Source organism: Ylistrum balloti, unplaced genomic scaffold, assembly GCF_031769215.1.
Source record: "Ylistrum balloti isolate Yb309-2 unplaced genomic scaffold, AGI_CSIRO_Ybal_v1 Utg370090, whole genome shotgun sequence".
Taxonomy (NCBI): domain Eukaryota; kingdom Metazoa; phylum Mollusca; class Bivalvia; order Pectinida; family Pectinidae; genus Ylistrum; species Ylistrum balloti.
The window spans coordinates 8,416-152,594 of record NW_026782122.1 but is presented as its reverse complement, the minus strand read 5'-3'; the positions used below and the strand labels follow the sequence as shown (position 1 = coordinate 152,594).

Below are 144,179 nucleotides of genomic sequence, written 5' to 3'. Positions count from 1 at the left end.
TTTACTAGATCTTCTTGCCAACGAACAAGAAATCATGAAAAGCAACCATTGTCTGAACACAATTGTCACAGGAGGTCAAATAGTGGCTTCACAGATTGCTGACGTTTGCGGCAAATTCTGTGACTCTTTAGTGATAGGATATGGTTCAACTGAATTATCTATTGTAACATGCACTTATATGACGAACAAAACAGATGTTGGTGAAGTTGGTAGTTTGTTTGACGGAGTAGAGTTGAAAGTTATCGACGAAGATTTCTATGTGGTACCTCGGGGTAAGATCGGCGAAATCTATGTCAAATGTCCCTGGATGCTGAAAGGATACAGAAACGCAACAAAACTGCAACAAATGTCTTTTACCGACGGGTGGATGAAAACCGGTGATATAGGAGTAATGAAAATGGATGGCAACCTTTTCATAAAAGGCAAAGAAGAAAGCGTCATCAAACGATTAACTCGTAAAGTAATGTCGGGAGATGTTGAAGAATGCATCGCTGAAATACCAGAGGTAAAAAAGGTTTCCGTTGTTGCTATTCCAGATCAACGGCTGTACGAGGACGTTTGTGCATGCGTTGTTTTAGACCAAAACACATATGTGACTATGACGGATGTTGAGCTGCACTGCAGGCAAAGACTTGGTGACAATATTACTGGTGATGCCCCTACGTATTATCTACAGTTTGAGTCAATACCTGTACTCAGCTCGGGGAAACCGGACAAAAACAAAGTAAAAGAGGATGCTTTGAAGATGCTTTGTCTGTAGTAAATATCATACGATATTATGTGAATCTGAAACATAAGTTGCTGTTTAAATCGAAGGACAACTGCAAAAGTGTCATTAAGCTATCGACTGACAGAAATCCAAACTTTTCCAAAATATCTCAACCCGAGGGTAAAACATATTTAACATTTTGTTGCATTGTAAATTGTATTCATAGCAACGTTATCAATGGTCCATGAAAGGTGAGCGAAAACTGATGACGTTTTTGAGTTGTCACATGGTGACATGGTTACATCACAAAATGTGATGACGTTACCCTGCCGTGAGTATTGACATTAAAGCGTGTTCAAGCTGTCGTTCTTTAGCAAAAATGTGAATGTGTCTATAAAGTTTGGGATAAATCGTTACGGCCATGCATATATGTTTTATTCTAACTTGAAGTAAGATTTAACTTCAAACGCTTGTTGTAGTATCGCACATCAGAACGTAATATGAGAGTATATGTAATGTCTCTTTTTAAGCATTTCAATTTTTAAACGATGATAAAAACCCTATTTATATTCAGGAAAACAATATTGTGTTTTGTTATGGTTGACGTTTCTTTGAATGCCTACCTATTCCATCTTACGCATGACGAGAAAATATGTATCACATGACGTCTGCCATAAGTAAACGTGCAATCTTTGAAAAGATTTTTTTTCTATTAATCTTTAACATTCTTTACAAGCTGAATAAAATGATATACGTTAAATATGCCTTCATGTGTAAATACAAAGGAAGACGATCTAATTTTAAAAGAATGAATCTGAAGATAAAACTCTGACTGATATGAAGACATTGATACTTCCTATCCAAGAATGTTTTTATTTTGACATTTTTAATATAAAATGTATTCTTAATCAAGTCAAAGCATTATTTAATTGTCGATTCAAGATTTGAAGTTCTTGTAATTGTTGTATTAATCAGGAAAAGAGGTTCGATTGATAAAGAGGAATATATTTAGTTCATTATTTATATTTAGAATATATTGTGTAACAAGATACACTCACCGATGTTTAAATTGTTTAATAAACACGACCATTAAAACATCTATGTAGCGTGCCAATTTGTAACAACCCAGTTTGTCACAATGATGTTTGAAGCAAAGTGGAACGTATGTGACATGATTAAAATGTCAATTTCATACAAAGACTATTTCCAAATTGGGGCATACTCGACGGCAATTTGTGTGTCAATGTGTTACAATAAATCAAACATATTGGGACGTAGGTACCGAGATATAGTGTGTCACCTTATTACAATAATATTTGTAACGAATTAGCGACCTAAACACCTTCGTTTGCTTAGGTCCTTTCTATATCAGTATTTTGTGTGTGTATTAATTCAATTGAAATCACCAAATTATTTATATGTTTGTGAGGACGTGTGTGTGTGCGTGTCTGTCTGTCTCTCTGTCTCTGTCTCTCTCTCTCTCTCTCTCTCTCTCTCTGTGTGTGTGTGCGTGCGTGCGTTTTATTGATTGTGTTGTAAGCACATCGAGCTATTTGTAAATACTGTATAGTTGTTTAATTTCACGGGGCATATATTTTCGCCAATGTCCGGTTTGGGCTATTTCACTTGCGAATACAGCAAAAGTAAATCCCCAACATATATTACTAACTATGAATTATTGTATGAGAGCCATAACCAGTCGTGATCGTATTTATTTTAACAACGAACGACGAATGCTATCTTATCCATATTAATACTATGTAGAACAAAAATAAACTGAAAGTTTATAAAGACACATGTAAATAAGCTAGGTACCTGCTGGTCTAGAATCACCTCGAAAGGAACTTTCCAGAAATCTTTAGTGTATATAAACCTGGTGGAACTGAGCCTCATCAGCCTTTTGAAGTATTAACGCCTTCAGTCTGAGAAGTGTGGACTTTTACGGTGATTCAGTGATAGTGCCTTGTGAACTTGCATTTATATATACCCATCATGGAAACAATTGTTGAATTATTCTTCGGTAACCCTGTTTTCTGGACATTCTGTTGTGAATTCTTCTGGAGTTGGAGGATTTCCACTGAAAGATAAGTTCTGACTTTTGATTTATTAGTAGTTAGCTTTGAACACCGTCGCAATATTTGTAATTTTACTGTATATAATTTATTTGTTGTTATTAAATTGAATTTTAACCTAGCTGTTGGGTTTTATTTGCTGTACGTTAATTCCGTACCGTAACAACATTATTTGTACGCATTGCAAAAGCCCTTTACATAATGTGACCTTTGAAATTAAGCCTTCTTGGCAGAACGGAATGTAACACAGATTAACATATTTGAAGGATAAACATGGATGAATCATACATAAAAACCTACAGATGCATAAAACGGATCAACATTTCGTCCATTTTGTATTCCATCAGTAATCAGGAAGCTGAGAAATAGACTTTCTGACATGTTTGTGTCCTTAAAATAAACTATATCCTTAATTGCTGTGGGTGGCATGCGACGAGCATCCCTTATTTTGTTCTGTAAGGTAGCCAATGGCTGATCACGGGCGATAAACCCAGTAGACAAACAAGCAGTATAATTAAGTGGTTTTATATATATTGAATCTCTAGTGGTAAATTCTTCAAGTTGTAGTTTACACAGCTGCAAGTTCTGTATAGGCTAATTAGCTGTAAATGACATATATTGTGTTATCTGTTAAATACTCTAACAGAAAGAGTGGCATGTGATGGCAATTACACTTAATCAATTGATACATTTACTGTTCACATTAAAATCTAGGGAAATATAATAATGTGTCATCAGAATGAGAAAAGCAGCCATTGTAGTTTCAGCATTTAAAAAGAAATGCTATACCTTTATAGGAAACCTAGGAGTATGCAGAAATCGATCAATCCAAACGAATCATATGTAAACTACATATTGTAATACTACAGGTAATTCCACAGGCTTGGTATGATCATAGGTAATTACTATTTGCGCAAAGCGGACATATATTTGAGTACTTAAGTTTTTACAAACCTTTCTATAATCGGTATCAAAATTGGCCATGTGTTAAATTGAAAGGGCAATAATGATAAGGGTACTAGCTAGAAACTCAACATACAACGTGTGTTTTGGGACCAAATAATTCTGCTTAATCTAGGTTAATTAAAAACCCATACACACTTGGGTTACCACAAAATACAATTTATTGCTAACAACAATTACCTCTTTGAACTTATATTGTCAACACACATTAACACATTGAAGATGATGGCTGAAGATATTGCCTATTGAAGTATAAGTTAATTGATATCGACACAGTTATCAATGTATTTTCAACAGGAGTGATCGATGATAGCTTTCAATATTACATGATCTACTTTATTAAATGATATTAAATGAATGACTCTTTAACCTCAGCATTGTTCATATTGCTATAGGTCATGATATAATGAATGATTGCAAACTCACTTTAAAAAAGACACATTTTAACAAAGACAGGGAAATAAATAAAATCATGATACAATTAGACAAGAATGTTACATTTTCGTGATGATAATAAAGTAGAAATGAAATTCTCGTGCATACAATGTGAAAACATGACTTAAAATAAATGTAAATCATCATTTAATGTTTACTCTGACAGAAAGACTTGTCTCAAGAAGATTTCTCTTTTAGCAACACTTTGGGTATTATTTGGACAATGTGTATTGTTTTTAATGATTTAGTTTTAATGCTTCCCGGAGACGAAATAGATCAGTTTTGTTATTGTCCAAAAAATTCAAACTACATTGTAATTGGAACTTGAGACCTGAATTTAACAAATTACTTATATATATCCTTCATTCATTAAATAGACTAAGAGTTTTGTAAGTACACATAATCAGTTTAAATTTTGGTGTGTTATGACTATTTAAGGTCTCTCAGAACATACCGCAGACTTCGCTCATTTATCTTAAAATGATTATATTTGCCATCGTGTAATAAATTTTAAAACATGCTCTTTCTTAACGATATCATCTCTTATATGGATTTCTGATAATCGATAAAAATGAACAGTTAAATAGATTAATAAAAAATATTCACAAGAACGTGGATTGCATCAAAAAACATGTTTCTAAAAATGAGCTAATGATCGCATTGAAAATCTTTGGTAGTTTGTACAAAATAACACACTCAGAACATACCTGTAATTTATACAGTTAAAAATGCTACATGCACTTGTGCTATTGCATGCGTTTTCTACAGGCTGAAACATTTATCAAAATTAAATTAAAAAAACATGACTATATCAGAATGAAATCAAACAAATTATACATTCACAATTATAGTCCCAAACACAAGAAAATTGATGAGTCTCCATTATAACACTCTATCGGTTAATTTACGTCCGGTCTCTGTAATTAAGACCTTCGTATTGTATATATATAAAGGATATTTTGTCTTTCAACGTTTGATATGATAAACATTTCATGAGTACTATAAAATACCGAATTTTTTCCACGAGTACGATTCTGTCGTACGTCGGATAGTTTGAATTTACTCTTCACAAGATGACGCCATTTTCGATTTTCGATACGGTTCATTCTACCAGTGTATGCTCTTATCGGGTAAGAATGGCCCATAAAACTGTTTTATATACCAAATTCCAGAAAACCCTGATGTACCCGGAAAAAATTTATGCAATTTCTAGAAAACACTGCTCTGATTGGAGAACACTACACAAGATATGTCTTATTTGGATATGTTACACCACCACCAGTTAAGACATGATACTTCTTAAGGTTTTTCTCAACTGCCAAAAACGAAAATAGAAGCCAATTTATATACACATTCATATAAAGATCAACATTGCCAATTAAGCTCCACGTGTCCGATGATGGTGAGGTTTGATTCTGTTCCATCTCTACTTCTTTGTCTATTTTCTAACCCCTAATATAGTAGTTAAGTCCGCCTTCCATGCCTGTACCTCTCCGTTATAGTTCCCAGTATACAACATATCCTTTAAAATCTACAAAAAATAATAATAAAATAGAAATTAAAAACCAAAAAGATAAAAGAAAAAATAGTTTTACAAAAGAAACATAAGTAAATAACATACTAATTGATTCAAAGTTAGATAAAGTAGACACGATAGTTTAAACTGCATTATACAGCTGTTTCATCCTTCCAGGACTCGTCATTATACAGCTGTTTCATCCTTCCAGGACTCGTCATCATACAGCTGTTTCATCCTTCCAGGACTCGTCATCATACAGCTGTTTCATCCTTCCAGGACTCGTCATCATACAGCTGTTTCAACCTTCCAGGACTCGTCATCATACAGCTGTTTCATCCTTCCAGGACTCGTCATTATACAGCTGTTTCATCCTTCCAGGACTCGTCATTATACAGTTGTTTCATCCTTCCAGGACTCGTCATTATACAGTTGTTTCATCCTTCCAGGACTCGTCATTATACAGCTGTTTCATCCTTCCAGGACTCGTCATTATACAGCTGTTTCATCCTTCCAGGACTCGTCATTATACAGTTGTTTCATCCTTCCAAGACTCGTCATTATACAGTTGTTTCATCCTTCCAGGACTCGCCATTATACAGCTGTTTCATCCTTCCAGGACTCGTCATTATACAGTTGTTTCATCCTTCCAGGACTCGTCATTATACAGTTGTTTCATCCTTCCAGGACTCGTCATTATACAGTTGTTTCATCCTTCCAGGACTCGCCATTATACAGTTGTTTCATCCTTCCAGGACTCGTCATTATACAGCTGTTTCATCCTTCCAGGACTCGTCATTATACAGCTGTTTCATCCTTCCAGGACTCGTCATTATACAGTTGTTTCATTCATCCTTCCAGGACTCGTCATTATACAGCTGTTTCATCCTTCCAGGACTCGTCATTATACAGCTGTTTCATCCTTCCAGGACTCGTCATTATACAGTTGTTTCATCCTTCCAGGACTCGTCATTATAAAGCTGTTTCATCCTTCCAGGACTCGTCATTATACAGCTGTTTCATCCTTCCAGGACTCGTCATTATACAGTTGTTTCATCCTTCCAGGACTCGTCATTATACAGCTGTTTCATCCTTCCAGGACTCGTCATTATACAGCTGTTTCATCCTTCCAGGACTCGTCATTATACAGCTGTTTCATCCTTCCAGGACTCGACTCAGTTGTTTCATCCTTCCAGTTCATCATACAGTCATTATACAGCTGTTTCATCCTTCCAGGACTCGTCATTATACAGCTGTTTCATCCTTCCAGGACTCGTCATTATACAGCTGTTTCATCCTTCCAGGACTCGTCATTATACAGCTGTTTCATCCTTCCAGGACTCGTCATTATACAGCTGTTTCAACCTTCCAGGACTCGTCATTATACAGCTGTTTCAACCTTCCAGGACTCGTCATTATACAGCTGTTTCATCCTTCCAGGACTCGTCATTATACAGCTGTTTCATCCTTCCAGGACTCGTCATTATACAGCTGTTTCATCCTTCCAGGACTCGTCATTATACAGCTGTTTCATCCTTCCAGGACTCGTCATTATACAGTTGTTTCATCCTTCCAGGACTCGTCATCATACAGCTGTTTCATCCTTCCAGGACTCGTCATCATACAGCTGTTTCATCCTTTCATCCTTCCAGGACTCGTCATTATACAGCTGTTTCATCCTTCCAGGACTCGTCATTATACAGCTGTTTCATCCTTCCAGGACTCGTCATTATACAGCTGTTTCATCCTTCCAGGACTCGTCATTATACAACTGTTTCATCCTTCCAGGACTCGTCATTATACAGTTGTTTCATCCTTCCAGGACTCGTCATTATACAGCTGTTTCATCCTTCCAGGACTCGTCATTATACAGTTGTTTCATCCTTCCAGGACTCGTCATTATACAGCTGTTTCATCCTTCCAGGACTCGTCATTATACAGCTGTTTCATCCTTCCAGGACTCGTCATTATACAGTTGTTTCAACCTTCCAGGACTCGTCATTATACAGCTGTTTCATCCTTCCAGGACTCGTCATTATACAGCTGTTTCAACCTTCCAGGACTCGTCAGTGATGAAAATGGTCTAAATTAGGAAGCCAAGGAGGTGACTACAGAAAACCCAAAGTGATCAAAAGAAAAAATCAAAATCTAGATCGGGGGATGCGCTAGCCCTATAATTCAATAAATGCGTACAGTTGATAGAATACCGAAACATTACATCAGAAATATCCGACAAACTTCGCCTAGGAAACAATGTTTTTGGTATATGTAACGACTGTCTTTGTAGGAGTAATTTCCTAATTATAAGTACTTGTGACACCTGTCTTCGAAGAAGTAATTCCTCCAGTCTATTTGTCACACCTGTTTTCGTAGAAGTAATTCCTAAATTGTATTTATTTGTCACACCTGTCTTCGATCGAATAGTTTCTTAATTATATCTATATGTCACACCTGTCTTTGTACGAATAGTTCTTTAATTATATCGATTTGTCACACCTGTTTTCGTAGAAGTAATTCCTAAATTGTATTTATTTGTCACACCTGTCTTCGATCGAATAGTTTCTTAATTATATCTATATGTCACACCTGTCTTCGTAGGATTAATTCCTAAACAATACCTATCATGGTGTTCAGTTAGATTTTAGCTGAATATTTCTTATAACTTACCAGAAATCTTGGCACACTCTTTGATTGCGGTTTGTATATTCCTATAAGAGACATCCTGTTGACATCTATGCATAATATTGCTCCTGATGTCGTTCCAGCGAAAACTTAAAACACAATGTAGATAATGGTTCGTAATTATTTAGTGTAATAGCTTCATTTCAAATCGACCAAAGCTATAAATGGTATATTATGCTAATTCACAATTTCTCATTCGTAAATATTGCCGTACGTAGAAGAATCAGCCCATCCATTCCATTAAACATCTTAAATGGCATAATCTATTTTTTTGTGAGTCAGTGTCACTGACCTAGTAGGCGTTTTATCTGATATATGACAGAAGAGAATATATTCCTTTACAACACTTAGAAATAACAAATAAGATAACATATCTGGAAAGAGTGTGTGGAATAAATAAAACAAATTAGAACGAAGGACACAATATCACCAATTAGAATATTTAGTTATAAATATAAAATACATGCCAGGTAAAACAAAACTACTTGACTAGATATTTCGTTTTGAAGTACTTTTCCATGGATATTTTGTGAAATGTACTTTTAACATTGCAAAAAAAGTGAGAGAAAGTCGAGTAGGACACATTTTAAATTTCATCACTAAAAACACAGCATGAGATAAGTGATCAAAGACTTACTGAATTCGACGTTAATTTCCGACAGGCAATGCATTATAATGGTTCCTATAGACCCCTGGTTAAGATTACCTGTGGACATCCGGCCTTTTTTACTATGTGTTGACCACTTTCTGATCGATTTGTCAGAACTTCCTGAGAACAGCACACTTTTCGTCCTGTGAAGCTGAAATGTAATTCACGTGTTAAAGAATTTTACAAAAGACACACAGGTAGATATAGCACTTTTCAGTACAAATTGAGAGGTATAGTATGATAAAGCACTTTACACAACGTTTTACTCGAAATGAATTATATGATAAAATAAAATTTTTCAAGAAAATTTTGTTATTTTATAGCTAATGTATCGTGATTTTTTATAATTCGGCCTCGAGTTCTGTTAATTAATTAGAAACACTATGTGATATTTTGTGTTGAAATCCAGTGTGGTTAAAAATAGAACCAAACAAAAAATACCAGAGTATACGTAGGAATTTCTGTAGAGCGGTTAGAACTTCGGGCTATTGTCTATTGTTTGTATCAGGCCTCACAAAATAACCCTTCAAACATTCACGAGGAAATGAAATATAAAACCAAAAAATTGATACGCTCTAAACAAGCATATCTATTAAAAGTTTCGAATCCGTAATGCCAAAAACATGTCTGAGAAAAATTTTAGCCAATCAGGATCAAACTACATTTGAAAGAATGTTACCTCATTTCCGGTTTAAGATACGAAAAATTGATTTAATGTTGTAGATATGATACGTAACATCATCTAATTAAATTACGGAACAAGGAAATGTTGCAATATAGTAAATAATCAAGTTCGTGAATAGAGCTTTATTTGCTAGCTCGTGTGAATGTTACCAATGTGTCTTGCATTCATTGTCGTGTCAAATTTACAAATATCGACGTATCAATGGTTGTTTCCGATATAAGGAAATAAAAAGAAATAATGTAGTTCTCAGACAGTAGCTATTCATGTTTTTTATTTGAAAAATATATAGTGTACTTGTATAGTATAATCATGTCATGCTCAGTTGTAGGTAGAGTTCATTCAGGATTTCTTGTGGGTTAAATTTTCATATTTCATATTATATACTGTACCAGGTATACAAAATTATTTCTAGCGTTAAATTTCGAATGTGTATATATATTATTATAATTTCTTGTTTAATACCTTGAAATATTTTCATAAAAGTCCGTTTGTTTACCTAAGTGAGGCGATATAGCACTAAGTAAGCGACCCTGCGGCCATTTTATCTATTGTACTACCTAAATCGAGAATTTTATCATGGCTGCGATGTTGGTTCTATTCATCAGCAAAAAGATTTCCCACATATCGTCTTCGATATCAATATATTGACGACTGCCAAGTATCACTTTTGCAATGTTTGTTTGATCTAGTCCTGTGAAAGTTAAATAGCATGTGGTGCCGAGAATGTTGATAATATTGTCTTATAAAAGATATCTTGTTTCATATAGCTTATTATATTAGGAACTATTACATTACATCCTTGATTTCTGCTTAGTTTACATATAACTATTTCATTAACATACATAAACGACAATACATACATAAACGACAATTTGATCGTTTATGTCAATTTCCAAATATAAGATTGAGTTTTCACCGACTTGCCGAAGTGGATGCGGCAAAAGATTATTTTGAATATCCGGGTAAAGGCAAAGTTCTTCTCGCTCACTCAGAACAGTTCATCCTGGTGGAGATGAATCACATTCGCAACGAATGTTTCAAACTTGTTTTTCTCACGGTTTCCCCAAACAGGAAGAATTCGAATAACCCTATACACTTATACTTTTTGTGAAGTCTAACGATTTCAGGTATAAACCCTGATGTCACAGTTTCTTCAAACGTGAAATCGCATAAACGAGTATTTTGAAGAATCCTTTTCCATAAGAAATTTTGGAGGTCCAATGCTTAACCGATTCCAAAACCTCAGCTTACATTTATACACATGGGCTTGAATTTCCCACAGGCCAAGAGTTTGGGTAGTAGCACACGAAGGTGATTTATATTCGCCATCATCTAGCGACTTTTTGTTGTAGTTTCTACAGGTCAGTCCATGTAGATATCCGTCGAACATTGTTCCATACTTCATATTCATATGTCATTGATGGACGAAGGGTATTTTTCAGAGCGTCACACTTAGCTCCGGAACATTCTGTTATTGTTGATTCCCAAACCTATGAGCGAATTTAATCACTTTCAATTTTTCCATATGTTGTAATATACAATCGTCGCTTGTCAGTGTAAATGATATAAGCAAACCCGAATATTCCTAGTAGATTGTACAAAAGACACACAAGTGAAAATTTTAGAGTGAAACACAGTAGAGTCAAACAATGAATTGAACAGCATCAAAAACAGCTGTTTGTAAGGTATTTGTTCTGGTTCAATAAAGAATGTTGGTTGACATAGACTCTGTTGTCTGTGTGTGTGCTGTGTGTGCTGTGTGTGTGCTGTGTGTAGGGGGGGGGTTGGGTTCGGAAAGCCATAACTCCACTATTTTCACTCTTGCACTTCATTCGCCATTTTGTTTAGCTTCTATATACGGTGTCAACAGGATCGTCAGCACGGAATAGTCCAGGTACATGAATATCACCCATGAAGAGTCCACTCTTAGAAAGGTTAAGTTCTATGGCCAGGTCATTGATCATTACTAAAAATAGCCTTGCCGATAACACTCGGCCTTGACCGACGCTCTGCATAACGTCATAGGGTTCCGATAGACGTCATCAAAACAAAACACGTGATGTTACTGATCTTAATGAGTCCCAAAGCAATCGGTATATCTTGTCAGATGAAGCCTAGTTTCGATAACTTGTAAAACAATCCGTTTGAATCCTATTAAATCTGTAGTCCTTCGATAGTGTAGAATGCTTTCCTTAATGATAAATCCGGGGTAATACTACCACACTCTGGTCGGAAACCTTGTCGTAAGAATGCAGGAAAACCCGTGTCGTCCGATCGTTGCAATATTCTACATTATAGAGCTTTTTCGAAAATTTTCAGCAACACGGTGGTATGTATAATGTCGCGATAACTATTGACTATCGCCATTGAACAAACTTATAGCAATTTCTTTTTTCAATACGTTGGATATTTCTCACTCACCAAAGAGAGTTGAAAACTTCATTTAACATTAGTGCCACCTGCATATAAACAATGTCCCCGGATGAGAATGTCGTGATTTGTCAGGTTTCATGTCTTTTATAGAACTCTTCACTTCTTCGTTTGTTATCTTACCTCCTAGTTAATCACACTCACTGCCATCTGATCATTTAGATATATTTCCACTTGTTTTCAATATAAGCCTTGAGGTCGGCGTCGAATGAATTGTCCTCGCTTGGTTTCGTAAGTCCAAACTAATAGTTATACCAGACACTGTGAGGTAGTCATCAAGCTCTTCTAACCTGTAATTGCTATAACATAATTTCACGTTCCTAAGGTTGCATTCCACACCGGTTTGATATTTTTAAGTTGCTCAGTTGTAGTTTTCTTCCAGTTGAATGTAACAAAAGGAGTCCCATGTTGATATGAAGTAGCAGAACAACCATAGTATTTAAAGAGCACAGGAAAGTGGTCGGACATATCATTAGCTCGTAGTCTATAACCCAACAACGGTTTTCAAAGTCAACTTTATGATACGGCACAAAAAAAGGTCAATGAGCGATTTCAGATTACTATTGCATGAAGTGAAGTTTGGTCCCGTGGACCGCGATGATCTGTTGACTGATATTCGTTGCCTCTCTGTTATATGTAGAAACTGTAGTATACTACATACAGTCACATGTGTAAGCGTGAACGCCGTTATCTTGGCGCCATAGACACGTGATAATGTTCCATTCATATCTTCTGCAATGAAGACTGCTCTTTCTTGTTCGTACTTATCGTTACGTGATTCTACTATGTCCAGTGAACTTCAGTAGTCGTTAAGACTTCCTTTTGTAGACAGCATTAGTAATCTAACTATATAACTGTCTGGCTGGTTTATTACGCGAACGCGAATCGCCAATATTCGATCATTCCCACCTTTCTGTAGTGGAATAACATCAATACTACGTCTCCATACAAACGCTAAATCTCCGTATCCTCGCGAACTGACTATCTGATACATCTATGGAAATCCGTATGACCGCACGAGAATATAAGGCAAAATATGTATTTACTCTCTCTAAGTCATATCATGTTCCGGTAATAACCAAGTTCAACAACGGAACATCACGTCAAGGTTTCAATCCTCGACAATTTGGAAGAATCTTAGTATTTACATTTTCGCTTAGGTATTCCCTCTCGCTGTCTGGGATCCCTTGTCATTACTCGGCCAAAATCCCTCCGCAACTATTTTGTCATAGAGTTCGCTTAAGACGTTTACCCTGTGTGGAGAGCATACCCTTTGACTTTCTCAAAGACATTTGCGTCCGTCGTATCCCCTAACACTCTAGGCATGACAATCCTTTTCGCCCCAGGCCTACGATCAACGCCTACGAACCGGTATCCTGTAGTTATAGTTTCAATGTTATACACGACGTTGTCTGTTACATGTCGAACACTGATCGCGTACTTACGTCTGTGTGGAACAAATGACGCCGCCTCCTTCGAATTCCGACTCGCGTCAGCATACGAATCGTGCCACTTCCGGTTAGTCGACTGCTACAGACTTGTGCTGGTATGTGTATTACTTTCACCGTTAGCAGCATTATTTTCCGTATTTGTTCCGTACACGTTTCTATTATCGGTTCTTTCATAAAGTGACCGAGTTTCCCCTGTTGAAATTTCTTTTTTTCTCTCTCTTTCGTTTCTTCCTTTTTATTTGTTGAGTTTCTAATGTTTTTGTTTGATGTTGATACTGTAAAGGACGTTGGGGTCAATTTCAAAGGTAACACCATTAGTAACGGGTATGGCCACCGTTTGCGAAGTAAACAGCATTGCAGCGTCGTCGCATGGAACTCGTAAACCGGTGGATAATTCGAGGAGAGATGTTATTCCATTCAGCAATCAAGGCTTGGGCCAGCTCCTGCAAGTTTGACGGCTGATTTTGACGTTCTCTCCCGCGTCGCCCAAGAACGTCCCAGTCAATCGGTGACAAATCAGGTGATTTAGATGGCCAATCTAACACCTGTACGTTATTCTGCTGCAAGAAAGTTCTGCTGACGCGACTGGTGTGCGCTGGTGCGTTATCCTGTTGAAAAATGGCGCCAACGCCATGGCGTATTAAGAATGGCAGAACCACTGGTCTTAAAATTTCGTCCTGATATCGAATGCCGGTTAAATTGCCATTTAACACAACAATCCTGGTACGAGTCCCCCCACAAATACCACCCCAAGCCATTACACTTCCGCCGCCAAAACGGTCCCGTTCTGCGACGCAGCAGTTCGCAAAACGCTCCCCTCGTCGCCTCCACACTCTGCGCCTTCCGTCATCGTGTTGCAGACAAAACCTGGACTCATCTGAACATTGTTACATTGTCGTAAGGCCCATCGACGGTGAACACGGGTCCAGTTACGCCAATTATTACGGTGACGTCGCAACAAATTGGGTCCAGTGTAGGGACGCCGCGCTTTCAACTGGTAGGCCCTCAACCTGTTGCGGACTGTTTGGGGAGACACACGACGCCCAAACAATGTCCTTGTAGCATCTACTGAAGTTGCTAATCGATTGCGCAAGTGTATCAATCGTATACGACGGTCATCCCTTGCGGTCGTTTTACGGGGTCGGCCGCTTCGAGGACGATCGGATGTTAACCCAGTTTGGTTTAAACGACTTACCAACTGGCAAATTGTCTTAACACTGCAACCAAAATGCCGTGCAACTCGACGGCGAGACTCTCCAGTCTGGATCATGCCTACAGCCCTTTCTCTCTGTACTTGTGACAGCCGGGGCATAATGATAAAGTTGATAGATAGCACGATCCGGTGATTTCTAAGTCCTAACGATCTAAGGAACAGTTGTCAGTTTGAATGTTTATGAAATTCAAGCGAAGATACAAGTTAGTCGCATAAAACCTCGTGCAGCTCTTTCGCTAATACAGACTTTCACGCTTGAATGATTTTGGTAACCCCCTTGGATTTTGTAATGTAAAACATTACCATTTTCTAATATTGCACAAACGCCATTTTGTTTTCTCTCAATTACAGGTATTCGCCAAGGAAACATGTTAACCTTTCTTTTTTTGTTGAGTATATATCGGGTGTTCGTACGCTATAACACCAGTGAGGTTTTACCCGTGAAAATCATGTTTTGTTCGTGATTTGTCATGGTTTCATCGAATTTAAATTGACATTCTGTTCATTTGTCGGTAGTTCCTGTGTTGTTAGTTAACCATACACGTTATCAATAATAATAAAATCATATTGATATTTACATCCACACCTTTGTGGGTTTTTTTTTTTTTTTTTTTCGTGATTTCGATCAACTCCAATAAATATCGGGGGGGGGGGAACCTCACGGAAATGACAACATTTACAGTATGGATTCTCATTACATTAATAATCTGATACTCAATGGTTTCTATATCACAGACAAATAAGGGAAATGACGATATAAAAACAGATATACTTCATTGTTGAAATAAACATAAGCATAACAAACGATACTAGGAGAATCATTCGTATTGTCATGTAAATATATTATACAAAGTATGATGGATTAACATAGCGAGTTTCAGGACTACTCGAATATTTATTAAATTTCTACCAAACTCGTTAAATATAAATGATCATGTGATCGTGTTTTGCCCTGACAGCATCAGGTTTAATTCAGAATTATCATTGTGTTGATATTTCATATCTTGTTTTGAAAGTTCAGGACGAAAGATTCAGCCGAACTAGAAGTTAGAAAGTTAATTTTAACATGCACAATGATGCGAAGTTGAGACTGTAGACATTTAGGGATGGTATAATATATCCGGAGATTTAACTTAGTGCTATAAAATACCGATGTCGTAAAAGAAGCCGGGCATACGTGTAAAAACACTACTGTGACGTTCTAAATAGTATAATTTTCCATATTTTCTGACGATTACAAGCAAATAAATAAACAGAAATGAACTATCCAGTCATATCGTCCAATGATTGGATAAAAAAATTCGGGTAAAGTACTTGTCACAACAAAACAAAATCATTTCAAATTCCCTATCACATGGTTACACAATAAACAATCAAATACTTACACAGAGACAAAGAACTGCGGCTGAGTGACCTATAAAACGTGCTTTAGGGGCAGCGGTGTCCAGATCCCATTGTCGTACGATATCATCGTCCCCTCCCGTGTATAGAAGACGTTTGTCTAAATCCACTTGGACACAAAGAATCGGCTTTGAATTAGCTGTAAACGTCAAAACCGTTTCCCAAGTTGTAAACTTCCATGCTCGGACAGTTCCGTCGCCTGAACCGGTCAGTAATATTTCTGATTCTGGTAATGAAATCAATGATGAAATTAGTTTGGTATGCTCTGCCAGTGTATATAAACACTCACCTGTTGTAAAGTTGTATATTCTTGTTGTTTTGTCAAACGAGGATGAAAACAACATGTTGTCGTGTACCTCTATTTTGTTAATCATGCAAGTATGTCCTTCAAAGCTCAGCAAAAGTTGTCCATCATTAAAATTCCATTTCTTGGCCGTATAATCTCCACTGCCGGACACTACATATTCTTCAAGTGCTATAATACATGTTATATAACTTTGATGACCTTCAAGTGTGCCGACACATTTCCTAGCGGTCAGTTCCCAAATTCGAACAAAGCTATCTTCTCCTCCAGTTAATATATAGTCATTGTTTGGACTAACACTAATACAATTGATGCGTTTTTCATGTTTCTCATCATAAGTGAACAGTGGGTATAGAGCCAGTAAACTACATGGCGTCGAAATCTTAGGATTCCTGCCATTTCCTTTACTTTCTTTTGAATTTTCCGAACCCATGTTATTAAATAAGCAACTTTACAAGTTTACATATTGTGCTTTATCACTAAATCCCTGGTAAATACATTGATGTTTAGCTAGTGTAGGTATTCGTCAATATCTTCTATCTGCTGTCATGCTGTTTTATATTCGTCTGAGTGTGGTTGCCACGTTTTCGTTACAACAACATGGATGTGTGGTTTCACGTGTCCCTGTATTTTCCAGTCCAGCACCTGATAAACACAATGCCTTGTATATAAATATATCTCCAGCAGCCGTTTCAGTCACGATCTGGTTAAATGGAAATTTTAAATCCTTTATCTGCCACAACTTGCAATCTATACACTTTCAGACAATTAACACTATGTATAATTTAAGTCGGTGATATGTATTGACGTCCTCTTAAAAAAATAATGACCATCTTGGTATCTGTTGTAAACTGAAGTTAGAGCAGGATGCCTTCATAGCAATCCCCTTTGTGACAAAGTGTTCCGCACGATGACAAACTATCTGCATATTAGCTTATACCTCCCTATGTGACAGACTGACATCGATTTTCTAAGAACATGTTTTCAATTAAGTTTGACATAAACCCAGCAATTATCCAAACAAGTTATCGACTTAATTCGTTAAGCTTATATGTATGATAATATATCACCTACCCCGGACTAATTGTCAAATAGTGAAGGACACTGTTCCATACAATGAAGGAAGCAGCTTTTCAATTAGCATTGAGAGAATATCAGTGCAAGCCAATAGTTGCCATTCTACATGTCATCCTACATAGTATATTGTTTGCCAGAAAAGACAAAGGAAACTAGACTGAGTTCGATATTGTAACATACAATACAATGTCGAATATTTCTATTTTAAGTATCTGTTTTGTTTCATTTATTGATGTGTCTTACGAGTGTGTAGCTTACAAATATCTAGCCATGCTTTTGGGGTCGGTAATTCTCACGCGAAAATATATTTAAACTATATGTCGGAACCATGATAAGGTGTTTTGAAATGCATGCCTGTTCCAAGAACATCCATTGATACGGATGGCGTGTTATGTATTGATTTCTTGGACAGGTTACCATATATTCATTGTTTCCCTTGCATGTGTTATTTTTTCAATAAGTCTACGACAAATAATATACAATAAAACGGATGTGAGTTGAGTTTTTCATTACTTTCCTATCAAAGTCAAGCTTTTGAAAATACGATAAACACTTCGATGTCTTCATGAATTGATAACAGGCTTTAGGTATTTATATACATCAATTAAAGCATTATGGACAAGCTGCATAAATAGACTTATCATAAAATACGAGGCCACCAGTCAAGGGTAAACGTTAATGTATAAATAACCTTTATGTTCGAGGGCAATTCATCCTTGAAAGAATTCTATTAATGAAAGAATAACAATATATAACGATAATGGTAATGCATATTAATTGATATTGCTTTTGGTTTGAAGGAAACATTGGCTTATAAGATTCTAGGAATAAACTTCAAATAATCATTTGGCTATTTTTGTATAGCATTTTGTTTAATTGAGAACAAGAATAAGAAGATGATACTAACTTAAAAAATAAAATCAAACTCGATAAATGTGAAGCCAAAATATATAAAGATACACAGAAAAATCAGAAAAAGTAAGTTCAAGACCGGCGTTCAGAAAGGTACACATCGACTGCTTCGTCGACAACTCCTGCCACGTAAAAACATTCTTTAATGATAGACATTTATGACTCATCGGCTGTTTATATCGATCTCTAACGATTTAGTACGAAATTATATACATATATCGAAGTCATGAAGTCCGTTATTGACATAGCGTGAAATCAATAAGAACTCATATATTAACAACTGAATATTTAAAATGGCGTTACGTACGTTCGATAAATTTCTTGATGCATCCAGCCTTAAATTTCCAGCAGAATAATTATTCTGATTATTAAAACCGAATATTTATTTCAGTAGGAATCTCAAAACACATGAAAAGGGTATTATTATTAAGAAAATAGGAAATAGTTTGGCGATATAATTAACAATTTCAGACTGTTATTATGAATTGTCGTGAACTTCATGCCTACCACTTCAATGGAAATAAAACCATTCAATATGGCTGACAATGTTAATATAAAAATGGTAGTGATGGACACGGGTATGACTTGCTCCAATGTTAATATCAAAATGGTAGTGATGGACACGGGTAGGTCTTGTCCCAATGTTAATATCAAAATGGTAGTGATGGACACGGGTAGGTCTTGTCCCAATGTTAATATCAAAATGGCAGTGATGGACACGGGTATGACTTACACCAATGTTATTATCAAAATGGTAGTGATGGACAATGTTAATATCAAAATGGTAGTGATGGACAATGTTAATATCAAAATGGTAGTGATGGACAATGTTAATATCAAAATGGTAGTGATGTACAATGTTAATATCAAAATGGTAGTGATGAACACGGGTATGACTTGTCCCAATGTTATTATCAAAATGGTAGTGATGGACAATGTTAATATCAAAATGGTAGTGATGGACACGGGTAGGACTTGTCCCAATGTTAATATCAAAATGGTAGTGATGGACAATGTTAATATCAAAATGGTAGTGATGGACACGGGTATGACTTGCGCCAATGTTATTATCAAAATGGTAGTGATGGACACGGGTATGACTTGCTCCAATGTTAATATCAAAATGATAGTGATGGACACGGGTATGACTTACGCCAATGTTAATATCAAAATGGTAGTGATGGACACGGGTATGACTTACGCCAATGTTAATATCAAAATGGTAGTGATGGACACGGGTATGACTGACCCCAATGTTAATATAAAAATGGTAGTGATGGACACGGGTATGACTGACCCCAATGTTAATATCAAAATGGTAGTGATGGACACGGGTATGACTGACCCCAATGTTAATATCAAAATGGTAGTTTATTTGTAGACAGGTGGCTTAACACGATAATATGATGTGATATATGTATTTCTTAGTTCAATGAAAGAGGGGCATTTAAAAAATGAAGTGGGCTATCTGCCATCAATATAATTTTACAGGAAGGACGAAGTCTATATCTAGATAGTGTGAAAGCGGTCGTTCTTTAACAAATGCATTTTATACTTTACAGGAAAATGGTTTACTTAAGTAGGACTGAAGGCAGACATTATCAATAATATGTCGATACACCAAGCACTTAGATGAAATGGAGAAAAAAGTATCACAGTCTTGTACAAAAATATTCAAATTTAATTTTGATGTTAATTTTTTAGCCTTATATAAAAGGGTTTGATTTCTGGCGTTCATGTTGTATTAATTTTCAACATAAACCCCTTCTATACACTTTTGCCAGGCGATGTTTAAGGACTTAAATACCACTTTCAAAGAAGTCCTTTTCTTGACCGTTCTGAAAGTATGATGACGTCATGATCTTACCGAAAGTGGTAATCGGAAATTGCTTTTGTCAACTTTGGTAAATGTTCAAAGTCTAGGCGAGTTCAGACGAATAAGGCGGAGGATAAATCAATTCAATGCCACTATCGTAAATGGCAGCCATGGCAATGACAGACCTGTGACCAAGGGCATTGTCCTAGTGGAACAACGCACCTTTACTGAGTTTTCGGCGGCGCTTGAGTTTAATACATATGTATTTTCTCCTTTGCAGATAATCTACCATCAGAATGCCAGCAGCATCGCAGAAAACCGAGGGAGGGTACTTCAGTTGTTTAGACTGTTGTTAGGGCTCTGAGGGGTGAAATGATCTACCCACGTTGCATCAATATTCACAACCTTCTGCAGAAAGTAAGCAGGATCTGCCTCTAACAGGTTTAGATTAGTACACAACAAAGTCCGCCTGGTGTGCTATTAAAGGTCAGAAGTCTTTCCTAGCAGGATCTGCTGTATGAATGGAATGTATTCTTTCCTGTGAAATCTCAACCTTGCTGGTGATATATATCTAATATCATGGACATTTTTACCCTTTCCGGGATTGCAAGTGACAGGCCTTCCAGGAAGGACGTCCTCTCCAAGGCTCTGCCTGCCACGCTTAAATTCCGTCACCCACGCTTCCACTGTAGCCTATGAAGGGGCATCTATCTAAGTGTTACTACCATATCAGTATGGTGATATACCTTTCTAATGTAAATATTGAATCACTGCACTTTCAGTGATTTTGTCGCACTTTGCAAAAGTCACTTGCCTTGTTCACTCTTTAGTTTTCTACCTCTTCGATATAAACTGACCAAATGACACTAACCTTCGGGTGAACAGCCTAAAATAGTCAGGGAATAGTACAGTTGAAAAGACATCTTTGCTTACCTTCAATACAAGGTTCACAAATTATCAATCAGTACTCGTTCCTTCCTTTCCACTAATGTTCTGGTCGGGTTAAATAACGAAGACATATTTATTTATCGAAAATTTAACATGTGTTGGACTGTACCCCCCTTTAGGCTGACGTTTTGATTATTTATCCATATGAAGTGGTCATTACCTGGTCACAAAGACCTCGTTAATTTTTCATTTGCATCCATGACGTTTTGTCATTAAAGAACAAGAAATTTATTGTCCATCGTTTAAAACCCCTGAATTGGAAATCAAGGACATCACATACGTCGGCCGCTTCTCTCGATCGTTTTCTTCCACGAAATCAGTGGGGACACCAAGCTGTATGATAACTTTCCGTTTCTGAAGAGCAACAATCCGGCATACCCAACCTAATGTGTTTACATGTCGTAGTTGATTGGATAATCTCGTGATTATTCTCGTGATCGCGATTATGGTGTCGACAACAGGAAACTTAATACTGGCTTGGCTGTCAATAGATGCACGTTGGTGAAAGTGATGGTAATGTTTCACCGTCGTCATAGTGATCTCATTGGGAATTTCTTGATGTCAAGCATGTACTACTTTATATGCAATATGAAGCTGGACGTTGTTGTTTATCGTATTGTCCTTTGGAAATTGGTATTAAGTACTAGTATTGACCAAGGTTTACATTTACATAAAGAAGCTTACGTTTCTTCGACACATGAGAATTAAAAGTTATGGAAAGTCTGTGTATGATATCATAAAACAAGAGCAGCATGTGAACAAAACAAAGCATGAGAACAATAGCTTCTGCAACAATCTAAATCAGGTATCAAGATGTCAAGTGACCACTTTTTCTTCTCAAATCTTAAATTATGATACATTCAGCCAATAGATGGCGATACGACGTCTAACGAGAATCAAACACACGTCCAACGTCATATCACACAACGGAACCAATAGGTGTACTAACGAGCATCCAACACATGTCCAACGTCATATCACACAACGGAACCACTAGGTATACTAACGATCACCAAACACACGTCCAACTTCATATCACACAACAGAACCACTAGGTATTCTAACGAGCATCAAACACACGTCCAACGTCATATCACACAACGGAACCAATAGGTGTACTAACGAGCATCAAACACACGTCCAACGTCATATCACAAAACCGAGACAACAGATATACTAACGAGCATCAAACACACGTTCAACTTCATATCACACAACGGAACCACTAGGTGTACTAACGAGCATCCAACACATGTCCAACGTCATATCACACAACGGAACCACTAGGTATACTAACGATCACCAAACACATGTCCAACTTCATATCACAAAACCGAGACAACAGATATACTAACGAGCATCAAACACACGTTCAACTTCATATCACACAACGGAACCAATAGGTGTACTAACGAGCATCAAACACACGTCCAACGTCATATCACAAAACCGAGACAACAGATATACTAACGAGCATCAAACACACGTTCAACTTCATATCACACAACGGTTCAACTTCATATCACACAACGGAACCAATAGGTATAACGAGCATCAAACACACGAGCATCAAACACACGTTCAACTTCATATCACACAACGGAACCACTAGGTATACTAACGAGCATCAAACACACGTTCAATTTCATATCACACAACGGAACCACTAGGTATACTAACGAGCATCAAACACACGTTCAATTTCATATCACACAACGGAACCACTAGGTATACTAACGAGCACTAAACACACGTCTAACTTCATATCTCACAACGGAACCACTAGGTATACTAACGAGCATCAAACACACGTTCAACTTCATATCACACAACGGAACCATCAGGCATGCTAACGAGCATCAAACACACGTCCAACTTCATATCACACAACTGAACCATCAGGCATGCTAACGAGCATCAAACACACGTCCAGTTTCATATCACACAACGGAACCACTAGGTATACTAACGAGCATCAAACACACGTCCAACTTCATATCACACAACAGAACCACTAGGTATACTAACGAGCACCAAACACACGTCCAACTTCATATCACACAACGGAACCACTAGGTATACTAACGAGCATCAAACACACGTCCAACTTCATATCACACAACGGAACCACTAGGTATACTAACGAGCACCAAACACACGTCCAACTTCATATCACACAACGGAACCACTAGGTATACTAACGAGCATCAAACACACGTCCAACTTCATATCACACAACGGAACCATCAGGTATACTAACGAGCACTAAACACACGTCCAGTTTCATATCACACAACGGAACCATCAGGCATGCTAACGAGCACCAAACACACGTCCAACTTCATATCACACAACGGAAACACTAGGTATACTAACGAGCATCAAACACACGTTAAACTTCATATTACACAACGGAACCATCAGGTATACTAACGAGCATCAAACACACGTCCAGTTTCATATCACACAACGGAACCAATACGTATACTAACGAGCACCAAACACACGTCTAACTTCATATCACACAACGGAACCACTAGGTATACTAACGAGCATCAAACACACGTCCAACGTCATATCACACAACGGAACCAATAGGTGTACTAACGAGCATCAAACACATGTCCAACGTCATATCACAAAACCGAGCCAACAGATATACTAACGAGCATCAAACACACGTTCAACTTCATATCACACAACGGAACCACTAGGTATACTAACGAGCATCAAACACACGTTCAATTTCATATCACACAACGGAACCACTAGGTATAATAACGAGCACTAAACACACGTCTAACTTCATATCTCACAACGGAACCACTAGGTATACTAACGAGCATCAAACACACGTTCAACTTCATATCACACAACGGAACCATCAGGCATGCTAACGAGCATCAAACACACGTCCAACTTCATATCACACAACGGAACCATCAGGCATGCTAACGAGCATCAAACACACGTCCAGTTTCATATCACACAACGGAACCACTAGGTATACTAACGAGCATCAAACACACGTCCAACTTCATATCACATAACAGAACCACTAGGTATACTAACGAGCACCAAACACACGTCCAGTTTCATATCACACAACGGAACCACTAGGTATACTAACGAGCATCAAACACACGTCCAACTTCATATCACACAACGGAACCACTAGGTATACTAACGAGCACCAAACACACGTCCAACTTCATATCACACAACGGAACCACTAGGTATACTAACAAGCATCAAACACACGTCTAACTTCATATCTCACAACGGAACCACTAGGTATTCTAACGAGCATCAAACACACGTCCAACTTCATATCACACAACGGAACCATCAGGCATGCTAACGAGCACCAAACACACGTCCAGTTTCATATCACACAACGGAAACACTAGGTATACTAACGATCATCAAACACACGTTCAACTTCATATCACACAACGGAACCATCAGGTATACTAACGAGCATCAAACACACGTCCATTTTCATATCACACAACGGAACCATCAGGTATACTAACGAGCACTAAACACACGTCCAGTTTCATATCACACAACGGAACCATCAGGCATGCTAACGAGCACCAAACACACGTCCAGTTTCATATCACACAACGGAAACACTAGGTATACTAACGATCATCAAACACACGTTAAACTTCATATTACACAACGGAACCATCAGGTATACTAACGAGCATCAAACACACGTCCATTTTCATATCACACAACGGAACCATCAGGTATACTAACGATCATCAGTCGACCATACAAATATCCATTTTTATATAAAAGTAAACCATTTCCATAATAAGAACCTTACTATTCCTACGACTGTTAAAATATTCTGATAATGCTCATCAACCTGCATCTCCCGAAATCCGATGTAATAAGCACAATTTATTGTACAATTGAATATTTTCTTTTAACACATGTTGATAGTTAGATACAGTGGAGCTAAGCATACAGCTGTTTCGTCCTTCTAGGTGTCGTCGGTGATACTACATTATACAGCTGTTTCGTCCTTCTAGGTCTCGTCAGTGATACTACATCATACAGCTGTTTCGTCCTTCTAGGACTTGTCAGTGATACTACATCATACAGCTGTTTCGTCCTTCTAGGTCTCGTCAGTGATACATTATACAGCTGTTTCGTCCTTCTAGGTCTCGTCAGTGATACTACATCGTACAGTTGTTTCGTCCTTCTAGGACTTGTCAGTGATACTACATCATACAGCTGTTTCGTCCTTCAATGACTTGTCAGTGATACTACATCATACAGCCGTTTCGTCCTTCTAGGTCTCGTCAGTGATACTACATCATACAGCTGTTTCGTCCTTCTAGGTCTCGTCAGTGATACTACATCATACAGCTATTTCGTCCTTCTAGATCTCGTCAGTGATACTACATCATACAGCTGTTTCGTCCTTCTAGAACTTGTCAGTGATACTACATCATACAGCTGTTTCGTCCTTCTAGGACCCCTCAGTGATGCTACATCATACATCTGTTTCGTCCTTCTAGGGCTCGTCAGTGATACTACATCATACAGCTGTTTCGTCCTTCTAGGACTGGTTAGTGATACAACATTATACAGCTTTTTCGTCCTTCTAGGACTTGTCAGTAATGATAAAGGATTTAATTTTGAAGCCTAGCCGGCGGCTGAATATAGAGATCTATAAATGCTAAAGAGAGATGTGTTATGCAGATTAAACGTTAGAATACAAAGAACGTGTCTAATGAAGTATATTACTGGTTCCAGGAGTTTTTTCCCACTCTTTTGATTTTAATAATTTACAAACATATTGATCATTTCCGTAACATTAGGCCGAATGTGTATCTCTCTAAAGTACCATTTGTCAGCAGTTGACGGCTGATTTGTCGGGGTTTTTGTCTACACGCGTTGATACCTTGTTTGACAATGAAGAACATGATTGGTCGTTTACACACCAGGGCATTTAATGATCAGCGCTGGTTTTCTGGCATTCATCCAACCTGTCCAGGCTTATCTGATAAGAATAAATCTTCCCTTTGATATATTAAACGGTTGCAGTGAAATATGTACTGTTATAGCGGTATTAACTACGAGTTATGAGAACTGAGGAAAAAAAGACTAAACTACACAGTTTATGATATGGAAACTAAGGACAATCATTCTACCTGACATTCTAAACCACAATATCTGACACTGTTTAATACTTAACGACACGTTTAAACCTAAATAAATCATTTCTCTTGTATTGATATGTGCTATCAATTTTTAATTTGTATATATTTTATTGCCATACATATGGCGATACAGTAGATTTGTACCAGAACGACCTCCGATGTTTTTTTAATGAGTACTCTAGTAATGAGGTCAAATAGGGTCAGTATTTATAACGTCAGGATTTTAAAAGCATTTTGTGATATGAAGTGCGCCGATTCATATATATATTTCACGATAATGGCAGAATATAGAGGATATTCAATGGTTTCCCGTTTAATATCACATGCATTTCACGAGTATGACAGAATATAGAGGATATTCAATGGTTTCCCGTTTAATATCACATGCATTTCACGAGTATGACAGAATATAGAGGATATTCAATGGTTTCCCGTTTAATATCACATGCATTTCACGAGTATGACAGAATATAGAGGATATTCAATGGTTTCCCGTTTAATATCACATGCATTTCACGAGTATGACAGAATATAGAGGATATTCAATGGTTTCCCGTTTAATATCACATGAATTTCACGAGTATGACAGAATATAGAGAAAATTTAAACAGGAAACCAGTTTATATTATCCATATCCTCTCATTTTCATAAAACATATGTGATATTAAAGGAAAACTATCTAATATCCTATATATTATGTAATTTTCATGAACGATATGTCATATTAAGCGGAAAACCATTAAATTATTTCTATATTCAATAATGGTAATGGAATATATGTGATATTAAACGGGAAATCATTAAATATCTTTCATATTACGTAATGTTCAATGAAAATATATTATATTAAAAGGGAAACAATTTAATATCTTCTTTATTATATAATTTAATGGAATAAATATGATATTAAACTAAAAAAAACATTAATATCGTACATGTATTTCATGAACCTTGCAGAATATAGATGACATTCAATGGTTTGCTGGTTAGTATCACATTTATTTTAATAACAGGAAATAATAAACAGGAACTGTTTTTTCCGTATTATTTAATTATTTTGCACGCAAGTATATATATCTTTATTTTTCAAAATTAGCGCGCACTCATGGAAAATTTCAATGTACGGCATTTTTTCGTGATGTTCTATAATTTTGTAAATTTTCTGGTAAGAATTGCTTAGAAAACTGTTTAGAATATCTCATTAGGGAAACCCGAGCTGTGCACGGCAAAATATGATGAAAAACTCATTTCTTAAACCTTCATTTCATTTCGGTCGGAACAAAATTATCGGCAAATTTCAATGCATCTCTCTCATTGGTCAAAACTATAAATGACATGTCATCACTGGGAAAAGATTTTTTATCATAAATTGATGAAATAAGTTTCCATGAAATTGATAAATTTCTGTATTTGCAAGGTAAATGTAATATATGTCTTAATCATTTAAAATGGAAAATGTAAAAATGGATTATGTGTATTCGAAATCGTACCACGTGACATTTGTTGACGAAAAAAATAGTTAAATTCTGACAAAAACATCGAGGTAGACATATGATGTCGAGATGTATGCTGTAGTGTTAATTACCACAGGGTCGTCTTTTGTTATTTAGGCTGTAAAATATGATCGCGGTAGACATCTGAAAAATGTGTTATTTAGAAGGATACTCAGAATCCTGTGTAGGATAACATAGATCCAGTATCAGAAACTAACAAAAACTAAACTAAATTTTATTAACTTTGTTTCCATTTTTTTAACCCCTTTTATCACGCACAACAAGTATTTATACAATTCAACAAGGAAACAACAAATTACCGTCTTGGTTTTAACAAACAACTGCATGTAAAAGACAACGGAAGCGTCATTGTTCCGCAATTTAGGAGCCAAAAAAGTACACTTCAGCAAACGAACCACCGGAACCCGTTCTATTACGAGTCAGGCCGATTCGTACCGATACAACTGGTACGAACCCGGAACTCATGGTATGTATTTCAGTGTATCGTGTTGTTCTACGCCTGCGTTTAAGTCAAATTCCTTTTTGTTTATCATAGGTTGACGTCAGACAATGTTTGATGATTTCGTAACACCACTCTGTAACCTTCATAAGTTGGCTGCAGCTATTTCCGGTGACTTACCGACACGACAATGGGTTGTGTTATATACATATTTATTTACATTATGTCTTTAGAATATGCAAATTGAGACAATATTTTTACCCACATTAGTATAAAATTCATATATATCTTCATCTGGTTAGGGTTATCGGGTTTGAAGGAAGGCAACGTCAAGCCTTCCTTAAAACCTGATAAAGTGACATGGTGTATCTGGTGTCAGTGTGACCTCCAACAGAGTGCGCAGCCTTTTTGACGCTGTTCGTCTTTGAACCTAACTGCACAAATTAACATAGCAAGGCATTGAGTTTTAAATCGTAATTTATTAATTACATGAAATGTGTTAATTACAGTGATATCCATCTTTATCATTGAAAGATTGTACAAAAGACACACAAGTAAACAGCACCTTAAAATACAACTTTAGAGGAAGAAATTGAAGAGCCAAACAATGATATAAACAACATCAAACAGCTGTTTTGTCCCTCTAGGATTCGTCGGTGATACTACATCAAATAGCTGTTTCGTCCCCCTAGTATTCGTCGGTAATACTAATGACCCACATATTAAACCTAGGAGGCGACTGAGGAAATCTCCACGGTGATCGAAAGAAATATTTGTCTACGAATATATAAAAAAAATACACGAAAACTCACAACGGGGACTTGTTTGTATCCTATTTGAAATACTTCTTTTATTAATGGATGTGGATTTTTAAAAGCCCATGATCCCCGAAGAGAGCCTATCATTACTATACCGTGTCTGTCTTACTGAATAATATATGCTTTTCCAAAACAGACTGCTTTGTATTAGATTGTTGATATCTATGAACACAGGTAACGTAAAACTACATATTTTTAGCTGAATCTTCCGTATTGCGTTCAGATATGAAAATGATAATTACAGTTTCTATATGTTGTTTCTATAGTAATTATCGGGGTTGCATGAATTTATCTTCGCGCTAATTTAGCAAAAAGCTGATTATGCTATAAGCATTGTGCCAAATTCAGTACGTTTACTGTGTTTTTATGTAAAACCGCCTTGTTTCTGTGGATGAATAATTTAAAACATGAAATATCGACTCATTGGTTGTAGTGTTTATAGAGTGGAGTGGTATACAGTTCTAGGTGACTTAGTACAAAGGGACACATTTCATATTAGTGATGTGGCCAAGAAGTGCGGACTATGGACTGGAAGAAAGTAAAAGTACCAGTTGTACGTTTATTGGTCTGAGTACCGCCGGATGGGCTTATTTCTGAGAATCGCATGATTGATTGAAATTTGAGTACTAGTAACTGCTTCTAGTTTAAACATATTTTATTGCCAATGAAACAAGACAAATGGTTTGGGCACAAGTTATATCAACATTATCGACGCCTTCTATATTAGATTTTAAGGCAATGGCATACAAGAACAAAATAATGAGGTATGATATACCTGTAACAATTAATATATCATTATAATTTTATACAAAGCTGGTTTCTTATCTTAAAATGTAAATCTATTGCTGGACCTTATGTAAATTTGCACTAGATTAAAGATATGTTCATTAAGTTTAAGTTTAACTGCTGAGTGTTCTAAGATATAGGTATGTCTATACGGAGTTAAGTCTGATTACAGTCGTAATATCACTAGGTTGACTTAAGTCTGATTACAGTCGCAATATCACTAGGTTGACTTAAGTCTGAGTACAGTCGTAATATCACTAGGTTGACTTAAGTCTGAGTACAGTCGTAATATCACTAGGTTGACTTAAGTCTGATTACAGTCGTAATATCACTAGGTTGACTTAAGTCTGAGTACAGTCGTAATATCACTAGGTTGACTTAAGTCTGATTACAGTCGTAATATCACTAGGTTGACTTAAGTCTGAGTACAGTCGTAATATCACTAGGTTGACTTAAGTCTGAGTACAGTCGCAATATCACTAGGTTGACTTAAGTCTGATTACAAGTCTGAGTACCGCATGGCCAGTTAAAATTTGAGTATCTGTTGGCTGTACTAAAATCTAAGTATCACTAGGTTAATCTAAGTCTGGGTACCGCATGGCCAGTTAAAGTTTGAGTATCTGTTGGCTGTACTAAAATCTAAGTATCGTTGGGTGGGATAAAACCTGAGTATTGTTGGGTGGGATAAAACCTGAGTATTGTTGGGTCGACCTAAGACTGAGTACTGCAAGATATCATTACTGCTGGTTAGACTTAAAGCTGAGTGCTGTTAGGTGAACTTTAAATCTGACGCTATGCTGAGTTACGTTTGAGTACTGCTCTGTTGACCTGTTTAAATTCGAGGATTGAAGTCCGAGTTAGTTGGATGTCAGTGTGAGAAACGCTGGGTGGATTTAAGTCTGGATATCGTCTTTGTCGACTGCAAGTTTGAAAATCTAAACACAAAAAGAGAAAACTTTTGTTCAGTATCTCGATCCAACTCCGAGACAATGAGCGACTTTCTCGAAATTTGTTCAGTATAACAGCTACATCTCTGTCGAACAACCTACACTATGTTATGCCCGGGTACTCCCGGGTTTCCTCCCACAGTAAAACCTCTCGCACGCTTCCATCCGGACTAACAAGAGTGATTAATATAAGTTGTTAACTTGTTTAGTCATTGTTATAAAAGAAAAATCTTATCTTTGAACTCCAAATCAAATTGTGTTACATCGTATGGGATGTGTTGTACTATACGTGTGGGCCTACTTTTGATACGATACCCTAGGTGGTGTTTTCACTTCTGTCCAATTTTATGTAAAACATTAGTCAAAATGTTTATATCAAGCGTTAACCTTTAAGTGGTATGGCATTTATAATTATTATAAATGACAGACAAACAAACAATATACATCATATCGTGCGCTGTACTAAATACACTATTTATTATGACGATGTAAGGATCGTTCAGTTTATAACCTTCGGCTTTCGGGAAAAATAGTAACTTTTGTAATGAATCCGTTACAAGGACGAATTTAATTTCATAAGCTATATTTTTGTTACAACATATATCCTTCAACTTTATTATGTTAAGGTCTAGGAGTTTTTGGTCATCTGGCACAAAGGGCCTGTAGCATATTTTTTGCTCTAGTAACAAATTTTAACTGTGGAAATCATAATCAACATAACAGCCTTTTACGCTGGGGACGTAGAACTATTTTCCAAAGTCTGCTCTTTTTCCGTCTGCTAATAACAATACCATGCCACGACTCAAGAAACTCGCAGTAAACTCTTATTCTCAACTTTATTTTGGTTTCAGACTTCAGCTTTGATCAACTAACACCTGACACCAGACACAGTCGGCGTACAGCGGCGACTGTTATCTTTAACCGATACATCTGGTTCTTCCTTACGTCACTCTTGATACTACCTCACCTTTGACCTTTCGGCTGAGTGTCCGCGTGAGTGATGAAGACAATGAATTCTGTGTGCCCTAGCCGTGACATACCAAAATCGTTTGTAATTCGAGCTTCTAGTTCTGATAAGTTCGTTTTCATGTAATGTGACCGAATGGTATGTCATTCTACAAGTCTTCAAGCTATGATATTTCATTGTGATGACACTATAAAAGCGCCTATACTTGCCACCATCATCAATGAACAGCGTCCTTATACATGTACGAGTCCCGCTATTGTGAAATCATCGACACAAATAACAACACACAACAAGTTATCTTGATTTTTTTACTTTTTGAAACAGGAAGAAGACAATACCGTCATAAGGTTATGATACATGCACTAATTATTTCAAAATTGTGACAGAAACAGTAAAAAGAATTTACGCTAGGCAACACATACCATCAAAATTGTTCTTGAGTTGTGATATAGGGATGACATATCATTATAGTCTTATCAATTAGTAAGACTCGTTTTTATATAAAACTATTCAACATCACATCACTTTCCAAATCCATACCCCGGGCCATAACTCACCAGGCAATACATGCAGTAAGCATATGTCGCCATGGTTGGTAAAAATGTTCCGGCAAATCCGTATGATCTTTTCATCGGTTCGATCTGGTATCCAATTTTGTAGATGATTCTTGAGACGACGAAAATGACGACGAGTAATGGTATCATTTTCATTGACTCAGCAGAGAGGTAGGTACACAACACGATTTGTCCTACGAAATTAAAGATGAACTGTTCCAGTGTATTCTGTAATATGTTCCTAGGCAACAGCGTTAGATGTTCGGCATTTCCTTTTATGGGGTCCGCCGCGGCATCGCTTTGACCCCGAACACCCATCACTCCCATCATTCCCATCAGCAAGGTAAACCCTCCGAGGAGTTGCCATCTCAATGTGAAAATGACTCTTTCTGTGATGGATTCCATCACCGGAAGTTTGAATGGAAAGAAGTTATATCCAACCAAGAAATAGACGATGATGGCCGCAATGCTTGTTCTGAACCGGAAGTTAAAGTCTGACTTCCGGCTTTCGGACCATTCCTTTGTTGCATTCTTGGAAGACATTCTGAATCCTATGACGCTACGACCTGGCGGCAAAACATCATAATATTAGATATACGAATCAACAATATAGATACTTAATAGTAGATGAAATAAGCAATTTAAATCAGGTGTGAAGCGAGACAACTCTTGATAAAAATTACAGACTATATTGTGGAAAGCAGCATAAATTGTATTTGATCAGGAAATCACAGGCGGGGCTGTGTGAACATTTAGCAAGGTTTAGGATTTGCATCCGTTTCTTTCTTTCTTTCTTTGTGTGGGGTTCAATGTCGCAACAAGGTGATTAGAGAAAGAATGCTTATGATGACACCAACAGAAGTAAAGGCACAGAAAAACAGAAAGATAGAGAAACCAGGGAAAGGGGGAAATATAAAACTCCCGAGCATTTCAATGGGAAAGCATATTAATAATTGCACCCTTAACATAAATTGAAGAATAAAACTTCGACTTTTGAAGAGTTATTATGACATTCTGAACGGCCCGTCAACACATAAAAGGTCATTAGGGCGGCCATCTTTGGAAGAGACCTCACAATTAGAGAAAAAAAAACGCATCCATGTTATTTCACCCTTCCTGCCTAGGTGATTTGCTTTCATTGACATTGCATTGGAACAAGTGACTGTAATAAATACGTTTCCTCAACTTTCTGATCTGAGGTCTGATTTTCTTCCTAATAATGAAAACTAAAAACATTTTCATGCTTACTATCAAGTTGCAGTATGCGGCATAATATCGCGATACCGTATCTAAGAGCCGACTTTTCAAATTGATAACATTAAGTAATTTTGAGGTTACTAATAACAACGTATTGTCCTAAGATAATACTATGACGAAAATCCTACCCGAGGGTTCTAAATATAAGTTCAATATTTAAATGAAATGGTATACCTCGATATGTTGAATGTTCAGGAAGTGTTTTAATCCAATAAATCAAATTTTCATTTCAGAACATTTCGTTGTCTAAATCTTGACAACAAAAGGAGTTGAGCGACAGGTATAGCCTATGAAAGCCCTCAAAATAACTTGTTCCTGTTTCTGAAAGGGAGATCTGAAACGAACATACTGTAATCACATCCCTAGGTGTGACCGTTTGGGAACCACCAGTCGATGGATGAGTAAGTAAAGTTACACAAAAGTTTAAGTAATAACTCTGAAGAGTATACGTAAGATTATATAAACGTCTTCAAACAAGAACGATTTCGCTACTGTCTTTTCAAAAAAATTCTTATTTGCAAATTACAAGCTTGTTTGCTTTTGTGTTTATAAAACTTCGCTGTATTATTCAGTAATTTATAACCTAAATAAGACAATAAGAAGAGATAGCAAGCTTAACAACAAAATTTTGTGTCTACAAAGTTTTGGTGCATCATTGAACAAATGACAACCAAAACAGGTAAAAACACAATAATAAGAGTCGCAAGGGGCCTGTATGGTCATCTGCCTAAAGACCTGTATACAATCGAGGTCAATAGGTCTAAATTAATTAACAATTTACAGCTAACAAAGAAGATATTTTTGGTCCATAAAAACATTTTCTGTAAACTTGAAATCCTGTTCCTTATACGTGTTACTACACAAAAACCATGACCCCGGGTCTATTGCTTGTTGAAAGAAAAAAAATAAGATCTCAACACATTTGACCACAGACATTTTGAAGTTGGTCAGGAACAATCATTGAATAAAATCGATAGCCCTTTATCTAATGTTAAAGAATTACATCAATATCAATAGTCTGTGCATTTTGGTTATTGAAAAGAAGTCGTTTACACATTTTAACATATTTGGCCCTGTGACCTTTTAAAAAGGTCAAGGTCAATCATCTGAACGACCTTGATAGCCCTATATTCCCATCATTGCAACAAGTTCAATGTCAACACCTTGGGTCTTTTGGTTATTGAAAAAGTAGTCGTTAAATCATTTTAACACAATTGAACTCTGCCACCTTCAATATGGTCAAAGTCATTCACATAAACAAACTTGGTACCCCTTCATCTCTGCTGGATGCATGACAATATCAGCATTCTGGGCATTTTGGTTCTTGAGAGGAAGCCGATTAAAGATATTAACTCATTTCACATTTGTGACCTTGAAAGTGAGACAATGTAATTCATTTAGACGAACAGAACCAGTATAGGCATCCTGGATCTTTTGGTTACCGAGAAAGTTTTAACATATTTAACCCATGTCACCTTGAAAAATGGTCAAGGTCATTCATTTTAACATACTTGGTAGCTCTTCATCACCGCATGCTGCAGTCCCAATATCAGCACCCTGGGCATTTTTATTATTAAGAATTAGTTGTTTGAATGGAAAACTTACGCATGGCGCACGACGTCATACTGACCCGTCCGTTTAGATCAGAGACGTATATAATATATACGTATATAATATATACGTCTCTGGTTTAGATAGCTTAAAATAGAGATGGATAGTTTAGAAATTATTAACGTCATCTCCCTGTGAAGTGTTGTTTCCCTGTTACATGTAAATTATACTTATTTATCTGTTAACGAGTATCAGTGTTAAACATTCCTCCGTAAAAACAACGTGAAATGTCCAGCTGACATTTTCATGTATGGAGACCTTTGAACATTGGATTTGGTGACATGTAATATTGTTTTGTGTGATCAGACATATTTACTGTTAGCAGGTAGAATGAAGGACACTCGTTCCATATTATCACATCTCATCCTGACCTTGTCTAGATAAATAATGACACGCCAATGCTATGTCAGTGTAGAGAAATAAGGTCTATTTATTAAGCGAATTAATGTCTGATCACTTTAAGGATGTATGCTACCTTTCTATACGTCACTTTCCAATTGCAATACATCATACATAAACTTGTCAGTAATTATTTTGTTTTCTATTACAGTTTAAAGGAATATAACATTGTATACACCATTCTTACTTAATTGTAGTAGACAGGGCGTAGCTAGCCCAGCAGAAATATGTAAGCCCAGGCGAGGGGTCTGGAGGCCGCCCCCAGAGGGTCTAGATCAGGGCCCTGGTGGGGGGATCAGGGGGTGAAGCCCCCCGACGGAAAATGAATTTCATGATTTCAAAGATGTTTTGAATCGTTTTCTGTGACAGTTTTTTTTATATTTATTTAACAACAAACTTTCAACCCCTGACTAAATAAAAGCTAACTTTCTGTTCTTTTGATTCGATAAAATGTCCATGACGATTTCCGTATCTTGGTTACATGTACCTTTGGTCTTTGATGTGTCACTTTTAATGTTTAATGTGGTCACTCGATTCAACTTTATTTTGTTTCAAAATCTTGTCGATCGACTTCTGCAATCCAGAAGCCTTCTACATTTTGAAAATTTGCACTTTAACAACATTATAATCGGAAACGTTGAAATGATAGTAAGAAGTAGGACAGTATGACGTGTATAAAGTTCCGGAAAGCAATGCACTAGGCCTAGTCATTCAACAGTTTTCTATTTATATTTTTTTAATTATCAAAAATATTGGTTATTTATTTTCAACATTAGTTTTGTAATTTTGTCCGACATACTCTATGCACGGATTTTTTATGTGTAAGCCTGGGGTTTTTCTTTCTACGCTACGCCCCTGGTAGAATTCTCTAATAAAACCCCCATTTAACTTCGCAGATTTGCCGTAGGACGACCAGTTTTGCTGTATACACAGACAATATCCACAATTGGTCACAATAGATTTCAATAGAACAGCACTATCACTCGTATCTCCACAGGTAACTGTATTACATATCTACCTCACTTTATCAACCATTGCTCGCGATCGACCCAGTTTCTGATCGGAACACCTTAACTATTGTAGATACCGGTCTCAGCGAGATATTTATTTCTTATATACAGAATTTTAATCACAAAGAAATAGGGTCGACGTTTCACTTAAAAATCGTTTGTGTGCCTATGTACTAGGTCCGTTGTCGACATGCCGGTGTTTATTTAGTCTCATACTGTATGTCTTACATGTATCTTGTCCATGTATCTAAATCTCAACTCTTATAGACTTACAATTATTATTATTACTGTTACAATTGGTAGCGAACTATGACCGATTTTTGAACATAAAACAGTTTAAATGTCGATACTAGATAATCTCATTTCCGAAGTTTTGTTTATGGAGAAATATATCGTGCAGTCACAGGGGTAGGAAACATTCACTTATACATACACCCTTAGAAATTGTTCTCTTTCTTATTTATTTATTTATTTATTTATTACAAGTCCCTGCGGTCTAACATGTAAACATGTGAACGCTATATACCTAGATGTGTACTCATGTAGGCACATCTGCTGTCGACATGCCTCCATAAAACCAGAACATAAATGTCAGTGTTGGTATTTTGATTGGTAAGAAATAGACGAAAGAGTATGCAGAAATTTGAATAATTAAATTGAATATTAATTGAAACAGTGCATTGAAAACAGATATAAATTGTTGAGTAATTTACCTTGCTGACTCGAGCTGAAGGGAACCCTGCAAGTTTTCTGTTTAGCTGCGGCAGTGAAACTCACTATCTTCGTCGCTTGTAGCGTTAGCGTACTAAATTTTGACCCGACCCAAAGTGAGGTCGATTTGAAGGACGATGTGAGGAGAGGTAGATATGTATAACATGTACATACAAGCATTGGAGAAATCAGACATGAATTTGTAAAAGGTCGATAAGATTAATTCTAGAAGGAAATTGGGTAAATATCTGGATATGAGTGTGCATCGTCTGCAATCATCGTGGTTGTTAATTAACAGCCTAAATATCACCGACCTGAATCATCTTCGAATTTGATACCACAGCCAGGACATTTGAGTCTGAGGTCATAGGTAGCATTTTTACCGGACAGCTGAAAATGTTAAATAACAATTATTTCACAATATGTATAAACTTAATATTAAATCCGATCTCCAAAAATGCTCTGTGACAGGTATTTAGTGAATTTGTCCAGGTTTATGGAATATGTTTTTATCCCTTTTAATACCGGCTAACAGGCCCTAGTTTTTCAAACAGACGGTCAGATATAATTACTGGTTAATTAGATAAATAAACATGATTTTAAAAAATCGTTATCATTTCACAGACGTGAGTTTGTTGTGACAGGTCACACTGCTGTAGTTTGAGTGTTTTCTTGTTTTTGGGGGTTTTTTTTTGTCTTTCACTCTCTTCTTTAAATGACTATCATGTGAAGCTTCACTAACTGCTGGTTAAGTCGGTCTAACCTTTGGCATTCTTAATTACATATTAGGACTGGTCATGCTAGATAAAATGTTTAAAAGAGCTTTCTACATTCCGTACAAACACCATTGGAACTAGGCACGATACTGTACAGACAATATTAAAATTAGACATGAAATTAATACTGTTGCATTGCGAAATTCGTCCTTCCTGAATTCCAAATTCGGATCAGAAAAAATCACTTTGTTCTCTGTTATTTGGCAAAATTTACAAAGGTTCGTGTTTGTTTCTTGTCTCAGTGGAAAGACTGCGATCATAAACACGCTGAAGTTTCAGTAAGTAGAACAGTTTGGATTCGATTGTGTTACAAAGACAGTACACAGTCATATTGTCGTACCGTACTGCTAACTGTACATTGGTCAAGGTTATACTGATTTGTGTCTAATAATTTAAAGTTAGCTCTGTTAACAGAACAGGTATTACTAAAACAGGCCACAAAAACCTTGTAGTCCTATATCTATGTACGTATATCAATAACAAAAAAATGTTGATGCTGTCAATCAATTCTTTACTGAGTTATTAACTGTAACGGCGGAATCAGAAATACTCCTATTTCTGTAGTTAACACTAAAATGTGGTTACATATATACAATGTAGTAATTATTAATTTTAATGACGAAATTCATTGCTTTCCTAGTCCGTATCCAGCACCGTATGTTACAAAACAGTAAAGACAGTAGCCACACGTTAGTATGGTAGGCGGAAGTGTTGAGGAGAATCCGTATGCTCTCACCATTGGTTCTTTCTCGTACCCAATCTTGAACACGATTCTTGCAACAACAAACAAAATAATTAGCAATGGTATTACTTTCATTGATTCTCCTGTAAGGTAAGTACACATGATCAGCTGAGCAACGAAGTGGAACAGATATTGTTCCAGTGTGTTTTGTAGAATGTTTTGAGCAAGTTTTGTGAGTTGTTGCCCTTTAGGATCCATAGGATTGGCAGCTGAGTCGTGTTTCTCCCGTATGGACATCACGCCTGCCATTGCCATAAATAAGGTTAGTAACCCAAACAGTTGCCATCGCAACGTAAAAACCAGTCTGTCGACGACGGAATCCAGGACCGGAAGTTGGAAAGGGAAGAATTTGTAACCAATCAGAAAGTACAATGTAGAGACGCTTAAACCAGTCCCCACGCGGAAATACCAGTCCGAGGATCGGCTTTTGGTCCAATTAGAGGGCGCCATAATCTATCTTTGTTTTTGGTTTTATTTTTTTCTTTCGAATTCCTACAAAGACAAAAGTGACGATTAAAAATAGAAATCGATATGTGTTTAACTTTGATGTGTATTATCTTGTTACAAAATGGCTACTAGTGTGAGGAAAGACGCCGTACGGAAGAGCAGCACAAACTCAACACAAATGGTATAATGCCATTTACAAAGCTCGCGTCTTTATCATTTCAACTTCCGGTCTTCCAGATTTGATTGGACATTAGAATATACTATCATTTACATATGTACACCAAGACTTGGCACAAGTTACATAATTATAAATTAGGAAGCCATCGTTCTAAAGATTATGATACATAAGAAGTTATTACAAAGATAATATATAATCTTTGTGACCATTTTCAGGGTTGTAAATCTGTTCGAGAATTAGGAAAGATTGTGCGTAATCTTATAAGATTATTTGACGCCCGGGACAGGGAGAAACGAGACCTCAATACAAATCTGCTTTTTAATGGAAAAAAAATATCACTTAAAAAATTCTGCAATCTTAAGAATAATCAAATTCAAATGTCATGAACCTATGGCAAAATAAAGACAAAGGAAACAAATACGGAGATTACTGAGAGATGTAAACGGATAACAAGACCAAGTATTTCGGAAGGGTAAGCGTCTTCTGCTTCGTCGGCGATACCCGCCATGTAAATTTTGGTCACTCTAGTAAGTAATACAGAATTATTTTTTCTTCACGTCCTTTTTTTCACTCTCTTTCTAATACTTTGTCTCAATGGCTGTTTTATTGATCAAACCAGTATTCTGAAGATTCGATTGTTTGGTAACCCAAGTTTCCGTTAACAAGAATGAGATTAAATCTGTGTAACAAGAGCATAACTCATGTGGTCAAACGTCCAGTCCTATTCATGGGTGATATCTCTATCCGTTCATTCTGAGGACTATCTGCTCCTACGTTACTATATATAGCGTTTGTGGTCACCGTTAATAGTGAAGACGAATAACATAAACCCGGGACATGAATCTGTGACGTGGATACCCTGTCGTATCTGTATATATACCGATATGTCTTACATACAAAAGTCTGCGTTAACTAAACTACGGATATATATATGTAGATATATTAAAACAAAACTTACCTTTGATGTAAAGATCTTTGAGGTAAATCAGTAGAAAAATGGATTTTATGACAGCTTATCGACAAGGAACACACATGTACTCCAATTGTACATTTGTTGACCAAACTATGTGCATGACCTACAGCTATATTTAGAACAATGTAAATAGTATCGGCACCACAGGGGCCTGTAACAATATTCAGTGGGAGGGGGGTTTGTATGGTATACTATCACAGGGGTCTGTTTCAATGTTCTGGGGGATGATGGCTTGCATGGTGTACTATCACAGGGGCCTGTTACAATATTCTGGGGGAGAGGGGCTTGGTTGGTATACTATCACAGGGGCCTGTTACAATGTTCTGGGGGAGAGGGGCTTGCATGGTATACTAGCACATGGTGCCTGTTACAATGTTCTGGGGGAGAGGGCGTGTATGGTTTACTATCACAGGGGCCTGTTACAATGTTCTATGGAGGAGAGGGCGTGTATGGTTTACTATCACAGGGGCCTGTTACTATGTTCTATGGAGGAGAGGGCGTGTATGGTTTACTATCACAGGGGCCTGTTACAATGTTCTATGGAGGAGAGGGCGTGTATGGTTTAATATCACATGGGCCTGTTACAATGTTCTATGGAGGAGAGGGTGTGTATGGTTTACTATCACAGGGGCCTGTTACAATGTTCTATGGAGAAGAGATTATATGGTATGTAGATATATGATCATAACAAAGCCGATGGGTTCGATTTGTTTACTTTTATTAAAAGAGAGAGAGATTAACACGTATCGTGTATTAATGTTACACACGACAGCACAGATGACAACACATAATTCTGTCACCACAATAGCAGGAACAAATGCTAGAAATATTCAAAGACAGTCTTACTGACAAAAGAATTCAACCGTTCACTCGAATAGAATTCAAATGTACCGAAGTATCAAGGACAATAAAAGAAACCCATACGGCAGAAACTTTCAACCAATCTAACAACTTCGTCAAAGTCCGTCAAGTGTCACATGTCCAGTCCGTAGCTGACCACAACTCACTTACAGCACACATACACGTGTACAAAGCGCAAACAAAGAAACGTACTTGCGCTATATTCTGTATACGTACCGGTATACATTAACAGACAAAACGTACCGCGAGTTTTACAAACAATATACAAGTAAGAAAGAAAAACAACCAGTTCAGTATATTGAACTAAACGACAAATACATATATTTTATATCCAACAGAATTTGACAATCAATAAAAAATAACTTAATAATTTTGACCATGTTATGCAGTATACTATCACAGGGGCCTATTACAGCGTATTGAAGGAGAAGGGTTTGTATGTTATACTATCACAAGGGCCTGTTACAACGTAATGAGGGAGAAGGGCTTGTATGGTATACTATCACAGGGGCCTGTAACAGTGTTTCTGGGGGAGGACTTGTATGGTATACTGTCACAGGGGCCTGTTACAATGTTTCGGGGGGGGGGGGGGGGAGGGGGGCGGTGGGGGGGGTGAGGGGAGTAAGGCTTGTATGGTATACTATATCTAGTAAAGAGGTACAACGAAATATCGGAGAGAAATTCACTAATTTTTACATCTTTGGTACCAAACTCATTACAAATAAATTACCTAGAAGGTAAACATGACATGAATCACAACAGACTAAATTTCGGTCTTTTCGCTCACTGTGAATAATTCCCGGATGTAGCTATATCTGTCTGAGGAAATCAACTGAAAAAGCCGCTGGTAAGTATTTAATTCACTTTCAGGTGACATATACTTATATACGTATACAACTCCGAATGTAAAGTCTAAAGTATCAGTCGCCATTTTTTTTGGTAACACCAAAGGAGACTTTAATCATGTGTTGTAATGTGGTTCCTGTAATCCTTGACAAATATACTTTACTATGTGTTCCGACAGATTAACAAAAGACATTTATAACACTTTAAACATCAAAAGAAAGGAAACGAAAGAAGAAATTCAGGGTTGTATTTATTAGTAATATACAGCAGCTATTACAATAATGTCTTATAATTAACGATTTTTTGCCTTTCATATGTCGCACAATCTATCTTATGTCTTTGGTTTCCCCATTTATTTTTCTCACAGAACATTTTTTGACATATTTTCCAGCAACATTTCTTCTCATCGTCATCACAGACACTTATTAACGTGTAATTATACAACTGAAACGTGTTATTAACTTCGTACTGGCCACACTATTGTTTTTGATTTGCAATAATCCTATTATTTACGGACGTTTTATTGTTTCTCATAATTGCTTAAAGCTTTTCTAAAGAATATATCAAGCTGTCAACAGAACCTTCATTGAAACTTAAATTCGATGAAATTTAATGTGAACGAAAGAAAGCGAATTATGACAAAGCAGAATAAGACAAGGTGTTCCGAAAGAGTAAGCGTTTACTGCTTCATTGCGGGAGGACAGCTCTCATGTAAACACTTGTCAATCTGTAATAGCAAATTCACATTGTCAGGTGAGAACACGATAAATAACAACGGAACCAACGGCACCAACGAGCATCAAACACGCCCAACTTCATTTCGCACAAGGATATAGAATATTTCCTAACGATCATGATGACTTCCCCAAAACCTTCATCAAATGGCATAGCTCAAAGCCCTGTGTTGCGAGTTCATCAGTTGATGACTTCTTACAATAAAATCGTGACAATGGGAACACGACCTTGAATATCGAATTCACGGCGACATGTTAACACCATAGGTTGGCGACGCAGGCTTGTTGCTTTGTAGAAAAAGGAAATGCACAATAGAGCAATGAAAATCCTCACGCTTATCATACGGCTTGGTGGAAAACTAGTCATATTGGTTTCTTTGGAAGTAGAAGATTCTGTCGTGTACTTGATATCCAAATCTGCTGGGTATATACAATAGATGTTGTCAATTATGTAAAGACCATATGTCTGTCTAAAGAAACTCGATCATTTTCATGATTTCGTTCTCCGTATATTTCTACTTTGATATTACTTACATACTATACCGGGGATATCCTTTCTCTAGTATAAGTATGGAGGCCATACAGCTTAGGGTAAATTTCGTGGTATTTGTAACTGTTATAATGTTGTTCTATTTTTGATTATTTCAAAATCTGAAAACGTGTTTATTTTTCTTTATTCTCTGCGCGATTGAATCGTCAGATATTTTTTTTTCTTTTTGATGTCACCTTGAAATAAGATGTCTTTTCGTCCGTGTATCATACAACTTTAATACATTTATCATGTTACATAATTTAAACCATGAATAGTCGATAGTCTTCCAACATTCCGATTTTATCATCGATCTTTTCATTTTTTCTCACTGATCGTAAAAACCCCAAAAATACCAACAAATAAACATATGCACGTTTTACTATACAGTATAGCCAAATTACAAATTTAACTGCACCATACAGCTATGTCTTCATTCTGGGACTAGTCCGTAATGCCAAATGCCTAAATTTGGAAGCCTAGAAGACAACTGAGAACAATCCAAAGTGATCAAAAGAACCGTTTTCAGATGCACATTCTGTAGGTAGGTAATACGGCTGTTCTTTTTAGAATGAACATTAATATAAATTGATAAATGAGTTGACGTAACCTTGTAAATGCTAGCGGAGAAATGTCCTAAAACATAAAATTTGTTATTTTAACCAATGACGTGTGTGTTTCATAAACGTCAGCCATATACTACTTTTGTTTATCAGATAAATTGGATAAACTAACTTCCTCCCATAGTACGTCATAATCCTGAAATACGAGTCTTCACACGGACGGGATAATGAGGCTTATTAATTTTACTGTTTATTAGTTGCGAAAGCTCCATGAACAATTAGCGCGGAAAAATAATAAAAGTGTTTAATTATAATAAAGATATTCAAAGTAAGAATAAAAAAGACGTTTATATATATCATAAACGTCTTTTATGTTCCCTTCTGGCTTGATATATTTCTTATTTGGTAATTACGTCACTGACAGGACTAAATCATCTTACAGACCATGATTACATCTTGTTTATCAACATTTTTGGGGAGATGAATGGCCTGTCATACCTGGTTTGTAGCTTCCTGGAAATGCTCCTCCGTGAAAGATTTAAAATTATCTATTTCTGAATACATATTCATCTTGCCTCTCGCACTTTTACATCTTTAATGCCAAATTATCCCTCATTGTTGCTGTCACCGTTCATGTATTTCAAAGTTTTAACACAATACCTACCACAGGACACATTTATTTTACAGTGTCTGTTACGCAATTGCTGGCAGTTCCAAAAAAGAAATCAGAACTAATACAAAGCTAGAAGGAATGATTAAAGACGTCTATAAAAATAAAAACAGCCAATGAGCTTTGCTTTATTCTGTGTATATCAAGATACATCTATCATAAATATTACGAGAATAAATGAACAATTATTTACAGCTAGGTCCATTCACGTTTTCTCATAATCTTTTTCACGGTTTCATAGTTTAGATTCTCTTCAAAATATATATCCTAAATGTTAACTATATGCGTATGTAAAAGTTCACACGAATACACATATTTGTGGGTGTAGGAAGAACTGATAATTAATAATTAAAAACTCACCAACTGTTATCTAGTAATCATATTCTCTCGTTATACAGCGTAAATGGTGATATCTAAAACAGCTGTACATTTACGAATTAGTGGTGACATGTTTAAGCCAAAGGCTTGCTGCTCAAGAAACTGGAATCTTACAAGATAGACACTGAAAATCGTCACATTCATCACAAAGCTCTGTGGAAAATTGTATCTCTAGAAACTGGAATCTTACAAGATAGACACTGAAAATCGTCACATTTATCACAAAGCTCTGTAGAAAATTGTATCAGTTATACATGGTTGCACTGTGGGACAATTTTTTCTTCATTTTGACCGAATTAAGACCAATCCAACTAAGAAAATGTCTCCAGAATTAATTTATTGGCTCAATTATCATTATTACTATTATTCAATTTTCCATTTGTAAATATGTGTAACTACTATTTATCCCATGAAACATAATTGAAAAGATGTTATATTTGGTACACGTTAATATTTCCTAATGATATTTCCTATAAGTTTAGATTGAAGAATAACTTATTATGTCGAACTACAAAGGCAAGTCTGTGTTCCATATGAAAAGAAAAATGTTATCGAAATGAAACATCAAAAGAGAGATGAAAACCAGTGTTCCCAATGTACAGAGTTGTTTTACATCGTACACGGCTCCAGTAACTTAGTGGTCAATGTGTTCTGGTTGCTTAGTATGGTAACTATGAAATTATTGCCTTATCAGAAAAAAACACCAAGAAAACCCCAACATGGCAACAATCATAACTCAAATCATAATTCAACTCAAATTCAAAAAAATTTGAACAAAAGAAAAAATTAAACGGAGACTCCTGAACAAGTACAAGGAGAATAAGACCAGGTGTTCCAGAAGAGTAAGCGTCTTCTACTTCACCCAACGCCCGCCATGTAAACCTTGATAAATAAAGTGAATAATATAATATAGAAATAAAATAATGATTATTAAATATGTTCATGCTTTGTGTTTAAAAAATATACAGCTGTACAGACTAAATGCGCTTGCTAAACCTGTTACGATAGAGACATAAGAAGCTTACTTTAACCCTTGTTGATAAAGCGAACTGATCAATAGATTTTTGTAATTTTAAAATCAAAAGGATATATACTGAATTCCCGGTAAGATTTTTTAATATCCGAACACAGATCATCACATGTGTTTCATCTTACATCTCAGAAGGTTCTTGTTAATGCTTGTCGTTGAGTTCATTTAAAGGGCAATCAGGAGTTGAACACATATTTATCTCTGTACGTGTTTGTTCGAGAAGTCATTTTAAATAGTTTAACAAAGTCACTTTATATTTCATAACTGTCTTTAGATTAGTCGTGTAAAGTACACATCAAAATGCAAAATTAGGCAAAACGTCTGTTGACGTCATTCTAACTACGCCAAATGTAGTTTTATGAAACAATTAAAAACCACCACATTTGCAACATTCTGACTTTAGTAAATGAGCAAATATATATTTGATGTTATTTGATGTCATAATAGCTATATGCAATTACAGACATTATACTTATGTACTGAAACGTATAACGCATTCTCTCGTGATATGTTACATGGCCGTCGTGCGTGTTGTTTGTTCTTGGTTCCAGTGTTATTCCAGCTTCGGGTACTCAAGAACTTTGTCTGATGTCCCGACACGGACGTATTTCTGCGAAAAACTCCCGACCGCTCTTGTGACAGGAACGGTGGACACAGGTTCGTTCCTAACTCATCTCAGTATGACAGTCTGGATAAATGGCTAAAGATCGACACGCCGGAAAAACAGGTATATCTACGGTGCTGGAGATTGTGAAACGTTTTAAATTAAATTTAATTTCGGCATTAAATTGGTTCAAATCTTTTGCAAACAAACTGCATAAAAATAGACATTTGGTTCTTAAAAGACGTCCCCTTCATCTAGATTTTCTAACGTGCATAGCGGAATACAGCTGGTATGATTTCCTTTATACTTTCAATGAATCTTTTGAAGTAAAATTGTTTTATACTCCTCACAGTCATGTCCAGAGCGTATACTGGAATCAGCTTGTCCGTCCGTCTGTCCGTAGAACAAAATTCCCGAATACGTATCAGCTCAATTTTCTCTTAAACGTTCATGAGATCTGCCAGTACAATATGGAGTTGTACCCTGTAAAGTAAATTTGCATTTTGGATCCCGTTTTAGAAAGTTATGTCCATCTGTGCGAAATGAACAGAATTTTGTCAGGTTATGCAATCGATAATTAACATTTCCGTGGCTAGTTCAGCTTCTAAGGAAACTATTGCACAGCATACCTTGTTATCGTTCTGATTCCCGATCTGTAGGTATGTAAAAATATGACTTTATAATACAACAAAACAGTTAGTCACTGACATCGTTTGATCTGTTCCGTCCTGCTGTCTTTTCCTTATACAGTTCTAATCAGAATTCCACGTTCTAAACGAAATGCTGTGTTCCATTCTATCCGTTTGAATTATAAATATTTATGTCCACTTCGTAGTTGACCCTTTGCAGATGATAAAACTAATTCTAACACTAAACCAGCCTTGAAATTGAGAGACTTGTAGTCTCGAAGTTTTATCGAAAACTGCATTCCACGTTTATTTCATTCTAATAGTCATACAGATCAGAATATACACGTGAAAATCATTCAATATTGTCTTTCATTATTTAAGTCTAATGTATTGATGATATGGTATAAGAACTTTGTGATTGGTATAAATAATTCACTCATTTTTTTTTTAAATTCCAGACTGGTTATTTGCTACTATGGTGTTCAAGCGTACTTGCTATCGTCTCAAATGGCAGAAGAAGACGTTGTTTCTCTATTCAAAGGAACCATAGACAGCCAAGATTTTGATGACAAAACGGTGTGCTTTGAATTTGCACAGAACAGTGCTTACTTTCCTTTGGAAATCGGCACAGATCTATTTAAATGCTGCGGATCTGATATAATGTCACCAACCAGTTTTAATGTAAGGGTGAATACACCCCTCCCCAAAGAACAATGATATTGTGAGTGATAACGAAATATGCACCACAACTTGTACATTACATAACTTCGTACTCTTTTCTTTTCATTTTCTATTGTATACTCTCAAGTTTGAGCAATAAAGGATGACGAACTGTAGCACATCCATCCCTGTTGCGTTTTCCATTATAGGTTTAATGATAGTATAATGTGGACAAAGCTCAGAAAAGATTTATATATTTCTTTGAATTAATAACATGGAGTATTCATCAAGCTAAAACCATTCCTATTAATGAATTAAGGAGAACTAAATCCACAAAAGAAAAACAGCAACAATATGACAACATTCGACTTTACACACATAGCCCAGATTACCAGAGATAGCATAGCATTTCCACTGCTTAATAAAAGCTAAAAGATGCGAGAGATTTGATTCAAACGTTAAAAATCCTACAGAGAAAACGACAGCTACCGAGTCCGAAATCGGGTAAAGGTAGGGAAGTTCGGACAGAGTGATAAGTTCAGACAGGAAGAGAAGTTCGCACACGGAGATAAGTTCGGACAGGGAGGTAAGTTCGGGCAGGAAGAGAAGTTCGGACAGGGAGATAAGTTCGGACAGGGAGGTAAGTTCGGACAGGGAGGGAAGTTCGGACAGGGAGGTAAGTTCGGACAGGGAAAGAAGTTCGGACAGGGAGGGAAGTTCGGACAGGGAGGATAGCTCAGACAGGGAGGGAAGTTCTGATAGGGAGGGAAGTTCGGACAGGGAAGGAAATTCTGACAGGGAGAGAAATTCGACCTGCAGTGAGAGCAAAGATTGAACAATAACCTCTGCTCTCAAGACAGACACAATAGTACCTTTTTAATGTCAATGTGTTCATTAGACAAAATGCACTCACAAAGAATTACTTATCGCTTGCTTGTTAAGGGCGAACGTGGGAACGAGGAGAAAGAATTCTGTTGACGACATCTAACCGCTTTGGCTACCATTTTAGCGCGATGGCAACCAAAACAATTCCTATTATTTACGAAGTTGTTCAAACTTCAAATATCTCTTATTTAAAACTATATAGGCCGATTGCCAATGAGCCACTGTCACCTTATTCACTATTCTTATTTACGAACTAAACTTTACGTTAATACCCTGACAAATATTATTCACATTGCAGATAATGATGATAAAGATGATTTTCCTGTAAGAACACACTGTCTTATTATCCCTGTCATTTTTCTGACGACACTATGATGGTGTTTTTGTGTGATATATTCAGCTCATTTCGTCGATTATAAATTTGAAATACGATTTTGTTGAAAGGTAGGTATTTTAACCGAAAGATAATTTGATTACGTTCGAGAACTAAAGAAAGGATTAAGTCAGTTATTTAATTGAATAATTGTAAGAAAGAAATACAAGTGAAGAGCATCTCGTAAGTGGAATTAACTATAACATACAACTGATACCAAGTGATGCAATTATTTTCACCAAGTTTGTCGTCATGGAAACCTAGTAAGACGAGAGTCTTGTAAACAAAGCAGAGTGATGTAAATTAGAGCCGTATATATTTAATATTGGTCCATCATATTTAAGCAGGGTGGCGTTGAGAATTTTTAAAAAAAATGTACTCATGTGAGTTGAAGAACTGTACTATCAGAGTTGCGGTATGGTATAGAGAATATTGTCAAGAAATCAACTATTAAAGAAGAGTAGATACACTGACTACGTTTTAAACAAATATAACGATGTCCAGTGCGAGTGTTGTTTACCAAATCCCCCTGATATGTCACAATATTTTATACAAACGGAATGCTGAATTTGTGAATCTGGGCAGTACATATCGATAGAAAATACTTTATTCCCGTGTAAATCATTTTATCGGATGTACATTAGACCTAACATTTACTTTTAAACTATGTCTTATAATTAACAAGTAGTGTATCACAGGCCGCGATGGCCGCCATCTTTGATCAGCTGAGAGTTCCGATTCTAAATGCTAGATTTCTTCCATATTAGTGTCACAGCTAATTATATTCAGTGTTTAAACAGACAATAACCTTTTTACATAACTTATATAACTTAATAGATACCTGCTTGCACTTTGAAGATATTTTAATCAACTTGGCTGTGTCGCTCCCATTGTAAAACTGTTGAGGATCATGTTCCGGACAGTTTCTTCATACTTTTTATATACGACTCAAAAACGAATATTTTTCAATTATTGCAATTTCAATTTTTGATTTTTTTTTTGTCAAAGACTTGTCAATAGTCACATATTTCTTATAGCACCATCTCTTTATAACGTTCCTGGCGACGGGACATTATTTATGGGTGTCATTAGGTCGATTCATTTAGTGACGCCGCAATATTGCATCCAAATCTCTTTATATAGTAATTTTATAATCAGTAAGAGTGTAAATACCGGAGAATTTTTCGCATTATCAGCCCTCATCCCGTCATCGGATATAATACCCATACGTTATAGATATACATGGTAGACATTGTCGCAGTATTCGCAGGTGTTATCTCCCTTGTCTTGGTATTTCAAAGAGTTCTCTCCCTTGTATCAATGGAGAAATTGATGCGTTGATAAATTTCCATAAATAATTAGTTACTATATAATTATTTATACAAGGATTTAGCATAATCTAGTACGTTAATTGCAAGATATCAGCTGTTATATAGAAATTGATAAATTCATCTAAATATTTTCTTAAATTACAGTTAATTAACTGCGTTTTCATCAATTTCTAGAAATCACAAAGTTATTTCTGTAAACGATGTCCAAAGTACTTGTGGTCCTTGTGGTGTAAATGTAAATTAGTTAATTCAATTGGTTAAATCAAAGACACGACACACTCTTATACATCAGCCGTTTATCTCGATCTTTACCTACAACGTAAGCAACATGGACAACTTTCCACCAAGCTGTATGGTAAATGTGATGATTTTCAATGCAAATGTTTCATTTCTGGAAAGAAACGATAGCGTTTACATTTCGCAGTTGATTTGATATTCAAGGGACTGTTCCTATTATCATGGGCAAACTCGTAACACAGGATTTCAAAAGAGTAAGGATGGTGAAGATTATGGGGAAAATTAACGGTAGTCATAGTAATCTCATTAAGAAATATATTTGATATTATTATTATTACTATTACACTCTTAACGGACCGTCACCACATAAACAGTTATTAGGGCCATCAACCGGTGAAAAACACAGCGATCCAAAAAGGAAATAACATCAAACAAACTCAAAGATAAAAGACAAATGCTAAAAATCTTAGATGGGTATATTATCACAAAAGATTCAGATGGTAAGTCAAAGTCTATTATATAGACCAACAGCTTTCAGAAAACCTAGAATTTTACAAATCTCAACAGTTCCAAAGGGGTCTTTAGACTTGTAACGTTACGCTAAAAAATTTCTCGAGTAGACAGAAAGTCACTGCAGTTTAATAAAAAAATGTTTAACGGTGAATGGCTCATCACATCTTATGCACCGAGGATTTATATCTGATAAGAAGCTGGACGTGTTAGATGCTCTTTAGTTTGCCTGTTATTCACGTTTAAGAACGTGACATTACTTACTTGGATTGAACAAGGTTTACATGGCGGGTGCCGTAGATAAAGCAGAAGACGCTTACTATTCTGGAACACTTATTCTCCTTGTATTTTTTTCCGGAGTCTCTGAGTAAATCTTTCTTTTGTTCCTATCTTGTCCTAGTTTTATAGAATTGGAGTTTGGATTATGATTATGTTGACAATGGTTGTTACAATAGTGAATGGCTTTCAAAATAAGTACCTATCTGAAGTGTGCCACCTCGCTTATTAGGCGACCGAGAAAAACCAAATGCCAGAAAATATAAATGGATAGATGCACTTAATTCATTCATTTCGTCTTTTTGAATAATAGATGGTTTCAAAATTCCGGAAAGTATGCGTGTGTATATGTATGTTACATATTTTTTTCTACTATAATCTTATTTCAGCGCTTTCCGTGATTGCATAAATAATCCGATGCTCTATTTAATCAATGAGCTAACTTGCCAAAATGTGTTAATGTCCTAAAATTTGATGGTGTCATGAAAAAGTCAACAGTATTGAAAATAATCAAAACGTGACGTGGGCATACGGCAAATATGACTGACTAAATAAAACACGAAGCCTGTGGCGTCCAGCCTTGGAGGAATTAAGATCTAACTGCAATATGTTAAAGACATTTCATCCAGTATAGTCATCGAAACATGAACCAGGATTTACACATTATCTGTGCCAAGTCTGGTTTAGATTGTGTACTGCTTAACGACGCCCTGTTAAGAGCAACTGTTATTTATGTAAGGCATTGCTTGTGAAGTGTGTTTCTGGGAGGCAGCGTAATATACCTGGGTTAGCCTTCTTGTGACAGTGTGAAACATTGACCGACTTTTTAAGTGCTATCACACTGAAGTATAGACAAAGACACCCAGCAGGATACCCCGCCCGTTCACTTTATACTGACAACAGGCCAATCAGTCGTTACACTACCATAGTCCTAAGCCTTAAGCAGTAACTAGGGCTACCATTTAAGGATTTGGTTATGTCTAGCTAAACATATATAGATTCTAAGTAAAATAAGACACAGATGTCCTCTTTTTATTCACATGATTTATTGCACAGTCATCTTACTTACACAATATAGATATATGTAGATATATATATTTATATATGTATATATAACAACACTATTGACATACTGAAACTTTGGTACACATGGTCAACAACTACCGAGACATTGGCCCTGTTTATATTGGTTGCCATGACAACCAGCTTGCAGGGAGGTCACATGATGCATCAGTAATAATACTGATTTATTTTTGCGTATAACAATTCTAAAATGTCACATTTTCTATTAAAAGTATGTACAACATAAAATCTATCATTAAAATTTGCTAATTGTAAGTCATAAAAGCATGGATCTAACCAATCTACCCTAATAATGTATATCAAAAGACAGTTGCAGACTGATCAAAGAACAACATGGTCAGCATTTCTTCAAAAAAAATATGTTCAATTCTAACAAATGAAAATCCATAAAATTGTTTTTGTGATGTGATTTTTCATTGGTGAAATAAATATGAATAAATCTACATGAAAGAATCCAATATACACCTGATCAAAAATAAGTGACAACAAAGAAACAAGAAACAAAGGGCACACATTTGGCATGACAATACCTTAAACCTGACACACCTTGGCTGGTGGTTTCTCTGTGGTAGAACACAGCAGTGTACCCATTTCATAATAAACAGTAAATCTTTAGGCCTATTATACTACCAAATTAAATCCTGGAAATATTTATTACAACAAGACATTCATTTACCATCAGATTCGTTTTTGTAACAAAACAGCAAACATTTACCATCAGATTCGTTTTTTTAATAAAACAGCCAACATTTACCATCAGATTCGTTTTTTTAACAAAACAGCAAACATATAAATGATTCTGAACCAGAAATAAATTCTCAAACTAGTTGTTATAGTTAATGACCTATATATTTATTTGGTCAATCTGATTTGGCAGATGATCCGAGTCCCCCCTCCCTCCCTTTTATTCTCACAAGTTGTACAAGAATGCTATACAAACACATGAACATTTTACAATTGAAAGAAAACATACTACACTGAATTTTTATCCCCATAAAAAAAAATAATAACATCACTGAATTTCACAACCATTATTGCAAATAACAACCAAGAAAGTGGTAATGTGTGAAAAATTAACAAAAAAACCCTAAGAATCATGAATACTTAAACTTGTTCATCAAACAACATATATTTAAAATATAATTTAACTATTGCAGTAGTAGTGTAAAGGATAAAAACTACGTCTTTTATCTGAGAGAGAAAATCTAGTAGACAGGTAAAACAGCATTGTGTTTAAATCATCTGCATTTGACAGAGAAGTTTTCAAAAGACTTGGCCTACATTACTAATTATCTTACAGTAGCTAGCTTATCATATGCTGGTATCAAACTTTCCCTATAGAGAACACAGAAGCTATTTGAAATGTTTTACGAAAAGAGAGACAGAAAAATGATCAATTGTAAGCATCTGGAAATTATTTTCAAACAATTTGTTCTTATTCAACAGCCTTAGACTAATACAGCCTTCTACTCCATTCAAAAATCAGATCTTTCAAAAAAAACAAAAAACAAAAAAGAGATGTTAGTTTAACACCAACTGAACAAAAATAGCTTATTGCAACATTACAAAGTGTAAAACATTTATAGCACTATCCTACTTGTAGATTGAGATGCTCAATATTAAAACAGATGTGAGAACACAAGAGTAAATAGAACGTGCCTCAGAAAATGAGATTTGTCAAATAAGTCACATCAAGATATGTTTCATGTACAGGATATATCAAACCAGACAAAGAGAATCTCCAAGTGGAGATATTCAGGATAGTTTGAAATTCATTTTAACTCCAACAAAACATAGAGATAAGGTTTCACCGTATATATGTAAAACTAATTGTTCATCTTACAAATGAAAGGGATAAACATACTATAAGTTTAGTTCAAATGACCTTGATCAAGGTCACAAGCGTCAAAAACCACTGAGGGTTACTAGGGTAATAAACTAGATATTCTGTTAATATCCGTGTCATGTTCAACTACTACCAGTACTTAAAAAGTGCACAGTGAATACAAATACTGGCAAAGACTAACAGTATAATTAGAACACAAAATATGATTTATCCTAAATGAAGTGAATTAAACACAAAAATACATCATACTAGGAAAGGCTCAGCAGTAACTATAAGAAATACAGAGCAAAACAAAAGGTATGTATTCAGGTACAATAACACAACATATATGAATGTGACTTGACTAGCAGAAAGTTTATCACAGAAACTTTGCGTGATATACTTTCAGCACGAACCTCACAGAAGTCCTTCCTTTGCTCTACAAACACCAATGCAGATCTCCCAAGTTTGTTCACAAAAACATCTAATCTCTCTACCTCAGAAGAAAACTGTCACAAGTTTCTTAACATCTAAACCTACAAACTAACATCAGATATCTCTCTTTATATAGATTGATGAGTTGATCTACAAACTTTGATATAGAAATGGTTGAATTTGTCAGTAAACAACAAAAACCTGACGAGACATAGTATAAATCATTTTTTTAAAAAGTGTCTGTAATATTTCAGTTGTGTTGATAAATGTTTTGGACTAGAACAATAATGCCATGAACAATTTCAACCAGTAGCTGGACTTTTAGATCAGTATGGTACAACAAGATCTATATACCAAGAGAAATGTAACTATATAATGTATTGTAGCTGATCAAAAGTCTCAGCTTGTATTATACTTAGCAATTATAAACAGCCCTATTATGGTCATGATGTTTTATGAATGAGGTTTATTGGTGTATAATTTAAACCAGCATTTTAAATGTTATAAAATAAGAATACTAAGAATATTGATAATAAAGACAACTGTGTTTCCCACAGTAATCACGACTTTCATACAAAATCTGGGCCATTTTTACTGAGGTAAACATACCAGTTTGTCAGCATATAAATGTACTTCAGACAAAGATCAGGACGGACCTATTAGTACAGGCCTCAAAAGGATTTGTCAAGCCTTGATAAGTAAATAGTTCAGATCAGTTGATATGTCCTTTTATATATCTGATATAAGCAACCTTGGTCAGAGTGATAACATAAATGACCCTATTTGTTACATTTCTTCAAATTTTACACATCTATATGGAGACATAACCAACAAAATACAACCTATACCCTTTAATACTTTAAAGAAAATCAGACATGGCAAAAACTTTTGCAATTCCTTAAGTCAAGAGAAAAACAAGATGAAACGGGACCATACAATCAGCTAAGTACAATTCCTTAAGTTCAGAAAAAGCTGACCCCAGTGGGGACATAATCCAGTTAAAATCATTTTACATTTCCTTATATTAAGAGAAAGCCGACAAAAGACATAATTCACAGTTGCCATCAGTCCTGTACGGCCTTTACATTCTGTAAACAATTCACCGTTAAATGAAGTACTTAAGTCACAATCCTCAAGTTAAACTCATTTCGACTCAAATGTTAATCAATAATTATGTGTTTCTGGCAAGGTGCACTTCTAATTGCAGTAAACAAACATGGCACAAAAATATAGTTTCTTAATTCAAAGCACCTGGTCGAAATTTAAAAATATAGGAAAAGAAATAAGCACCGATACTAACATAAAGACCAAACATTTAGTAATACTTATAAAGAAGACATCTTGTGCATCTAAATGTAATGTTTGTTAGAGTTTCAAAGGAGTTATCTCCCCTCACACACAACATCAACTGTGTGAAAACAAAGTGGAGTTGTTCGTATAATTAACACAAGATATAAGAATCTGAATTTAACAATTGTGTTCTCAAATTTAAAAAAAAAAAAAAACCTGCACAATCGATATCAGTTTGTTTTTCCAGCTGTTTAAAATTGCTGATAAAATACATTCAGTAAGTTCTACATGCCATAAAAGTAACTGAAAGAGGGGTGATACATACAAATCCAGCAATATGAATGCAGTAAAAATCTAGACTTATGTTCTCTCTGATCTATTTAAAATCATGAATCATTTAAATCTGATCACAATGTAATACAATGAAAAAAATAGTCAGAAAATAGATTGCAAAGGAAATGTCATTTTAATGCGATATGTTTGAACATAAGAAAAAAAAACAAATGTATTTCCCCTTATGACAAGGAAAGGGACTAAAACAGTTTTTTTAAAAACTCAGTAAACATGAAGAGATCTTTCCCCCATAAAATAGAATACATGAATTTGTGACATCTTTATAAAAAGCAAAAGGAAAAAATCACAATTAGGACAATTCTATAAAACATACCAACTTTCACTTATAAAGCTATGATGCAGAATCAATTTGGCAAGAAATTTTCATTTAAAAATTTCTAAATACAAAGCTACATACATTGTACACAGATAAACAATTTCATCACTGTAACATCAACACATAAAAGATGTGACCAAAAAGTGGTCCGTACTACATATGTAGTACAGAGAAAACATGCACAATATACTATATACTACAACAATCTGATCAGCACCTAAATATACACATTGAAAAGTCACCAACATGACATACAGATCTCTATCTTCCCTTCAGTTGGTACTGTGAGTAACTTGATCAATTTTGACAACTTTCATATTTGAGGACTTCGACAACAATTTTCCTTATTTGGTAAAATACTTATTTGGTCAGTTTGCATTGGAGGGCAAAAAGTGATGTGATGGTAGACGTTCCATTGAGGATATCTATGATATATAAATATTTAATTCATCAGTGTTTTATCATCGACGATAATAAACTAGTTAAAGTTTCGGCAAAAAATGACAATCATTTAAAATGTATTTTGCATAAATCATCAATTTGATTCTTTAAATACAAAGAGAACAGGTTTTTTTTAGTGAGCTTTATCATAGTTTCATATATCTTAAGGCTAGTTTGCACAATGCAGACCTGTTAACAATAAAAGACTTCTTAATTGCACATTGTCAACCTTTCAAAATCGCCAAAAATGGCCCAAGAATGTCAGTTATGAATTTTGTCTAACTGGTAAAATTCCTTTTTAATAGCACAACTTACAGAGATTCATTAACACAATGCAACATAGTAAAACCTTATTTAAAAAACATAATTACAACACAACAACTAAGCATCAGTTTGACCTTTTGTATTAAGTAAGTATCAGTTTGACCTTTTGTATCAAATATTTAAGTGAAATCTTGAAATTTTAACTTGTATAGTTTTGCACTTAGTTTTAATGATACAAGAACAACGTTCGCCATGGCCCATAAGTAATAAATCAGTCATTTACAAAACTTGCTGGTTTCATCCGATTTATACATTTTTATTTAGTTTTCATATAATCCGACGTATATGTCACCCAGTGAATTCACCAAAGTTAAATGTTTGTGTTTAGGTCAGTAGTGAAGTAAACCCTGAAGCTTTTTCATTGGCTGCACCAGTCAGAAATCAATTGTGATGTCATAATATGGACAATGACCCGACATCACAAAATTAAAATGGCTGCCATTGTTTGATTTTGTCCTCTACACTTTTACTTTAATACCTTTCATAATGTAGCTTTTCTGAGCTATGTGACAAGAAGTGATTTGTTTTCATGTCATATAAGATTTTATGAAACTCTTGTCTTGAAGTTTCGTTTTTGATCGCCAAGGTTTGCAAAAATATAACCTTCTCAGACTCCTTTCATAAGATCTCATGTAAAAGGAAAACTCATTTAAGATACTATGCCTGGTATTTACAAATTCAGCTTTGCAAAAAAATACTATTTAAATCCAAAATCCTACTATAAATTCTTTGCTTCCTGATCTATTTCTATTAATTAAGTAAAGAAATTCTTATTTGATACTGGTGGACATGATACATTAAGATATAGCTAACACCATATATAGCTAAATTTAACTCCAAAAAGCCGTTTACTACATAGTGAAGACATTGAAGAATTCTGCACACAGCAATTAATCTACATAATCTACTACAGTAACAATAGCAGACACTGACAAGTATTTCTATAATTCTACTCTAGATACATCAGTCCTGATCATTCTGTACTGTAAAATTATATATTTTCCTCTTCAGTTTATTTTTGTTGGTTTCAAGATCTAAATCCATGTATAGAAATAATTGTTAAGAAAGAAAACTCATTAATTTTAAGAGTACTGTATTTTCCAGATTATAAGTCGCACCTTTTTCCTTGTGAGTCGGGCTGGGGCTTATATTCCAGCGAGACTTATAAATGGATCAAACTGAAAGGCTAAAAATTTGCATGGCAGCTGATAAATATCGGAAAATACGGCACCCTCTACAAAATTGAATCAAATACACAAAGGAAATACACGGAGAAAATATTGGAAAAAATCACGAAAATTTGAGCCCAATGAAAATACATAATTTTACAGCAACAGCTTGGATATGTGTGCAACAATACATTTGTTCATTAAGCCGACACAGTTTCAACTATGGACTCCTTGATGATCTCACCAAAGTTTTGCCCTGTCTCCATCTTGGACCGTAGCAGGTCACGGTGGGTAGATGTGGTGGAAGTGATGGTGGGATTATTGACACAATGGTTTTGTTGGAATTTTTGTGATAAATCTTGAGCTATGCTCGTTGACGATGAGATGATGTTTTCCATGATGGGCGCAATGCCATAGTCAGCATTTGATGACTCTGTGTTGACCTTGGCTGGTTTGCCGTCTGCCTTGTGTGTTGAATGTGCCGTTGATTCGAGCAGAAGGCACTGGTCATTAGTTCTGTCCTTCAGTGGTGGCATGTCAAGGTCAAGGTCAGTATAGACCTTGGCAGTAGATTCACACTCCAGACTATACTCACTCTGTATCTGTTCAGTGCTGTAGCCCTCCTGGACTGGTTTGTAGTTCATGCCTTGGTCTACATACTCCAGGCTTTGACTTACATTGTTAATGAGAGATGAAATGCTGGGACATGTCTCCGCGATTTGGTCCGATGTTGTGTTGGTCATGGTAGTGTAACTGCATGAAGACAGACCTGATTCACTGGTCTGTGAAGTCTCTGTTGAGGTGTAAGTACTGGGGGCAGGGGCTTGCTTGCCTCCCTCAGGGGCCCATTGAGGTTGAGGGGTTGAGTAATTATGGTGGGAGTCAACAGGGGGCGCCACCTGCCCCACACGGTACATGTGACTGGCAGAGTTAAGGGGCATGTATTTGTGTTCTGTTGGGGTACCCTGAATGTAGTTGTTGGGTGGATTTGACCGGTGACAGAACTCCTGGTTGGCTTCCTCCCCTAATGTGCCCTCAAAGGAAGGAGTGGCCAGAGTCTGGTAAGACTTCTGATAATGATTGTTTTCATAGGTGGTGCTAGTGTCGCTAGAGCACTCACTGGTTTCAGAATAGGAAGCTTCCTCCTGCTTGAAGTTATAAAAGGGTGTTGTATTCTGGGCGGTGTAGAGGTCATCCTCTGTATCGTTGAAAAGAAGGACATGAGGAAGAGGGTTAGTAACAGTCCCCTGTGGCAGATCCTTGTATGGGTACATATTGTTGAGCACATTGCGCTGTTGCTCCGCCTCCAAGCTAGCATGCTGGACTTCTGCCATCATCATATTGCACACCTCCGAATTCTGACAGTCACGACAACTGCCTAGTTCATTACTGTTAAACTCAGACAAATCTACTGTTTTAGGCTTATCCTGACTGCCAACTCGATCCTGGTCACCTGATGAATCTGATCCGCCACCTGATTCTAAGTCAGATGTTGACTTTGCCCCCGTCGATCTTTGAAGCCGATATAATGAAGAATCCTCCTCACGTTTTTCAAGCTGAAGCCTCATAAGTGTATGAATAAAATGAGTTCTAACCCTGATGGGGTTGAATTCTATACGACCATTGGTGTTGCCACAGCCATCTTTGCTACAGCCACAAGGAAAGGACAGACGGTCTACCTGACACTTGATACCTGCCACACTACATGCACATGTCTCAGGATCACAATACACCTTACAATCACAACCACAAACCTCGCGCGACACACGGATGTCCTTGCACCGATCCTTCTCCTGAATGTCTATTTTTCTCACCCCTGCTTGCCGCAGTAGGGTGCGTCGTTGTCTAATAGAGATAGGTTGAAGAAATATATAGTCCTCTAAATCTTCAAAGTCGGAATCTTCCTCCTCTTCTTCTTCGTCGTCCTCCTCATCTTCTTCGTCATCATCAGATTTGTCGCACAACTTTGACTTTTCTGTAAGGCCAGACATTAGACGACCCTGTTGTCGATGCTCCTCCAGCATGCGCTGGTGTAAGCGTCGCTGCTCTTTAGCATATTCAGTCACTGAGAAGTCCTCAGCATGAGAGTGCTTCAGCTCCATACCTATAACATAAAATATTTTTGTACATTTATCTACTATCAAACAGTGTTGTTCTCTTTTACCTGTATAAACAGAATCATGGAATTGTTTTGACGAACAATGTACAAAGTGTCTGCCCTAGCTACTTTAATACCTATCCCATACCTAATCATATTAACTATGAAAGTAAACCGTTCATCCAATTCAAGATATTCTCTTACATAAAATTTGTATGATGGAATCAAAAAAGTAAATGTTAAACTGGACACAGAACAAAAACAGAAAGCAAAAAGTTTGGTTATAAACTTGTTACATAAAAAGCTGAGAGGATGTCGACCGATATAAGGGAAGAGGCTATGCTATTTTTCTGTCAGAAAAACACCCCTGTGTATGTTTATGTAATAGAAGAAAAGGCTTTCAATTAGAAATGTTAATGGCATCGGATTGTGTGAGATATATTGATAATTGAGGAGATCCCTGAGATGGCAGTCAAATGGTAAAAAATACCAAGAATGCCTAATTAATTTGCTTTAACTTGTGATATCAGGGAAAAGTAGGAAGCAAAATGATATATGAATGGCCTAAATGTGTTGAAATCATGCAGTCTTACTCAACCAGGAAACATACCCAGAGTAGATCCTCCCTCACTCGGGACACAAACGAAGCCCTGAGATCTTGGAAAGTAATATACTTTGACATCGTGAAATTGCACAGACTTTTTTGGCTTCTTCTGTTTGCTGACAATTCCTGAAACAGAATCAAATCAAATATATTAAACAAGATAATATAAATGAACATAATGTTCAGCATCGCATCAACTTTGGATGTCAACTGTTCAACTTACTTTTATTTTGCAGACATTCCCTATATAGCTATAAACCAGCCAGATATTCATGTCTGAAGTATGGTCGGTTTGAAAAGCTTCTCTTCAATATGGGATTTAATTGTAATTTGACACATCAGCAATAGATATGCCGAGCCACTGTCAAATAAATCATTACTTGTCATTCAAAAACATTAACAAAGGTCATTACTTTTGAAAACCTTTAATGATGTGTCAAATGATGTTATTTCCACTAAATAAACATTAAAAATCACTTGTAATGTCCAATATTTTAAAAAGTAATGACTATCGGAGATTTATGGGTGGGCTTGTTCATGGGATAGGTTTACTGCATCATGAAATATGATACCGAAATTAGCAAATATCTACACAGAACCTCATAGGCCACAGCATTATAATCTATATCATGAACTAGGAGACTATTCCAGGCCACCAAACTCTGATAATCAGGTTTTATACAAGTGTGAAATCATCTGACAAAGGAAACATGTGGAGATATCCTTGTAAAATGGTTACACTAAGCTAATGAACTGTATGCAATTTTCCTGATGTGTCACATACAAATCAATAGATGACATACTCCTGGGAGTACTGATGCGGTCAGTGTCCTTACATTGTCTAACTACGATGGCTTTGATCAATAAAAGAATTTCTGATATAACTTTATAGTAAAGGGTTTTAGTCCCACAAGTGAAAAAGGTGGGCAATAATACAGATCAATGATACTTGTTTTCTTTGTAAATATATATGTTATTTTCTGATTTTGTTAAGGCAATAAAGGACTATGTCAAAATAAGACTATATATAGTATGCCACTAATTCATATTTATCCGTCAGAACACTCCTGTAACATAAGAGGCCACTGATTGGTCTATTTATTATCTGAGGTTATTGTACCGTGGGATTTACTTTGATGCTTGTTGCGCCCTCAAATCAGGGGAAAGAAAGATCAAATTTTATAACTATTTACAGCTTAAACATAATGACAACTATGTGTTCTTACAGTTCAGCATTCATTTTTCAAATTCAAATTTTTAAACCTCTGTAATATAGAATCTAAATAATCATTTATCATGAAAGAAACTCTAATGTGCAGTCCATGGCTATGTTGACCTAGCATTCATATGTTAAGTTTCAGCTGATGCAAACACAAATGGGTCTACTGTACAAAAAGAATACTAGCAATGATTAGAAAAGCAAGTCCATTTTATTTCCCATTTTGCACATTTTGCATTTATTCTTTTTATAATAAGCAGGTCTAGTTTAATCTCCAAAGTGAAGTGTGATGATGTTCTATCTTTAAAGAGAGAAAAGATCTAGATAATATTTTGAATCCTTATCAATAAACCTTTGGCTTCATTCATATATGTATTAGTAACAATTGAGGTTGATAACGGTAGCAAATTCCATAGGTTTATTCTGACTTTTGGAAATATGCAGTTTTAATCTTAATCTTAATGGTAAACATACATTGCACATCTTGCTTTTTTCAATGAAAACTTTACATACAAAGTAGAGAAAAGGTGCCTTGATAACTAACCAATACCCATTGACCTACACCTGACTTCATTTGGAACAACAATTCTACACTGCATCAACACTATCTGATAATAGCACTGTTCTCCCAAACAAACAAAATATCAAATGTGTCATTCTTAATGAAAAAAGGGGTTACAAGATTGATCTCATGTGAAATTCTATTTTGAGAAGTAGAGGTATCCATGGCGACCATAAACTAGTCAAACTTGCTAAAGGTATAACCAATTATGGATGGAAATATTGCTGTAAAGTTTGTTATGTCGGTGAATAGGACTGTCAGATACGAGACAAAGTTGCCAGAACACCGATGTTTGTCTGCAAGAGTTGCAGAGACAGAAAGAGAACGGCAAAAAGAATGATGTGGTGAATTTTTTGCTGAATTAGTGACCTTGACTTCTGATCAAGAGACCAATAACCCTGACAACTTGTGCAAGGTTTAATTTCATTTATCTCTAATTACAGAAGCTAGAATGTCTCAATTTTTTTTCAGTGAACAAGTCCTTAAGACAAGAAATACCTTTTTTTAAATAACAGTTACATTGACCTTTGGCAGATCGTGCTTTTAGCTTGACAAAGAGAGTGACAGACAGACAGACACAAAAAACCATACTCCTGGACCTGCACTTTATATGATTTGCGTATCAATGGGATAAAGATTTTTGAAAAAATAAAGATGAAAATATTAATGTCATATGAAAAAATATGAACAATGAAATAATTTCAAAAAGCCAAAAAACAAAAATAAAATCTTTGGATTATCTAAAATGAACTCTAATGAAACAAATTAAAATTCATCATTGCCTGCACTTATCAGTTTAGCCTAAAGACTTTTTAACATACAAGAATAGCTAAATACCATTTATAATTATCCATGGTAACAGATAAAATAAACCTGCTGAAATTGTCTTGAATATTGATTTCAAAAACTGATCTGAATAAAATCAAGACGACCTTAATGATTTCAATAATTGACACTCCTAGTCCTGAACACAAAATTAACAATAACCACCATTATATACATGATCTGAAAAATAGGATTGATAATCAGCCATCTTCAGTTGCCAGAGCTTGACACTCCTTTTTTTACAAGGAGATGCAATATGCTTGATGTATGCAAATACCAGGAGTGTTTGGTGAACGCTATGGTAGGTAGAGCTGCTAACCTACTGTGTACAAGGCCGCTGTATGTTAATCCTGAGGCCCGTTATTACCAGTTCTCCATTGGGGTGTATTGATTTTAAGGTCGGCTTGGATAGACAGCCAATGTACATGAGCCAGTTTGTGCTGCAGAATCTGTGCAATAATCAGTAACAGTGACAAATTCTACTGTCTAGTGATCATACATACCTTCTAATAACACTTGGAAATCAGTTTGTACACTTTCATTATACTGGGTTTTTTTTTCTGCCAATATCTTAGACTTAAGTTGTTCACCCTCCTGACATACAGAAAGGTCTAGAAATTTGAGTGAGCTCACAACAAGAGATCCCAGAAGGATCTCAGCACCACCATTTTTTTTAAATATTTATTTGTTCTTTAAAAGGTGGAGCTATTCTTTCCTTTCCTTTCTTTATGCTCTTAATTTGAAATCTGAAAATTCCTTTAAGAAAAAGCGATGATTATAATCTTTAACTGTCGAATCAAAGATGGTTGCCCTCTGGCCAATTTTCTAATCAGTTTCAAAATTAAAAAGGCACCAACTAGGGAGTGAAGGCATTATGAAATCTAGAAAAAAACATATTTTCATTGTGAAAATCCACGAAAGCCTATCGACAATTTTGCTTTTACTGATAATTTCTAAACCCTAAATAGCACAACTAACACCCTAGAAGAGCACCCTGACATTTAATAAAGATCCATCTAACCCTCAAGAAAAGTCAAAATCCAAGATGGCAGCAACTTTTTTAGAACCAATCGATTGACTGATTAATAGGTTTTCCATCTCCATGACTTCTCCAATGTCCAGGTATCATCTCACTGATGACCATTAGTGATCTATTGATGTGAGATGTCGACCTGTATCCATCTCAGAAACTAGGGACCAAAGGGAACATACATATGAAATTTGAGAAAGATCCATCCAAGTACTTCCTTTGAAATAATGATAACAAATTTGCATTATCAAAATTCAAGGTTGACATTTGTCTGCAGTTTCATGGCTTGTCCAAAAACCAAAAGACAGCTACGGACCAAAGAAAACCAACATCCCTAGTTCTTTGCAAGAAATAGCATTCACATTCTCCCATTGTCAAAATCCAATATTGCCATTTGTCAGCCAGTTTTTATCTGTTGGTCCAAAAGCCAAAAGGGTATAACTATGGACTATGGAGAACCTACATATGTATGAAGTTTGGAAAATATCTGTCAAGTTCTCCTCAAAAACATGAAGAAGCTACATTAACAAACTTTCATTGTAAAATCCAAGATGGCCAACTGCCAATCAGTTTGTTTTTCTGATCACTTCCAATATACAAAAGGTAGAACTAGCAACTGGGACCATGGGAGACCTTAATATGACATTTGTGAAGATCTATTCAGTACTCCTCATGATCAAGAAGTAGCGATATCAGGACTCCTTTAAAGACTGATGACGTTTGGAGGACAGAGAGCAGTTAATTTGACCAGCACTGGGCCAAAGGTATACCAAGGTAAATCAGTTATTTTGGGGAGTTTTGTCAGATGAAACAGACTAATTGCTGTATACAGAAAACCTTTAGTCGCAGGCTTATTTCATCCTTTGGACAAAAAGGAGAAAATAGAAGGCAGCTAAAGTTGGAAGTTAAAGCTAATATATATTTACATATATGATATATTTAATACTTTATAAAAGTCCAAAAGATATCATTGAACTTTAAGTATTTAACTGGATCCTCTCAGAATGAACTTGGAACAAGAATGGTATTCCTAGAGCATCATCCTTATTTCTTCAATACTGTGTCTTAATTAAGAGCAAAGATGATAATCACTACCTCAGTGTACATGTCTGTACTGTCCTCTCCATTCAACCCATTAGTTTGTTCATTTTTTAAAACTGTGACACAGTATCGCACCACTCAACTCATCAATTGTTCAGTTTTTAAAACTGACACAGTGCCATTTCTCCAATGTGTATTTGCTGCAGGATTTTTTTTCAAGATACAAATTAAAATCTTCCACAGGAGACCATTGAACATCTTTGTGACTTATGGTCCTATAGTATCTGGAACTAGCAGAACAACTCAGGCTACAAGGTGCTTGCCTTGGGCATTCAATTAACCCTCCACATTTTGTAATATCAGAATCTAACTACAAATCTGAAGGGTTAAAGTATGTGTGAAATAGACATTTCTTTTCAAACACATGAGTCAAAACTCCCTTTTGGGTGTCAAATTCTCAGTCCAGATCTAACAATATATAATGTAATGTTGTACTGAGTAACACTCTTGCCATTCCATACAGTATGTTTGTGACTGTAATTTATGTTAGACCAGTAAATCATAAAACAGAACTTGAAAGTGAATAGGACATCCCCCCCCCCCCCAAACCTCTCCAAATCAAACGAGTGTTTTATGGCCAGTTGTACACCCGTTTTCAAGTTGTGAACTTACTTACCATTCATGGCTACTATAATATTATGACATGTTGCGGTTTAAACCATTTGAATATGGTGTCAGGGGTATATGTTAGTGTGACAGATTGTTCCCACTTAACAATGCTTACAACCTTAAGCACACACTCCTGTGATAATTTGTTACCAGCCTGTATATATGTCTACAAAACAGACAGGATTTATGCTTTAAATCAACCAAATGGTGGACATAACATCGTAAATTAATGCAGAATTGCCTTATTGACATCTTTTGTATATTTCTGTGTACTGTAATCATCATATTTTAACTGCTATATTAAATTCACATGTGATTTTTGTTTCTGGACGACTCTTGTGGCCACAAAAATCAGATATAATCTATTAGAGTTAAAACCATCATTAAAATAAAATAAAATTTAGCTTCTTTAATCTTGCTAGTATTATGTAGAATTCTTAATTGTGTCTGGAACTCATGGCTTGCCAACATTTTGAAAACTCTCTTATTTAGAGACATACCCAGATTTTGAACTTTGTGTTCTGAACACTTCACCTAAAACACTTAACATCAATAGAAATCAGGCAACTGGATCTACATATGAAATCCATGTTCGAAGCATGGAGTATCTATATTTCATCAAAGGATACTTCTCACAAAAGTTCCCTGATACAAATCGGTTCTGGAAGTAAAGACAAATCAGCGTACCAGGCATGATTCCTCTGATTTAATATGCCATATTGATTTCTTGTGCCTCGTGCTCTAGCTGTGTGTTACAATAATGTCTATGAGTAATATTTTAACAACAAGATCAGTCTTTAATAATTCAACAATTCAGACATCACAGATGTATTTATAGAAAATAATATATATCTCACAATGAATAGTCGTGTTCAAGTAAACAATGAAACAATATGATATTAGGAACCATATTTTTAGCAGAATGTGGTAGGGATTTTTAAACAATAACCCATTTTTTTTTAAAATTCAAGTAGATTAATTAAAATGATCTTGCATATATACTTGCTCTATAGATCAATAGTTGTTGACAATGGTTTCATTCTCATAAATTGTAGTAATTGAAATTGAAAAAAATGATTGAAAGATCATCCATCCTGAATGTTGATAGGACAATAACAACATCAAATCAAACCTAAAATCAGCTGGAGATTATGACAGTCTTAATTCTAAGAAATTACTGCTAGTCTGTTTCAAAAATATTTTCCATTCAAAAAACATTGAAATCAATACTAGAATATTGTATAACCACCATTTCTTAACACTGCGTGAGATCTAAAATTTCTAAAATATGATTTCATAAATATCTGGCAAAATAGTCAGATGTTGTTCAATATAAGTTAGAAATGTCAAAATTATATCAAGAGTAGATCTGACCTTGAACTTTGAACCCTGAATTATGACCTAACAAGGATCAGTCAAAATAGCTGGACTTTCAGATCTTTACCTGTGAGTACATCAGAACTGCTGTTGGTCATGACAGAACTACAGTTGCTACTCTCACCTTGAACTTTGAACCCTGAATTACGACCTAACAAGGATCAGTCACAATAGCTGGACTTTCAGATCTATACTCTACCTGTGGGTACATCGGAACTGCTGTTGGTCATGACCGAGCTACAGTTGCTACTCTCATCAAAGTCGGAGTGGGTGGGACTACCCCCATTTTCATTCTGGAGCTCTGTAAACTTGCGCTTTGACATCCTGCTGACTTAGAAAAACCACTGTGTACTTCAGCCTTCCTCAAACATGGACATCATACTGAAAATTACAAAATGATCGGTAAAATCACTTTCAAGATTAGTTATATATCAATGAGTGCCAATTTCAAGCAGTTTATTGTCAAAACACTGATATTAATAGAAATACCAATGGTATATATAATTAACTACATACAATAGAGCATTTTAATACGTTTTCCCCTTTTTTCAGTATTTATTTTTAATTCCTGAAATTCAGGTCTGGTTCTCTCTAATTATTTTCACTATGTTTTAACTTGCTACCTGATATACAATGTTTTAATGGTATAAGTATGTCCTGAATAAGGTCCACGTCTAAAATAAACAAAATATTTGTTCCATCACAAAGTACAGACTGCTATAGTTTATATATAATCCCTCCCACAACCACCATATCTACCACTGAGAAAATATTTTAAAGTTTTAATAAGCACATAAAGTTTTGAAAAATTTTAAATTGTATGTTCACACTGAGGCTCAAACAAATTGAATCAATGTCAAGGTCACAGCTTCCTTATTTTACTTTTGATTACACAAGACAATTGCATCCACCGAATGTGCAAGGTGACCTGACATTATGTAGCACAAGGTCAAATGAAATAGGGATCACACAAGCTATTTCCATCAATGATGAATTGATCATCAAGGTCAAAACTACCTGCCAAGGTCAAAGTGTAACCCAGTGACACCACATATATATATACATGCACAGTAATTTTGGGACTCAAATATTTGAGTCATGAAATCATGCTTTTCCTGTGGGATTCCTTCAACTTTTGAGAATTCACTTATCCCTTAGTATTTAGACTTGTAAACTTTTTGGAAATGGGCTTCTGGACTTATCTGAAAAAGTCCTACAGAATTCACTGTATGTAGCCTGATATTGGTAGCACTTGGTCAAATTTAAATGACAAAGACAATACGGTGAAATAATTTGTTTTTTTTTTTCATTGGTTTGGGAGGCGGTTGTTAATAATTAGTATAAGCAGATTTATAATGCAATATTTAATGAAATCAAGTGTCCATGATATAACTGACAAACAGTGAAACAGGAGCCCTTCGAAAATATGATTTTATATTATGTCCTTGACCTGAACCGACATGTTCTTGCACTGATGGAAGTGCAAACATTAAATAATCTCTGCATGGAGGCAAGGTCATTGAACTTAAATAATCAATTTATTATCCATGGACAGTCCATTGAACTTAAATTATCAATTTAATATCCTTGGACAGTCCATGGAACTTAAACAATCAATTTATTATCCACGGACAGTCCATTGAACTTAAATAATCAATTTATTATCCATGGACAGTCCATTGAACTTAAATTATCAATTTAATATCCTTGGACAGTCCATGGAACTTAAACAATCAATTTATTATCCACGGACAGTCCATGGAACTTAAATTATCAATATATTATCCATGGAACTTAAACAATCAATTTATTATCTATTAAATTACCAAGCAGTAAAATATCACTACAAGTTTGCTGTATGTAATCCTACCTGCATCTTACAGCTACAACCAAATTTACATTCATTGTGTTTATAAACTGGCTGTATCATACATTCTCTTAAATGTTCATGGGAATATACAGTCATGTTCTCTTGAAATATTCGTGTGGTTGCAAGCACACTCCAAATTGCAAGCACCAATGCGGGTGACAATTATGTACCGTTATGATGGAGGTAGGATCATGCTTTTGATACTATACATTACTAGATTAAATAAAAAAAAGTCCTATTAATATTTTAAACATTAATAACATTTTCAAATAAATTTTACAATAAAACTTTAATATTGACATATATATGATTAACTTTCACTTTTTATGCTTTTTTTTTTTTGTGATGGTGAAGGTTGGGAAAACATAGACAATAGACTCATTATTATAATTATCCAACCTCTTTCTGATCCACGCCTAAATAGAAATGAGGTCAGATTACAAATTCAGACAAGTCTGGTCACATATATCAATTATTCTAGATCTTTGTTCCACAATCTTGAAATTCAGATCTTATGTGTATTGCTTTACTGATATCAAAATAAAAAACCTTGAAAATTCAATCAAAAATGCAAATCTCAAACATTTCTTAGCAAGTGATAAAAATTTATTCCCCAAATGACTTTCATTAAGTATAGATATCTGTACATGAGGTAACCTCACTGCATGCACAGCGAAAGGACCAGAAAGGCTGTGGCATCATATTGATCTGCTAGAGTGAAAAAGCAGAATGCTGTGCGACAAATAGATGAAGAATTATTGATTTTTCAGAAGTTAGTCCTGGGTCCCTTCTCTCAGACATCTATACTACCATCCAACAACAACACTAAACTTGGCCTTAAATAGTTTCCATGGTAACACAATCCACACCATTTCTCCATCGAATTTTCGAAGAGGCATCACTAAAACTTCTCATCATTCTTTCCATTTTCACAGAGAGTACATATGGGTACATTTTGTGTGCCAAGCTTAATCAAAGTAAGATTGAATCATATACATACATGATAAAATGTGTAAGTTTTCACTGTAACAGAATGGTTAATTCTTCAATTGACAAAGCATTCTAACAGGCTTTGTAAATTAGATAACAAATACCTGTTCTATTATTGATTGTTCTTTCAAATCATAAGCTCTCCTTTCTCTCTCATATATTATATATGAGACTACATTCTGCTTTTTCCCTCTCTCTCTCTTTTTCTGTCTCGTTACTGTGGGGACACCAGTTTCACAAAGACATTCTGGGGACACTCATTTCCAATAGTGATATCAAAATATGATAGTCGCAAGTATATATCACTCCTCCACCCAATTTAATCTCTCCAGAATATTGAATAAAATCTGTGGCAGTTTTTAATAGACAATCCTTGTGGGCACAAATTTATCTCTGTAGGTGCTAGGACATCAAAGCAGTGACCGCCAAGAAATGACATAAAATGCCATTATACAGGTACGAGGAAGAGAACAGAAGAAAATATGATTTTGCAGGCACTGTATCCTGATAATTAAAAGTCTGTGAAGACATTGAATGAAATTGTTTTTCTCTGTATTTCATGCATGGTGTCAGAAAAATGTCTCCTTAACTACGACTTCACCAGACCCATCTCCCTCATATAATATATATGGGACTGTAATTTTCTGTCTTAAATTCTTAAATTCAGATCATGATGTAAAACCTCATATTTCAAATATTGGTTTTCACTGAATATTTGTTCCTGAAGAGGGAGAGTCACAAAGCCGATAGATTGGTCTACTACATACTAAATCAGGATTTTGAATAGTCTTTACTTCAAGACAATAATTTTGTATTGCAAATCTGTTATAAGCAATTAAATCTGAGAGAATTTCTGATTTTTGGAAATTTTTTTCATATATAAAATTTATATGTCAACTGAGAATACAGGTACTAGGTAGCTTTAAGACAGACAAGAAATATTTAGAACCTGTTTGATACTTCCAGAAGTATTTGTGCATATAACTCAAGTGAAATACGGTTGTTTTTCAGTATTTTCATCATATGTTACTTTCTAGGCCTGTTAAGTGTTCTGCTAGTACTCTCTTCAAAACAGATGCTTTTTCACAGTTGCATTCTGTTATGTCAGCTTTTTACCCAATTTTATCTACACATATCACAGGAATTGATCTTACTGATTTAGTGATCTATTAAAATCATTTTGATATTTGAAATATAGGGAAGTAAACAGGCAATTTTTGCTGACCTGAGGTTATATACACTAGTATTATATATTGTGACAATTGACAGGAAGTTGCCATTGACCAATCACAAAATATGCATATCAGAACACCTGTTTATCTGGTGGGTTATCTTACTTGTTAGTTACTTTGGTTTGTCATTATCATCATTATAATTACCATCCAGATTTTAAAGTACAATTTCATGTTGAAGGAATCTTGCTCTTGTCAGGTTATTTTGCTCATGACTGGCTGAATAAATCACAAACGTTTATATTTTCTTTGTAACTTGCAGCCTTGGTGCAATCTCACTTCATAACCATAAATTCACCTTCACTATACAATTGGGTAGGAAATTCTGACAATGAAATGACCAGTCATGAATGACTATTGTTGTGAACAAGATGGAAACTAAAGGGTCATAACTCTTCCAAGACTAATCAAAACAAAACTACATGACAGATCTAATATTGAGGTCATAAACTGAGAGAAAAGACACCATCATTATAGTAATGAAAATAACATCAGTAATTCAGAGGGACTGGCTGTAAACTGAGAGACAATCTCCAATCAGTATGAATGTTTTGAAAAATGATCTCCAAGTCAGAAATTATTTTCACAGGATAGATAGAGGGCCATACTATTTGTAGTATCCAAACATGAAGTAACTATGTAACGATGACAGACATTTGACTCTGAAATAATGTAACAATGTTATCGACTTTACATTGCAGGAATATTGAATAGTACTTTTAAAATGTGATCAGTGCAGTACTTGGCAGTCAAGACTGGAGTGTAAGTGCAACCCAGATTACTAGAAAACTAAACAATTACTATTTTTTCTATAGTCAAGACAGAGTGAAGGGATTTCAAAGATTTCACTAGTAGGTATCTTGGAAGGAAATTTTATACCCATGAAAACCCTAGTACAGCCAATCAGCCAGAAATACAGTACTTGCCCAATTGGGCACATGACCAACTGTACCTGTCCTAGTGTTAATCTGACTTGCCCAATAAAGTTTCATAAAAAAAATGAAAAAAAAATTCAAGTAAGTGAATACAATGAAACAAGTTCTTATCTTAGCTTTTTTATGTGTGATGTTAAATTAAATCAGACAAATAACAACTGTGAAGCAAGATTTGACCAAGTGGTAATAAATTTACAGATTTTTTCAGTATATCATGTCAGGTAAACAAAGATGGAAAATTAATGTGATTGCAACAAGATAATGTCCAATATAGAAGGAGGATGTCCATAGATATTGGGATAGTGTCTGCATGATCTAGAAGTAGCATGGGATGTCCATGGGTATTGGGATAGTGTTCCAAGTTATTTAGTAGGAGGATGTCTGAGGATATTGGGATAGCATCCGAGTTATCTAGAAGTAGAAAGAGAATGTCCGAGGATATTGGGATAGTGTCTGCATTATCTAGAAGTAGAAGGAGAATGTCCGAGGATATTGGGATAGTGTCTGCATTATCTAGAAGTAGAAGGAGAATGTCTGAGGATATTGGGATAGTGTCTGCATTATCTAGAAGTAGAAGGAGAATGTCTGAAGATATTGGGATAGTGTCTGAATTATCTAGAAGTAGAAGGAGAATGTACGAGGGTATTGGGATAGCGTCCAAGTTACCTAGAAGTACAAGGGGGGTGTCCGAGGATATTAGGGCAGTGTCAGCATGAATGTTCTTCTGATATACTCTAAGTTATGTACATACCTGACAAGATGTAAAAGACTGTTGGTATTAATGCTGAATATATACTGACTGTACTTTACAAGGCAACTAGTATCACATTGAGTACTTATATTGAAAGATTTTGTAACTTCAATCCACTGTCAGTTTGCCATTGTACTTGTAACTTTCTTGTTTGATATTTGATGCATGACTGACACAAAGTGCCTAACGTAGGGTGTATACCTGGCCAAGGAAAACTAGCCAGATCATGATATTGCATCAACTGGACAGAGCTATGTCTCATTATATACACACTTTTCGTGATGAGTCCTTAGCACCATTAACAATACGAGTCAAGTTACAAAGAGACATCAGGGGTACTTAAAATTTGAGGGAGTCCCATAAGAAAAGCATGATCCCAGGATTCAGATACATGAGTGAAGAAAATCACTTGACAGGTATAAAGACAATACATGTCGGAATAAATACTGGCTTTGCTGTGAAAGTAGACATTAAACACTTCAGAATGAATATCCCATTCTTTTCTTTAGCAGCCATTTGTGACTGAAAAGCAGTTAAGGGACTGAGAAGTTGATCAACACAAAGTAACAGATCAATGTTTGGTTCAATGCAAGTGGAACTCCACCAAACACCTACTGACATTCGATGGGAGCTCAATGACAATGGGCCCGGAAATTAATATTTCTTGTTAAATGTTAAACTGATCTTGAAAACACAGAAAACTACTGTGAATAAAAAAAATGCACAATTAAAACAATCTTCATGGCAGATGGCCTTACATTGCTGGACAGCACTGACAGAATCAGCTGAAATAGGGGCATGCAAAAATCAATACGATTCAAGAAAGGGCACAATATTTCAAAAGCACCATCCATAAAGGAATATGAAATGATTTATCCAAGATGTAAGGTTGTAAAGGTGGAACTGTTAACCGATGGTGAAACTTAGAAATGATCTGAGGGATTAACATAATTCAAACAGCAAATAGGCAATGTAACATCCGTGTTGTCTGTATCTATTAATTTACATAAATCAATAAAATAACCTCACTGTAAATTTGTGAGTCAATACATTAACAAAGGCTAATTAGAAATCAAAATGAATACGAGACTGGACTTCTATATATATTGTAAATAAATAAACGCACGTGGAAGCACGAGTTTCGGTGTTTTCCTACTTTCGTTTATGGAAAGTGAAGTATAGATCGTTGCCTTGTCTCGCTTTCACCAGACAGGATCTATTCAACCCTTCATGTGTTACAAGAAAACGTGTGCATGAACTCCGTACTTACCTATTATACTGAAATGGGCGATGGATGAAGATGTCACGTAAGCCTACCTTGTAGTACAAGTCGGTCTGGACCATACAAATGCAGCGCTTTGTGTATACTAGCCAGAATTAATGGGCCTGAGTCGCGATAATTGTGTACGGTCTCACTAAGCCGACCATAAGCAGCCGCACAACAAAGCGATTATACCGATACAGTGAAATATCCGCACATCATATAGTACCCGGAAGCAAATAGCAAACGTGGAATAATCAAGCGTTTTTAATGGTAATTACACCTAAAACACACCAGGACATACAGTTATAAAGTCTAAAACCATACCTTAGTACATCTTTTTCTTTCAAATTTAAAATGTCTATTTTACCTCATATCAATGCGCGACAAAGAAGCTGAATCTGTGCCAAGTACTGTGACGTCATTGTTCCGCGACCGATCCCGTTTTATTTCCTAAAATGGACGGACTGGTCTATTATGATAGGTTTGAAAAATATAAACTTTTTGTAAACATTATAGTTTAGTTGATTTCATATATATTTTAAGTGCTGACTGATATATGTTGGTAATGTCAGCATTTCTGGTGCAAAGATAAAAGTAAAGAGTACATGTATATAAAACTGGAAATATTCATACTCCCTACACCCCAATACCGAAATCGACTCTACCTTAGAGGTCAAAGGTGACTATATTTCATGCCCATTGTTTAACCACGTGTATGGTATGTTTTGTTGACAACTCAGAAACCGAACGATGGGAAACTGCATTCTCATCTGAATTCTGTTCCCTGCCAATTTATTTTACAATGGAATCTGCGATGTAGGAATTGCTATGTCAATTCTAAAAGGTAAATTACGACAATTTGGTTGTCTAGCTATTTGGGGAATGAAACATATCTAAATTTCCCGCCGAATTTTGTGGTCACGGTTTGATTGCACTGAGCGGTCTTTGATCTGACACACTGACACTCATAAACGTCTACAAAAATGTCAGCACTCAAACACAAATTACATAATTTGTTTTAAACAAGTAGACACTAATTTACTGTGATTTAGTTTCTTCACATCTACTGAAATTATCCAGTCATATTTCATGGTTAATATATTAAAAAATGTAACTTGGTTTATATAGATCTGCAAATATATATAATAGATCTAGTATGTTATTGGAGAATGCCTTTTTGCAAAAAATCTAAAATTGTTGAATGGGGTCCAATATCTCTACCTGTTTATATATATATATGATGAGTAAAGTAATAAAGATGGTAAATTGTATATCAGAATCTTAGGAGAAATCTATCTTTATCAAGACACAAAATGATGCACAAGTTTCATCACATACATAAAACATTAAAAAGATAAACTTACAAGCAACACTCAGGAACGATAATATAAAGTGTCTAGGTAATTCCTTCAGCTAATAGACAAGTCAAGTCGAAGGCACAAACAAAAGACCACCTAAGGTGATGTATAAAAGTATTGATGAATGAAATGTAGTGTGTGTGATAGCCACCCAGTATATGTATCAAACTCTGAGAAAATTGGCACTCAGGATATATGTATCTTAATAAGGAATCAGTGATTAAAAATCAGAATTTTTTAAAAACTATTTGTGTAGTCCTGGCCAAGGATATCAATATATATGACTGTGAATAAAATTCATATATATTTTTATAACAAAACCAGTTTGTTTGAAATTAATATGGAAAAAAACAGAATTCTCTAAAACAGTTTATTGTTATATTGAAGATTTTAAGATAATTTATATTGACATTATTTAGTGTCAGTTGAAGTAGAATACATGTCATATTGTAGGTTGTATGACATAGTGGTCAAAAATTAATCATAGATATTTTGTACTGTATGTTGTATCATACAGAGAACACATAAAGGTCAAACTAACTGTATTCCATTGCAATCATCTTATTTTAGGGAGAAAATCCCTGGAGGGGGTGAAATCGGTCCATTTTTCTACTGTATCAGCAGCCGCTTTGTCTACTATTGAAGAGAAGAGCGAACGGGATCAGCTATCCTGCCAATCCAATGAGAGCCAACAGGTATACACTTTCCTAGTTAGTAGTCATAATGCACTGACCAGCTCACTGGACATGTGTTGCAGTGGGGTTTTTTCACAGCAGAAAATGGAGAAAACTTGAAGAATATCTTCTAAATTTCAAAGAAAACATATATTTTCCCAATTCATACAGGCACAGGCTTCTGTAATGTTTAGGGAAATTAAGAAGAAACACTGGGTTGTCCATGCAAGCATCTGTCGGTCCATTGGGTTTTCCTTACATGGGACATGGATTTGTCATTTCGTCAAGCAGATTCATGAAACATTGAACTGTTGATAAATATTTAGTCATTCCTCTGTTCTGCTGTAGAAGAGAAGCAGGTAAATCACAGCACACTTATATCTTACCAGTTTTAGCTTGCCTTGGCCAAAGGCAAAGCATTGGTCATATGTGGTCCATGTGTCTGGCTTCGGCTTTTCCATGTAAGCAACTTCTTTTCAATAACCAGCTGACCGAATGCCATGGTATTTGGATGGTTGGTGGCTTGAATGAAGCCTAACAAAGTTCTCAAAGAGAAACAATATTGACCCTTATTCAAAGTCATAGGTCAAATTTGTTGAAACCTTTTTAAACAACTTCTTCTGACTAACAAAAAGGCAAAAAGATCTCCTCTCTCAGTTCTGAACTGATTTCTTTCAAAAATTGATAGGCTTAATTACCTTAACATGAAGTTGTGTTTTTCTTAACAGCAGTGTAATTTGACTTTATTTTGAAAGGTTACTGCCCATGTTTTGTTATTTTTTATTTGGTAGATTTACTTCACCTTGTTTTCATAATGTTGACCAAAGATCATTTACCTCAGTTTCCAGTCAATTTCTTTCAAATTTAGTAGGCTTAAATCGCCATGGTATGAAGTGATGTTTTTTCTGCACAGCAGTTTGATTCAGCAAATCATGAAGGAGTTATAGCCCTTCGTTTTTGAAACAAACATTATAAATTTATGTTTGTTAGAATGAAGGGTAAGCTTAATTGCAATAATGGTATAAGGCAGTCTTTTTACATATAGGACATCTACTTTCGCTTTAATCAAAGGGCTGCAATCCAGTATGACTGACATTCGAAAGTTTGCTTCAAACAGAATACTTTATAATATTCAGTCACCTACCAAAATACATGTGGAAGAAATGTTTTTCTTTGTTCTTATTTCAATTTGTTGTAAAAATAATTTGTGATGTTTCATGTTTGACCATTTCAAGTAGAAGAATCATATAAACACCATGAAAATGATTCTTTTCTTCCTCGATCCTGTAAATTGTTGCCCGATTCTGTGAATAGTTTATCCCCATTTAGGGCAATACCACTGACCCTGTTATTGCTTGCTTCACACCAGATCTAAAATGAATTGATCACTTTCTTTTCAAAATCTAAACAGAAAATGTTTATTGTTTTTTTTTTCAGTTTTCTATATATATAAAACATCTTTCACAATAGATTCCCAGCAGGCATTTTACATCAAATTTACGTCGGATTTGGACTTAATCCTGACGTCAGGATTACGTCAAATAATGGTCAGAAATGAAAGTAATATTGACGTAAATGTCTGACATCTATATTATGTCAGTATTTTACGTCAAATTTACGTCGGATTTGGACTTAATCCTGACGTCAGGATTACGTCAAATAATGGTCAGAAATGAAAGTAATATTGATGTAAATGTCTGACATCTATATTATGTCAGTATTTTACGTCAGATTTGGACTTAATCCTGACGTCAGGATTACGTCAAATAATGGTCAGAAAGTAATATTGACGTAAATGTCAAATTTTACGTCGGATTTGGACTTATCCTATAGGATTACGTCAAATAATGTCAGAAATAAAGTAATATTGATGTAAATGTCTGACATCTATATTATGTCAGTATTATACGTCAGATTTGGACTTAATCCTGACGTAAAATAATGTCTGACATCTATATTATGTCAGTATTTTACGTCAGATTTTCGTCATTTATGAGTCAGAATTGGTCCGAATCTGACTTCAGATGTGTTACGTTGCGGATGCTTTGAAGAATTAAAAAGTAATATTAATAAAATAAATCAAAATATAGTTCCTCTTACAAATTTTATTTATAGCATAATTGCACAAAAAATTATATATGTATCATGACAATAATCAACAAATTTACAAAAATGACAAGAGCGACAAAAGAAATTATTCATGACATGATCTTCATTGTTTAAATATAACAAAACTAGTCTTAAAGACAACAAAAACAAGCTTCTGTATAAATGAACTCTCGTGTGTAAGTTTTCTATCAAAATCATTATTTTAACACATGCACAATAGAAACAAAATAATCATTTTCTTTTCAAGATTTTACAATAAACAAGAATTGGGAAAAAAAAAACTGGTTAAAGAAATTATTGTAATAAAATATTGAAAACCTAATTTATAAATACATACACAAAAAGCAACCATGAAACATTCCAAATGCACAAATTACAAAATGTTTGAAACATAAAATGTTCATATTTATTCACTTTTAGAGTGAGCCCCTAACAAAATTAATGTATATTTTATTATAATACCATTAACCCTTCTTAAAATTAAGATTTGAATAACATATTTCCCATGAAAAGTTGACAATGTTTTTCCCAATACATGAATGTCACAATATGTTACAAGAAGGACTTCAAATTATTAAATACAAATAAGAGGAGATAATAAAAGAGGAAGTTTTCCATGAAACTTTATGCCTGAAAATAGGTTTGCAATATTAAATATTGATTGCTGGTACAGAGATTCATGTAAATAAATGTTGATAACATTATTTACTGGTGTCTTCCTCCTCCTCTACTTCTCCTGTCGGGCACATGTTTTAATGTGTACCCGATCACTGCTTCCAGGTCAGCGTCTCTGCAGTCTGTACACCTTTGTGTGCTTTCTGAAAGGATCAATGCAATAGATCTTAATACTAATGTAACATTTGTTGTTCTTTATTTTTTTCTAGTATTGCATTTAATGTTAAAAAATATTGCAATGGGAAAGAAAATTGATTCCTTTAAAGATTTAAAGAAGAATGTAGAATATGAATATTCTACCCAAGGTGAAGAAGTTTGGGTTATAACTTTTTTTTTCAATTTCAAAATATTTTATTGTTAAAAAATAGTATACATAACAAAATATATTACATATTATAAATAAATAGTCTAAACTTAGTATTAACAATGGGATTAAGTCTTTTCCCAAATGATACCGGTATATTTTAAATTAATTAATATATTCAATTTTTTTTAATAAAAGGATGGTATTTTTCAGTTTATAATAATAAAGAGAGAATAAAGAATTGAAAATAAACCACTCACATACTCACTTCCACACTACATCCACAACTACTTAAGTATACTAAATATTATAACTATAGGATTTGTATGTATATATTATTACTTGTAAATTGAGAATCTTTTAGTATTTTTTAATAAGAACTAGTATGATAAAGTATAAAACTACTAAATTCATCTGACATTCCAATGATACCATAAAGCAAAACAATAAGGTTAACATTTCCTAATAAATTATATACTGAATTAACATGATGTCTAACATGTGAGTAAAGAGGACACTGGAAGAAAAAGTGTATAGCATCTTCAAAATTTGCACCACACAGGAGCCATTTGGGTTATAACCTTTGAAGCCTCCGTTAAGACCCCAACTTATACACCCTTAGGTAGAATATCCATATCACACATACCTACATTTGTACATTAACTATTTTTCTCCCAAAATATCAGCCAATTTTGTCAAAATATTGATGTATGCACAGTAAACCTGGTTAAAAAATCCCAAAACAATTCAACTTGTGAAAATGATTTATAGATACGTTATATGAAAATTTTAGCAAAAAAGTGCTGTATCTCTTTGTGTATTCTGCATGACTAGAAGTGGAGAAAATACTGCTGGTTATTGCATTTCTTTCACTCGAGTTGGTTATTTTTTTTTAAGTTACAAAAGATACAAGCTTTAGCGAGTTTCTATTATAACTTTTAAAACATAACTAGCCTATCTCGAGTGAAAGAATTACAGTACCGGTGGCCACGAGTTGTGTAACCTTGTGTAATCGGTTTCCACCATGATTTTTTAAACAGCTAAAAAGTCAACAAAAAACAAAAGTAAAATTATAACGGTGCAAATACAGACATTGAGTGATAAACCAACTCACCTTTTCCGAGAATGAAGCAAAATAAAACAGCTGTAGACAGAAATCCAAAAGTAAATGTAAAAAATTCAAAAACCGATGTGACCTCGTTTCCCGCTGTAAAACTCGGCGCCCGCTAGAATTTTAAAATGACAGGAAGTATGAACGAACTACTCCGGTGATAATATTCATATCGTTCCATATTTTACTAAAAGTAGTTGAATTTTTAAATTAAAGCATCAAATAGCCAACAAAAGCTTTTTGTTGACACAGAACAATTTCTTATCGTGTAGATGTATTTGTGATGATTTTATTTTTCGAAATTTCGATGTGCCATTAAAGGGAGGTAACAAGAAAAAAAAACCCACTGGCTTCTGGTGATGTATTTAGGGATCTGGATTTTAATCAGATTGACATCAACCGCAATATATACCAAGATATTTTTTTCATTTATACAGCTTGGTTAAAATTATGAAGCTGTAGAAAGAACTGCTTAATGAATGATAAAGAGTATCATATCACATGAATGTTGTTTCAATCATGACAAAACTAGAACTGAAGGGGCGGGAGGTGGGACAAGCAGTATTTTCTGTAACAGTACGCTTACCCGAGATCGTTTCTGAAATCAAAATCAACATTTTGTGAACATTTTATTTTCGTCAGGTTTTCTGGCCACTTGACGTACATCTGACGTTTTACTTCTGACATCAATTTGAAATTGATCATTTTAATCATTTGACGAAAATATGACGTAAATTTGACGTACAATGCCTGCTGGGTTGCAATCAGCTGTCGCATACCTAGGACAAAAAACAAGTTGCCGATAGTCTTGATGATCTCAATGCAGCTTCATATTGATCATTTTAATGCAATTCGAGATTTAAAAAAATGTTTTCTACTATGATAGTTTACAAGATTCTGATACAATATGCAAATGACTGTACACAGTACAGGCGTACTGGTATGCTTCATTTATTTTTTCATTCTGTCCATTTTGTCCACATATAAGCCTACTGATATATAAGCTGCACGCTGACCGCCGAAGAAAAAAAAACGGCTTAGGTAGCAGTAAACAGTTAATTTGCATTTTTCCTGAAATTATTTGTCATGTTTGAGATATACAGGTATAGCAGATTGGTTATGAAAAATACATCATTACATGTATATATATTTATAAACTATATAACAATTACATTAACAGTAGAGAGATGAAATTTGTGTAAAAAAAAAATTTCCTCTGATTTCTGACATTTGATTGTCATGGTTACCTACTGAAAAAATGCTAAAAATGCAAAAAATACTGCTAATTCCAACCCAACACTACAACTTTCTAGGAGAAATTTAATTCTAAACACCTATCTTACAATCAACAACACTGTCATGGTAACAAAGTACTTACATTTCAGCAAATTCCAACTCAGAAATTCTTCATAACATGACCACATGTGAACACTGAAAATTTCACTTCTTGTAAAGCTAGTTTTTGGTGCGTAGACACAGATTCGAGACTGCCCAAATAATAATCTCCAACACAAAGCTAAAATATTATCCTGAAAAAAATGAAACCCCACATTGTCCACTTTAACATGACAGGACCAATTTTAGCAAGGTTTTTTTTTTTTTCATTTTTAATTAAAACCTTTATAATGGGGTAATCTAATGAGCAAAAAAATCACCCATGGCCACACCGAGAAACTGTACTGCTACCTTATAGTCCAGAAAATATGGTATTATGTACTACATATAAAAATTCTAAATAAACACGAGATTGTACATAAATGTTTGTTTACCATACTTTGTGTACTTTGAGTTTATTTTAATTTTGTATGAAGATTTTTATCTCCTTCCTTAGTTTTTCACCAATCCTAAACTTGGGAGATTTTATAAGCCTGAAATGAAATAGTGATTTCAGTATTGGCATTGTGATTTCATGATTTTGGTAAGAGTTATTGCCCTTTGTTTTTCTTTTCAACATTTTGATCTTGTCCAGATATCAACACTCAGTTTCAGACCAATTTCTTGGTATACTATAAAACCACGACGTGAGATTTTGTTCACATGAATAACATTTAGATTGAAAAATATTTCAAAGATGTATTTCCCTTTCGTTAGTTTTTATCTTTCAGTTTTCCATTTGTTTCTCTAAAACTTGGTCTGCTTTAATTTATCATTTAAACATATGGCACTGTTTTCTCTCTTGACATTTTGAAGTATAATTATTACAAAATACAGCTTCTATTTTAAGACACTGACCATGTATTCTATCTATCCTGTAACATTGATTGAAAATCAGACTATTTAAACTTGAACAGTTTTGTTGTTCAATCTGTGTTTACCTGATATTGACGTTATGCTGAATTTTGCCTGACGGTTGACACGAAAAATAATTGCTCCATGCAGTTACCTAGTTTCAAACTTTATTGGATATTACAGCGATTTTATAAATTTTCATAAATCAACTTGTTCATTACATGTAAAATCGCTTATTTCAGCTATTTATATTTCTAAATGTAATATGTAAGTAAATTTAGAAAGAGATTCTGTTGTATTACCAAATGAGCTAAAGTACAGCTATTTCAATGCCAAATACATGTATATTTACATGTGGCAGGTGTATTCCAACAATGGCAGTGCCAGTTGTAGGATAAATTGCTATATATGCATATGCATTAGTAAACAGGAATTAAAAGTGATTGTAAAAGTTCAAAGTACCTATCCATGATTTCATTTTTGTCTTGTTGGCGTTTCGTTCTAGGATAAAATTAAAATCATAGATACTCTGAACCCTTCTTACTAACCTATGGGTAAAACTAAGACACACAAAACCTGACCTGACCTGGAATTCTCCGTACTGAACAGTGTAATATTCATGTATTCTTCTTTTTTGAAACAGAAAAAAGAAGAGGAAAAACAAGTTGAGCAGGATAAAGTTCCAGTATCAAAGAAATTATCCTCTCCAATAGTTATTGTAACACCAGACCTGGAGGATGTGGAAGGTGATCCTCCAACCGCAGAGGGGACAGATAGGGAGAGTCTGAAGAGAAACAGCAGTCAGAATGTAGGAATTGATCGCAGGAAAAGTTCAAACACATTACAGTCAGTCACTGGTAGACCAAGAGATAGCCATGGAAACTTGGTGTCAGAACTCAGCACAGCTTCGTCTACAGAAACGGATATAAACCGAGGTAAAACGGCAGTCAAGAAAAGCAAGAATAGAAAATCATACGCCAACAGGAAAAGGAGACGATCTAGTGTATCTCAAAGTGAAAAGGAGACCAAGCTGATTAAGTCTGAGAAAAACACAAACGGGACAGGCAGAAAGGCATCAATTTCTGCCGAGAAATCCAAGGTCTTTCAAAATGAGGTCAAGATCATTTCAGAGGTTAAAGCAAATAAGACACCTACACCAACCTCGTTTGAGTCAGTAACAACTTTACCACAACGCAGAAAGAACAGGATGGAGGAGTTGATACAATCATATGCAAGCCCAGACCAACGCTCACCTGATTTTTCATCTTCATCTCCATTTTCCCCAAATCTATTACAAATGTCTCCTCCTAATGCCCTTACCCAGCGATTTGGTAATGTATTTCGAGCATCAAGGTGTTGGGAAAGAAGCGAGGATGATACGTGGGAGAGAAGACGGGTACATGGTTCAGACTCTGACCAATCTCAGCATTCCAGTACAACCATGTCAGATTCAGAGAAGGATGAGTTCTCACTAGCTAAGGTGCCAATGAAGAAAACAAAAAGTAGTCTGTATGCTCCAACTATTATCAACGTTCTTTACAACCTGGAGGTCATGAAGAAAAAACGTAGGAAAAAAAGTATTCGTGATCAAGTCAAATCCATCAAGGAACGAGTATATCAGGTGAGATATAGAGAATACATGGAGGCTCACCACTTTTGTCCTTCGTCTCCCTTGCCTAGATACAGCCTATATCTTGAGACACTGGCTATGTAATCTATTTATCCTTTAACAGCGATTGAAAATCAGACTATTGACACTTAAACCGTTTTGTTGTTCAGTATGTATTTACATTATATTGACGTTATGCTGAATTTTTGTCTGATGACACGCCAAAGTAATTGTTCCACACAGAAATATAGTTCAAACTGTGATTTTATGAATTTTCGTTGATCAATATATTCATTACAACATGAAAATTAGCTTATTTCAACAACTAATCATATTTCTAAATGTAAATATTTCAGTAAATTTAGAGAGTAATTCTCTTGAATTACAGCACATGCTAAAATACAACTGTTTTCAGTCACTGCCAAATACAGCTAAAAAATATATGTGGCAGATGTATTCCGACAACGCCAGTGCCAGTTGCAGGATAAATAGATATTTAGGGATGAATTTAAGAAATTCAGTTGTAGATGTCGCAATTAGAACAATAATATTAATAATGTAACCTTAGAGTTTGTAGTACATGTACTAGATTTAAAAATTGGCTCTTTTGAAGTCATTGTAACGAGATAATATTAAATGTAGCAGTACTACACTTGATAACTTAGTTGAATACGCCTATTGTATAGATGATTTGATTAATAAAAAAAATGACGTTAAAAAAAACTCCAACACTACATAGATGATGAGAAAGCATTATATAACAAAAATATTGGCAGAATCAATGTTTTAAAATACTATTAAATTTTTCATGAATACAAGATCAAATTTTCAAATAATTTAAATCGTAAAGGAGTACAAGAGATGCAGGGATTTGAATATTATGTATAATTCATCATATTGATTGTTTGTGTTTTCTTTTACAAAAAGGCCCTGAAAAATGTGGACATGCATGATTCTTCTGATGAGGATGAGGTAAGTTTGTTGGCCAACCAGACGCTAATACGGATATGCTGTTGTTTCCATAAACATTTTGAAATGAAATATTTAATCTAGAATCATCGAAAGAGTTAATATTTCAAGGTTTTTTCCTGTGGGCTTTGTGAGTCTGATTATGGGCCCCATTCCAAATTGGATCTATTGTATAACATGGCCAAATTTCTAAAATATGTACTGTTTTCATTAACTTACTCATGAAAATTCTCATCCCAATTTTGTTTTGTTTTTGATTGTTTTTTGTTTGGTTTCCCCCTTGAGACTGTTTGTTCATTGCTGATTAAAGTCCTATAAGTGCCAAATGGAGGATATGAATTAATCTAAAATCATTCTATCATTATATTAACTTTATATATCGCTACGATGTTCATTGATGCCAGATCAATTTTTGAAGCAAACACAAGAACAGAACAGATGTTTTTTTGATGTTTAAAATATAAGCAAAGAGAAACAGCTCATTTACATATATGAAAACTCATTCAGGCAATCCAATGACATATACCTAGCTTTGAAATACTGTTAATGAAATTGTAATTGTTCTTCAGATTTTCACAATGTATCATACAGCTCATCAATTTTGACATAAATGTGCAAATTTAACTTGAATTCTTGAGTTTGTCTTGAATTCAAGGTTTTACATAAAAAGATGATTGGGTAGTGATTAAAATTGTCCTGAAATTCATTTCAGTCAAACTTCAAACTGCCGTCCATTTTCCCAGGTGCTTTCAAAAGAGGAGAGGTCAGTTTTATGTTGCAAAGTATAACTTTGTGATCAGTGTTTACTACAAAGAGAATGCTATGTAAATATATGTGTTATTTCAAAGTGGTTTAAAAACCTAAACAAACCAACAATCTGCAAAAGTGCTCGACCTTGAACATCTGGCCTTATATGGGTCGCTGGAATTTTATCTCTGAACACATTGAGAATTTCAGGCCTGTTGATTAATTATAAAATTAACTTGACCTACAAAATTTGGCACGAAAAACACGCTGAACATCATAGATAATTTACATAAGCTTAACGACCATGTATATTAGTGCTTTAAGCACATGTTCACAAATGGTTGTTTCAACATATTTTTTTTTCAATTTTTAACCAATCAAGTTAAGAGCTGATCTGACTTCCTGTTCATTTGTGTTCTGATTTAAACCACAAGAACCATTGTGACTTTATGTAAATGAGTGTAACAGAGGTCATTTTTTATCTCAATGCCTCAATGTAACAGAGGTCATTATTTATTTCAATGCCTCCGGTAGGAATCGAACCTGGGACCCCTGACTTACTAGTCTGAAGCTCAACCAATCAAATTAACGAGAAGTTCTCTCTAACTGAGTTGTATATATTGCGACTAGTATTTTATCAGGGTTACATGAGTAAATATATTGTCTCTTCCACGTAAGGTGCTGAAGGTTCTTTATTTGACATGAAACTTTCAGATAAGGAGAAACTCACACAGGTAAAGAACATGGGGATCATGGCATATTGTGAAAAAATGGAATTTTCTGCCAATTTTGAGAAATCAAGAAATTTTGGACCTCACTTTTGATCAGAATTCAAAAAGGAACAGTATTAATATATATGTGTGACATAATTGAAGATTACATGAATGAAATATGACAATGTTAATGGTAGATTTTCATGATGGCATGATCTTAAAATATGTTAAATAAAATATACTATATGTAATTAGCTCTATTTTGGAGGAAATTTCCTCAGGTTTTCACTTCATTTTCTTGATAGGGAATTTGTTTATATATAGCGGGGAGAAATTTTGATTTTTGATAGTTTATTAACACAATTTACATGTACAGATCATTCTAAAGCTTCAGAAACGTTTTAAGCATGAAACCTTAAACCCATCGCATTGTTACTTTATTCAGATATATTTGGGTACTTAGAATTTTGTTTCAGGATTTCTTTTTCTGTAAGAACCTAGAATTAATGTATTTTTGATATACTATGCATAATTCTGATTCTGCAAAAGATTTGTTATTTCATGAAAACTCATTTTCCAATTAAAATTTGAAATACAGTATGAAGAATTTTGGTTGACTTAATTACAAAGTTTATATGCCATCCCATGATGAATAACCTGGTGCATCATTTGAAAGTCTGAATATCAAATCTATTATATTCAGTGTCTCATAAGGTTACTACTAGTGAAAAAGTTTAATTAGCAGTGTACTGAGGATAGTAATAGTTTCACTTTCATGGTAATACATGAAAACTTGCATGTCTTGATAATCAATAAAGTTACAAAACACCAATATTTTATTGTTTTGTAATAAGCCCACCCCTAACTTGGGGTGAAAAACATAAATCTTTTGTCTCCCTTGGGCTTCATGCAGGGAAAAAAAAGTAAGCATTTTTAACTTTTGATGTTACAGGAGAAGAGACGAAACAAAGTCATGGAAGGAGTTCTTCGCTATGTAGGCGAATGTAACCATAGATACCAAATCATCAGCGAAGTCAATGATTGGATCTCAGATCCTTGTAGTCTGGTAAGGATGGCAACAAGGGATGTCAGAGGAAGACTTGAAATTATCATTTATTATTTACTTTGTTTTCTCACTTCAGTGATCAATTACAACACATGAAACGGGTTGGCCAGGATTTCTAGGGACTAATTGGGACATTTTTCAGCTCCTTTGATTTTTCATTTTACATTATAAATATTTATAATATGTATTTTAATATACAAGGTCTGATTGATAAGATTTGAGCCTTATATTTAAGGGTTTGACTTTTGGCGGACATATTGCATGATTGGGCTGACAGCTTTCTCGTTACAAGATTTTTCGTATGTACTCTTTTCTATGAAATCCCAATTGTACTTGCTATATATCTCCTGTAACTGGCCCATCAGCCATAACAATATCATGGACTTCATTGACCATTTCTGGGGTTGTAACAGTGACAGGCTGTCCAGGAGGGGCGTCATCTCCAAGGCTCCTCCTACCACGCTTGAATTCTGCCACCTACCTTTTCACTGTAGGAAATTAATAAGGCATCATTCTCTAGTGTTGCTACCTTATCAGTGTGGATGTCCTTAGGTGCTTGACCTTTCATATTGAATCACTGCCCTTTCAGCTAGTTTGTCCATTTTGCAAAAGTGATAGAGTGCTACGTCTTTAATACAAACTGACCAAATGACACCAGTCTTCGGGTACACAGCCTAAAATAGTCGGGGAATTCATTTTCATTGGGGAAAAAATGTTTCAATTGGAATTTTATCAAAACTTTCTGAAAAGTGTGTATTTCTGTCTGTAAACTTAAAAACCTTGTACAGTAAACTTAAGACGCTTCAGGGTGTGGTGAGTCTTTTTGTCGTTATTATATGGATAACCTGTATTTATATATAGTATCTCTCCTGCTTTTAGGCCGATGGCATGATTCCTGATGAAGAAATGGATGGCACCTTAATGGAGTGTGAGGATATCCATGAAAACGTCTTGTAAGTTTATACAGACTTCAAATTTTGTGAAAGGATTGCCACCAAAGGCTTTCTCTTCTTCCTATAACAGACAAAGACTGTAAGGTTGGAGAGAAGTTGTCTTTGTGCTGTGGTATGAAAGAAAATGTCAAACATATTGACAAAAAATTTATGTTAATCATAAAAACAAATCATATGCTGTTTGACAGCATTGATCAAGATATTATTACATAATTTAGTTGTTGCGTCACTGCAGACAAAAAATTTGTGTTAAGGGGGCGTGTTAGGTTTTCATTCTTTGGGCCACTCAAGGACAACAAGTTTGATATTGATTTCATGTGATATTTCAGACAAGTTTTGATTTCATTAGACACTTTTCTTCTTCATCATTTCTTGAGAATATAATGTACGGAAATACAGGTTTCTCAACATCTAAGAACAGTAACGTGGTATAGATGTTGTTGACATGTTTCGACAGCAAGGCAGCCGTCATCACGACGACACATGCAACTTTCATATGCTCTGAAGTACAATTTTGTGGTTCACCATGGTTACTGTTGTTAGGAAAACATTGTGACATTTTTAAGATTTCTTGAATGTCGAGAAGCCTCTATATCCACTAAATTAATTTTTTTTCAAACCGGGGACACTGATGTCAAGATGCCATTCCATGACTTGATTCATAACACTCAAATGAATTGAGCTATACTATAAAATTTGTCATTTTTGTCTGGAATTTATTTTCATTGATTTTGGGGGTAATTTTATACCACAAATTTATTTTTTCACAATTGTTAAGAAAAGTAATGAGTAAATTTATGGAATTCTATTTATAAATGAAATTAAATGTCCATAAATTAGCATTTGTTTGAAAAACCATGAAAACTGAGTGCCATGAAAATATATGATTTTAAAGAAATTGAATTAATAGTAAGAGATTTTTAGTGTCTCGGATATCTTACCCACTGTAAAATTTATTCATAAGGTACAATATTTCTACCTTAAATCATGATGTTGTTTTTTTTTGTCTGACAGGGAGGTGTTGAACCAGTTTGGTGATACTACCAGTGAAGTGGTGAGGTTAGGAGGTCAGCTACTGAAAGAGGCCAGCAACATCATTAAGGAGTAAGTGAAGATGTAAACAGGGGATCATCCTCATCTTCAAGCCTCCCCCAGACTAAATCAACAGAAAATATCATTCACAAAACCATGTTTTGTTTGCATAAAAACAGTCTCATTTAAAGTCTTCCTAAAATTATGAAAGGTCCATTGTGTTAAGAGATGGTCTAGACTGCATCGAATTATTACATGATAATTGAAGGTACCTGATGTTTGTGTGGTTATGTGAGGGAGACTTGATCATGTGAGAGAAGTTTGGTTATGTGAGGGAGACTTGATCATGTGAGAGAAGTTTGGTTGTGTGAGGGAGACTTAGTCATGTGAGAGATGTTTGGTTGTGTGAGGGAGACTTGATCATGTGAGAGATGTTTGGTTGTGTGAGGGAGACTTGATCATGTGAGAGAAGTTTGGTTATGTGAGGGAGACTTGATCATGTGATAGAAGTTTGGTTGTGTGAGGGAGACTTAGTCATGTGAGAGATGTTTGGTTGTGTGAGGGAGACTTGATCATGTGAGAGATGTTTGGTTGTGTGAGGGAGACTTGATCATGTGAGAGAAGTTTGGTTATGTGAGGGAGACTTGATCATGTGAGAGAAGTTTGGTTGTGTGAGGGAGACTTGGTTATGTGAGAGATGTTTGGTTGTGTGAGGGAGACTTGATCATGTGAGAGATGTTTGGTTGTGTGAGGGAGACTTGATCATGTGAGAGAAGTTTGGTTATGTGAGGGAGACTTGATCATGTGAGAGATGTTTGGTTGTGTGAGGGAGACTTGGTGATGTGAGAGAAGTTTGGTTGTGTAAGGGAAATTTGATCATGTGAGAGATATTTGACGGTGTGAGGGAGACTTGGTCATGTGAGAGAAGTTTGGTTGTGTGAGGGAGACTTGATCATGTGAGAGAAGTTTGGTTATGTGAGGGAGACTTGATCATGTGAGAGAAGTTTGGTTGTGTGAGGGAGACTTGGTCATGTGAGAGAAGTTTGGTTATGTGAGGGAGACTTGATCATGTGAGAGAAGTTTGGTTATGTGAGGGAGACTTGGTCATGTGAGAGAAGTTTGGTTATGTGAGGGAGACTTGGTCGTGTGAGAGAAGTTTGGTTGTGTGAGGGAGATTTAGTCATGTGAGAGATATTTGATGGTGTGAGGGAGACTTGGTCATGTGAGAGATGTTTGGTTATGTGAGGGAGACTTGATCATGTGAGAGAAGTTTGGTTGTGTGAGGGAGACTTGGTTATGTGAGAGATGTTTGGTTGTGTGAGGGAGACTTGATCATGTGAGAGATGTTTGGTTGTGTGAGGGAGACTTGATCATGTGAGAGAAGTTTGGTTATGTGAGGGAGACTTGATCATGTGAGAGATGTTTGGTTGTGTGAGGGAGACTTGGTGATGTGAGAGAAGTTTGGTTGTGTAAGGGAAATTTGATCATGTGAGAGATATTTGATGGTGTGAGGGAGACTTGGTCATGTGAGAGAAGTTTGGTTGTGTAAGGGAAATTTGATCATGTGAGAGATATTTTATGGTGTGAGGGAGACTTGGTCATGTGAGAGAAGTTTGGTTGTGTGAAGGAGACTTGATCATGTGAGAGAAGTTTGGTTATGTGAGGGAGACTTGATCATGTGAGAGAAGTTTGGTTGTGTGAGGGAGACTTGGTCATGTGAGAGAAGTTTGGTTATGTGAGGGAGACTTGATCATGTGAGTGAAGTTTGGTTTTGTGAGGGAGACTTGGTCATGTGAGAGAAGTTTGGTTGTGTAAGGGAAATTTGATCATGTGAGAGAAGTTTGGTTATGTGAGGGAGACTTGATCATGTGAGAGAAGTTTGGTTGTGTAAGGGAGACTTGGTGATGTGAGAGAAGTTTGGTTATGTGAGGGAGACTTGGTGATGTGAGAGAAGTTTGGTTGTGTGAGGGAAATTTGATCATGTGAGAGAAGTTTGGTTATGTGAGGGAGACTTGGTCATGTGAGAGAAGTTTGGTTATGTGAGGGAGACTTGGTCATGTGAGAGAAGTTTGGTTATGTGAGGGAGACTTGGTGATGTGAGAGAAGTTTGGTTGTGTGAGGGAGACTTGGTGATGTGAGAGATGTTTGGTTGTGTGAGGGAGACTTGGTGATGTGAGAGAAGTTTGGTTGTGTGAGGGAGACTTGATCATGTGAGAGATGTTTGGTTGTGTGAGGGAGACTTGGTCATGTGAGAGAAGTTTGGTTATGTGAGGGAGACTTGGTCATGTGAGAGAAGTTTGGTTATGTGAGGGAGACTTGATCATGTGAGAGAAGTTTGGTTGTGTGAGGGAGACTTGGTGATGTGAGAGAAGTTTGGTTATGTAAGGGAAATTTGATCATGTGAGAGATAGTTGATGGTGTGAAGGAGACTTGGTCATGTGAGAGAAGTTTGGTTGTGTGAGGGAGACTTGGTCATGTGAGAGAAGTTTGGTTATGTAAGGGAAATTTGATCATGTGAGAGATAGTTGATGGTGTGAAGGAGACTTGGTCATGTGAGAGAAGTTTGGTTGTGTGAGGGAGACTTGGTCATGTGAGAGAAGTTTGGTTGTGTAAGGGAAATTTGATCATGTGAGATATATTTGATGGTGTGAGGGAGACTTGGTCATGTGAGAGAAGTTTGGTTGTGTAAGGGAGACCTGATCATGTGAGAGAAGTTTAGTTGTGTGAAGGAGACTTGGTCATGTGAGAAAAGTTTGGTTATGTGAGGGAGACTTGGTTATGTGAGAGAAGTTTATGTGAGGGAGACTTGGTTATGTGAGAGAAGTTTGTGTGAGGGAGATGTTATCGTGTGAGAGAAGCTTGTGTGAGGGAGACTTGATCAAGTCAGCAAAACACAACCTTTTGCTTCCAATTCAGTTGATGTTTTCAAGCCAATCAAACACTTTGCACTTTGAGTTACATTTTAGATATCAGTTGTCTGTACCTACAGTAAAACAAGCTGTTACTGACAACAGTACTCGCAATCTGAAGTACACAAACTACTATCATCATCTACTTTCGTTATTTTTCTTACAGAAATGAACTGCAAGCAAAGAAAATGCAAGGGAAGCCATCAGATTTTAATATCGTGTATGATGGTAAGGATGTTAGTTTTGTGGCCTATTGTTCTAAGCATCAAAGAAATCAAACCTTGGAAATTGTTGAGGTTTTTTTGTGTAAGAAATAATTTAAAACCAACCACAGTAGTACAAAATGCCTTAGATTATTTAACTCTGTTAATAACTTTGTGGAAGACATATGTTAATAACTTTGTGGAAGACATAAATAGTTTTAGTGATTTCTAAATTGAAGTGTAAGTGTTTAGAGTTGTAGGTCTTCCTAAAAGATTTATTTGAATTTAGCAAGTACTGTGAAATGATTGATATTCCTTGGGGATTTATTTATATCTTTATTAATTTTGTGACCGTGAGCTTTTGCTGTGGCATGGCATCCATCAACTTTTTCACTAAAATCACTACTTAGTTATGAATGACTGAACCGATTTTGACCAAATTTGTTAGAAGAATTCTTGATGGAAGGGGAACCATGTTTTGGTAATACTGGTTCTCAACCGCAAGGGGCCTTAGGGGTGGGGCCCAAGAGGGGAAATAGAGTAAATGTTTTAAAATCCTACTCTTCCTGTATGAATGATTTGGTTTTAACAAATTTTGTTCTGACGCATTCTTGGTTGAATGGGAATCAGTCTGGTATAGATGTTAGGTTTGGGAATCAGTTCTGTATAAACGGTTGATTTGGCTCCACTGGGGCAGGAAGGATGGGTGAGAAGGGTGGGCCCAGGCCCAATTGGGGAAATATGGGAAGGATGGGCCCAATTGTGGAAATATGAGCCCAATTTGGGAAATATATGTTCTTAAAAATTCCTTCCATTAAAGTTTGATCTGGAGCAATTTTTGTGACTTGTGAATCAGACATCCGTTTGAACAGAAGGATGGGACCCAATAAGGAAATTATTTCAGAAGTAATTTGTCATATTTGAAATTATTTGTTAGATGACTTAAATATCTGAATTAGCCAGGTGAGTGATGCAGGTCTCTTAAATCAAAATTCTTGCTGTTATTTATTATATACATTTATAAATGTTCGTTTTAAAGAAAAATCTTTTTGAAATGTGTGTCATTATTGTTACAGAGCGAGCTCTTCTTTCTGATCCGGTCAAGTGGGACAATGCAGTCAAGATGGTGCTACAGACACTCAATGATGCGGTAAAGTGGACAAAGAATGCTAGTCACAAGCACTGTAAGTTCAGACAATCAGAGAATACTGATGGGTTGGTTACAGGTTTTCAGTCTCCTTAACTTGTCCTATTTCTTGGTGATAAATGCTAGTCACAAGCACTGTAAGTTCAGACAATCAGAGAATACTGGTGGGTTGGTTACAGGTTTTCAGTCTCCTTAACTTGTCCTATTTCTTGGTGATAAATGCTAGTCACAAGCACTGTAAGTTCAGACAATCAGAGAATACTGATGGGTTGGTTACAATCCTATTTCTTAGCATTGTCTCACTGCTGGGAATACTGTACCCATTGATTTGTATGTAAGATTTCATTGCAAAAGTTTGACAGAACATATGAAAACATGTTGTCTCCCTCTCTGTCATTGACATTGATTTGTCTGTAGATCACTCCAACAGTGTTCAAACTCTTTCAAACATGGTAGGACTTATCACCATAAAATGAAGTTTTCCTAAACAGTGTGATGCAACAGACGCGGTTGACCTTATGATAATATTTTACTTTCTCTGTGGCATCAAAATGGAAAATTATTGCAAAATTTCCATACTTGTACTTATTTTGATACACTATGTAAAGTGATACATGTTGTGAAACAATCATTTCTGTATATTTTTTGAACTGATGAAGGTTTTTCTCATTATTGTTAAACTTGTGGTATTTGTAGTGTATGGAAAATGTACCAAACAGTTCAGAAACCTTTCTGTCGCCATGTCCAAGAAAGAGATGGAGCTCAAAGAAAAACGCAAGACTGTTGAGGAGCTGAAGACGGTATATATAAGACAGCAGATTTAAATCTTTGAATTTTCTAGAACAGATTGACCAATATCCTCCAATTATTGTCTGCTAGGCTTAATTGTCACTTGTCTGTGCATTTTAATAAAGTGTTCGAATGTCACTACTTTAAATATTTGTATAGGAATTTGTTTGAAGTAGAATTGTGATAAAATACCTGAAACAATAAGATTTCTAAGTACTGGTAATTACCTATCTGATCCATGATATCAAATGTATAACTAATGATCGGGACAAGCCTCTACATATTCCAGCCAGTAAAACAAATTCAACCACAGTTAGGGATTTATTTTATTAAATAAGCACAGATCTATTTTTTTGATGTTGTTTTCTTATCAGCTTTAACAGAAATTTTAAGTGCTATAAAACCATATCACGCTCCATGAGAACGTCTGTAGGCAGGTTTTATTTCTGATGAGTAGGAGTTATTAAGGCCTGGCCAGGTCCTACTGTACTAACAGTCATTCTCTTTCTTGTCTGATCCTCTGTGTTCCAATCTACAGGTAATCGATAAGACAATTTTCACTCACCTGGCTTGTTTTATTTTAAATTTGTCCTTCTCAAACTGATCTTGTCATGTTCAATGTTTCAACTTCTCTCGTTCTTCACAGAAAATGAATATAGCAAAAGCTGCGGCTGAGAAACAGGTCAAAGAGATGGATGAAGTGAAAAAGGTGGTACGACGTATGTCTGTCGACGTGGAAGAGAAGAAGAACCTACTGGTATACAAGTTACTATCTTGTTAAAAATCGGACAGAGTAAAAACATTTTTTCTTTTATGTTTTTGTTTTAGAAAGTGACCAAATTATCTGTGGAGATGGATGATAAACACTTATTTGATTTAACAAGGACGGAAATAAGGAACTTGTTTAATGGTCTATTTAACCAATGAACTATTACCAGTTAGTAGTGTACATTTGATATGTATACAACTTAGATGACAGATAAAGAATATATTGACTGTTACTGACTACTGCAAGTTCTTTCATCCATCTGAAAGAACGATGGTATAAAATCATATATCATGAATTTAAGTTTTTTTTATATATATACAAGTGTAAACTTTCTAAAAATTCCAATGAATACAGTATTTTAACAATCTGATAAGTTTGGATTAAAGATAGTGTATTGACTATTGACATGTAATCGAGAAGAGATACAGCTCTCAATCTGTAGGATTTCACTGAACAACATGTCTGGTGTTTCTTCAGGAATATTTACATTTTCATAGATTGATGTGATTTAATAAGCTTGGAGCATGACAAAAAGGAGGAATCTTTCCTGCTTTATTCCTTTGTATTAAGACGACTTTGTATCCTAAAGATCTCCAGATACCTGGTGATGAACTACAACATACACTTGTGTTTATCAGACGTCGGCTCTTGAAGAATTATCTTGTCTTGGAGGCTGTTCTCCACTGATGAATACACGGTCACCTTTGTCGGACAATTTACCAGTGTGGAGCATACTAGCATTGATGTACATTGTGTACAACATGGGAAGGAATTGACTAACTTTTACAGATGTACTATAATACTATGTACTCTATGTACACTATGTACAGCCGAAAATTTGGTCAATTCCATCTTGTACACTATGTACGTCTGCTAGTATGCTCCACAATGGTCATTTATCTGATGAAGGGGATCTTTAGTCATAGAAACGTCATACTCTAATCTTGTACTGGTTGTGATAAGATGAAGGTGACCGTGTAGTCATAGAAACGTCATACTCTAATCTTGTACTGCTTGTGTTACAAGAACTTCTATTCTATTGACTTTACAAACCTGAAGAAAATGTTCTGAAGAACGGATATATCATGATGTGTTTGGATATAGGGTATTGTTTTAGAGATATAATTGATTAAGCCTGAGCTAGTTAATGTGTAGTAAGTCCTAGGCTGCCACTTCAGATTTGACATTAAACCCAGTATCTATGATCGCGGGTAATGTTACATATCGTGTAGCGGGTAATTTGTCTGGTCAAATTTTTCTTTTAAAACAATCAAGTTAAATTTGAATGAATTAGAATTTCACAGTCTGGATAAAAATTGACATCTAATACTAATACACATTTGTCTTATCATTTCACAGATTTAATTGTTGCTATTATGTTGATGTATCTTGAAAAAGCAGAAAATATCATCTCACTGAAAGTGACCTGCTGTACGACATTCAGCCAGTACAACGATGGTCAAATTGTCTTGGCTTGAATTATATATCTCTACATATAAATGAAAGTTTTATGCCAGGCTGGAGAATGGAAAAGATTATGTACATGTTTTGTTTTTATAAAATGTCTTTCCAACAGATCTGAAATAAATAATGTTAAACGGAGTCATCCTATATATACATCAGTCCTAATCATTCTGTACTGTAAAATTATATATTTTCCTCGTCAGTTTACATTTGTTTGTTTCCTGATCAAAATCCATGTATTCAGATCCCCAGGAAATAATTTTTAAAAAAACTCATTAATTTTTAGATAACATTCAATTTTTAGAGTATCGGTACTTTAAAAACAAATATATATAAGTACATGTATAACAATTTAGTTTATGTTATCTATTTTAAGGGTTTAAACAGTTAGGTTGGTGATATTTACAGGCTCAGTATGAGGAGAAGAATAAGACTCTGATGAGGAAACTACAAGGATATGAGTCACAGATGAAGATCCTTCAGGCAGAGATAGAGACAAGGATCGTCGAGAAAACCGTGACCGTTACCCAGGAGGTAGAAGTTGCTGCTGCCAAGAAACCAAAGAAACCTCCACCGTCGCCAGGTAAATCCACTCCACAGGTGTTGTAGGTTGTTAGATTTCCTTATTCATGTGCTACATACTGTTTAATTACTTCTGTGATTTCTGCTGGGAGTAAATTTTGTTTTGTGTAGTAATCTTATGTTGTATTGTAGTAAACTCCCTCTCCTGGTGTAAAAATTTGGTTTTAAATTTTGGGGTGAGCTTATTTGGGAACTCCTTAGCTTCGTATTTTAACATTGATGATTCTGTATAAATGAAGTAGAGGCTTATTTATGGGCAGGAGCTTATTTACAGGAAAATATGTAAGTGTGATGTAATGTGATGCTTTAACTATTGATTTAGATGCTATGGTTGGGCTAAAGTTTAATGCAAAAGTCGAAAAATGTGTTCTTAGGATAAAATCACCAGTTTTATGCTAGAATTTTAAAAAAAAACATTAGGTGAATGTTTCCCTGTACGGAGTAGACTTGAGTTGTAAATGATTAATTTTTTTTCTTGTAGAGGTCATCAAGGTTGTTGATTCTTCTACTCAATTAAAATTGGATGAAACAGAAGTCAAGTTAAAAGAGGCGTTGGTAAGTGATTGGTATACATGTACTGGAGAAAGTCCTTTCTGCTTGTTAGGCTGATTATTTTGCCCTTTGGAAAGTCATAATCATTTTAAGATGTCTCCTTACAGTAGCTGGTGGCTTTGCCACTGAACATAATGTTGGAGGCCCACCAGAGTAATTGTACTTAAGTATCAAACCTGTGACCTTCACAGTTTGAAAACTCTGATATTCCTCCAACGAAGTTATCCTTTTCCCTTCTTGTGTAAAACTTTGTATTACACATTCAGTAGTTATCTCCCTTCTTAGATTGACTTGTATGAAAATTTAAAGAAAATGTCAGAGTTTGAATATTTATTAGGATTACGTTCTTTATTTTTTGTGCAGGACAGAATTGAGTTATTGAGGGATAAACTGAGAGAACTTGACCGACAGTTAAAGCATGAACAAGGTATGCAAATAATCAGGGTCAAAGATGTAAGGTCAAGGTCATACAGGTCACGAGGTCAAATCTGGTGGGTTCAGAGAGGTCACAACTAATCAAAACATGACTGGTGAAAGTGGTCACAGAAGGTACTAAACCAGGAAAGACCCAGTGAGCTTAATAGGTCAAAATTTAAAGCATCATAGAAATTATAAATGTGGAACATGAGGAGTTGAAAGTCTGAAGCACTGCATAGTGTTGTCTTTATCAGTGTTTGCATAATTTAGTCAAGAAAACAATTTACTGAAGATGTGAACCTTTTACATTGAATTTAAACCAAAAAAAACAGTAACAAGTATTTCTCTGACCATTGAAGGAAAGTACACTACCCTCAACAACAAATCAAGCGTGTTTCTTAACTAAGATTTCAAACTAAATCATAAAGCAGATGTGGAAAAGATCCTGCTTTATTTGGTATAACTTGTATTAAAGAGTGATTTAATTACCTAGTATAAGCTATATAAGTTATATATACCAAAGAACGAGTAGGTGTTCTGATGTGGAGGCCTTACTGTATGGTGTGATATTTAAATTAATTATCTCCCTTGAAAATTTTTTATTGAATTACTAATTGTGAAAGATGTCAGGTTTGTTTTAGAATTAACTAAAAATCATTGTATCATTTGTTTGTATAGAGAAGGTGAGGATATTAAGATCAGACTTGGAGAAAGCTGAGCGTGCTGCTGAAGAAGCCATGGAAGCCATGCCAGACACCATTAATATGATTGAGGTGCCCATAGAGGCTCCGGTAAGGCATATCGTCAAAATTCACCTTAAGATTTGTTTATTTGTTGTCAATTCATTACCTTAATTACAAATTTCCTGCAGTTTGATTGGTTGATGGATGTTTTGTAAGAGTAAATAGACATGTTTTTTGATATAGGGTTACCTGGCAAGTTCTGGAGTTCTTTCTTATTTACAGTTGATCATATCTATAAAATATTAAAATCCTTGCTCAGTTTTCTTATTTTTTCAAATACATAAAAGCTTAGATTAGCTAGAAAGAAAAAAAACATTACTCTTAAGGTCAGATAAACTCGTATTTTGTTGTTTTGGTGGGTTTTTTTGGTTTTTTTTGCAAACATGAAATCTTGTATTGGTCATCTTTATTGTTAAGCATCCATACATGAAGCAATTCACTTCAATGATTGATACAATAATTCTTCTCCTTCATATTGGGGAAGAATCTTTCTTAAGCATTTTTTTGTATCATTATTGATGGAGGTTAATGATTAATACAAGTGTATCCGTTGAAGCCAAAAAAATGTCCCAACAAAAATATATATGTATTTTTTCTAGTCTTGTAGTCTTAGAATTATTTTTTTTTTAAATATTAAATGTTATTGGTGTCTAGATAAAGCTTGAATCAACATGATCAATATTGATTCTTGAAAACATGGTCAACTTACCTGATTTTATCATGACCTACTCAAAGCTTGGTAAATGCTAGAATTACCTGATGTTTCTTTACTTTTGATCAGTATTTAAAAAATTAGAAAATTATTTTTGGATCTCATATTTAGCAAAAAATAATGTTCAAACATAACATTAGATATATATACATATATATATATAGAACATCATCTAAAGACATATAGATACATGTAAACGTGATCACAACACAATTGAATTTAAGAGTTTTTCCCTGATGACCCTTAAGACACCCTTTCACCTTTGACTTTGAAGAGGTCATAATAACCAGATATTAGATGGCTAGAGGTTACAGACACTGAAAGTATGATAAATTTATATGAATATGTACTCAATTGACCTTAATGTTCTTTGGGACAGCAGCAAGATGTGGAGAAAGACTCTGCCTACTACAAGACATTGTTATCAGGAATGAAGAATGAGTTTAACACCGAGATAGAGAAACTTAAAGGCTTCCTGAAGAAAGAACGATCAAGGTACATGATAAATGATCAGAAGTGTTGTTCTAGATACTGTCCAATTTCAAAATACCTATACTTGTGAAGCAGTTTGGTCTGAAGCAGTGATAAATTGACTTGTAAGTCCCGAGTCCTGTACTTGTAGAATTTTGATGGAACTTCAGGAAGTAATTAACATTTACATTGTGGAACTCATCTTTTGGCAATAAAGTTTGAAAGGACTCTTGAAAATAAACTGAAGTTTGATCACTGCTGATTTAGTCTGCTTCTGTCTGTCCCACGTTGATCAGTCACGTCGATGTTTGAGTACAATTACTGGAGTTTGAGCTTAGTATTCCTCCTAAATTATATCACAATAGACGGAATAGGCTTTCAAATATAAGAACTTTCATATCACAATTCTTTGAATTTGAAATTTGAAATTTTGATTTTATAGAAACATTGCAGCCGTGCGGCGGGTTGAGAACAATCACAAAGATCATCTACATGCCATTCAGAAAGATACACTTAGGGTGCTGCGTGCTATCATACACTTCCGTGATCATGTTATCACAATTCTAGAGAAAGAAAACCTCAAGGAGCCTGCCTTTGCTCTCACACAGTTGCCTACTCTCATTCCAGAAAAGGTAACAATATCTGTGCCCTGAGATAACCTTAAATGGAGCTTTTGTTTTGATGGAGAGGGGAGGGGGAGGGGCAATAGAGTTCTGTGTATCTTCTTTCTTATTGTTTTCTTTCTATAATATAAACAAAGGTAAAGTATTATGCTATTCCTTTCACCAAGGTGAAGGTCACAGAAAGAGAAAATCATAGTCACAAGTAACTTCATTAAAGTTTGACTGATTTATTGCCAATTCAAGGAAGACACTAGCCATCGTGTTAAAATACTAGCTTCTTATCAACTCTACCGGTGAGAATTTCTCTTTATCTTACCTTGTGAGAGTGCTAGACTGTTGAACACGAGGTCCCTGTTTGAGGCATTGAAAGAGTAAAGGATGACCGCTACATCATCATTTATCACTTAACAGTCTGTTTAATAATGAACTACCATTAGTTTCTTTACCTTCTGGAAGTTAAACAACATTGTTGAAACAAAAATACCTCTCATTTATTTTTGTAAATACTTTCCTGTTGTCTTTTCTAATTTTCATCTGTTTCTTCTTTCTTTCTTTCTGCCTTCTTTTGTTTTCTCTGACATTCCTGATAGCTTGTACCTGACCCGCGGGAAATGCTAGCGTTGTTGGTAGGAAATGTTGTTGAATGTAAGTTTTAAAACATTGGAGTTTGTTATAGAGATTTCAAGAAAATGATACTTTTTAAATGTATTTCTGTTTGAACCATGTGATATGTCTATTGTAATGCTGTAAAATGTACATTATTTTTAAATGAATTCAAGAAAGGGTAGTCATAGCTCAGTCAGTGGAATATTAGCCTACGTAACGTCAGGTGAAGATCTGAGGTTTGAGGTTCAACAATTCCTACCTATGGTTGGTCGTGTTTCTCAGGAAACCGAGAATCCGACAATTTATGCTGACTTTTCATTTTTAAATGTTTTATTGTCATGATTTTATAGACAAAAGCAACCGGGATAGCCTATGTAAGCCTCCTGTGCTGTTTTTGTTGTGTATTTGGGTGAAATACTATACCCCCATTGTACTTGATAGCATATGGCGGGCCTCTGATATGTTGTTCAGTGAGGTAGCCACCAGTTATTATATACTGACACATGCCTCAAAATGACCTAGGCATTTGACAAGGTAATAAACACAGCAAGACAAACATAAATTCAGATGTAAATGTGGCTAAAGTTTAACTCTAGTCCTGAAAATGTATTCTCTTATTGACAGACTCCATTTTTTTAACGTTTTTTCTCCTTTGGTCATATGCACTTATTGACCCTGTTACCAAGGAAGTGGAGCTAGCCTGAAGTAATAAGCTAACAGGTCAAGGTCCTATAACTTACACCTTTTTAATGAATCTGCCCTAAGTATCAGTCGCGAGGGGTCAGACATACAGGGTAAACCTTTTGTTGTGTCATATTTCTGTTTGTCAGGAAAATCCAATTACTTACTGTACAAAGTTCTGTTTTTCTGTCAATAACATCTTTTCTGTATTGTGTACTTGTATTTGTGACAATAATTATAAAACTTTATACCTGGATACTGGAGTTCAAAATGTACATTTTTGCTTACTTAGACATGCACAAAATGGAGCTTACCCTGGCTAATGCATTCCTGGCGATGCGCATGGTAGTGAAAAGTGCTATCGAGGCCCAAAAGGAGTTCCAACAACAGCAACGTCTCACCCAGGCACGCTCTGTTGAACGTATCAAGGATGAAGAGTCTAAGGTAACATTACATAATTGACTATTTCAGACCTGTAGTGTCTTGTTTCATGAGTGTCAAATATTTCAGACCTGTAGTGTCTTGTCTGATGAATGTTGACTTTTTCATACCTGTAGTGTCTTGTCTAACGAGTGTTGACTGTTTCAGACCTGTAGTGTCTTGTCTAATGAGTGTTTACTATTTCAGACCTGTAGTGTCTTGTCTAACGAGTGTTGACTGTTTCAGACCTGTAGTGTCTTGTCTGTTGATTGTTGACTATTTCAGACCTGTAGTGTCTTGTCTGTTGATTGTTGACTATTTCAGACCTGTAGTGTCTTGTCTGATGAGTGTTGACTATTTCAGACCTGTAGTGTCTTGTCTGTTGATTGTTGACTATTTCAGACCTGTAGTGTCTTGTCTGTTGATTGTTGACTATTTCAGACCAGTAGTGTCTTGTATAACGATTGTTGACTGTTTCAGACCAGTAGTGTCTTGTCTCATGAGTGTTGATTATTTCAGACCTGTAGTGTCTTGTCTCATGAGTGTTTACTATTCCAGACCTGTAGTGTCTTGTCTAACGAGTGTTGACTGTTTCAGACCTGTAGTGTCTTGTCTAACGAGTGTTGACTGTTTCAGACCTGTAGTGTCTTGTCTGATGAGTGTTGATTATTTCAGACCTGTAGTGTCTTGTCTCATGAGTGTTGATTATTTCAGACCTGTAGTGTCTTGTCCGTTGATCGTTGACTATTTCAGACCTGTAGTGTCTTGTCCGTTGATTGTTGACTATTTCAGTCCTGTAGTGTCTTGTCTGATGAGTATTGACTATTTCAGACCTGTAGTGTCTTGTCTGATGAGTGTTGACTATTTCAGACCTTTAGTGTCTTGTCTCATGAGTGTTGATTATTTCAGACCTGTAGTGTCTTGTCCGTTGACATACCTGTAGTGTCTTGTCCGTTGATTGTTGACTATTTCAGACCTGTAGTGTCTTGTCTCATGAGTGTTAATTATTTCAGACCTGTAGTGTCTTGTCTTATGAGTGTTTACTATTTCAGACCAGTAGTGTCTTGTCCGTTGATTGTTGACTATTTCAGACCTGTAGTGTCTTGTCTGATGAGTGTTGACTATTTCAGACCTGTAGTGTCTTGTCTGTTGATTGTTGACTCTTTCAGACCTGTAGTGTCTTGTCTCATGAGTGTTGACTATTTCAGACCTGTAGTGTCTTGTCTGATGAGTGTCGACTATTTCAGACCTGTAGTGTCTTGTCTCCGTAGTGTTGACTATTTCAGACCTGTAGTGTTGACTATTTCAGACCTGTAGTGTCTTGTCTCCGTAGTGTTGACTATTTCAGACCTGTAGTGTCTTGTCTCGGTAGTGTTGACTATTTCAGACCTGTAGTGTCTTGTCTAACGAGTGTTGACTGTTTCAGACCTGTAGTGTCTTGTCTCATGAGTGTTGATTATTTCAGACCTGTAGTGTCTTGTCTCATGAGTGTTGATTATTTCAGACCTGTAGTGTCTTGTCCGTTGATCGTTGACTATTTCAGACCTGTAGTGTCTTGTCTGATGAGTGTTGACTATTTCAGACCTGTAGTGTCTTGTCCGTTGATTGTTGACTATTTCAGACCTGTAGTGTCTTGTCTGATGAGTGTTGATTATTTCAGACCAGTAGTGTCTTGTCCGTTGATTGTTGACTATTTCAGTCCTGTAGTGTCTTGTCTGATGAGTGTTGATTATTTCAGACCTGTAGTGTCTTGTCTCACGAGTGTTGACTGTTTCAGACCTGTAGTGTCTTGTCTAACGAGTGTTGACTGTTTCAGACCTGTAGTGTCTTGTCTAATGAGTGTTGACTGTTTCAGACCTGTAGTGTCTTGTCTAACGAGTGTTGACTGTTTCAGACCTGTAGTGTCTTGTCTCATGAGTGTTGATTATTTCAGACCTGTAGTGTCTTGTCCGTTGATTGTTGACTATTTCAGACCTGTAGTGTCTTGTCTGATGAGTGTTGATTATTTCAGACCTGAAGTGTCTTGTCCGTTGATTGTTGACTATTTCAGACCTGTAGTGTCTTGTCTGATGAGTGTTGACTATTTCAGACCTGTAGTGTCTTGTCTCGGTAGTGTTGACTATTTCAGACCTGCAGTGTCTTGTCTGATGAGTGTTGACTATTTCAGACCTGAAGTGTCTTGTCTCGGTAGTGTTGACTATTTCAGACCTGTAGTGTCTTGTCTGATGAGTGTCGACTATTTCAGACCTGTAGTGTCTTGTCTCCGTAGTGTTGACTATTTCAGACCTGTAGTGTCTTGTCTCGGTAGTGTTGACTATTTCAAACCTGTAGTGTCTTGTCTCGGTAGTGTTGACTATTTCAGACCTGAAGTGTCTTGTCTCGGTAGTGTTGACTATTTCAGACCTGTAGTGTCTTGTCTCCGTAGTGTTGACTATTTCAGACCTGTAGTGTCTTGTCTCGGTAGTGTTGACTATTTCAGACCTGTAGTGTCTTGTCTCGGTAGTGTTGACTATTTCAGACCTGAAGTGTCTTGTCTGTGCCTGTTGATGTTTACTGTTACATGAATTTGCAGGCTAAGGTCAAACATGTAACAGCAGCCAAGATGGAGACCACACGTTTGACATACAGACTGAAAAAGGCCAAGGAACGATTGCAAAAGTTTGAAGAAATCTCAGATCTTTCTTCATCAGTAAGTATGCCATGAAATTTAAACATTTTCTGTAAAAGATTTGAAAATTATCTTTAAGTAAGAAAAACAAAAACAAATCCTGATGCATATTTTAACCATTTTAATGGTACAGAAATGTTTGATTTCTGTCATTCTCAATACTCAGGTGGTTATGCTTACATTCACTCTCTGCATCACTGGAATACATCATGTCAAAATCGAAGGTTCCATATGCAACACATTGTGGATAAGATGAGAAGACTAGTTTCATCCCTTGATGTACATCAAACAAATCTCTAGATTGCAAAACAGTATATTGTAGAGGCTTTGACGTTGGACATCACTCCATTGTAATCTTTAAATGAGCACGTCAGTCTGTGACTACTCTTTTTATTTTTCTCCTACAACCTATTCTTGACCAGTCAAGTTATTTCAATTGTGGCTTCAGTTTTACCAGGAAATGTTTCAGGGGTGCAGAGAGTGAGTGATCGTAACCTCTGGTGTATCAAGGATGGATTTCTGTAATACATTGGTCAATCATTGTAATTAAGTGTAAGTAAATTATTTGTAAGGATGAAGTTTCATTTGTGATATTTCTATTCTAACCTGGACAGGACAAGAAGTACCTTGCATTGTTAGAGAGATACAGAATGGTATGGAAGATGTACAACCGCCTCCAAAAGGACATGGATGTTCTGTAAGTATACTAGGGAATAGTTTACTTGATGTTCTATTAGTATAGGGGAATTTTCACAAGTGTTTAATGACGGCTGTGTCAATAAAGGGGAAATCTCAAAGGGGTGAAATTAAGGTTCTGTTAGTATACTAGGGAATAGTTTATTGGACGTTCTTTATTTATCAGGGAAATTTCACAAGAATTTAATGGAAGTTCTGTAAATACAGGGGGAAATCTTAAAAGGGGTGAATTGATGTTCTGTTAGTATACTAGAGGATGGTTTACTGGATGTTCTTTATGTATAAGGGCAATCTCAAAATTGTTTAATAGAACTTCTGTAAATATAGGGGAAATCTCAAAAAGAGTGAAATGGTTGTTCTGTAAGTATAGGGGAAATCTCAAAAAGGGTAAAATGGATATTCTGTATTAAGTATACTGGTGGTCGGTTGGTGCAGTAGTGATGTACTCGCCTTTTACCAAGGCACCCAGAGTTCAGTGCACTATAGTTTACTCCTACAATAACAACCTTCATGCACTTACATCTGGGCCAACAAGTGTGATAAGTATAAATGGTTTTGGAAATAATATAAAATATAAGTTTAATTTTTAAGGGGAAATCTGAAAAAGTTTTCATGACACTGAGGTTTTGAAAGTAAAAGGACAATCTCAAAAGCGTTGAATGATAAGACCAGATCTCTTTAATAAAGGGTTTAATGTAGAAACAGATGACAATTTGATAGCTTTATTTCTGCATGCACCATTTGAAGTCTAACATACTGTGTCAATAGTAATTAACAACTTTTCAGTTAGCTCTTTATAAATGGACTAATTGATGACATAAGTCTGTGGCAATTGTGTGTCTCTGTTAACTGGATGTAGGTATAGACTGATCTCAAAACATATTGACAGTTGAGTTATATGTAGGATATAGTAAAACAAACACACATTTTGTGTAAATGTGTGAGAAAATATATTGATTTTAGTATATAGAGTTACAATAAAACAAAAGCTAAAAAGATTTTTACTTTTCTATGAATACCTTAAGGTATTATTTAGAAGAAAGAAATGTCTAATACCACAGATATAAGAGTCAGGTACCATTGTTGATATTGATCTTGCTATTAAGTCAATAGGTGACTAACCATGCAGATTTTGGATCCTATCCTATTATCATGTCCTATATTTGTTGGTTGATTACTAATTCAGACAAGCAGATTTCCAGACTTCTTTGGAGGAACAGATCAAGGAGAGAGAAGATATCATGGTGACTTCGATCAGAATGGATCTGAAAGCGGTGTGTATCAGAAAGGAAAGCAGGGTCTCTTAACAGAACAGAATATTTGGCAACCAGCCTTCCTTATACTAATTGGTTGGGGTTGAATCCCTCTTTACTTCACACCAACAACCTGTTGGTTATAGTGCTTAAATTAATTCATCTTATCACAACCTCATGTATTGTAGTGAAATCAGTATCAGAATAAAAAGAGTTCACAGTTTAGGACAAGACCTTCATACTTGCATGTGAATGCTCTTTACAGAAATAAACATGACAGCTACATTTTCAGAATTCCTTTTAGGGATGACTCCTTGAAGAGATATATTTAGACTGCCTTTGCGTATCCTGGTTGAAATGTCCCTTGCTGCATGTCAATATTCCCTGATAAATGAACACCTGTACTGGTGTTGTAAAGCTCAAAATGCACAGTTTTGGAATTTCCCGTAAAGTATGAAATAATTAGTAATAAAGATGGACTCTATTTAAAGCTGTACAGAACATCAGAATGTACACCAACTCTGTCTCATACAGAAATTTTTATATTCATATCAATTAACAAGTGATATTCAGTTAGTTTAAGACAGGTACATAGTATAACTGAATCCCTCAAACTGGATGTGTCAGATATTTCACATTCCAGTCTTGGTCCCGATTTGTGCCTGGCATTTCTCGTGCAGGGTTAGCAGGTCCAGCTGTTTCAATCTATTACAAGAAAGTAACATGATATTGATTGTATACTTATTCAGAGTAAGAAAAGTAATGAAGCTCAGTTGAAGTTGACCATTGGCGACCAAAAGAAAAATCTGGACATTTTACAGAGGGCTTTTGAAGATAACAAGATATCCAAGGATCTGTATGCAGTGAGTAATATTTTTTTTATAAAATTTTAGAAAATTTTTCTCTAAATGATTCATGCTATACAGACTTCCTTTGTATAACAGTAAGTCACAACATAAAGTGGTATTAATACAGCTATCATTTTGGTCTTTGAAACAAGAAAATTATATAACTTATTGTACATTTCTATCTTTGGACTAACTTATTGTACATTTCTATCTTTGGACTAACTTATTGTACAGTCTATCTTTGGACTAACTTATTGTACATTTCTATCTTTGGACTAACTTATTGTACAGTCTATCTTTGGACTAACTTATTGTACATTTCTATCTTTGGACTAACTTACTGTACATTTCTGTCTTTGGACTAACTTATTGTACATTTCTATCTTTGGAGTAACTTACTGTGCATTTCTATCTTTGGAGTAACTTACTGTACAGTCTATCTTTGGACTAACTTATTGTACAGTCTATCTTTGGAGTAACTTATTGTACATTTCTATCTTTAGAGTAACTTACTGTACATTATCTTTGGACTAACTTTGTACATTTCTACTAACTTACTGTACATTTCTATCTTTGGACTAACTTACATTTATCTTTGGACTATTGTACATTGTCTATCTTTGGACTAACTTACTGTACAGTCTATCTTTGGACTAACTTACTGAACATTTCTATCTTTGGACTAACTTATTGTACATTTCTATCTTTGGACTAACTTACTGTACATTTCTATCTTTGTACATTTCTATCTTTGGACTAACTTATTGTACAGTCTATCTTTGGACTAACTTACTGTACATTTCTATCTTTGGACTAACTTACTGTACAGTCTATCTTTGGACTAACTTATTGTACATTTCTATCTTTGGACTAACTTATTGTACATTTCTATCTTTGGACTAACTTATTGTACAGTCTATCTTTGGACTAACTTATTGTACATTTCTATCTTTGGACTAACTTATTGTACATTTCTATCTTTGGACTAACTTATTGTACATTTCTATCTTTGGACTAACTTACTGTACATTGTACATATCTTTGGACTAACTTACTGTACATCTATCTTTGGACTAACTTATTGTACATTTCTATTGTACATTGTACAGTCTATCTTTGGACTAACTTACTGTACATTTCTATCTTTGGAGTAACTAATTGTACATTTCTATCTTTGGACTAACTTACTGTACATTTCTATCTTTGGACTAACTTACTGTACAGTCTATCTTTTGTAACATGTACATTCTATCTTTGGACTAACTTATTGTACACTCTATCTACTAACTTTGTACATTTCTATCTTTGGAGTAACTAATTGTACATTTCTATCTTTGGACTAACTTACTGTACATTTCTATCTTTGGACTAACTTACTGTACAGTCTATCTTTTGACTAACTTATTGTACATTTCTATCTTTGGACTAACTTACTGTACATTTCTATCTTTGGAGTAACTAATTGTACATTTCTATCTTTGGACTAACTTACTGTACATTTCTAACTTACTGTACATTTCTATCTTTGGACTAACTTACTGTACAGTCTATCTTTGGACTAACTTATTGTACATTTCTATCTTTGGACTAACTTATTGTACATTTCTATCTTTGGACTAACGTACTGTACAGTCTATCTTTGGACTAACTTATTGTACATTTCTATCTTTGGACTTACTTATTGTACATTTCTATCTTTGGACTTACTTATTGTACATTTCTATCTTTGGACTAACTTACTGTACAGTCTATCTTTGGAGTAACTTATTGTACATTTCTATCTTTGGACTAACTTACTGTACATTTCTATCTTTGGACTAACTTACTGTACATTTCTATCTTTGGACTAACTTACTGTACAGTCTATCTTTGGACTAACTTATTGTACAGTCTATCTTTGGACTAACTTATTGTACATTTCTATCTTTGGACTAACTTATTGTACATTTCTATCTTTGGACTAACTTACTGTACATTTCTATCTTTGGACTAACTTACTGTACATTTCTATCTTTGGACTAACTTATTGTACATTTCTATCTTTGGACTAACTTATTGTACATTTCTATCTTTGGACTAACTTATTGTACATTCTATCTTTGGACTTATCTTTGTACATTACATCTATCTTTGGACTAACTTATTGTACATTTCTATCTTTGGACTAACTTATTGTACAGTCTATCTTTGGACTAACTTACTGTACATTTCTGTCTTTGGACTAACTTATTGTACATTTCTATCTTTGGACTAACTTATTGTACAGTCTATCTTTGGACTAACTTATTGTACATTTCTATCTTTGGACTAACTTATTGTACAGTCTATCTTTGGACTAACTTACTGTACATTTCTGTCTTTGGACTAACTTATTGTACATTTCTATCTTTGGACTAAGTTATTGTACAGTCTATCTTTGGACTAACTTATTGTACATTTCTATCTTTGGACTAACTTACTGTACATTTCTATCTTTGGACTAACTTACTGTACATTTCTATCTTTGGACTAACTTATTGTACATTTCTATCTTTGGACTAACGTACTGTACAGTCTATCTTTGGACTAACTTATTGTACAGTCTATCTTTGGACTAACTTACTGTACATTTCTATCTTTGGACTAACTTATTGTACAGTCTATCTTTGGACTAACTTATTGTACAGTCTATCTTTGGACTAACTTATTGTACAGTCTATCTTTGGACTAACTTATTGTACAGTCTATCTTTGGACTAACTTACTGTACATTTCTATCTTTGGACTAACTTATTGTACATTTCTATCTTTGGACTAACTTATTTATTGTACATTTCTATCTTTGGACTAACTTATTGTACAGTTACTAACTTATTGTACAGTCTATCTTTGGACTAACTTATTGTACATTTCTATCTTTGGACTAACTTATTGTACATTTTTATCTTTGGACTAACTTACTGTACAGTCTATCTTTGGACTAACTTATTGTACAGTCTATCTTTGGACTAACTTATTGTACAGTCTATCTTTGGACTAACTTATTGTACAGTCTATCTTTGGACTAACTTATTGTACATTTCTATCTTTGGTTCTCAAATTTTGTGTCATTTTGCAAAAATACTAATCCTTGTCCATCTGATCTTGTCCATTACTTCAAAATGATTTTATTCTGAAACTTTGTCAAATTTTTAACAGTTTACTTGTAGACATCTGAAATCACCAATCAAAAGGGAACCTACAAAACAAACAATAATAAAACCACACAAAAATGACTAATTCTGCAGTAACACATTTATTACCCTCAATCCAGTCTTTATCCTAACCCCTTACCTGATCTATTTATAGATGGCAGTGTCCTTGATTAAGAAGGCAATGGTTATCCCTCAGAAGCGATTACGATATTTAGTGGAGCAGTATATAGCATTTCAGACTGTCAAAGAGACAAGAAGTAAGTATAACAACATTTTCTAAACCAGGCTTTGGGAGGCATGTGTACACCCCTAGTTTTTAGATCTCCTGAGTGATCTGTTGCAATCCCCTTTTGTCAGGCATTCTCTGTTGACCTTTTACATATTTATTTTCCAAAATTATTGATTATATGGTCCCCACCCCAGGGACCTGAGAGATAGGCCAAAAAGGGTCAAATTGACTGAAATCTCAAAAAATCCTCTTATTATACAAATATACCCAAATATTGTAGAATCAAATACTCTTCTGAGATGGAAATGTGTTATAAGATGCTTTACTTAAATTGTAAATTTCACAACCACAGGGTCTATCGCCAAAGGGATGCATGAATTTTTACAATAGTTTATAAACGAAAATTAAATTTTTTGAGCTTAATTTGTGTTTTTTTTATTGGAAATGGTTTAAACTTGGTTAGAATTACTAGTATAAGTTGACAGTTTGATTGTATGCAAATACTGATCCTGGCTGACCCCCAGATATAACAAATTCTTGGTTAGAAGCCTTAGCATGGAACAGCAGTTAATATTATGCACAGTTTAGGTTTGAATTAAATGTACATTATAGTTAAAGTTATCTTACTTAATTAACAAGATTATTTCTACGACATATTATGAGAACAATGACAGTATTGTAACTCAGGTGACTGTTAAGGCCCTTGGTTCTGTTGTTTTGAATGGTGGACAATGTAAAACAAACATTATTTTAAGGTTTATATCAGGAGAAACATGTATATTTCACAACTCAAGTATTAGTATTGTTTAATAAATGTTCTGCCACCGATCACATCAAGAATATTCTGTCTGTTTATCCCTTCAACTTTGAAACATCTTTTTAAGAGGAAAGTTGTCCAGCAGTGACTGTTGCAGATTTTCTTAGCAAGATAACTGGGAGTTGTAGATCTGATTTTGAGGCCAAGACAGGTCACAAGTGAGAAACTGCCTCCTTTTGTCTGTGTTTCTGTGTCATTCATGTAAACTGAAATATATTGAACCACAGATTCTTAGATATATCATTACAAAATCTGATTTTTAATTTCTCTGTGTGTTATCAGCTCGTGTAAAGGTCATTCTGAGTGACGAGCACTTGGGCATGGAGATGAGAAAGGACATCATCAGCTATATGAAACGGATTGATGAAAAGTTTCACATGAGTATGACTATGTGGCATGAACAGATGGCTGCTCTAGAAAAAGAGCGAAGGAATCTTTTCAAAAGCATTTGGAAAGTGTAAGTTCTAATACTGAAAATTCAGGTTTTTTTTTTTTTTTTTTAAAGAATTTTTATTTACCAGGTATTCAGCACTAGTTTCAGATATACCAAATACAGGTATTTTTTCACCTGTTATAATCTATTATCTAATAACAATGGGCTGTTTAAATCACTCTGTCTACTGTTTGTTGTTTTGATTCTTAATATCACAATTTATAAGTCATCTGACCAGAAGTTATGATAGCTTGGCCTTCAGCATTCTGCATTTGTAACCTTTCATTGTAAAAGCTTTAAATTCTCTTTCAAAATTAATGAATCCACATTCAATATAAACCATGTTTAGTGTGGTAAATCTCTAGGGAAAAAAATCATATTTTACATGAAATTGGACCGACCCCTCCCCCAGTTCCTAACTTACAAAGGTAAGAGTAGCACAATAAATATGTTAAATAGTTATAACCTAACTGAACATCCTGACCACATTTAATGTTGTCAGTTGTAAATTTTAAAATATCATTTTTAACAGAAACATTTCTTTCCACATTAGGTTTACCAACGTTGTCTCGGAGACTGGCCTTTTATTGGTGCACCCGTTGTTGAAGGAGGACAATGAGGACTCTGTGTATGCCAGACTCACTGGGGCTCTAAACAGGGACCAGCTCCGACGCATGCTCTCCAAAAGAAAGACTGCACAAGGATTCAGCCAGCTCCCAAAATCTGTGAATGGCTACAATGCCCTCAATTCATACAAGACACATAAAATGTGGCAGACCACGGTAAACTCTTAACTTATTCCTTATATTAAATCTTCCATATGTGTGGTTACAAAGCAGACACAAAGGATTTCAAAACTGAATGTGTATCTGATGTCTTTAATTACAATGTTCTCCAGTGACCCCCATCACTTGGTATAAACTTCTAAGTTTTATGACAACATGTTAATGTAAACAAAAGGAAGAATGAATTGCTTCTCTATTAAGTAATATTAAAGAGAAAATAAAGTTTCCCTGTTGACAACACAAACCAAAATTTAGCCTCTCTTAGAATTTGTTATACCCCTCAACTTAAATTAAGGGGGAGTATGTAGTAATCTATTTGTAGGTCCGTATGTGTCCGTGATAAACATGTAGGCAAGATATCTCATAAACCCATGGACAGATATAGTTCATATACATACACACCATAACATCACTTCATCATGGTCTACACCAGATTAGATTTTGGTAGTCATCAGTCAAGGTTAAAGGTCACTCTTGACTATTTATAATAAAATACCCCCTATACACGAACATCTTTGCAATTTTTAGTTCATATTCACACTATAGCATCACACTATCAATTCTACAACAGATTAGATTTTAGAGGTCACTACTAGTGACTCACTAGTCAAAGTTAAAAGTCAAAGGTCACCGTTGACCACTTTTGAAAAAAAAGCTTTTGTACAAGGTACTTCATGAAACCCTTGATTTATTAAATCCTCAATAGATTTAGATCAGAAGGAAAAGGTGAGGAGTGGAAGTTATATGTATGATAGCCCTTTTCAGCTCTCCTGGTTCACAGGGCCAAGTGAGCTTATGCTGTGGTGTGGCATACGTTGTCCAGCGTCAATTGTTTCCTTTAAACAACTTCTTCTCAATAACCAATAGACCAAATGCTTTGATATTTGGCTGGTATGCTTCTATGATAAAGCCTGACAAAGTTTGTGAAAAGAAATGACCTTGACATATATTCAAGGTCACAGGGGTCAAGTTTTTTTAACATTTAAACAACTTCATTGGGCCTATAGTTTCTATTTTTAACAAAATTTGAGATCAAAATGTTACCATAATTTCTTTTACAGATGGATCTGTTCAACAAAGAATCAGATATAGTGGTGACCACACCTCACACAGTGGAATATGACATTAACAAACCATTAATCTCTGCTGCAAAGTAAGACATATTAACTTTTGTAGGGCTATTCCAGTACAAATCTATCCCATCCTAGGACTACAGGTTTTGTTAAAGGCTATTCCAGTACAAATCTATCCCATCCTAGGACTCCAGGTTTTGTTAAAGGCTATTCCAGTACAAATCTATCCCATCCTAGGACTCCAGGTTTTGTTAAAGGCTATTCCAGTACAAATCTATCCCATCCTAGGACTCCAGGTTTTGTTAAAGGCTATTCCAGTACAAATCTATCCCATCCTAGGACTCCAGGTTTTGTTAAAGGCTATTCCAGTACAAATCTATCCCATCCTAGGACTCCAGGTTTTGTTAAAGGCTATTCCAGTACAAATCTATCCCATCCTAGGACTACAGGTTTTGTTAAAGGCTATTCCAGTACAAATCTATCCCATCCTAGGACTACAGGTTTTGTTAAAGGCTATTCCAGTACAAATCTATCCCATCCTAGGACTACAGGTTTTGTTAAAGGCTATTCCAGTACAAATCTATCCCATCCTAGGACTACAGGTTTTGTTAAAGGCTATTCCAGTACAAATCTATCCCATCCTAGGACTACAGGTTTTGTTAAAGGCTATTCCAGTACAAATCTATCCCATCCTAGGACTACAGGTTTTGTTAAAGGCTATTCCAGTACAAATCTATCCCATCCTAGGACTACAGGTTTTGTTAAAGGCTATTCCAGTACAAATCTATCCCATCCTAGGACTCAAGGTTTTGTTAAAGGCTATTCCAGTACAAATCTATCCCATCCTAGGACTACAGGTTTTGTTAAAGGCTATTCCAGTACAAATCTATCCCATCCTAGGACTCCAGGTTTTGTTAAAGGCTATTCCAGTACAAATCTATCCCATCCTAGGACTACAGGTTTTGTTAAAGGCTATTCCAGTACAAATCTATCCCATCCTAGGACTCCAGGTTTTGTTAAAGGCTATTCCAGTACAAATCTATCCCATCCTAGGACTCCAGGTTTTGTTAAAGGCTATTCCAGTACAAATCTATCCCATCCTAGGACTCCAGGTTTTGTTAAAGGCTATTCCAGTACAAATCTATCCCATCCTAGGACTCCAGGTTTTGTTAAAGGCTATTCCAGTACAAATCTATCCCATCCTAGGACTCCAGGTTTTGTTAAAGGCTATTCCAGTACAAATCTATCCCATCCTAGGACTCCAGGTTTTGTTAAAGGCTATTCCAGTACAAATCTATCCCATCCTAGGACTCCAGGTTTTGTTAAAGGCTATTCCAGTACAAATAAAGGCTATTTTGTTAAAGGCTATTCCAGTACAAATCTATCTCCTAGGACTCCATCCTAGGACTAAAGGCTATTCCAGTACAAATCTATCCCATCCTAGGTTTTTGTTAAAGGCTATTCCAGTACAAATCTATCCCATCCTAGGACTCCAGGTTTTGTTAAAGGCTATTCCAGTACAAATCTATCCCATCCTAGGACTCCAGGTTTTGTTAAAGGCTATTCCAGTACAAATCTATCCCATCCTAGGACTCCAGGTTTTGTTAAAGGCTATTCCAGTACAAATCTATCCCATCCTAGGACTCCAGGTTTTGTTAAAGGCTATTCCAGTACAAATCTATCCCATCCTAGGACTCCAGGTTTTGTTAAAGGCTATTCCAGTACAAATCTATCCCATCCTAGGACTTTTGTTAGGTTTTTGTTAAAGGCTATTCCAGTACAAATCTATCCCATCCTAGGACTACAGGTTTTGTTAAAGGCTATTCCAGTACAAATCTATCCCATCCTAGGACTCCAGGTTTTGTTAAAGGCTATTCCAGTACAAATCTATCCCATCCTAGGACTCCAGGTTTTGTTAAAGGCTATTCCAGTACAAATCTATCCCATCCTAGGGTTTTGTTAAAGGCTATTCCAGTACAAATCTATCCCATCCTAGGACTCCAGGTTTTGTTAAAGGCTATTCCAGTACAAATCTATCCCATCCTAGGACTCCAGGTTTTGTTAAAGGCTATTCCAGTACACTCCAGGTTTTGTTAAAGGCTATTCCATCCTAGGACTCCAGGTTTTGTTAAAGGCTATTCCAGTACAAATCTATCCCATCCTAGTAATACAGGTTTTGTTAAAGGCTATTCCAGTACAAATCTATCCCATCCTAGGACTCCAGGTTTTGTTAAAGGCTATTCCAGTACAAATCTATCCCATCCTAGGACTCCAGGTTTTGTTAAAGGCTATTCCAGTACAAATCTATCCCATCCTAGGACTCCAGGTTTTGTTAAAGGCTATTCCAGTACAAATCTATCCCATCCTAGGACTTTTTGTTAAAGGCTATTCCAGTACAAATCTATCCCATCCTAGGACTCCAGGTTTTGTTAAAGGCTATTCCAGTACAAATCTATCCCATCCTAGGACTCCAGGTTTTGTTAAAGGCTATTCCAGTACAAATCTATCCCATCCTAGGACTCCAGGTTTTGTTAAAGGCTATTCCAGTACAAATCTATCCCATCCTAGGACTCCAGGTTTTGTTAAAGGCTATTCCAGTACAAATCTATCCCATCCTAGGACTCTCAGGTTTTGTTAAAGGCTATTCCAGTACAAATCTATCCCATCCTAGGACTCCAGGTTTTGTTAAAGGCTATTCCAGTACAAATCTATCCCATCCTAGGACTCCAGGTTTTGTTAAAGGCTATTCCAGTACAAATCTATCCCATCCTAGGACTCCAGGTTTTGTTAAAGGCTATTCCAGTACAAATCTATCCCATCCTAGGACTACAGGTTTTGTTAAAGGCTATTCCAGTACAAATCTATCCCATCCTAGGACTCCAGGTTTTGTTAAAGGCTATTCCAGTACAAATCTATCCCATCCTAGGACTCCAGGTTTTGTTAAAGGCTATTCCAGTACAAATCTATCCCATCCTAGGACTCCTTTTGTTAAAGGCTATTCCAGTACAAATCTATCAGGACTCCAGGTTTTGTTAAAGGCTATTCCAGTACAAATCTATCCCATCCTAGGACTCCAGGTTTTGTTAAAGGCTATTCCAGTACAAATCTATCCCATCCTAGGACTCCAGGTTTTGTTAAAGGCTATTCCAGTACAAATCTCAACCATCCTAGGAATCCAGGTTTTGTTAAAGGCTATTCCAGTACAAATTCCAGTACAAATTTTGTTAAAGGCTATTCCAGTACAAATCTATCCCATCCTAGGACTCCAGGTTTTGTTAAAGGCTATTCCAGTACAAATCTATCCCATCCTAGGACTCCAGGTTTTGTTAAAGGCTATTCCAGTACAAATCTATCCCATCCTAGGACTCCAGGTTTTGTTAAAGGCTATTCCAGTACAAATCTATCCCATCCTAGGACTCCAGGTTTTGTTAAAGGCTATTCCAGTACAAATCTATCCCATCCTAGGACTCCAGGTTTTGTTAAAGGCTATTCCAGTACAAATCTATCCCATCCTAGGACTCCAGGTTTTGTTAAAGGCTATTCCAGTACAAATCTATCCCATCCTAGGACTCCAGGTTTTGTTAAAGGCTATTCCAGTACAAATCTATCCCATCCTAGGACTCCAGGTTTTGTTAAAGGCTATTCCAGTACAAATCTATCCCATCCTAGGACTTTTTGTTAAAGGCTATTCCAGTACAAATCTATCCCATCCTAGGACTCCAGGTTTTGTTAAAGGCTATTCCAGTACAAATCTATCCCATCCTAGGCTACTACAAATCCAGGTTTTGTTAAAGGCTATTCCAGTAATCTATCCCATCCTAGGACTCCAGGTTTTGTTAAAGGCTATTCCAGTACAAATCTATCCCTATCCTAGGACTATCCCATCCTAGGTTTTGTTAAAGGCTATTCCAGTACAAATCTATCCCATCCTAGGACTCCAGGTTTTGTTAAAGGCTATTCCAGTACAAATCTATCCCATCCTAGGACTCCAGGTTTTGTTAAAGGCTATTCCAGTACAAATCTATCCCATCCTAGGACTCCAGGTTTTGTTAAAGGCTATTCCAGTACAAATCTATCCCATCCTAGGACTCCAGGTTTTGTTAAAGGCTATTCCAGTACAAATCTATCCCATCCTAGGACTCCAGGTTTTGTTAAAGGCTATTCCAGTACAAATCTATCCCATCCTAGGACTACAAATCTATCAGGTTTTGTTAAAGGCTATTCCAGTACAAATCTATCCCATCCTAGGACTCTTTTGTTAAAGGCTATTCCAGTACAAATCTATCCTAGGACTCCAGGTTTTGTTAAAGGCTATTCCAGTACAAATCTTTTGTTAATATTCCAGTACAAATCCTAGGACTCCAGGTTTTGTTAAAGGCTATTCCAGTACAAATCTATCCCATCCTAGGACTCCAGGTTTTGTTAAAGGCTATTCCAGTACAAATCTATCCCATCCTAGGACTCCAGGTTTTGTTAAAGGCTATTCCAGTACAAATCTATCCCATCCTAGGACTCCAGGTTTTGTTAAAGGCTATTCCAGTACAAATCTATCCCATCCTAGGACTACAGGTTTTGTTAAAGGCTATTCCAGTACAAATCTATCCCATCCTAGGGTTTTGTTAAAGGCTATTCTACAAATCTAGGTTTTGTTAAAGGCTATTCCAGTACAAATCTATCCCATCCTAGGACTCCAGGTTTTGTTAAAGGCTATTCCAGTACAAATCTATCCCATCCTAGGACTCCAGGTTTTGTTAAAGGCTATTCCAGTACAAATCTATCCCATCCTAGGACTACAGGTTTTGTTAAAGGCTATTCCAGTACAAATCTATCCCATCCTAGGACTCCAGGTTTTGTTAAAGGCTATTCCAGTACAAATCTATCCCATCCTAGGACTCCAGGTTTTGTTAAAGGCTATTCCAGTACAAATCTATCCCATCCTAGGACTCCAGGTTTTGTTAAAGGCTATTCCAGTACAAATCTATCCCATCCTAGGACTCCAGGTTTTGTTAAAGGCTATTCCAGTACAAATCTATCCCATCCTAGGACTACAGGTTTTGTTAAAGGCTATTCCAGTACAAATCTATCCCATCCTAGGACTCCAGATTTAGTTTAGGGATATTCAGTAAATTATCCTACCCTATGACTCTAGGATTTGCTAAGGGGTTCAACCCATAGAATTTAATTGATTATTTGCTTTACAGTAATTGGCAGGGAAATTGAACCATGGATAGAAGTGACTTACTTTGTAATCCAGGGGTAGATGTTTAAATGGAATAGTCCATAGGTTAACATGAACAGTGAATCAACACTGTCCAATTCCTGTTATGTTTTATTGAGGGAGAAATATCACCTTTATCTGGACTATTCCATTGTAAACAAAGATAGGTATAGAACAGTCCATTTTAAGGATACAACATTTCAATTGATACTTTCTTAGACGTTTATATAAAAACAATTTTGAATTCTATTGAAAAGCTATGAAAATTCTTGGTATTTTTACAGTTATGCTGTATGTTTTAATATCTTCTTACAGACAACTACGAGAGAAACGTGGAACATTTCCTTTGGCTCAGACTCAAAATTATTTTATCACCAAGGAGATGCAGATTCAGGATTAGGATGGTACAGTTTATCATATAGCTATCACAGAAGGTCTGTGCAGGTGTCTCGCCAACTCCAAGGGATGGTATATTTATAGTGTGTATACTCGCCAGAGAAAAAGAACAATCTTACAAGGAGGAAAACTTTCACTGAAGGTACTGCTGTTACAGTACAGGTACACCTTGGTGTAGCAGTGCCAGTTTCCATCAAGAACAGACCCTTCATGTTGTTCCTCCTCAGAACAGGACATGGCCTCTCTTAGTATAAGATTTTGCTGTACATGTGATCAGCCAGAACTATCAGTGATTTTAAGACTACAGCACTTGTCAGTGATCTTCATCCAAATTTTCCTCTAGTCATTGGCCCTTTATATCCATGCATGTGTCCCAAAGCAGAGTGTTGAAGCCGACATTGAGAGACCAATTAAATCCTGTGGATCGTCAATTGAACACACTTCCTTTTTCCTTTGTGTTTCTTCAACGATTGAAACTTCCCTTTTTAAATGAAGTGTAGGTAGAAATCAATACTTTTATTGAAAATATAGACACTGCTGATACAAGGATCCCTTCAGATAACAATAATTTGTTTCTATAAAAGCCAATTTGTTGCCTTCATAATGGTAAAAAGAAAAGATGGAAGAAGTGTTCCAACTGCGGTTACACAATCCTTACCACTTTAACAAAATCATCTTACTATGTACATCATCAATTTGTGTCCCATGACAGACACTTAAGGTAAAAATTTCTGGAATTCTGTTCTCACAACACAAACAAGTATCTAATGTTTATCATCTCCTGTAGTTCATGGTTCAGTGTATAATTGTATGTAGATTAAATATGCTTGATAAAAAAAAATCAGTGTTTCTGTCTTTTAATATTTTCAAGCTGAATGAACTTCATTTTGACCCAGTTACAAGTCATTCTAACCTATTTGTTAAATGTTTCCGTTTGATCAACATGGTGTAGTACTGTAAAATGTTCAAATTTATAGTTTTACTGAAAAACTTTTCATGGAAAAATGAAACAGATGTAAGTTACATTTTTGAAGTGTCTGTTCATCAAATCTTTTTATATCCTCCCCAAACACTGGAGAAAAATGAACCCCTCAATCCTGAACTGCATGCAGTTTCTTAAACAATCATCAAATCAATACGATACTTTTTTATAAAATTTCTCAAGAGATGAGGTCAGCAGTTTCATTCTAAAGAATTAGTCCAATAAAGACATCCTTGATAATTCAGGGGTTACAATCACTTCTGCTCTCTACACCTCTTCAACATTTTATTGCAAAATTGAAGGTTCCGAGTGTAACACCTTGTAGATAAGATGAGAAGACTTGTTTGATCCTTTAATGTACATCAAACGAATCTCATGGTCACATAATATGTTGTACTGGCTTAGATATTGGGTGTCTCTCCTTTATCTTCAAGGGCTGTATTTGTCTGTGATTGGTCAGTTTTTTCATCCTGAAACCTGCTCTAGACCAATCTTATTACTTCACTAGTGCCTTCAGTTTTACCATGAAATGTTCCAAGGGGTGCACAGAGCGAAATTTGTCCTAACTCCTGGAGTATTGAGGACATATCCCAGGGGTGCACAGAGCGAAAGTTATCCTAACTCCTGGAGTATTGAGGACATGTCCCAGGGGTGCACAGAGTGAAAGTTGTTGTAACTCCTGGAGTATTGAGGACATATCCCAAGGGTGTACAGAGCGAAAGTTGTAACTCCTGGAGTATCGAGGACATGTCCCGAAGGTGCACAGAGCGAAAGTTATCATAACTCCTGGTGTATCGAGGACATGTCCTTGGGATGCACAGAGCGAAAGTTGTAACTCCTGGAGTATCGAGGACATGTCCCTGGGATGCACAGAGCGAAAGTTATCATAACTCCTGGTGTATCGAGGACATGTCCCTGGGATGCACAGAGCGAAAGTTGTAACTCCTGGAGTATCCTCTAGCTACACATGACTTTATTACCATTTTCGCTTACAAATGTACATGTATTTATGTTGTGAAAACTGACATTATATACCGTGTTTTCAAAAGAAATCCTGATATTATTGGCTACATGAGCGTGTGTCCGTTGATTTGCTGTTTCTGTCTACATGTACATGTATAAAAGGCCGGGTTAGCTGTTAAAATATTTCTTTCTGTAAGTTGTTCTGATGGTTGCTGTTTATGTAGATGGGAATGTTGATTGTGGGCGGGCGCACGTGTGGTTAATATACGTGCATGTGTGCTTCTGGACTGCACTTTCTTTAACCTCTATCATGCTATGAACATAATTGTTACAGGGATACATAAACTACCAAAGGGAGTTTAGTTGCAACTAATAACCCAGATTAATCCTAGAAAGGCATTGTATTAAAATGTTAGCATCTCCCTGTAATATATAATGTATATGTATAAACACAGGATATCTCAAGCTCTCTGGTATCTGCTCATCAATTATCCATCGATGCGATTAGCATGATGGGGGTTTAATATTGATGCTTAGTCTCCGACGTATGCCCTTTGCTTAAATACTAATGAAAAATAACTTTTGATATCTTAGTAGTCTGAGAGATATGTTTCGCACATGAAGTGTACGGATCCTGTACAGTACAAATGCATTATTTATTAAAATAAAACCTTAAATTGTCATAGTTTAACATAGCTGCAGGCTTAACTATGAGGGAGTCACTCTTGATAAGTATTGGATGTTATAATCTGTTTGTTTCTTTTGTGTTATTTATGTTTGTTTCTTTTGTGTTATTTATGTTTGTAACATGTGTCAGTGCTGAATTTTCTTTACCTTCTCTAAAACATTTCAAGATTATGTTCTTTCTCTTTAGTAAGCAATCAGTAATTAAAACTATCATTATTGAATATGGATACAATTGATATACTTTCAGCTAATTGCCAGGGCCTTGGGAATAAGGATAAAAGAAAAGACGTTTTTTCATATTTTAGAAGTAAAAAATACAAGATCTATTGTATTCAAGATACACATTTCACGCATCAGATTGAAAATAGAATAAGGTCAGAATGGGGATATGATTGTTTTTTTAGTTCCTTTTCTTCTAACTCAAGAGGGGTTGCAATATTGTTAAATAATAATTTTGAACATAAAGTTTTTAAAGTGAAAAAAGACGATACTGGGAATTTTTTGGCATTGGATATAGCTATTGATGGAAAACAGATTACACTTATTACAATTTACGCTCCAAACACAGATACACCAAATTTTTTTGAAAACATAGCAAACACTATTGAGGATTTCGGTAACGAATCAGAGATAATATGTGGGGATTTCAACTTAGTTTTAAAACCTAGCATAGATTATGAAAATTATAAGCATATCAATAATCCAAGGTCTAGGGATAAGGTAATACAAATTATGGAGAGTTATAATCTTACAGATGTGTATAGAGAACATTACCCTGATAGAAAACGATACTCATGGAGGAAACTAAACCCTAGGAAACAAGCCCGTTTAGATTTTTTTTTAATATCGGAAAACCTATTATCTAGTGTTGAGAAAGTAAATATAGAACCTAGTTATAGATCTGACCATTCAATGCCAATAATGAAGATAAAATTCAATGATTTCAAAAAGGGGAAAGGTCTGTGGAAATTTAATAACTCACTCTTAGAAGACTTTCAATATTTAGACCTTGTAAAATCAACAATACATGAAGTAAAAAAACAATAAGCTATACCAGTCTATAATTTTGCTAAACTTGATGAAATACATGATAATGATATAAACTTTATAATAAATGATCAGCTATTTTTAGAAACACTACTTATGGAAATTAGGGGGAAAACTATCTCATACTCCTCTTTCAAGAAAAAGGAACGAGGTCAAATAGAAAATAAACTAAGGGAAGAAATAGCAGAGCTAGAGGCTAGGGAAAATATACCATTAGATGTCTTAGAGTTAAAAAAGGCTGACTTAGAAAAGAGCAGAAAACAGAAACTTAAGGGTAGTATTATCAGATCAAAGGCAAGATGGATAGAGGATGGGGAAAAACCGACAAGTTATTTTTGCAACATAGAAAAAAGAAATTTTACTAATAAAATCATACCTAAAATAGAAAAAGATGATGGAGTAATTATTTCAAACCAAGATGGTATCTTAATTGAAATTACCAAATTCTATAAATCTTTATATGATCGTTATGATAATACAGAGAGGGTTGATTTAAACACAATTTTTAGAAAAGATGTTGAGATTCCAAAATTGAATGATCAAGAATGTAATATGTTAGAAGGACCTATTCAATATCATGAGGCAGCTGCGACTTTGAAGAAAATGAAAAATAACAAAAGCCCTGGTTCAGATGGATTTACAGTTGAATTCTTTAAATGCTTTTGGAAAAATATTGGTTATTTTATATTAAGATCAATCAATTTTGGATACTCAACTGGCGAACTTTCTATAACACAGAAACAGGGCATTATTACATGTTTACCTAAGGGAGATAAACCTAGGCAATTTCTTAAAAACTGGCGACCAATTTCTCTATTGAATACTGTATATAAAATTGCATCTGGAGTGATCACAAGTAGAATTAAGACTGTATTAGATAAATTAATAAATATGGATCAAACTGGATTTATTAGTGGGAGGTACATGGGAGAAAACACAAGATTAATCTATGATATGATGCAATATGCAGAAGAATTTGATCTTCCTGGCCTGTTACTTATTATAGATTTTGAGAAAGCCTTTGATTCTGTGTCATGGAAATTTGTTGATGAAGTTTTACTTTTTTTTAATTTCGGACCTAGTATGAGAAAATGGATAACGACTTTGCGCAATAATTCTAAATCTGCAATAAATCAAGGTGGTAGTTTATCTCCCTTTTTCGACTTGAAACGAGGCTGTCGACAAGGTGATCCTATTTCTGCTTATTTATTCATATTGTGTGCTGAAATTTTGGCCCTTAGAATCAGAAATAATAGAAAAATAAAAGGTATATCAATAGATGGGGAACCAATTTTATTATCTCAATATGCAGATGATACCACAGTTATTCTTGATGGTACAGAAATATCATTAAAAGAAACAATGAAGGAGTTAGATTTTTTTGCAAAACTATCAGGGTTAAGAATAAACGAATCAAAAACTGAGGTTGTATGGATAGGAAGTAAAAAATATAGTAATGATACTTTCTTTCCTGAATGGAGACTACAATGGGGAAATACAAAGTTCTCGGTTTTAGGGATAGACTTCGATGTAGATTTGCATAAAATAACAAAATTAAACTATGATAAAAAACTTGTGAAAATCAAAAGTATACTTAAAATGTGGAGTAGAAGACTACTTACTCCAATTGGAAGACTAACAGTAATTAAAACTTTGGTAATCTCTCAACTAAATCATCTTTTTATTTCACTTCCAAATCCTGACGAAACCTTTATCAAGACTCTTAACACAGAATTATACCATTTCCTATGGAATAGTAAAGTTGATAAGGTTAAACGAGACATTGTTATTAAAGAATATTTAGATGGGGGACTAAAAATGATACATATTATTTCTTTTATAAATTCATTAAAATCTGTTTGGATTCGTAGATTACATTTTGGAAAAGGCAAGTGGAGAAATATTCTTCATGCTAAATTAAACAGTAATATACTTAGTAATTGTGGAAGTGATTTAATTCATGACAACATTAAGAAAACTAAAAATATATTTTGGAAAGATGTACTAAAATCATGGCTGAAAGTAATTCAGTCTAGCAGTAGTAATAACTATGAATCCTTTTTGAAGTCTCCATTATGGTTCAATAATGATATAAAAATAGCACATAAAACTGTATTCTACAATGATTGGTATCAAAAAGGCTTAAGGATTATAAATGATATAGTTGGTGATAATGGTAAGTGTCTTTCTTATGAAGTTTTCAAACATAAATATAATATTAGGTGCAACTTTCTAAAGTATCATGGAATCACATCAGTAATAGCAAAAGCACTACACAAATACCAACAAAATAATGAACACGTATCTATAAAATATCCTTATATTCCATTAAGTTTAGAAATTATCCTAAAAAGTAAGAAGGGAGCCAGAGACATGTATGATGTTTTAAGTAAAAATAATGTCACACCCACAGGTAAATTAAAATGGATTAACTACGATATTAATGATGACACATGGAAACAAATCTACATACTTCCTTTTAAAGTCACTAAAAATACCAAATTTCAATGGTTTCAATATAAAATTAATCACCACATTTTGACTACCAACTCTGTGTTGTTTAAAATGGGTTTATCTGATACCTCATTATGTTCATTATGTAAAACAAATAGAGAAACAATTGAACACATTTTGTGGGATTGTCAAGAGGTGAGACGACTGTTACTTAGCTTTGAGAGACTGTCTCAGATTTTTCGTATTAACTTTATATTAAATAAGAAATCTTTCCTTTTTGGTTTCTTAAGCAATGATAAAACAAAGGATGCAGTTGACAATCTGATAAGTTTAATCATTAAATATTATATATATAAAACAAAATGTCTTAAAAATAGCTTATCTATACTTGCACTTTTAAATGAGATTAAGGAAACTTATCAAGTGCAAACGTATATATCGAAAAATCAAAATGAATTCGAGAAATTTAAAACCTTTTGGAGAAAATGGTCAACTCTATTAGAATATAATCCTCACACATAATTCTCTCAAAAGCTGCTTACTTAGTAATGATAGTCAACACTCCTGTTCCTTTCCTAAAAAAAATCAAAATAGATAAGTATCACATTTCTTTTAGCACTGTACTATGTTACACTGTTTTTTTGTTTTTTGTTTTTGTTTTTGTTTGTTTTATGTCTATTATCTAGTCTATCTGTTTGATATCTCTTGTCTAGAATGTCACTTGTACAACCTATTTGTATGTCTGTCCTGCTTGTTTACCATGTTTTGTTGTTTATGTAAATATTTCTACTTGTTATGTCTGTCTATTTATATTAGGTTTACCAAAATATTTATTGTTTCTAATGGCTACATGTAAGTGTCTACATGGAAGTGTGTTTGTATGATGAATGAGAGGCATCCTGCGTGATGGCACTTATCTGTACGGAGGCTGATCCCAGGGCTCCTCAACCCTGGCAGCCTCCTCCAAATTAATTGCTGAGGGAATAAATATTTTTCTAAACTTAAAAAAAAAAAAAAAAAAAACTCCTGGAGTATCGAGGACATGTCCCAGGGGTGCACAGAGCGAAAGTTGTAACTCCTGGAGTATCGAGGACATGTCCCAAAGGTGCACAGAGCAAAAGTTATCATAACTCCTGGAGTATCGAGGACATGTCCCAAGGGTGTACAGAGCGAAAGTTGTAACTCCTGGAGTATCGAGGACATGTCCCAAGGGTGTACAGAGCGAAAGTTGTCCTAACTCCTGGAGTATCGAGGACATGTCCCTGGGATGCACAGAGCGAAAGTTATCATAACTCCTGGAGTATCGAGGACATGTCGCAAAGGTGCACAGAGCGAAAGTTGTTGTAACTCCTGGAGTATCGAGGATGAATAATGAGGACTTTAATTTGCTGACAGATAATTATCAGGACATTGACAAACAAAACCAAAATAGAGTTTATATACATTTAATCAGTAACAGTTCAGAATATCACACAAAACAATTTTTATTTACACAGAACATTTCATTCTACACTCTCTCATTTACACCAATCAACTCTCAGCCATAAATGTCATGCTACAGTCTGTCCAGAATCATAACACTTAATGATACGTCTTTCTGAAATCATATCCTTCTAAATTTCAGACTATTTTATGTGATAGCTACATTTGAGTGAAAACAAAGCTTATCTAGGACTTCACACTACATAGGTATCCTGTATTTAACACAGAAGATATCAGTTCTGATTCAGAGTTGGGGATTGGGCCATTGCATGGCATTAAAAAAGAATTTGTTTACTTCTGCTGAACAACAAGATATGGGTGGGCTTATTGTCGGATAACTACATTGTTCAGCAACAGGACCTACAAAATGAACTTTTAATATGATATTTAGCTTCTTCTCTATCTATATTGGTTGTTAATCTGTTCTATAGCTCCTTAACTGTATCAACAGTCGGTGGTTTGACTATGAAATAAGTTAATCTGTAAATCTTATAATATTTCATTAAAGTCACATTTTTTTATTCCTAGAAAACATCATTTTTTCTTTCATTGAAAGATGAAAATGAAATTGATTTACAATACATGTATATGATGAATCAAAACGACAGTTGATCAGGAAAGCAGTTAATCTGGATTTCAGTATAGATTTTATGTAGTACTTGTCTAAAAGCTGTAAGTCGTATACTTACAGACAAAAGCCTTGAGCAACAATCTGATTTACATACTGCAGGTCTTTTGTTCTTTACAAATTTCCTTGTTAATAGCGTTATACACTGCAGGTCTTTTGTTCTTTAAAAATTTCCTTGTTAATAGCTTTCAATAAATGCTTTATAAATCTAAAAATAGATTAAAATTTCTGTATATCTGAGAAAATATACAATGTAGACAAAACATCATTGGAAACTCCCTGTTTCCTGTTGAATATCAAAGATTATATGAGAATTATGATTTTTTTCAGCTGATCTATAAAAAATTTGCTGATATGTTCTCAAGTACACTCTGAAATATTTTTCTATATTTCAAAAAATATGCATTCAAATTAAGAGTATCAGAAAAACAGATATACCATGGAAAACACAATCAACAGGAAAGGACTGAATTTTCTGTTTCAATCTGATAATTTTCAGGAAACTGGTACTAATGTGTTGATGACATGTACAGAGTTCAGTTGTTTAGTGCATAGGATTGTCTGTTTTGAGCTGAACATCAATATTGTTATAAAAAATTACCAAATGTTATAATCAAAGTTTAGATAAATACTCCTAACATTCAATAAATAAGATAATTCAAAGAAAAATCATTATTATTTTTATTGAAATGAAATTAAAAAAAGATGTATTTATATATTATAAATTATTTGAAGAACCAGAATTCTTTTTACGTGCAAAATCCATGTGGTTTAGATAAACTCCATTCTCGATACTCCAAGGGTTACAATCAATTTGTTTTTTCTGCACCCCTGGAACATGTCATGGCAAAATAGAAGGCACAAGCGAAGTATTCTGATTGGTTCCAGGAGGAAAGACTGACCTATCACAGGCTGATACACTCCTTTTGAAGATTAACACCCAACTTAATATACTGTTATGCTACCTCAAGATTCGTTTGATGTACATCAAGAATCAAACTAGTATGTCTTGTTCACAAGGTGTTGAACATGGAACCTTCAGTTTTGCTATGACAATGTTCTAGGGGTACAGAGAACTAAAGTGATTGCATTCCCTGGAGTATTGAGGGTCAATAAACGCCGAAAGAACAATAAGATTAGGCCTAAGTCTCCACTGGCCTTGTTTCGTCAACATTCTTTTAGGGAATCAAGTTTTTGATAAGAACCTATGATTGGAGTAATGAAAAACTTTCAAATATTTCAAATTGTGTATATTGTGTATGCCACCCTAGAATTTTCCTTAACTTGTAAAATGTTCTGGATTTGCCAGCGACATGGTATTGAGCCGATCTGCAGACACAAAATATCTGGTTTCCAGCCAAAAACCTGTTTCTCCTACAAATTGTTAAGTCTTTACTAGTTTATCAGTGCTCCGGTATCCTTAACCTCTTCTTCCAAAACCATCGTGGCATGAGTTTTACATTTGTTGGGGCATCAAAGTTCAGAAACACTATGGTGTGTAACAGCATACTTATATTATCACCTGCAAATCAAAAATGAGAAGTAGTTAATCAGATGTTGATATATAACATTTACCAGTATGATTAGGTACCGAATAATGTCTGAAAACTAGTAACAGCTGTTGGACAGACGGACAACACCGAACCGTACCTCAACCCATTAAAATTTTTGACAGGTGTTTCCCAATTAGTGGAGCCTACTTACTGTTAGTATGGAGGCTCACTTCAAGCCACTCCTTCATGAAATCTTCTTGTTCCTCACGTGTCAGACCGTCTGCATTTAACCCACGAACATAACATGCCTGTAAAAATAAGAAAAATCAAAACACTGATGTAAAACCTGCGTTTTTATACTTAAATGTCAACATCAAATTAACAATACTATTGCACCTTTTACCTGAGAGATCTTGGCACCTATCATCATAGGAGCTTGCAATGATAAAAAACATTTTAAGTTTCATCAGGTTACTTTGATCACAACAACATACTGTTATGTCTGGCCAAATTCAAAATGTCTCTTTCTGTTACATATAAAATGTAAAATCATTGAAAGTGTTTCCAGAAAAAGGAATAATAACCTTGAATTTTCAAATTCAAAGGAGACAAGCAGCAATATTTTATCTTGCAACTCTAACAGTCAAACTCCATTATGGTCTTCTGTTCTTCTAAAGCATCTTAAAATCAAACATGCTCAAGGAAAGAGTTCCATGTATCAAAACCAAAAAAATCTTTCCAATATTTCTCTAGATAATTTATTTGATCGATATTCAATTTTACCAATCACAATTAATTTGTTAAACATGCACAAACAAGTAGAAAAACACATGTTGTTTCCATGGTTACATACCGTTTGTAGATCCCTGTCACTTAGATTCTCTAAGCCTTCCCTCACTATACACATATCTATATAGTGTACTGCCATGATCTGATTATACACTTTCACATGACTCCGACCCATCCCAAAGGAATTTGCCAACTGCCACTGGAAATTAAAGACAACATTGAATAGAATCATTACTTGTTTTAATTTACAGGATCCATCTCTGGTTTTAGAGGGAACATAGTTTCATAAAAAACCTATTGAAGTTGAATAACAAAATTAGGAATTTTATTAAATACCAGTATGAAAATATGAAACACATTTCCTCAGTTTACTAACACAAAAGACAATTAATTCTTCATAATTTAAATGATAATTTACAGGAAATGCAGATTTTAACAGATTCATGACATCCATGTTTTAAACTCCTGCACCAGACTGCGGTTTTTACACAGAGGCACAGTCAGAAATTCTGAGAAGGGAGATAACTGCACCTAGACAATAACCTCCAGTTTTTTACAGGCACAGATCTAAATACACTGCATCAGAAATTTAGTATTGGACATTTACAGATCTCAACATACAAATATTCTAACTCATAAATCTATGTATCTCCATCAATTTCAGAATATACATTACTGTCCATTACTCTTTAGCTTTGGGTTTACAACGTCTTTATCGTATATAAAACAGAACATTTGTATTTGCAAATCCCACTACATTGAATATTTAAGCCGACATTTCAGAGGAAAGAAATCAATATAAACTACAAGTCTGTTTATAAACTCTACTATACATTGTATTGTACATGTATATGTGTTATTGTAACCAAATAAAACACAGTTTAAATTCAATATTCCAATCAGCCAGATTTGGTCCAGATTTGTAGGCAGTTTTAAAACTACGGCGGTTACAGGAATGATCCCCATAAACAATAAATCATTTTAATTCTTCAGCTACAAATAGACTGACATATTTTGCATTGAATGAAAAGGAGGAGTGAGTGATCCTAATCCCTCTTCTATAATCCTAAAGTATGTATGATTGGTGTATGGAGTCCTTCACTACAGACCAGCATTCTATCTATTGAAGTCTAAAACTAAAAGTTATTCAACTTTACCCAGTAACGTCTCTTGATGGCCCAAAATTTGTTAGTTGAGTGATCGATGGAAAACCCTCGTGCAGTTCGTAAAATTTCATCTGCATATACTGGACAACCATGTTCAGTCTGCAAAATGATCAAGACAATAAATTAACGATATTGACAACACTATTATAACAAATAAGATACACAGGATAACATAGGGTATTCCTTAAGACAGGGTACTATAACAATTTATATACACAAGATAACATGGGGTATTCCTTAAGACAGGGTTCTATAACAATATATATACACAGGAGAACATTGGGTATTCATTAAGACAGGGTTCTATAACAATATATATACACAGGAGAACATTGGGTATTCATTAAGACAGGGTTCTATAACAATATATATACACAGGAGAACATTGGGTATTCATTAAGACAGGGTTCTATAACAATATATATACACAGGATAACATAGGGTATTCCTTAAGACAGGGTACTATAACAATATATATACACAAGATAACATAGGGTATTCCTTAAGACAGGGTACTATAACAATATATATACACAAGATAACATGGGGTATTCCTTAAGACAGGGTTCTATAACAATATATATACACAGGAGAACATTGGGTATTCATTAAGACAGGGTTCTATAACAATATATATACACAGGAGAACATTGGGTATTCATTAAGACAGGGTTCTATAACAATATATATACACAGGAGAACATTGGGTATCCCAAAGACAGGATATGATTAAAACCACATGGACTTGGCATACATTTTCAACCCATGGTCTATATTTATGTTCTATAATTACAATAGTTTAACTCCTGATAAGGGAAAACTGTACTTATCTTTTTTAAATTATGTTTTTTAATATTCTCGGAGACACATATCTTTGTGACCCATAGATTACATTTAATAAAAATGTTTTATCATTCCAAGGAGTGTTTGATGAATGAGGTTGACCAAGTATTGACAAAGTTAAGACCTGATGAATGATAATTCTGATAAAATTTTAATGAAATCCATGCAAGCGTTTTGAAGAAAAGTATTATCTAATTTGTTTTTGGAATCCAATCCCAGGTCCCTTGGGGTTAATTAAACTTTCTGAATTTAAGAAATGATTCCCTGCCCCAATGATTTTTTGATCAAATTTTGGAGAAATCCACCAAGGCATTACACAGGAGGAGTGTCTTAAAGGAAAAGTTTATGTACAACACATCAAACACAGTATATGATGACCGACAAAGAATGATAAAAAATAGGCCATCTTGCTGTTTTCATCTCATTACCTTTATAATGACTGACTTAAGGACATTATACCTTTATAATGATTGACTTGAGGACATCATACCTTTATAATGATAGACTTGAGGGCATCATACCATTATAATGATTGACTTGAGGGCATCATACCTTTATAATGATAGACTTGAGGGCATCATACCATTATAATGATAGACTTGAGGACATCATACCTTTATAATGATTGACTTGAGGGCATCATACCTTTATAATGATAGACTTGAGGGCATCATACCATTATAATGATAGACTTGAGGACATCATACCTTTATAATGATTGACATGAGGGCATCATACCTTTATAATGATAGACTTGAGGGCATCATACCATTATAATGATAGACTTGAGGACATCATACCTTTATAATGATTGACATGAGGGCATCATACCTTTATAATGATAGACTTGAGGGCATCATACCATTATAATGATAGACTTGAGGACATCATACCTTTATAATGATTGACTTGAGGCCATTATAAGCCTGTTGCTGGTCTGTTATCATTCTGATCTGTATTTTTAGACCATCCATTACATTGGGATAACAGTGTAATCTCCAGTACAGTCTCCTAGTGTGCACTTGTCGTAGTTGTTCATCCGTGAGGAAGTGGCTCGTTAAAGTGTATTGAGGAAACACAAACCTAAAGCAGTAAAACATCAGCTTCAAACATTAAAAATAACTGCAAAAATTTGAAACTTTAAAAATCTTCACATTATTGTTTGATGAAACTTTAATCATCAAGATGTTTCAAGTATTCTTAATGAAATGTATATAGCATAAAAAACTGATAAAATTATTGCTACCTAATGTGGAAATGTATCTGTGGTGGGAGTTTATTGGAAAAGTAATCTATTCATTGACAACCTCCATTAAAAATGAACTAGTATTAAAACATGTAAATACTTTTTTCATCATTTCATCCACCAGATTAATGATAAGACTAGACAGGAATCTTCAATACAAAGTCACTAATGAGGAAATCAACATTTATGTCAAACAAAATACTTCACATTCTACTTGCTGTTGTGGTTTAAAATGGTTTTCATTATAAAAAAAACTTAAATTCTACTTAATGAAGAATCAATAAAACAACCAATGAAAATTTACTTACATCAGTGGCAGGAAAAAAAATCCAAATGGTGCGCCACACAGCACAATTATTGGAATGGCTTTTTTCATCTCCAGTGGCAACTACAAAATAACAGTGGTGATAATCAGGTCAATTTTAGATTCTTAATACAGTACATAGATGTGATCATAAAAACCTAATCCAGACTTGAGACAATTGTATGAGATGTCCTTTTACATCCACATCAAGAAATTTTTATTTAAGAAATCTAATTTTATCAGATAGGCTTTTTGATGTTAATAGATCACATAATCAGCTGATTGATTGTTCTATATTCATAGAAAGTTAATGTATTCTCTGTGACAGCAATGTTTCCTTTCTTTGGTAACTTTACACTAAAATATGTCACCTAAAATTAACCTAAGATTGGCTTTTATTAGCAATTGGCATCTTTCTGTATAATTGGAATTTTAATTTTGCCAAAAACAAGAAAATATTCAGGTACTAATAATCAATTCTGGAAAATTACAATCAATTATCGTATCAAATGAGGTTAAACAATACGATTATTGATCATAACCGATGATTGTCCCATCAGTAGTTAAGCAGACAGATAACACTATGTGTAAATGTAGAACTAATTTATAAATGGTGTTGATGATATACCTGGTTGTAGACAGATAGCTCTTTCCGTGTGAATGTGCTGAATTCATCACCATTACTGATCCTTTTGCTGACATCAAAATATATTTTTGCATCCTCTTTGAGATTAAACATACCTGTAAATAAAGAATTACAGATAAATAGTTACTACCATATTCTGAGACTTCTGAAATTAAGAAAGGAAACCAACATTTTCTCAGACCTTCCAAAAAATCAAATGGAAATAAAACATATTTACACACCTTTTTTTCAGAATCTATATTTGGGGCAAATTTAGGAGTTTCTCTAGAATGCTATTCGGAGAAGCCTATATTACATCATATACTATATTATGAATAGTTTGCCCAAAATATATATTACCATAAGGTCAAAATCAATCCTTGACTAAAAAGTATTCTGAACACTTATTAAACAAGAGTATCAGGGAATCTGATGAATGCTTCCCAAAAATGAATTTATTGGACACAAACTCTTACAAAGGGCAGTAAATCCATAATTGAGGGGTTGCAGGCCCTGAATTTGGTAAATAGCTCACTCTCTTAGCATGACCACTGTATACACAAGTTTCATGATCCTAGTTTTAATGCATGCTAAGCTACGCTCATGACACAAAAGTATATCAAAGGGCAATAACTTTGTCCTGTGGGGCCCTGAATTTGCTATACTGTACTTTGTTTTTGTATGACTCGTGTATATATCATATTTCAATATCCTAGTTTAAATGCTGGCAAAGTAATGGTCCAAACACAAAATTTCAAGGGGTTATGGCCCTTACATTGGTAGACTGCACTTGTTTTTGTATGATCAACGTGTACACCAAATTTCATTATCCTACCTTAAATGCAAGCAAAGTTATGCTCTGAACAAGATATCTTTAAAAAAAGGGCAATAACTCAGTGATTGTGGGGTCATGATCATGTTTTATGGTTCTTGCTTAACTGGGCAAAGTATGCTCTGGACAAGAAATTTTCAACAAAGGGAAATAAGTGTTGCTGAGGGGTCAAGAGCCCTGAATTTGGTACACTGCACATTGTCTTAGTATGATCAATATATCCACCAAGTTCCATTATCTTAGTTTAAATGCAAACAATTGAAAGTTTTGCTCTTGTCACAAAAATTTAACAAAGGGCAATAACTCTGTAATTGAGGGGTCAAGGGCCCTGAATTTGGCACACTGCACATCCCCTTTGTACGACAAATGTATAACCAAGTTGTCATAATTGTTTCTTATATGTAGGCATAATTATGCAAAGGACTCAAAAAGACCGACAATGCAGTGAATATATGCTCCCCCTCTTCCCACCCGAAAATTTTCTGGAAGCTTAAAAACCTGTCTCATTATCAGACAATCAAATACAATCTGCACAGCAATAAAGATTGGATAAATATATTTTGGTTTGAATCTAGCATTCATGTTTTCTTCAACAATGTACCAATATTAACTTAGATCGTTTTGAAAAGAATTGTACACTGCTGTATAACTTGATACATCTACATGTATTGTATGATAACATATCTTTCCCAACAACTACCTGAGCGTAGCACAGACTTACCATCCTTAGCCCAGGTGTATTTCTTAAATACTTTTATAGGCATACTTTCTTCAAGTATCTTTTCAATTCTCTTTAACATGACCTCTAACAGGGGTGTAGTGACTTTGGTTCGCATTTTCCTCTGAACAGGGAGAGCCCGGTCATGATCATCGTGAATTTCATCTGGATTTGGTACTGGGGCGACATGCTTACTCTGGGAAGCTTTTTCACTACAGCACCTGAAGAAGTAAGGAAAAAATCTTTCATATTTAGCTGTAAAATTTCTGAATTGGTATATGCAGTTGAAATTACCATATGACATGTTGCATCACCTCAATCACCAATTACCTTCGTCCTGGAGCTGTCATGGGTCCTAACTGGCACCATCAAACGGATACACTACCGTCCCCCTAGTACCCAAGAAGTCTCCAGTAACATTGTGCTTCCCATGCCGTCTGTAGTTAAAAGCATTCTAGAGGGTACTGGGCCAGTTTTTTGCCACTAACTGTAATGTGTACCAGAGGTGCATGGAACCGTTACCCACCCAAGCACTGACCTTGCTCAATGTTGCTACACTTCGGCACAATGTCACAATACTCAACCATACAGCCACTAAAGCTAGCAATTGGACAATGCAGCTCAAACCCTTACAATTCTCCCAAACTTGCAATAACAAGAACTGATTAAGGAGATGGACCACTGATGAAAGGTGATTTGAACAGCTCCAAGAGTTGACTAATCTAATATATTAGATGTATTTATATAATTGATATTGTAAACTTCAACATTTTGTTGTTCAATCCGTGTTTACACACATGTGTGACAGGTGTATTCCGACAATGGCAGTGCGAGTTGCAGGATAAAAGATAACATCTGCTCAAATGGGAAATCATAAGTATAGACTTGAGTGATCATGTACAAGTTTATAAATGAGAGCTTAATGAACAGCTCTGAATAAATATCATACATGATAAGTTCATTAGTTGACAATCTTTATTTATACAGTAAAACCCTGCTATAGTCAAAATCCTTTGGACCATATCAGTGGGTTATGGAATTTGGGATACTCTGAGTAATCGGACATTGATTATAGATCAAGATTACCAGGTAGTGACCATCTGCAAACTTGCATCAATGAATGTCATTTCGTATCTTTGTTTTACATAAGTAAAGACTACAGTTTAAAAGCTATAAGTGACACCAATTATTTAACAAGTGTCAGAGAATTCCACATTTTCATATTGTAGCTGACAAGGGTGCTCCAGCTACCCACCAGACAAAGATGAACATTGGGGCTATCAGAAACATGAGGTGCAAAATATATCTACTGGTACAACTGTATCCGACATAATGTGCAGTTGATGAATTTTTTGTAAAATATGATGGCTTCATTATGGAAGCAAAATTTTGCAACTTTCAGGAAAATACATTGCTAAACAACTGTAGGTATGTTCTAGTCAGAGCTCTAGGCAGCCTGCTAAGAATTCATTATCATGTCAGGGAAAGTTACAAATTCGCATATAATATAAAAACTTACCTATCATATGCCAAATTGGATATACATTTGTTACTGAAATAACTTTTTTTAGCCCAAGTCATGAAGCTTCCTACAACTACAAAAATAAAACTTATTTGCATGTGGGAAACTACAGAAAAATGATGCAGCACTTCCAGTATATGTGGCCTAAGTTATGGTAGTACGACTTTTACAGCAGCGAGCGTTACATCAAGTTTCTAAGGAGCCTGCACTTGAGTAACATTTCTTGGTAAAAAAAATCACCTTCATATAAATTAATGTAACTTTTGATAACGCATGGCAAAAGTTACTTTATAAGCGCTTCTGACATTATTGAGTAACAAATCCACACTCCAGTTGGCGTACAATTGGCTAGTTTACGTATTATACGCAAATTTGTGGTTTCCCCCAACCTGGTTAACGTTACAGAAAGCTTCTCACTGTAACTTTACATCGACAGGAGAAAGAGCCGATACATCCAGTATTGTCAAATAGATGTTATGCAACAAAAACGGATGGATCAATCGATTTGACATTTCTAAACAATATTGAAAATAAATCTAGTTCTTGCATTGGTTACCCTATGTCTATTTATTTTCCATTGCATAACCGGTGAAAAATATAGATCAGTGCATGGGCAGTCTGCAGAGGTCACAGCAACGGCATAGCTACGAGTTACTGAGGTGCAGTGTCAATAGTTGTGATGTATTACAACGGCACTAAACAAGTAAATAAAAGTGTCATTACCTGAGAATAGTGTTTCTGCACGAGGCATGACTCGAAAATAGAGTCGTTCGGGACAACATGATTCCAGCCGGATTACTTTTCAGTTGTTCCTTTTTTTGCTCTTCGAACAAAAGAGAGTTGACTAAGGGGAAGCAACTACGTATACGGAAAAGACCCGTTCCGTTTTCACCCAACCGTTGTACAAAGCTAGTGTATGTTGGGTTTAATACCTTGTTATAGTGCTTCGCTGAAAGGCCAGAAGGCCGTAATAGTGTGAAACCATGTGAAACTCGTTAAATAAATAAATAATATAGTGCTTAATATTTCCGTCAAAAACAAAAACTTGCTGTTATATTTCAAATGCAGGGGGGGGGGGCATTTTAAAAATAAATTTAAAACATTTTAGATGATTGGAAAGGATCCTCCAAAACGTATTATTAAGTTATTAAGTTAAAAAGTTGTAATCATTAAGGGGAAATTTCAACGTAAATTAATCGTCTTTTTTTTCGAAGATCTTAACTATCTGCCTCTGTCATATATAATTAGAATAGAAGCTATAGTTAAAAAGTAAGAACGATGACAAGACGTTTGATTATCTAGATTAAATCTTAAATGGAAAAAGAAATCACTAGAGCTGCAGATATTGGCTCCATCCCTGGTGTGCTGTATAAGGCAGGACTTACTTTACTGACAACTTAAATTAACTCACAGACTTTTCATCATAGTTCTTACTACTAGTATTTATCTCACCTATTGTGAACTACCATTTGAAGCCAAAACCTAACAAAACAGAAATTACAGCAATATTTCGGCCATTTGTTCAAATGGCCAATTATGTAATTTTATACTTACTACCTGTTTTTTTAACATGATTAAATGATATGTAAATGTCAAACTGGATTATGTAAAAATGCTCGAATATAAGGTGACGTGTTTATTTTAATAGGCATACAAAACAAACCAACTGACTGCTCAATGTTTTATGGTTTAGTTTTAATCTGAAATAGAAGCAGACAAGTAGATGTTTTGAGTTGAAATTTGCTCAAGTTATTTATAACTGATAAAAATAATGGTAGAAAAGTATATTCACTCCAGCATGTCACATGCTCAATATCAGCATCACGAGGCTTTTGGTTATCGAGAGGAATAAGTTTTAAAATTTTAATATACGTGACCCCTTTGACCTTCAAAAGGAGTCAAGATAATTTATGTCAACAAAATTGCTAGCCATATAATCCCAGCATGCTACAGGCCCAATATCAGCACCATAGACCTCTTAGTATACTATAGATAGAAGGTGTGGGAGATTTGAAAATCATTGAAAAGTGACCCAATTTAATTCATGGTCAACTATGAAACAAAACGGATACAAACAAATAACATGTGTGTGTGGAAGATAAAGGAACACTTTGTCGTCAACTTCATAATGAACGTCATTCATATCATCCCATCGACTGTCAAACCGAAACAAAGGGAAGTAACTCTGGGCAACACATTATTGAAATCTGCCGGTAGACCTAATATCCCTTGGGTTTTACAGAACCTACGTTCTATTCATGTACCTGGGGTTATATCGAAATCATCCTCCAATTTCATTTTAGATCCTTTATCAGTTCAGATCTTTTGTTGTATACTAATAGAGTCGATCTTCTAACTATATTTCAGATATTGATTTCACCATCCGTCCGTCTGTCCTTAAACGCTGTCGATATTTCCGAAAAAGTTATTGGTAAATCATTCTCAAATTTCATTTTAAGAGACCGTTTGGTCATTAGTTGTATTTTTATTATTGTTTTGGGACTGATCAGAAAAAGAAAGTGGCTGACAGATTGACATCTTGAATATTGGAGATAATAGTTTGTTTCCGCTATTTCTGGAGAAGGACTCGTTGGATCTTTCTCAGATGTAGTTTTCTTTTGGTCCAGTTTTCGCATTGACCCAAATAATAACGCTATTTCAAGAGAAATACTTGGTGTTTTTTTTTCTTTTCATCCTGTTTTCGAAAAACATAGATTCTTTTAGTCGATCATCCAATTTCAAATATCTGTTTACCATCTCGTCACACTGTTTTCGACCTTAGTGTACATAGGTCTATAGTACAGTTGAAAAAGCTGGTCGATTCCGTGCCATCTCTTGCAATACGTACGTCAGTGCTAATACGCTCCACAATGATCATTTGTTTGATGAAGGTGACCGTGTAGTCATAGAAACGTTCCACTCTAATCTTCTACTTGTTGTGTTATAAGATGAAGTTGTCCGTGTAGTCATCCAGGCGTCACACACTGGCCTTCTACTAGTTGTGTTATAAGATGAAGGTGACCGTGTAGTCATAGAAACGTCACACTTAAATCTTCTTCTGGTTGTGTTATAAGATGAAGGTGACCGTGTAGTCACGGAAACGTCACACTCTAATGTTCTTCTGGTTAGTATGATAAGATGAAGGTGACCATGTAGTCATAGAAACGTCACACTCTAATCTTCTACTGGTTGCATTGTAAGAACTTCTATTCTAATGTATTTCTCTCAATTTTTATATGTAGGTTTCACTTGATCCCTTGTGTCCTTTTAATTTTGGGACTGTCAGATAAACAAAATACTGACCGGCAACCATTTTTTATTTGACATTTGAAGATTTTCATTTGTTGAGAGGAGTTCTAAAATTTCATATTATTAAAAGCAAATAAGAGAAAGAATTGGAGAGAAGGGAAAAATCCAACCTCTTCGTGAACAAATAAAGATCAAACACTGCATAGTGAGCGACAAAATTCCTTTGGGACCTCTTGTTTACCATAGAATCTGGAAAGCTATTCTTAACGCCGATCCTCTATTTCCATTTAAAATGTTTACCGCCGATTCTTGAAGCCGACCTTTTAATTTTAGAATCTTTACCAGAGAATTTGAAGTCGATCATCCAATTTTGATCCAACTTTCTCCCACCTCTGCCCATGTAGGATAGACATGTCCCATGTGGAACACCCATGGAGGATAAATCTATCCCACATGACTGCACTCGGTGACCTCAGTCGGTTATCACAACTGACTCAAACCGACGAGTGGATGCTTTGTTTCCAGGTTCCGTAATGCGCGACTGTAACATCACAGTTAACATTAACTATAACAATCCCTGTCCAGTGAACACAAATAAACGTCGGAGGATCATCTATGACTCTGATTCGGAATGAACACACGCGTGACACTCACACCATTGCAATTTTTCGCGCGCATAAACAATTGACGTCTTTATAAACTGGGAAATCCCCTTTTTGTCTATGACATCGCGGCAAGCCTACCCTACCATAATAAATGATACGGAGTTAAATGTTGTTCAATACAAGTATTTCCATGTATCTGTCGCTAATTAAAATATCTAATTTCCAAAAAATTAATGTTTTTAATGGTTATTCATATTGCGTTTGTAGTCTGTCATTTTGCTCTCGCGAAAGAATGTAGAATTTTGGAAACGTGAATGATGATATTCATGCGCCATTCAGGTACTTGTACCGTGGGATTTTTTTTTTACGTCGTGGTGGAAATAATGGGGTGGGAGAAAAATAATCAACCCCTACCCTCAGAGGATGTGACAGAGAAATCTCCAACCCTGGGTTTTTTTGTTTTTTTTTAGTCTAACCCTCGGCAGAGCCTCGGGTTAGACAACAACAAAAATCACCCCTCGGGTTGGAGATTTCTCTATCACACCCTCAGGGTAGGGGAAGATTCTATTAGTATACCACAGGTTCTATAAAGTCGATCCTCCAGTTTCAATTTTACAACGGGTTCTCGAAGCCAATTCTTCAATTTCATTTTCAAATTTTTACTGAAGATTTTTACGTCGATCTTTCAATTTCATTTCTTTTGTTACCATTGATTCTATGTTAAAGTTTTACCATGGATTCTTTAAAGGCGATCTATCAATTTTATTTTAGAATCTTTACCATAGATTCTACAACAGATCCCCTGATTCTATTTTGGATTTTTACCACCGATTGTTAAATCCGATCCTCCAGTTTTATTCCTCTAAATTTATCTGATATTCTTTCTCATATACTCTGCATTGAGAATATTATATATTAGTTCAT

General features: G+C 35.2%; 7 protein-coding genes across 7 annotated transcripts in view; 2 read left to right on the top strand and 5 right to left on the bottom strand.

Moving 5' to 3' along the window:
- Positions 1-760, top strand: part of LOC132549921 (putative acyl--CoA ligase YdaB) — a 1,671-nt gene extending 911 nt beyond the window's left edge. Inside the window, exon 1 of the mRNA XM_060213907.1 lies at positions 1-760. This exon is cut by the window's left edge and continues 911 nt beyond it. Within this exon, the coding sequence (XP_060069890.1) occupies positions 1-760 (760 nt within the window).
- Positions 761-16,178: 15,418 nt separating this feature from the next.
- Positions 16,179-16,943, bottom strand: LOC132549919 (WD repeat-containing protein 86-like). The gene has a single exon (XM_060213906.1). The coding sequence runs from the start codon at positions 16,941-16,943 to the stop codon at positions 16,179-16,181; it is 765 nt and encodes a 254-aa protein (XP_060069889.1).
- A 15,268-nt stretch (positions 16,944-32,211) lies between these two features.
- On the bottom strand, positions 32,212-37,537 carry LOC132549908 (transmembrane protein 79-like). Its single transcript, XM_060213883.1, has 2 exons — positions 37,462-37,537; positions 32,212-33,037 (listed from the first exon to the last, which is right to left on the bottom strand). The coding sequence occupies exon 2, from the start codon at positions 33,012-33,014 to the stop codon at positions 32,439-32,441; it is 576 nt and encodes a 191-aa protein (XP_060069866.1). The 5' UTR covers positions 33,015-33,037; positions 37,462-37,537; the 3' UTR covers positions 32,212-32,438.
- A 1,188-nt stretch (positions 37,538-38,725) lies between these two features.
- On the bottom strand, positions 38,726-40,629 carry LOC132549910 (transmembrane protein 79-like). Its single transcript, XM_060213886.1, has 2 exons — positions 40,561-40,629; positions 38,726-39,469 (listed from the first exon to the last, which is right to left on the bottom strand). Exon 2 carries the CDS (start codon positions 39,425-39,427, stop codon positions 38,861-38,863), a length of 567 nt encoding a protein of 188 aa, XP_060069869.1. The 5' UTR covers positions 39,428-39,469; positions 40,561-40,629; the 3' UTR covers positions 38,726-38,860.
- Positions 40,630-52,715: 12,086 nt separating this feature from the next.
- On the bottom strand, positions 52,716-75,491 carry LOC132549903 (cysteine/serine-rich nuclear protein 3-like). The gene is made up of 4 exons (XM_060213879.1): positions 75,402-75,491; positions 68,553-68,734; positions 61,637-61,756; positions 52,716-61,032 (listed from the first exon to the last, which is right to left on the bottom strand). The coding sequence occupies exons 2-4, from the start codon at positions 68,674-68,676 to the stop codon at positions 59,129-59,131; spliced, it is 2,148 nt and encodes a 715-aa protein (XP_060069862.1). The 5' UTR covers positions 68,677-68,734; positions 75,402-75,491; the 3' UTR covers positions 52,716-59,128.
- Positions 75,492-84,229: 8,738 nt separating this feature from the next.
- LOC132549918 (paramyosin-like) lies at positions 84,230-121,624 on the top strand. The gene is made up of 28 exons (XM_060213905.1): positions 84,230-84,244; positions 84,499-85,476; positions 86,392-86,436; positions 87,146-87,196; positions 88,846-88,959; positions 89,839-89,912; positions 90,927-91,016; positions 94,020-94,081; positions 95,133-95,240; positions 95,900-96,003; positions 96,639-96,749; positions 98,634-98,808; positions 99,289-99,362; positions 99,723-99,786; positions 100,455-100,567; positions 101,611-101,726; positions 102,145-102,334; positions 102,916-102,970; positions 103,905-104,056; positions 106,605-106,721; positions 107,315-107,397; positions 108,583-108,670; positions 109,399-109,512; positions 112,824-112,926; positions 113,998-114,172; positions 114,702-114,930; positions 115,995-116,086; positions 121,540-121,624. The coding sequence occupies exons 1-28, from the start codon at positions 84,230-84,232 to the stop codon at positions 121,622-121,624; spliced, it is 3,777 nt and encodes a 1,258-aa protein (XP_060069888.1).
- A 7,558-nt stretch (positions 121,625-129,182) lies between these two features.
- On the bottom strand, positions 129,183-140,200 carry LOC132549902 (LETM1 domain-containing protein 1-like). Its single transcript, XM_060213878.1, has 9 exons — positions 140,125-140,200; positions 137,883-138,100; positions 136,333-136,445; positions 135,709-135,788; positions 135,048-135,237; positions 133,303-133,410; positions 132,210-132,344; positions 131,568-131,664; positions 129,183-131,385 (listed from the first exon to the last, which is right to left on the bottom strand). The coding sequence occupies exons 1-9, from the start codon at positions 140,181-140,183 to the stop codon at positions 131,267-131,269; spliced, it is 1,119 nt and encodes a 372-aa protein (XP_060069861.1). The 5' UTR covers positions 140,184-140,200; the 3' UTR covers positions 129,183-131,266.
- Positions 140,201-144,179: the final 3,979 nt, after the last annotated feature.

Coding starts and splice junctions, on each gene's coding strand:
- LOC132549902 (XM_060213878.1), bottom strand. CDS start 140,183: ATGTTGTCCCGAACGACTCTATTTTCGAGTCATGCCTCGTGCAGAAAC. Junction 135,789..136,332: donor AGCTATCTGTCTACAACCAG/GTATATCATCAA, acceptor GTTATTTTGTAG/TTGCCACTGGAGATGAAAAA. Junction 131,386..131,567: donor AGTGAGCCTCCATACTAACA/GTAAGTAGGCTC, acceptor TTTGATTTGCAG/GTGATAATATAAGTATGCTG.
- LOC132549918 (XM_060213905.1), top strand. Junction 112,927..113,997: donor GACTGTCAAAGAGACAAGAA/GTAAGTATAACA, acceptor GTGTGTTATCAG/CTCGTGTAAAGGTCATTCTG. Junction 116,087..121,539: donor CCATTAATCTCTGCTGCAAA/GTAAGACATATT, acceptor ATCTTCTTACAG/ACAACTACGAGAGAAACGTG.
- LOC132549908 (XM_060213883.1), bottom strand. CDS start 33,014: ATGTCTTCCAAGAATGCAACAAAGGAATGGTCCGAAAGCCGGAAGTCA.
- LOC132549919 (XM_060213906.1), bottom strand. CDS start 16,943: ATGGGTTCGGAAAATTCAAAAGAAAGTAAAGGAAATGGCAGGAATCCT.
- LOC132549910 (XM_060213886.1), bottom strand. CDS start 39,427: ATGGCGCCCTCTAATTGGACCAAAAGCCGATCCTCGGACTGGTATTTC.
- LOC132549903 (XM_060213879.1), bottom strand. CDS start 68,676: ATGTCAAAGCGCAAGTTTACAGAGCTCCAGAATGAAAATGGGGGTAGT. Junction 61,757..68,552: donor CAGTTCCGATGTACCCACAG/GTAGAGTATAGA, acceptor ATTCTGTTTCAG/GAATTGTCAGCAAACAGAAG. Junction 61,033..61,636: donor TGAGGGAGGATCTACTCTGG/GTATGTTTCCTG, acceptor TTTATGTTATAG/GTATGGAGCTGAAGCACTCT.